At 33.8% G+C, this 144,179-nt stretch overlaps 1 long non-coding RNA gene across 4 annotated transcripts; it reads right to left on the bottom strand.

The window, feature by feature from the left end:
- Positions 1 to 36,678: 36,678 nt before the first annotated feature.
- Positions 36,679 to 129,856, bottom strand: LOC101788745 (uncharacterized). 4 transcript variants are annotated; one of them, XR_010050212.1, is made up of 8 exons: positions 129,664 to 129,856; positions 117,760 to 117,820; positions 113,877 to 114,038; positions 113,719 to 113,786; positions 86,570 to 86,699; positions 77,979 to 78,026; positions 75,635 to 75,926; positions 36,679 to 37,149 (listed from the first exon to the last, which is right to left on the bottom strand). It is a non-coding gene; the product is annotated as an uncharacterized LOC101788745 (long non-coding RNA). The 4 variants fall into 4 exon arrangements; XR_010050211.1 differs by lacking the exon at positions 36,679 to 37,149 and adding an exon at positions 67,647 to 70,329 and having other exon boundaries at positions 77,889 to 78,026; XR_010050210.1 differs by lacking the exon at positions 36,679 to 37,149 and adding an exon at positions 67,647 to 70,329.
- Between the last annotated feature and the right edge of the window lie 14,323 nt (positions 129,857 to 144,179).

Genomic DNA, 144,179 nt, shown 5'->3' with positions numbered 1-144,179 from the left:
GTACTTTGATATGCATATTTATTAATGTCTTCTCTTAAATACAAAAGCAGAAAGGAATTGTGACTGGGTGCAATGACATTGAAATGAAAGTTTAGCAAAGGTCATCTGTGATAAACCAGGCTGCAGCATCAACTTAATCTCGGCTAGGAACTGTGAGATGGCGAGGGGTCACCAAGGAATTTATGGCTCTTCAATCTTACACAAATCTATAGATATGATTGCTACTTCAACTGAATTTTCCAGGGTTAGAAGATAAAGATTAAAATCCTTTACCGCAAAATGGAGTCTATTATAGTTCCTCATTCCTCATCCTGAGCAAGAGTCATTGGGATACCAGTAGGATAAATGTGCTCTTTTTTTTTTTTTTTTTTAAGGTAATGAGATGGGTTCTACACTTAGTAACCTTGTTGGCCTGTGAGACCTGAAGACAAATTAAAGCACCTTTTCATATTATATTCTCTTCGTGGAAATTTGGCTCAAAATGATTCTTAAGGACAGAAGGAAGGTTGAGGTTGGTTAGAGGTCATTAAGTAAAGATGCCCTTTTCATTATTTTGTATGGCTGCACTGATTTTACATAATGTGTCTCTTTCCAGAAATGTTTGCTGCAGAGACACAGTCCAAAAGTTTAGCAAGTTTTATGAGGAATTAAGGTTATTGGGGTACCTTCAGATATGCGCAGCAAAATAGCCTGCCAGAGGCTTCAACAGCTTGAATGAAATTGAAGGAGACAGGAAATATAAAGCCTTTGAAAAGATGGGAAAGAAAGTCAAGTATAAAATCAATTTCTAATTCTGTATTTTAATTTTAAAGGTAGTTTATAAGGTGAAACTAAAAACTAGATAACTCACCAAGAACTGGGAAAACTGCCCTGCAAAGTAGAAAAATGTAACATCTGGAAAGATGAGGTCTAAAGTAATGGCTATTTAAATTTTCCTTCTTCCTAAGTTCAGGACTCTGTTTTTTCAGTGCCTTGTGTTTTTATGGAAGCTGCAATTGTCTTGTGAGGAAGAGGGAGGCTTTGAGGCTGGTAAAAAAAGATACAAAAGATAAGTGGTATTTGAATTACTCCCAATCACATTTCTCCTTTACAAAGACTTAATTTATTATGAATTTTGATCCTTTTAATTCTTTTTATCTGAAGATTTTTTTTACAAGTCACTTTCTTTTTCTTTTAAATTTTGATTAATTTTACTGTTACATTTTAGATATTCATAATTGTTGGGGACCACAAATTCACAATGGCTAGTTTTATATACTTTTCTAACAGATAAAGAAGTTTTGGGACTACTACACCCTTTTGAGTTTTCCCACTATCTCATTAGGGCTGGACCATCCTCTCCCACCTACTAAGACTAAGACTAAGAACAAAACTAAGACTAAGACTACTATGACTAAAAATGTTCCAAGGCAAGATCCTTCTCAGCATGAGCTCTGCCAACCTCTGAGTCATATGAAAATTTCCTCCTTAATCAATAAATAGTGAAGTTCTGGCTACTTCATGTTTTTTTCCTCCCCGCTCACAAACTGTTCATCCTGATCCCACTATACTGCCATTTTGTCTCTCATTTCTGTCTCTCTCTCTCTCTCTCTCTCTCTCTCTCTCTCTCTCTCTCTCTCTCCCTCCCTCCCTCCCTCCCTCTCTCTCCCCCCTTCCTCCCTCCCTCTCTCTCTGTCTCTCTCTCTCCCTCTTCTCTGTCTCTCTCTGTCTCTCTCTCCCTCTTCTATCTGTCTCTCTGTCTCTCTCTGTCTCTCTCTCCTTCTCCCTCTTCTCTCTCTCTCTCTCTCTCTCTCTCTCTCTCTCTCTCTCTGTCTCTCTCTGTCTCTCTCTCTCCCTCCATCTCCCTCTCCCTCTCCCTCTCCCTCTTCCCTCCTCCCTCTCCCCTCTTTCCATCATGCACTGTAACACCTGGCAGGAGATTTGAGTTCACTGCAGGAGTCTGATAACTACCATGGAACCCACAGCGTTCTCACATGTCTAGTGGATTTCCTAAGTATGTTTCAATGGCATTTGAATCTCACATAATGATTCTGGAGGCATCTGTTGCAGAGCTAAGGTTAGTGTTGTAGATGCAAGTAAGAATTTCACTGAGATTAAACCAAGAGGTGATCTCATTAACATTTCTTTCTTTAAAATCTCTTTATCATCCCTTCTTTAAAAACTCTTTCTTTAAAAATCTCTTTTACAGAAGGCAAAGCACACAGTGCCAGCTAGCAGTATCACCAAAATACTATGGAATTAAGTACAATCCTTGGTTCCCACAGGTGGGAAGTTTGCGTGTTTAAATTTGGGACAGAGTAAAAAGGAAAAGAAAAAAATGCTCCAAAGCAAGATCCTTCTCAATGTAAGACCACTGCTGCCCTCTGAGTTATCTGATAATCCCTTCTTCAATCAATAAACACCAAGGTTCTGGTTGCCTCATGACATTTTTTTCCTCATGAATAACTGATCATCCTGGATCCCCGCTCTAGTGCCAAAATGCCAAGGGGCAAAAAGACCATGAGGCAACACCTGGCAGGAGACTGGGCTGGGACTCACTGCAGGGATCTCCCATACATAATGATTGCGTTCATCACAGGGAGTTTGTACTTGTACATGACAGAGCTTGATTCTTTTTCCCTAACCTCTTTACCTACCATTAATTCCTCTTCCCCTCCTTATTTAAAAAGTTTGCTTCTACTTTCTTCCTCTGATTGTTTTTCCTTCCTTCCTTTCCCCTTTCCTCATCCCCTGTTCCTTTTCCTATTTAAATATTTTCTTCTTATTTCCAGGTTTCTGTTACACATTTTGGTCCTTATTTACTCCTCAATTTCTCACAACAGAGAAATAATGTGATATTTACACATGTGTGTCCAATTTATTTCTCTTAAAGAGTATGGACTTTTTTTTTCCTATTTCTTTCTTTCCTTTCCCTGTCCCCACATGCTTCAACATTCTTTTGAGCAATTTCTTCCTATTTCACAATAAAGATACCAAATGCATAAGTAAGGAGCAAAGTGTATAAAGATATTGTGGAATGCAAGTCATTTCTCAAGAGTTGAGTAGCATCCCTGATGGCAACGCAAAGAGACTGACCCACACATCTAACAAAATTCATTTGCATTTGTTAATTTATATAAGGAAGGAGACTTCGAATTGACCAGAAATCAACAATGTCTGTGCTATTGGGCTTTAGATTAGGGCAGTGTACCTATGAAAAATACTAAGCAGAACACAAACATGTCAGGATGGTCTTCTTCCTTTTGAGTGCAGAATTCTACTCTGGCCCCATTAACCTTCGGTGGTAGCATTTCTAAGACAGGTCCTCTTAGGACTCAGTATTGACTTTCAAATTTCTCCTCATTTGTAGAAAAGTCTGAAATAGAGTCTGGCAATCTATTTTTCCCAGAAGTAAAACTTCCTTTAGGGTGTATCTGGCTTGTGTTACAACTATATTAATCATGAGTGGGAAGTATACCTCTTAAAGTCAGTCAGAAAGTCTAGAGTCAAGATCTCTGGCATAAGCCCCATCTACTACAATTAGCATAGTGGAATTAGCAGGGATTTAGATTCAGAATTTAATAGGAAACTTCTTTCATTTGTATCACTATATCACTTTTATCATTTTTATCACTATTTTATTCTATTTTTATCACTTTTAAAAACTATGCTGTCAACTATAGCATGTGTTCTAATAGCTTTATCAATAGCTTTGATGCATATTTGGCTTCTGGGTTTATTATTTTTAAAAAAGAATCAAGATATATAATGTACTTTTAACTAATTTGAAAAGAAAATAATGACTAGTTCATGATGTTATAAAGTTTAATTAAAACGATATATGCAGAATAAAGCCAATCAAAATGAAACATTGAAAGTGATACAGGATTTGAAAATGGGATAACAGGAAATCAACAATGACTACCCTGATGCCTCTTGCCACCCTCAAAACTGCTGCCCATTTCATTGTACATAATAAAATCAAATAAAACCAATCAATATAGAATATTGAATAAAACAAAACAATAAAACAGCACACACAAAAAAAAACAGTGTGAATGATACTAGATTTCAAAAACAAGACAGAAGGGAATTCCTCATATTTGCTATATTCCATACTGTTAACTTCTTAGATGCTCTGACTACTGGCTCAGGCCTGTAAATTCAATCAAACAATACAAATGTTAAGTTGTTTTTGTACCTCAGTTTCTATTAACTTAGCTTGTTCTCTGAATCATTCAGTTGCTTAAGGGGATGGGATATTTTTATCTTAAATATTCTCTTTAAAGTAAACTTTCATTTTTAAATTTTTTTGTCTGTTTTCTTTTGTTTGATTTGGTTATGTCTGATGGTATGGACAGCAATTTTGAAGATATTAAGTGGCATTAGGTAGTTGATTTCCTCTTATCCTGTTTCAAATCCTGTATCATCTTCACTGTTTTGTTTTGAATAATTTGATTCTGTTTTCTTTTGCTTGGTTTTATTTTCTTTAAACAATTTTTTAAAAAGTAAAATAGTATATGCATTTATGCTAGTACACGAGTCTTTAAAACCTAAAATCACAATTCTTAAGGGGGAAAAAAAAAAAACATCTATTTAACTCAGCTATAGTTATCTAATCATTGCTTTTCTTCATATGTGTTCTCAGTGCTGTCCCAGGTTGGAGAGTAGCCATTCAAACTCATGTATTTTTGTTTTCAAGGTAAAAGGAAGAAACCAGGAAAATGGAGTTAACAGCATGTTCTCCTGTGGGGAGCACAAGTACATCTACACAGCCCACATGGCTAAGTCTAGTGGAATAGTAAAGGATAATTTATTTCTACAGAGCAAAACAAAGAGTGGAAAAAGATCAAATAATGATTAACAATTTATAAATTCAATCTCTACATTCTATTTTATAAATATTTATTTTGATCCCTTCCACTTGTAAAATAATTTACTCTCTTTTGAAGTCTTACCCAACTGACTCTTAGATTCCAGTCCATTAAGTTCATGGTATAACTACATTAAAGAGCTGAATGGTGACATAAAACTGCAATTACTTCCATTTAAGAAGAACCAGATTGATCATTTCTTAGAAATTATACTGGGTGATTAAAATAACTCTCCTTTGAGGTAGGAATGATCCTTGATTATGCATAATGATAATAGTAATATTAAAATATCACTATATTTTAAATATCTGTCAAACAATTTTAAATATAATCTAACAGCTGTGCCATCTCTCTGAGTATTTATATATTGGATTCAAGAAATATTGATATCCTAATAACATATCATATTTTCTGAAGGATGTTTGTCTTTTGGATTTATATACATAGCTGAAATGTTACCATAGTTTTGTGAAAAGCCATGAGTCTTTTTATCCTAAATCATGTTGTCCAATCAAAGTGTAGCTCTCTGAGCTACATTAATTCAGTTACAAATCATTGAATAGTGTTTAGTGAGCATAACATCGATTGGTGAATTTTTGCCTCCTCTCCAGACAAACCCATAGCTTTGTCTGGAGACTAGCAAATCTTTCAGTATTTTGCTGATTGGGGAGGAGAAATGAAGTTTTCCACTCTGAAAATACAGACAAATTCTAGATTTTATTTTTGTGCTTTTATTTCTAATTGTAAACAAGCCAATTGTTTTTTAAGTTAATATCTTTCTTATCCAACTGTATCTAATGCAACTAGTGAAAGTTCATTATACAAACATTATTTGAAACAAAACTCTATTTTCAAAGCAACGATTTCATTAGACATGTTTTCTCTCTTGGAGTTATTGTAATTTTATCAGACTTTGCAAGTAAAGATTCACTTCAATGTTCAGTCCAAATCTGGAGACATAACTTTTAACATATCATCATCATTCACTTTCTATTATGTATTTTTGTTACTTAACTATTCTTGAAACAATAGTTAATCCAAAATAATGAGGGTGAAACATCAATTTCCTTGATCATTTTCATTTAAGTGGGTTTCATGTGGCTTCATATTTTAAAACCAAGGCTTCAAGAATAGGTACTCTCCCCAAGATGACAGTCTTATGCAGGAGGAGGAGGAGGAGGAGACTTGGAGAAAAATGTCACGGATATGTTGACTGTTTCTTCTGGGACATGTGACACTATCACAGGGGAAAACACTCAGCCAAAACAAGTTACACAGCCAGCTCAAAAATCAAGGAACGGGGCTGGGGATTTAGCTCAGCAGCATAAGCGCCTGCCTTGCAAGCAGGCACTCGTGAGTTCGATCCCTGGTACCGATAAAAAGAAAAAAGACAAAAAATAAATAAATAAATAAATAAATAAATAAATAAAATAAAATAAAACAAGAGCATGCCATCTGTAGGAAAGCATAGCACCAGAGTAGGGAATTAATTATTATGAGGAAAATGTTCAAGCAAAAACTTCTAACAGAGATGCAGAGTACATATCTATTAAAATCAGCTATAACCCTGGGCAAGGTGATCTATGCCTGTAATCCCAGTACTCTGAGAGGATAAGGCAGGAGGATGAAACCCTAGTCAAGTGTGAAATTTCTGAGTTCAAATCTCAGTACCTAAAACAGCAGCTATTATTACAATCATTATATTAAGTTGCATTATTAGTACAAATATATTATGCAAGCCACATTCTCATGAATCACTCAATTCTTATAATTTATAAATCATTACTAAAATAGATTAGTATTTAATAAAATATGATTTTGTATGATTTTGTGACTGGTCTTAACTACCATTTTGTTTTGTAAGTGAATCAATTTTTAAACACATAGATTATAAAATGTGATAGCTGTGCTTTTTAATTTATAAAATAGCACTCTGCTGATTGTAATATTTTGTTTAGAGAAAGGGTGATAGAAAGAATACAGTAATAACTTATGGCTTTATGTAAGAAATTGTCGTTTCCTTCCTTCAATGCATCAGTGGGCCTCAAGTTCTATTTGTGTTGGAGAGATAAGCCAAATGCCATTACTCTGACCTTGCACCTTTGTATTTTTAGAAAAGATTAAATAACCAACAATTGCATTTTTACATCTGTGATATGAAGCAATAACTCCATGAAATTGGATGAGCACTAACCTGTGAAAAATGATTAGTCACATTTTCTAAGATAAAAATAGTAAAATATGAAAATGTTTGAAAGAGATTTCCTTCTTTTAAGCTATGAATTAAATTTCTTTCAGAAAATGTTGAAAGCCACACATTTTCCCCAGAAGATGAAAAGACTAAGTTGTATTATTTATTTTGAACTTGAAGAGAGTGCTAAAATGTCTTATATTTTCCTTAAAAAACATTTCATTCCCTAGGATTTTTATCCCAACTCCTTTCATTTCTATGCACAAGGAGAATGGCGTGCAGATGCTGAGAGTGCCAGGGGCGATGCCAGCTACAGGGGAATCAAGCTTGTGGGTTGATTTGGTGGTGTAGCTCTCATACCAATCAATGCAATCTAAGGAACGTTGAAGTCCAAATCGAATCTGATTTGTTTGAAGCAATATGTTCCTTTGCTTGAGGCATCAAACATATTACAACATGACATAATTTTCCAAAAGGAATAGTTCAAAAGAAATATTCTGCAAGCTCAGGAGTAAGTGTAAGCTCAGAAAGCTTTCTCTAAAGATTTAAACCTCACCTACCACTACATGCAGAAATGTTTTTGTATTAGATTTTTTTCTGTCATTCAGAAGGTTAACTAAGTTTACTAAGCTAATTTCGTGTTGATAACTAAGTTAATTTCATGTTTACTAAGCTAATTTTATGTTGATAACTGTGACACATATGCTCACTAAAGCTTACCGGAACATATATCTATTATGAAACCTTGTCTCTGTCATTTAGCAGTAGTAGGTAATGATTTAAAAAAAAGAAAGATGCCACAGATATTATGGTGATTTAGAAATTTTCATTGTCAGAATTTATGTAGTCCACGCAGAAAAATAGCTGAAAAAATATTGAGGACCTCTGCTGCCAATTAAAATTACATAAAGCTACCCCTCGACTCACAATAAACTTCAGAACTAAATACTAAGGTAATATATTCTACATGTGGAGTTGTTTACATAAATTCATAGCTTAATAATCATTTATGATTTTAATTATACAATTAAATATATCCAGTTTATTTATGATGACATAAATGCTTAACTGACAAGATTATTTCTTGAAGACCAAACCATGTAATTTAGGTCTGTCCCAAAATATTTGCATAATGACATCTTAGGGGCTACTTTCTCTCCCATACATCAGCACCAAAATATTAATCTAGACTAAAGGCAGTATCTCATTAGAGGCCCAGGGATGTCATTTGTAGCAAGGATGGTTTGAATTCACAATCTTTGATTTGCAGGTTGGTTTCTCCCCTCCCCCACATGTCATTGTCCTCTTTTTTATATTATTAAATTCTTTCTATTTTAAAAAAAGTTATACAATAAAAAAGGGTAGAAATAAAATCTTACTTTAAAAAAAATTGGTATTATTTTCATCAGGTGGATTTCTTGTTTTGCGGGTTTCCTTCGCCTAGTGTTATGGTAAGCTTGTGATGGATATTTTCTTATGTGGTTAAAGATCAAATATAAATAAGCTATTATACCACAAAATCACTCAATGTTGAGATAAACAAAGAAAATGAAATATTATTTTACTATAACTTATCTAATATTGATCATAAGCATCACTCAGTTGAAAAACTCATGAAAATTAAATCTGACCTAATATAGTTAGCTCAATCTAACTAAGAAATTTTAGGGTTTTCTTCTGAGGAGCTTGGCCAACTGGCATGGTTCTATGAAATAGTATGTTTGAGATTTTACTATGTGTTTATTTTTCACAATAGCATTTGGATATACGGCACTGATTGGACTCTCACAACTTTATTATTCAAGACACCAAGACTTTATTGGCTGTGAAGATTTACTAATCTCTAGCAGAGAGTAGGATGTGTTCTGTTCCTTAGACTGGTGACCCATCTAAGCCAGTCTTATCATGTTCTGGGGAAAAATAAATGAGGTAATTACTGAGAACTGTAATCTCTAATTGTGCTCATTAATCTTCATCTATTAACTCTCATTTATTTTGGCTGCATTATTGTAATCCAAGCCCCTGCTAAGTACTACCGAAATTTAATTTTAAGTGAGGTAAAAGTTTGATTCTTTGGGCTAGAATGTACTCAGTGACAAAGTGCTTGTCTTTCATGCATGAAACTTTGGTTTTTGCATCCCAGACTGCAATATATACACACTACAGACATAGACAACACACACACACACACACACACACACACACACACACACACACCATACACACTATTCTCATACTCCCTAGACAATGCATATTCAGTATGTGTTAATGATTAGACAGAAGGATCACAAGTTGGAGCCCCGGTTAATTAATCTAATGACAGTGAAATACTGTCTCAAAATTAAATAATCAAAAAGGACCAGGGTCGTTAGTCAGTGCAAAGCCCTGAGTTCAATACCCAACACCCAAATGAATGTCTTTACTTTAACAAATGAAGGAGATAGGGATGATAAAGCTTGTTGAAAGGTTTCAATTACAATAAAAATGTGTATAGATGTTCATTTGATAAAAGAAACACTAAAGTAAGTTCCCCGACATAAAGTTGTCTCACATCTTTCTGGGCAAATAATCTATTTGATTATATTTTCTAGTAAAGAAAAATCTACAATTAAACACAAGTACTATACTAATAAAGGGTAAATAATGTAACTAAATGTATACTCTGAAAGCGTGGAATCATTTAGTTTCTAGCTTTCAAATAATTTATTTTAAATTTCTCAATCCTGGTGACATCTGAACACACTTAGTGGAATCACCTAAATTTCTTGGTCTTTACTACTTCCTGTGAAAGACGAAGAAGTCAGAAAACATAAAAGAGGTACTGCCCTGAAGTTATCTAACAGCCCTTGCATGGCTGTTGTTATCTGCCCCTTCACGTGTCATAAATGCCTACTTGTAGTGTTTCTCCAAAAAATAGTGCAGACTTCCTCCTTCAGATCTTAAGAATCATACCATTAACCTCATTTTTAGCTTCTGATTCCCACTATATTTGCCTGCATGTTTCTCCCATGGCCTTATCTCTCTTTGGTAACTATTGGATTTAAGTCAAAGTGGGACAAGGAGAGGGGGTGGAGAAAGCACATTTGAATAATCGCTTTATTTTTGTTACACTTAAGGTGAGGGTAATAATAATTTTAGGTTCCTCTTTCTAAATAAAGGGAGTATTTTCTATGTAAAGTTCATAATCAGCTATCCCAAGTCTGGGTATACAGTGAATAAATTTTGAAAAATTATTTTTCTTTAATTCTTACTTTCTTTTCAAGCTCTGCCTTTGAAGAATGTGATCTCATCAAATAGAAGAAAAATAAGCCTTCAGTTCCAAATATCATCAGTGATTTCTTTGTTGAAGTGTTCACATTCAATAAACCTTAAGGTACTGACATATTCTAATGCCTTCATTGTACATTTTAAATTTCTTATTTAGAAAAAAAGATTTTATACTCTGAGTTTTTTTCCACTTACATTTAGTATTTTCTTCTGTACTCTATTCTCTAATCAAAACGAGAGCTTTTTGTTTCTATGTGCTTCTGAATTTGGCATACTGATACATTTTGCCTGGAATACAATTCCCAATACTTTTGGCTAAGTTTAATCACATTTCTTCTGTTAGCATCAGAATGATTTGTTGAAGCCTACTTTTTCGACCCTGTAGTGCCCTGTGCATCATAATGTAGCCCATTACCATTGTTGTGGTTGTCTATTTCTGTTTAATAAACCATCTCATAGTTCAGTGGGTTTAAAATAATAAAAATCTTTTACATAATAGTTCACGACTCTTCAATGTGCACAGAGCTCTGTGAGAATCATTAACTTTATTTCAAGTGTCATTGATTGGGTTGGCTTAGCTGATATCAGACTATTCACTTTTCAAGAAGTCTTTTTTATATGCTATTGTGGTTTGTGTCTGGATGTCCCCCCAAAGCTTCATGTAGTCATGAGGGGCAGGCTTTTCAGAGGCAGCAGGAATCTAGTTTGTGATCAATTCATGGTCCAATACTGGGATTAAGAGTCAATTGTTTATCAGTTGAAGCCTTTACAAACTATGAGCTAAATATTCCTTTCCTCTTTAAACTTTGGGTGCTGGGTATTTTATCTCAGCAATGAGAAAAGTAACTGAGACACAGTCTTGTGACTTGATACATGCTCATGCCTGTGCACTGAACCTGGGATGGACTGTCTTGATTCCTTCAACATAGGTCTTACCAGGCCTCTGTTTAGACATTTCTTCATAATGGCAACTGAGTTCTAGAAGTTAAGTACAAAAGGACAATAATTGAGATCTGTCCATTTCTTAATATCTTGTCCTAGAAACTGATAAAATATATTTTCCATCTCAGTCAGCTAATGAAGTAGTCATACATTCACAAAGATCCAAAAGGGGAGATGACAGTTTGCACTTCTTGGAAGGAGCATCAAATAATTTGTAGCCATCTGTAACCTACCATATCCTATATGTCAAATGCTTATTTTATTTTTCTACTTCTCATCAGAATACTGACTTTAGAACTCATCACACTTTAGATTGTGCAGTTCTAAAGATCTGTCATCAAGCTCATTGATTCATTCTTAACAGGTCCCACTTCAAATTTATTTTGCCTTATAATTTCCTCTTTAGTTCATCATTTGAAATTCAAGAGCCTACAAGCCCCTCTGATTGCCCAGAAGCTGGTACAAAGCTTTGCTAGATTTTGAATTCATTTTCCATCCTTCATCAACATTTATTTTTATTCTATTCCTGTGACCCTTCTCATTGCTTCTGAGGACAATCTGCTGATTTATACATTTTATCCTAACATCTTTTTTTAAAATTTTATTTAAGTAGGAAAAAAAACAGAAAAAGGGTACAAGTTATACAGAATTTCAGAAAAATAAACAATAGGAAATCACTATTTAATGGATTGCATATTGCCATCTTAGAAGTAGTTGTTCAAGTTACAAAATTAAAGCATATAAAGTGGACATTCAAACAGTGAGACTGCAAATAGTTCTGTTCAATGATGCAACAAAACTTAGTTATATGGTTATCTATCTTATATACTTAAATATACATGCAGTTATATCCTTTAGAGCACGTTCTTTTCCTCTGTTTTGTACAATGACAATTGCACATTTTGGGTTTTATTGCTCCCAAAGTTCTTATTACTTTTGAGAATAAAACCAAATGTGACATAACAAAACAGAGTCAGTCAAATCAAAAGGATGCACATAATACATAATGTAAAAACAAAATACAAGGTGATCAACAATCATTACCATAATGCCTCTTGCTATCTTAAAAAGAATTGCCTATATCATCAGTTATAATAAAATTGAACAAAACAGTAAAGAACAAAACCAATAAAACCTAAACATTGGAGACATTACAGGACTTCAAAAGAAGATAATAGTTAAACCAGAATGGGCGTCATAATGAATCTTACTGTCTTCACAGTTGTTGCCTATGCTCTCGAAGTTGGTACTATCAAGCAAAACAGAATAGAGGAAAATCAGTCAAAACAAGATGGTGAGAGCAATACAGGACTTCAAATCAAGTTAATAGGAAATCAAAATGGGTTACTATAATATATCCTGCTATTTTTTACTTATTTTTCCCTTAATTAAAAAGATAAAAATAAAAAAGTAAATAATAAAAAAAGGAGATTGAGATAAAAGGGGACATAACAACAAAACAGCACAGGTCAAAACATAACTATTTAAGCAAAATAGTGTTTCACCACAAGATATCCCAACATAATAGTAGTTACCACAGTGTCTCTTTCCTTGAAATTTTTGAGTATAAATCTTTTGTATGCTGTAGCATCAAACATCAAGACAATGTAAAACCATTCAAGAGAATGACAGTGTTACAGGGTATTTAGAATCAACTAACAGAAAATGAACAATGGTTTCTGTATAATCTCCTTGTCTATACAAGTTTTTCTTTATATTATCACATATAATAAAATCCAATAAGATACAACATGTTAAGATGGATGGAGACAGAAGAACAAAAGCTTGATGGGACTTTAAAACAAGATGATATTAAATCAGCACTAGCTATTATGATGCCTTGTTTTCTCCAAAATAACTGTTCCTACCATCCAACCTTCTCTGCCTCATTTCTGTTGAGCTCTTTTTCTGTCATTAGTTGTCAGTTTGTCTTCACTTTGCTTTCTGCTCCATTCATTTCATTGTGGCCTCTCTGCCACTGTTTCTGGAATCCTGGTATTTTTTAGAATGTCCTGCAGTATTCTCTGTAGAGTTGAATTGGTGGTTGCAAATTCCCCTTGTTCCTCTTTATCCTGAAAGCACCTGGTTTTCCATCAGTTTCCAGGGACAGTTGTGCAGGATATATCAATCTTGGCTGGAGATTATTATCTTTGAAAGTTTGAATTATTTCCCCCCACACTCTTCATGATTTGCTGGTTTGTGCCGAGAAGTCTGCTGTAATTCTGATGAGTGTTCCCTTGTAAGTGATCTGTTTCTTGTCTCTGATGGCTTTTAATATTCTGTTCTTATATTGGATTTCTGGAATTTTGATTATTATATGCCTGGGTGTAGTTCTGTTTGGGTTGTAGGTGGCTGGAGTCCTGTGTGCCTCATACATCTGAGTATCTTTATGTTTTGATAAATTAGGGAAATTCTCCTGCATTATTTCTGTGAATAGCCTTTGTAGTTCACTTGTTTGTGTCCCTAATTCTTCTTTTACATTTTTATTTCTTAAGTTATAGATTCTCTTATCATCTGCTAGCCTTTGTATTACTGATGTTTGTTTCCTAGTTATTTTTAATTTTTTCATTTCATGCTCCCATATTACAAATCTGTCTTCCAGTTCAGATAATCTATCCTTATTTTCTTTCAAGCTTTTATGCCAACTTTCAATAGAGTCTTTAGTTTCCTGGTAATCTCTTTTAACCTGCTTCACGTATTCTATGCTTTCTCTATTTTCTCCATCAAACAATTCTCCCCTTTTTTTCTGTTCTTCCATTCTACCATCTGATTTTTCTTGGGTGGTGCTTAGCATTTCTCTAACTATTCTACTTATATCTTGCTTTACTTCATTAAACACTTCACTTTTGAACTCATCTATGAGGCTCCAGAGATATCGCTTTATGTCTATTCATGCTGTGTCTGATATTGCATGTTCCTCATTCCCCTTTGCATTTACCTTTCCTGGATCAGTGTTCTCAGGATTGGGGGCCAAGGACCTTTTCTTATTGCCTCCTCCTCTCATATATTTTGTTCCTTCCATACAGGCGTATATAGGGGGCCCAGTTTCTTTCTTTGTTGGTTACAGTTTGTTTGAATTGCAATGGCTAGCTGTTCCTGCCCACTGAGGGAGACACAGACCTGGGTAGCCTCTGCTGGGCTCACCCCTCTAGGTCAACCTACTGAAGGTTTCACTGCTAGGGTGCACTGCCAGGCACTGGGACCTGTTTGGGCTAGCTTACTGGGTCTTAGTTCTCAGCATCACCCAGGCCAAGCACTCCCCACCAATCCCACTTGAGAGGGGAATATGCCACTAAAGTCACTGCAGCATACTGTTCTGGCTAGTATGCCTGGTCCCAGAATGTCCTCTGTTGGAGCCTTCTAGTCTATGGAAACGTCCCTGTTCCTCTCACTCACCGCAGGTCGATGCAGGGCTCCCCACTAGTCCCGCTCTCAACTCCATTCACTGATTCCCGCTCTGAGAGCTTTCGCATCTCTGTCCCTGTTGTGCTGATTTAGATGCAGCAGCAGTGGCAGGAAATTCAGATCACGGTTTCCAGAGGTGTGGGTTCCAGCTTCCGCACTGAGATTTATCTGTTCCAGTTATAGCACCCAGATTGCATTTCCAGTTGGTTTCTCTCAGCTTAGTTCATTCCTGGGTCGGCAGGGTATATCTCCCCTTGCTTAAGACTCCTCATACTGCACCATTCCTGGATTCTAAGCTGGCTATCTCAGAGAGCCTCTATAGCTGCTGTTATCTATCCGCCATGTTCTCTTGGAAGTCCTGCCGGCAGTTTTTGTGTGTGTGCTCGCTCAGTCACTCACTCACTTTCCTCCTCTCATGTTTGTTTTCTTTCTTTTTTTTCTTCTTTTCTCTTGACCACGCCGACACTTTTTCCATTCACGCCACCCGCACTCACCCCCTTGCATCCTCCTTCCTGCTGGGCTCAGCAGAGCGACTCTATCCCAACATCTTTATACATTCTTGACACTCAAGATTTCTCTGACATTAATACAAGGTCTACTTGTGTATGAGGAAAAATCCAAATCTTAGCCATAATGAAGTTTGAAAGAGTTTGCTATTCCTTGTTTCTATCTCCCACTTTTTGTGTTTTTAATATAATTGTACTAATAATCAGGGAGAAGGACTGAAGTGGGCAAAGGGGCCAATATTTGTGGACAATAATGCTAGAAATAATAGATTATCTTATTAATCTTTAAAGAAATAATTGGATGGCTTATTTTGTTTGTTTTATATATGAGCAATTTGAAAGATAAAACAACAAATAAATATCAAAACCAGAAATCAGATTTCCTTGTATAAGAGTTTAAAGTTGTTGTGGTTTTTTGTTTGTTTGTTTGTTTGTTTGTTTGTTTTTGCTTTTGACCAGAAAGAAAACAAAACAAAACAAAACAAAAAATCACTTTTCAGACATTTCATCATGTTGGCTTCAATGAAACCCATTTTCATATTTATGTGATCTAAGATAATATTTTTACATTATGTTTATTTCTCCAGCCATATTAAAAAGAAGCATAAGAACAGTCTTCTACATAATTGATACATTACCATTTCTCTATTTTAAAGCTAAATATTCATATCTCTGCTTTTACTTTTGATTGTGTATCCCTTACTATCATTAAAATAAATGACTCATTTTTCCATTTTCATGTGTGTGAATGGATGCATTAAAGAAATATTTAATTAAAGGAGAAAATACAGCAAAATAGGTGGCTTTAGAAAAGTATTGTTGACCCAGTATTGCTGCATGATTAGGACTGGATAAAAAGCGACCCGAAAGGGAGAGGAAGAGAGAGAGACATACAGAGAGAGAGAGAGAGAGAGAGGCAGTGAGAGAAAATTAAGCTGATTAAGCCAGTTTTTTAAAAATTGTTTTCAACTGTAGCAAAAATAGTTATATTTTTAAAAAATTATTCTTAATATTTCCATCTATTTATTCCTTTCACATTTATAGTCATTTTGTGTTAATAACAACTTCCATTGTATATCTCTTACAGAAAAAATATAAGTGAATTTATATATAATATAAGTGAATTTATTATATAGATACAAATACATTAATAAAATATATTACATTGAAATACATTGTTTAGGTTTCATTTTCTTTTTGAGACATAGCTTCATTGTATAATTGGGGCTGGCTTCAAACTCCTACCTCACTCCTTAAATTCTGGAATTATGAGAGTACATCCAAATGCTTGGCTATCAAAAGTATATTCTAAGGAAAATTCATATCCCAGAGCTGCACTAAATTTTCCATAGCTCACTTAAGAGTAAGAGCTTTTTAGAATCTCTATTGGTATTAGTGATCAGTGTCAATAATCTGTTCCTTTGAGCCAGATTCTAGTGATATAACACTGAAAAGGTACATCATGATAATTTCTTACCCCAAATATTTAGTATAACATTTCATATCTCCTTAAGTTTTCTCTTTTTCAGACAAAGAGGTTGATAAAAATGGAAACAAACTCTTTTTAGTTTTAGAGTTTTGTTTTCAGATCCTCATGTTTAGTGATGAATGAGGAGGGTTTTACAGGATATTTCTATTCTGTATTTTATAATCCCATTAGTGAAATACAATGTTGTGAAATTTTAGAGCAAAAAGAAAGATTTATTCTCTAAAATTAATGTACTTTCATTACTATAATGATACCATTAAAAAGTTTTATTGCAATAGCATGCTTAATATAATTACACACCAAGGGAAATTAATAACTAATTTATAAAATGGGTTCTGTTTTTATTAACACAAAGAATGTTTAAAGTTGTTCTTATTTTTAACTACCACTTGTGAAGCAAAGTGATAAAATAACAGTGAAATTGTATAAAATATACAATCTCACTAACCCTCTTTGTGATTCAACATGACCACTAACCAGATGTTTTTATAAAAGAAAAAATATAGGACAGTATGCAATAAAAATTCTTTAAAAAACTAACTTGAATGTTTCATCTTCTGTGGAGACTAAATTAGGGACATAAAACAGAATTTTACACATAATATCTTAAAATCAAATTGGATATTTATCCATACCTGAGAGATACAAAGTCATGTGCTTTCAGTTTTATAGTTCAATGTCAAAATTCTTTCAGAGTTGAGTAATTTGTGAAGAAAATATGTATAAAATACTTATTTGAAATCTCATCATCTGGTGACGTTAGAAGAAGCCGTATGGCAGATGATAAAGTCTGCATGTTAAATGGTGGGTAGGAATCTAGGTAGAATTTTGTCAACATTGTAAACATTGGAAAATAAAAATAAAACAATTTATGTAAGACTTTTGACTTCCAGTGGGTACAGAAATCTAGGAAAAGTACCATTCCCAATGGCACTCCAAATGATCAGAAAAAACACGCTGAATTATTTACAGAATTAAAAACTGAGATTTTAGATTTCATATAAATATGAAGATTTATAAAAATCTGGAAGTAGAAATACGAATACCTGTTCAAATATTGACTGTTCTTTTGTGCTTTAAAATATTTAATTAATAAAATATAATCTCTGTACAGCCATGGAGAATAATAAAGAGCCAAAAGTGAGAGGTCTGTATTTTGTCCCAAGCTACACTCAATGTGACTTTGGGTAACTTACCTCTTTTGTTCTGTCTTCAAATGCTTCTCCTTATACCGTTTCTCTTTTCTTTCGAGAAAGTTTCAATTCTTCTTACAATTTTTTCTGTTGTTTGAAAATGCTATATTAAAATTAATATTACCCTAGACTGTAATTTTACATTCCTTGTGTGTGCAAGTAGAACACAAGCTCTAATATCCTAATTGATAAGTGAAATATATTTTAATATGAATATTTATTCAATACAAGACCTAATATTTTGTTTCTTTGCTGTACCTAAAGCTTATTTACAAAATGAGTAACTATTTGACTTATTTGGAATAGGTATGTGGATTGCCTATTGCAGCTGCTTCTTTAAAACACTTTGAAAGCTATCTTGATCTTTCCTGTAATTGAGATTTGAGTCTTAGCAACTTGAACATCTTGAACTTTGCAGGCAGTTTTTCATAACAAAGTTTGCAATGTTCTATTTGTTTTCTTACATTCCAGGCTTCTGTTGTGTCAATAGCATTTCTTCAGAAAAAAATCCTTGTTTTCCTCTAAGAGCTACAAAATATTTGCAGAATTCTGAATTTCATTCTGCATTTGTTAAATAGTATTAATCAAAAAGAAAGTAAAATAATGTAGTCTTTTCAAAATTGTAGTCTTTAAATGCCATCTTGGTATTTGTAGCTGGTATTTGAAATACTATTAAAAATTGGAATTTCATCATTTAGTATCCTTTCAAAATAATTCTGTACACCACTGGGCCATTTACTGTTTTTTAAAAGAATAAATCAGTAGTACCATGTTATATTTGGGGAATTTCATATTGGAAAGTAGGACAGAGACTGAAATTATCCTGAAAAGTAAGTTCTATGAAAGGTTATGAAAGTACATGGGTTTTGTGCCCTTTCAGAAAGAGAACTATTTCTTTTAGAGAAATAGTATAAAAAATATTTTGTATTGAGTTTACTTCCAATTATTATAACTGTAATTATCTAAACATATGACCCTTTAAAACTGAAATCTAACTCTGTCCAGTGGTTTGACTTTAACTATTACATCTTTAAAAATTGATACTTAACATTGGGTTAGTTTGTTTCTATGTACTAAACGTATTAGAGAACGGCTAGGAAATATTTCTGAATCAAAAATCAGACAGCTATAATATAAAAAATGAAAAGTTTGAGTGTAATAAAACTTTTTTGATTTTTTTTTTTTTTTTTTTTTTTGGTCTTTTTCGTTTTTATCGGTACCAGGGATCGAACTCAAGACTGCCTGCTTGCAAGGCAGGTGCTTATGCCGCTGAGCTAAATCCCCAGCCCCTGTAATAAAACTTTTAAAAATTGGGTGTAAAAATAAGCCACACAATAGGAAACATTTCCAACACATGTACATGAAATTCTTTGCATGTTTTGGAATTTCGGTGCAGTCTCTCCCTTTCTAAGCTTATAAAGGGGATTTGCCTGGCACCCACATTACTTCAGGTCTATGGAGTAAAGCCTGGGCTTCAAAATGCCTTTTCCTAGCTCCTTTCAAGAACAATCTCAAGCTCATATCTATTTTAGTTCAAGGTCTGGTTGAAAAGATAAGTTTTCTCCCTCCAGCCCTTCTGCTACAGTTAGGGTCTGGATGTCCCCTCAAAGCCTCATGTTGTCATAAGGTTTTTTCGGACTGGCTGAATCTAGGGTGTGTGATCAATTCTTAGTACAATGCTGGGATTAATGGTGGGCGATTGCTGGGTTGGTCCACTGGTTGGATTGACATTGCCCTAATACAAGTATACTGGATACAGTGTAAAAGACAGAAAGAGGCCTGTTGCACTCTCTTCTCTTGTTTTTCTGTCTTCTACCAGCATTAACTGTTGTTCTTCTCCCATATGCCATCCTGCCTTGGAAGAAAGTGATAATATATTGAAACTTCCATAAACTGTGACCTAAATAACCCTTTCCTCTTTCACTTTGGGTGTTGGGCTTTTTGTCTCACCAATGAAAAATGTAAGCAAGTAACCAAGACTCTTTCTATCTAGTTATTGTAACTTAGGGATTTAGGTAATATATATATATATATATATATATATATATATATATATATCATATATTATATGTATTATAAAATATATATTATATATTATATATTAGGGTTTATGTTATATATTATATTTATTATAGGTTTTATATTATATAACAATGTTATATATAGTATATATAGTATAGTATAGTGTAGTATATATAATATAGTGTAGTATATATAGTGTATATAGTATAGTATATATAGAGTATATACTCCATATGTACTATATAATATACTCTATATGATATTATCTATATATATATACTATATAATATACTCTATATACTAATATACTCTATATATACTATACTATATATAATATACTATATATAGTATACTATCTATACTATATATAATTATACTATATACTATATACTATATATGCTATGTATATTATATATATGTATAATATATAGTATATATATAGACTATATAGTATATGTAGTCTATATAGACTATATAGTATATGTAGTCTCTCTATATATACTATATATTATGTATGTATATATATAAGTATATATATATATATACTTATATATATAAGTATATATATATATATATATATATATATATACTTATATATATAAATCCCAGTTGGGCTCCTGTTTTATTTTTATTCCATATTTCCTAAACTAGACCTACTGTACTCCCTCAGTAATTATACTATATATACTATATAATCTATATATACTACATATATTATATATAATATTATATATGGTATGATGATGTATATATATATTATATATTATATTATATATAGTGTGGTGTGTATATTTATTTTGGTCATTTTTAAGATACACATTCTACAAATACATGGTATTTAGGTATTTATTCCTTCATATAGGCCTGTTCATTTAACCTAGGTTTCCTTACATTTTTACTACTATAAAGAAGAACCATAAACATCTTTGAGTATGTGTCTGTATGTACAAATTGAATATAAGGAATTCACTTTTAAGTGGGGTGTCCATTTTTATGACTTTGTACGTCATCTTTCAAATTGTTTTCCAATATAGTCACATTAAATTATAATGCAACCAAAGACTAGGTCTTGTTTTTTCTCTAACAATTGCTATTGCCATGATTCTAATATTTTGTTGCTCATTTGGCTTTAACATGGTGATGATCAAGTTTTAATTTCTATCTAATTTCATTGTCTCCTCCTTTATGCTCTGGGAGAAATTAGACTCTGCTAGTAGAAGCACATGAAGGCTGTGAGACAGGAAGAAGAAAAATCATCTTTCTCCTTGTCCTGTTCTTATTATTCTGTCAGCATGAGAAAACAGTTTACCACAGAAACAGCAGCTGGGCTCCTGTTTTATTTTTATTTCATATTTCCTAACTAGGCCTAAATATTCCATATTTCCTAAACTAGGCCTACTACACTCCCTCAGTAATTATACAAGCCCTTCAAGGTCTGATCACAGCTCCCAGGGTCATAGCTCCATACATGTCCCTCTGTGTATGTGAAGTCCAGGAACTGCTGCTCTCACCTTCAGGTCTGTGATCAGCTTTCCATGACTATAAAAACCACCTGAGATGAACCATTTGTTCTCAAACAGCAAAGCCTTATACGGCTCACAGTTTTGGAGGTTTCAGTCCATCAGCAATCTGCAAGCTGCTTTAGCCTTGTAGCTGCGCACCATGGCTAGAACATAAGTCAGTGAAAGCTTCATGATCCTCTTCCAGGATACAACCCCAATGACTATGAGAACTTTCGGTTAAGTTATAGCACCTCTCAGAGCACTGATGCTGTGGACAATGCCTCTGACATATGCATGTTTGAGAAGCACTTGCCTAAGCTGTGGCACCACTGGTCAGCAATCTGATGCTATCGGGGCATCTTCTGAGTTTCTGAGACCCTTCATCAACCAGATGTTCATCCCTTCTGAATTATACTGTTTTGTGAAGCTCCTTACTTACATTATTTTGGTTTTCATAGTCTAAATTGTCCTATCTGATTCTTAAACCATGGAGTTCCAACTGCTTTCAGGAGCTTTTACCTCAATAAAAACAATGTTTCCCTCCTGCAGTTAAGTCTTCTACTATGTATTCAATGAATTTCTGATGTCAACATATCTTAAAATAATTAGTGTTTTATATGGGCTTATGACTGTGGCCTAATGCAAATGATATATTTAAAGTTATTTTCATTTTACCTTAAATTGTATTTTAATTAATAGTGTGATTGAGGACATTGTCTCAGGAGAGTTGTCTAATACGATTTCCTTCTTATGAATTGCTGTACCTTTTCCTTGCTTAGATTTCCAATGATTTGTTGATCATCTTATTGATTTCTTGTGTTTTTTACATTATGTTAAGGGTAGTTCTTTTCCCATTATAAATGTGTCAACTGCCACTTACATTTTAAATCCATTTCTGTATGTAGCAAAGCTTCCCTTTGTAATTCAGAAGTAGTAATATTACTAATTACTTTCCGTCATAAAATTTGTTTCTTAAACATCTTTTAATATCCTTCCTGAACATGAGTCATTGCAATGAATGTCAAACCAAGAAAATGCAAAACTTTATATAGGAAGATACTGAATAGCATATAATAAATACTATTATTAATGTGGAGCTTTTTTCACAAGAAAGAAAATTCCCTGAAAGGAGAATCAAACACATCAGTGAAACAAAAGATAGACAGTTACGCAGATGAGTTGAAGCTCCATCCTGAGATCAGATAATGGTGTTTCATCCCTGATTGTGTCCACATATAAAAAAGCATAAACTACTTTCAAAGATACCAAAAGTAGAAAGAAAAACTGAATTAATTCTCATGATGCTTCAATCACCCAGATCAGAATTTATGATTTTTGTCACATTTGATTTTTATCTCCTATATTTTTTCTAAACCTAGTCCCAGATACTATGTAGTTTTCACCACTCATTCTTTTTTGTATTTCACAAAAAAATAAAACAAGTTTTCATACCAAAATAATGAGAATAAAAATAGGTAACACATTGTATATTGTTACCTTAAAAATAGTTACACAGAATAGAAAATACAATTATTAAAAATTCTCCTAATGTTACTAGGACAAATCTTTCCTTTCAGTGATCTATGAGAAACAAGGAAAAAATTCAAATAAGTTATACGACTAGTTTTCCTTAAGTTGCCACTCATTGAAGGTTACATCTTCTCAAATAATTGGTAATTATTGACAGTAGTGACAGAGAAAACTAAACTGAGAAACATTTTCAAACTCCTGAGAGAATGTAAAGTACTAGTGTAGAATTTTATGATCATATTAACAATTATGGAAAATAGAAAATATTTTTGTAGAAAAAAAGTTTAAACAAGTAGTCTCACAATGTTGAATATTTGCTCTGCTCATTTTTTTTTTTTTTTTTTTTTTAAATCGGTACCGGGGATCGAACTCACGACCGCCTGCTTGCAAGGCAGGTGCTTATGTCACTGAGCTAAATCCCCAGCCCAAATATCTTCTCTGTTGCATAATCCTTTTCTATAGGACATTTAGGAAGTACTTCTAAATTTTTTCCATAGTTTCTTCACCTCCATATTCTTCATTTCATGGACATTAAATATTTTTCATGCTTTATTGTCTTTTGACACATGGTCCCTAGGAGATGATAGCACAAGTTAAGGAATGTCAAAATCCTTGACCCTGAATAAATGTGAACATGAATTAATTAGACTTTCAACTTTGCTACAATATCATCCACTACATCATTTTTTATCCCCTATCATTTCATGAACCAACATGTATAGTTGCTTTTCCATCTTTTTCTTAACCATATTACACTATTCATATCTATATATCTATATCTATCATCTATATCTGTACCATGTATATTTATATGTATATGCATTTCTTTAATCTATATCAGTATGTTTTTTAGCACTTTCAGAGTGATTTTATTTACAAATTAGTGAATTTTCTCTTCTTTTTTCTAAATGTAAAGCACTGTCAACTCATTGGCACTGAACTCACAGGTAAAAGCATTATAACTTATACCTGAATTCTAGGTGCCTGACACACTTTCTCCAAAGGTGCATTATTGTGTCTCATGCTTAGAAATATTAGGGAGACTCTCAGGGTTGGCTTATTAGGATCTTTAACATAAAATTACCAAGAATAAAAACGTATATGCACATACACAGCTCAGCATTAAACACAAAAGAGGCATTTGTTTTCATTATGATAGCAGAACCAAGAAAGCAGAATGCAGCCTTGTTTGAGTTCTACTGCAAAGCTGTATGCTGAGGTCAAGTTTCCAGTGCTCCATGAATGACCATACAAGGACTATGAGCATTAACTTTGGAATTACAGTTTTGACAAGCAGATGAATAACGAAGATTAGTTTTTCAGATGGAAGGAGGAGATAAAAAATATTAACCAAAAATTCAGTGAGCAAATATTCCAAAGCTTTGGCTCCAAAGATTCTAAAATAATTATATATAATGTTATAATAAAACATTTATACTGATAATATAGAATCAAAGTAGCATATAAGTATAATGGGGGAGTCACGATTAGTATGTCATGTCTGCAAGTACATTGTGACATTTAAATCAAATAATAATTGAAAAACGAATTATATTAGTAAAAGAATGAAGAAAGAATAGTTCACCTTCAAGAAATACAGGAAATAAAGGGAAAGATGAAGTACGATAAACTCATGATAGGGAATTAAATAAAACAAAGGACTCAAAAAGAAAAACCAAAAAAGTAAGTACATTTAACAAGGCAAAACGCAAATACAAATATAAAAAATGACAAAAATATGAACAAATCAATTTGAGAATAATAGAGATCCAAAATATTCATATACGGTGTTTATAAACATAGAACTCATGATTAGAATTTGCCACAGTATTTGTGATCACTTGTATGTTTTCTGCTCTCTTTATTTCTCGAGGTACTAAGTTTTTGTACAAAAGTAATTGGAAACTATAAATATTCCATTCATGCTCAAATTTATAACAGTATGGATTCATTTACCTATTGTCATTTTTTATTTGGATGCTAAAATTCCTTGACATTTGGCCAGAAAAGGCCCATTCAGACTGGCTTCTGTGTCCTTTTAACAGATCTTGATCGCTCTGAACACTTAATTCCCTTCTGGTATAATAAGATATTCCAGGCTCAACTGATCTCTTCCCTGATATTGTTCATTATATCCTTGCTGCAAGAATCTTGGGTGCTCTACAAGAAAGGTACTTATAAGCCGTGTTCTACTGGCTAAATTGTTAGCTGGTATTGGCAATTCGGTGTGTGCCATGGCTTAGATGTGGGATGTTCCTCCAAATCATCATGTGTTGGAAAGGTGATTGGCTCAGGGTGGTGCTATAGCTCACTTGTAAGGAGGTGAGGATGTGTGGTGGGGGTTGAATCACTAGGAACTTGCAAGGGAATGTCTCCCTCCTTGGCTCCTTCCTTCTCTCTACTTTCTGGCTGGTAGGATGTGAGCAGCTTTCACCCACCCAGCTCTTTGCACTATAGAAGTTCTGCCTTGGAGACTGCTGACCAGGGGCTGCCACCATGAGCCAAAATAAACCTCTCCTCCTTTGAGTTGCACAGGTATTGGATAGTGCATCTCAGCATTGGGAAAGTGACTAAAACTCTCTTACATGACACTGGAAAATGTGTTTAAGTATGTGGATATGCACACTATTTAAAAATGTATTTCTCTTCATTATTTCTTTCATATTTTAATTGTAAGATATGAAATATATTTTAAAATCATTTAAGTGATAATCTACACACACAAAAGTTTTTAAATACAGAGCTATTGAACACTTGCACATTATTTCTCAATATGACAACTCTTTTATGCTTTAAATATCACTAAATTATCCAACCATATATTCCTTATACTTTATATCTAGAATACTAGTTTCATATATAAAAACACATTCTTTTTTGTGTTACTTATTTTTTGAGATTTATAAAAGTCTTACTGGGTTTTTGGTCATTTTTCTTCTGTTTAAATGTTCATTTCCTCCTTTTAAAAGTTAATCCTTTTGGAATTAGTTCATTGAAGTGATAAACTTTCCTGTGGGTTTTGCTTATTTTGTTTCCACATGTTATTCTTGATAGTTTAGCTAATTACAGAATTCTGGAATGAGTATCATCTCCATTAGCTCTTCAATAGTTTGAATATCTTTGAACTCTCTTAGCAAGAATTTGTCAATCCCTCTTTCTGATTTACACCATATTTTCAACTTCTGCTTAGTTTATTCTTCTTTCAGAGTTTCTGCTTCATAGAGATATTTAACAAAATCTACTGAATAAGAGTATCTTTCATTTCACTTTTCCTGCTCCCCAGATCGTAGTGGAGTGTGATTAAGAGTGGAAAGGATACTGCACCTGAGCATTGTCGCTGATACACAGACTGGATCACACGTGTGCCCAGAACAAGGGGCACCTTCTGAGAAGCCAGTTTTTATTGCCTCTAATTGGTAAAACATTCTCTGCTGAAGCTCAAAATAGCCTATGCACATTAGCCAGATGCACTTAAAAAAACATATATGTGTATTTTGAAAGGTAATCAGTTACATGTAACATAAATTGTTATATTCTGTCTACACAAAATGCCCTTCACTACCAAACATTTCCAGAAAAATATTACATGGACTTGGCTTAAATTTTATAATTCTGTTTAATAATGAAATTTCTATGTAGATGAGTAATAAAAATATTTGTCTTATTTTTAATCCTATGATGTTATTTTTACTAAACCATATTCTGTTACTTTACCAGAGAAATGTCTACAGAAAATAGTAGACATTTTCTACTACTGAAGTAGACATTTTCTACTATTGAAGGATATCGTTCAAGAGCTGCTAAGAAGGGCACCAAACCCCTAAGGAATATATACATTCACACCTGCATTGGCCAAAACTTAAAAAGTAAAATATTTACTCTGCAAAGAACCATATTTGTATGAGTCTTACTTTTCTAAATATTATTTTATTTGAAGATATTTGTTTTGGTGTCAAACACTACCTAAATTAAAATGTTTATTTCTATCATGACAAAACAAATGTTTGTTTTTGGCTCAGTCTAAAAGCACAAATGTTCTTGCAAATGCTCCATAGGCCAGCTGCTGCTAACACTCCTTCCTAAACTTTCTCAGCCAGCAATTTTGTTTCTATTGGCTGCCTATTTGAAGACATGTGTAAAATATTCATCAGGTAGAACATTACTCATATTTTCAAATGTATACTATTCATTATACTTTTAGTTTTCAGTGTATAAAACATGCTTGATTCAGCTCATGTAGTCAAAAAAATCACTTAAAAATAAATGATTGGAAGGAAAGTACCATGCTCACTAATCAGTGAAATGGGAATAAAAATAAAAACCATAAATGTCATTAATTTGATAAGATGCAATAAGAAGACTGTCATTTAAAATCATGACAATAATGTCCTGTAGTAGCTGGTAATGTAAGTGGTCCTATCAGGGTTCATTTTTAGAAACTTTACATAAAGGGAAAGGAATTTAATACAGGTCACCAGTTACAAGTATGATGAGATGGCTGGGGATGAAGGCCCAAGCAAGCATCCTAGGTTGAGTCTCAGAATGACGCCACAGAGCTGTCCTCCAAGGAGAATCCTATCTCTGCATGAGTGAGAAACTTGGAAATAGAGAAGCCACCCCTCCAAATACTGACTCTACCTCAACCGGGATGCAGAATTGGAAAATTCAAGTATAAAATTTCCAGGATCAAAATTTCCCAATCTTGACATGGACAGCAAAACCCATTAGACACTGAACAGCAGGTTCCTTGTTCTAATGCTGCTGAAATATCATACACATCCCTAACAATGCCTGCGAATATATAGAAAATCAGCATATGTATATCACATGCATCTCATATACCTCATAAGGGTATGTCTCCTTGGTAAGATCTGAGACTAACTGCAAAGAATCCCATGAAATTTAGAATTAGAATTAGAAATTTAGAATTACAACCTCTAGAATGCAACTTGTCATCTGTTTATCTGAAGTAAAGGGTTTGAAATTGAGTTTCTTGTGCTAAGCTGAGTATTGCTGGTATTCAGATAAAAAGACCACTTTATTAACTACAAATTTTAGTTTTATAATTATGTTTGACACTAAGTGGAAATCTATCAGATAATGATGCAAGTTTGTATTTTGAATTACTAAGTGAGGCTACCCAGTGATTCAAAAAATATATATTCATGTGCCATTGTACCATGTTGATTTAAATGGTTCTCTTTTGATAAGAAAAACTTAAATTGCTGCTTTACATTATATAACCCATCATTATTTTAACAAATATTTGATCTTATGTTAATTATAAAATTATTCAAATACATATGCTCATCAAGAGGCGTACACAAGTACAACTACCATTTCTTATGTTTTCCTTCTATGAACTGCTTGCTAGAATTCATTTGTATATCTTTCAGTATATACTGTATGACTAAGAAGCAACCAACTGTTCTATTTAGTTTTACTCTGTTTTATAATAATTGTCTACATTTTTTTAACCTAAGCATCTCTATTGGGATCACATAGACTGTGCAAATCTGTGTCAAAATATTGTACTATCATTCTACATGGCATTGCATTGCTATAGTGATGAAAATATGCAGATATACTTTGTATAGCATAATACAATAGACATAAATTACACATACTAAATTATGATGGGTCATAAACTTCACAAAACCCTGAATGGTACTTTTTGATGTGTCTGACAATTTCATGTATGTAAAGCATATTGTGATACTATCTTTCAAGTGGAAGACAAATTTTTGCTCTTCAGCTTGGTATGTTGTTGTCATCTGTTTATCAGACATCTGGTATATTTATCATACTTCAATTTGATGCAAGTCTGAGGAGATTCTCTACATGGCTCAGACCACTGTGCAAAGAATCTATCACCCTGTTTTATGAATCAGGAGATTAACTGGTATTTAAAGAGTCTTTGGAAGCTCAAGAAACCCTAAGAGTTCACTGAAAAGCCTGTAGAAAAATAATCACTTAAGAAGTGTGAAGGAAGGATTCTTATTTTCAAAATGTTCAGTCTCATTTTAAAGTATTATTTACTTATTTGTTATTGGGTAATGATAGAATCTGTAAAAGTATCCCAGTACTCCATATAACTAGCAGATGAGATCTCTAATTCAGAAATAAATTTGCCTGATTTCATTTCCAAATGAACTTGGGAAATTTGCAATATATATATATACACACACATACATCATGTAATGAAAGATTACTTAAATCATTTTAACAGGCCTTAAAAGCTCAGTTAAATTACTATTTCTAGTAGCTCATACTCTCAAGGAAACTAATTCCTCTGTATTCCACCTCTTTTTCATTCACTCTTCATATAAATCCTCATGTGTGAGCTAGGTTATACATGTTACTGTACAATGTACACCTGTCATGTGTGGTTATGTTACTTCAGTTCACTTTCAATCACAAAAGGCTTTGAGGGGCAATGGGAAATGAGAAACATCCGAGTGTCAAATTTTTATCTAATTATTTGTTCTGCTCTAAGGGAAAGGCACTGAGGTGTAAATCAATCATGATCCACGATGAGTGGTTAATGATTTTGTCGATAATATTTTGAAGGAACATATCAGAAAGCTGGAGCCAAGAACACCTAAGGAAGAACTACATGAATAATCCTCTTGAATCAAGGATGTGAGAACAGTTATGTCCAATGTGAATAATCTTTGAGGGGCTCTTATTTTCCTGGACAGCCAGGTAGACATGATATACTATCTTCCAGATGTCACTGATCACTTCAATGAACAAATGAAAAGCTGCCCATGTGTTCAGAAATGGAAATAACGCATGAGTTCAACAACTGCACATCCCCTCATAACACTGACCTAGTAACTGACACAGTTATGTGTCCAGGGTGCCAAAAGCAAATTCCAGCACAGCTTGTGTAAATCACCCTGAATAGAAGGGCACACAGCAAGAAGGTTCTAATCAATAGAATCCTCCATCACTCAATGTGTTGCAGGTCCACATATATTAAACTTAATTACATGATAAGGGTTTTTAAGAATAGAATATATTTATTGAGAGAAAGAAAGCTTCTCTTTCAGAGATGGACAGTAGGGGTGCTGAATGGGTTGCCTACATTATAATTTAAATTGCCCATCATTTATACTAATATACTGGTAAATTATACATTATTTCATTATCTCCAAGAAAAATGTGTTGAACAAAAATATTTGCTAATATTAACTATTCATAAGTTAATATACTCATTTTAAAATATGTTAAAATCTGCACTTTACTTATGACAGTACAAACTGTAAGAATACATATGTGAAACTCAACTGTGAATTTTTCTGCTGCTTTTAGATGAAATAAAAATGGTCCTTTCTTCCTTCTTTCAATCTGGGAAACTCAGCTGCCGGCTGGGGTGAGTTCTGCATGCCATCCCGAGCCCCGGCAGAGTTTAAGATCATCACAATGAGATGAATACACAGTTCTCAGATGAAGAAATACAAATGGAAAATAAATACATGAAAAATTTTTCAACATCATTGGTCATTAGAGACATGCAAATTAAAACAACACTGAGATTCCATCTCACTCCAGAAAGAATGGCTAGGATCAAGAAAACTACCAACAACAAATGCTCTAGAGGATGTGGGGAAAAAGGAACTCTCCTGCACTGTTGGTGGGAGTGTAGACTAGTACAACCACTGTGGAGATCAGTTCATAGACTCCTCAAAAATCTGGGATTGGAAGTCAGATTCAACCCAGTTATTCCACTTGTAAGCATATTCCCAGAAGAACTGAAAACATAAAACCATAGTGATATATGTGCACTCATGTTTATAGCAGCACAATTTGTAATAGCCAGACCTTGGAAACAACCTAAGTGTCCATCAACTGAGGAATGGATAAAAAAGTTGTGGTGTTTTTATACAATGAATACTACTCAGCTATAAAGAATGATCACATTGAGATAGTTATAGCTAAATCAATGCAGCTTGAGACCATACTCATAAGCAAAATAAATCAAACTCACATGTATAAATACCATACAGTCTCCCTAGTATAAGAAATAGTAAGAGTACATAAGAGTTTATGGTAATCATGATTCCCTATTACATTGCCTTGAAGCCTTATAATGTTTGCATTCATTAGTTGGGATGGTTTTATCCTGGTTTGTATGATTTTATTATCTGTCATAGTATGAACAGTTATTTTGAAGAAAATAAGACATTATAATAGGCATTGCTGATTTAATATCATCTTACTCTGAAGTCCTAATATGCTTTTGTTTTTCTGTTTCCATTGGTTCTATCATATTATATCTTATTGGATTTTATTATGTGTGTTAGTATAAACAAATTTTCTATGGCAAATGAGATAATACAGTAGTCATTGTTCGCTCTCCGTTATTTGGTTCTGAATGCCCTGTAATGCTTTCATTCTCTTGAATGGTTTTGTACTGCTTTGTTATGTTTGGTACTATCGTATATGAAGTTATGCTCAACTATTTCAAAGAAAGAGACATTCTGGTAGTTACTGTTAATTATGAGTTGTCATAGTAAAATGCTCTGTTGCTTGCATTGTTCTCATCTGATCTGCTTTGTTACGTCCTCTTCAGTCTTAATCTCTTTAAAATAAAAAAAAAATGGTCCTTTCTCATCAAAAGTTTTAGAGGGGATATGTATTTAATATCATCTAAATAAATGCAGTGGATGGTGCATTTTAATTTTAATTTGTTAGTTTAAACTTGGATATTTATCTATCTATCTCTATAAATGTATGAATATAAAATTTTCTGTATTGAACATAAGTTACTTTTGTTCCCATTTTGAATAGAATCTGTTACAGGTCTGTTTATAATAAGAATTTAATTAGAAGTTGTATTGGGAGTGTTGTAGACCCATCACATTGTGTTGAATATACCTTATAGCAGCTTTTTAATAAAGACTAGCACAAGATACAGTCACACTAAACCTCACTCCTCTGTGCTTTCATGTTACTTCTTCATAGAGCAAATTAGTAGTATTACTTTTTGGTGCAACTTTCCTCTGTAGACTGGTTGGCAGGTAAAGGTCGGTATTGTCCAGTTAAAGTTTTATCTTAAATCCACAACCACTATTAAAAAATAATACTTAAAAAGTGTGTCTGATTTCCCAATCTTCTAAAACATACGTACATACTTTTGATGTGTAATCCAGACTCCAGATATTTTTACTTTTATTTCCTTTCTAAAACTCACTGATAATAAATAAGTAAAGAGAAGAAAATGATAGCAACTGAAAATAACAATTAAAAAAATCTGTAAAACGAAACAACAGTTGTGCCCAAAACCAAATGATTGCATAGAACTGATACCTTCTTGGCCTCAGGACACAGATTTTTTCTAAACATGATTTTGGAAGGCTTATTTGATTTATCTTTGATCTAATGACAATAGTACTCTATAAAAGAAAGAAGAAATACCCTTACATGACTTCAGTCTAGTACAGCAAGCAGCCAACTTACAAATGAGCTCGTTTCTTGAAGAATGCTCATAAGTCAGATTCATTTGTAAGTCCAACAAAGTCAGTTTTATATACTTTTGACACAAATATACAATGTAAAGCAATAAAAAACACACAACAACATTGTTTACTATGACACTGTAGTAAGCACACGGCAGCCCAGCTATGGCAGTGTCCAGCAGACACCTGAGCTACTTCTGTGGTTGTTCATAATATGAGGTCCATTAGTATCTGTGAAAGTTTACAACTCAAATGTTCATAATTTGCGGACTTACAGAAGAATATGAAGGAAATGTAAAGAAGGACAAATGTAGCCTGCTTTCTGCTACTGACCAGAGATAGCTAAGCAAATGTAGATTGTAAATCATTACAATTAACCAAGTAAATATGCCTACCAGAGTCACACTGTACCAGTCAGCTTTCCTTTGAGACACAATACCCAAAGTCCACAATTTGAAAGAAAAAAAGCTTACTCTGGCCCATCACTTCAGGTTTCCAGAGTTTCAGCACATGGTCTTCAAGGTCCAAGGCAGAAACAGCGTAGTAAAACCCTGTGTTATAGCAGAGTTGTGTAGTTCATGGCAGCCAGAAAGCAAAGCAGGCAAGCAATGGCAGAAAAACAGGGAAAGGACCACATGTGGTACGCCAAGTCACAAGTCCTTAACCTACCCAGACTCACCAAGATGGCTGGTTTGCTAAGGCACAGGCTTTTCTTAAATGAAGTTGAAAATTCACCGGTTAATGGTTACAGTTACCAAACTCATTGTAGATTTGGAAAGTGAAGGAGGTTTATGCCTCTGGGAAGAAGATGTCATAAAGTTAGGAAACATTATTAAAGAAAAATATTACAAAGTAACATTTCCAACTTGAACCTCTAATCTCCTGCATAATTCCTCTACAATGTTGACTTGAATAGTTTCTTGAAGTATGTTGACTGTGCTACTACAGGAAAATAATAACCATATAGGAACCAATCGTAGGCCAGTCCAGAAATATATTTTTAACTGAAAACTTTGGAAGAGTATTTAACTCCCCAAATCTTCAGACATATATTTCTTTCTACTTGCAACCAAATTAATTATCACAAGTTAGATTTGTGGGAAAACTTTTTCTCAAAGACAGAATGCAGAATATTAAAGATGATAAGAAATATAAAGAGAATAGATATGATCTGACAGACACAGAGAAAACAACTAGCAAGAAATAAAATGATCAATAAAGTCAAAATGAAAGCAATTTTACAAAGACTGCACACAGTGTCTTTGAAAAGCGCTATGGAACAAAACAAAATTAAAACTAAAAATAACAGATAAAAATATTATACATATAAAATAAAAAGGGATCCAAATATACTTAATTTATATTCATTAGAAATGGGAATAAGCAAAAAGAACAAAGATAAGTGTATATATTCTCACACATACATACACACATGCATAAATAACGTGATAAATCAAAAAAGAAACTGTATTCCAGGAAAAAAATGATACAAAACGATTCATTGCTAAATATACCATGATGAAGTTAGTAAACTTCAAGTATAAAAACCTGTAGATAACAGGAAAATAAGTCACTTACTTGGAGGAAAAAAATCAGTCTACACCCAGGCTTTAAGTTTCCAAACTTCAATGACAAAAAGTATAATCTTCTTTACAAAATTGCTGAATATTTTACTTATGTGATCAAGAAAATTGTCATTCACATATAAAAACAAGGACAGTCTTTTCACAGCTTGCCAGGATCCATTTATGCTGGTACTTTCTAATTGGTCTTAAAAGTACCCTTTTTCTTTTCCAAACATGCCCTAATTTACACCATACATTATATTGTCATATAGTATTAAACTCTACCTGCAAAAAAATGACATTCTATTTTCTGAAAGATGTAAAGAAGAAAAATCGAGAAATAATAAAATAAAGCATGTCAAAAAAGAAATCTTCACTTGCATCCCAGCAGCTAACAGAAATCTGGGGGGTGGGGGGGTCCTGAAAATAATTTGTTCTTTGTTGCGCAAGAACTGAGCTACAGAGCAAAATATCACTCTGAAATCTGCAGTTGGATTAATTTTGTGAATCTTAGCCAAGAGCCTATCCAGAGCACAATCCACAGAAGCCATACACTGGCGATCACAGTTAAAACGATAGCTTTGATCAATGACTGAAAGCTGAATGTAGCTTAACATGAAAGTAGAAACTCCTGAGGGCTGTGGTTTTATGGAGACTCATGCACTTTCACTGGCTCCCCCTAAAGGAATTCTTACTTGGTTCATAATGTGGAAAGCCAAGAAAAAAATTAATTAGAAGCACACTTGTCTCAAATTCAATGATGATAATTGCGGTGTCCGTTTAGCGTATGTTGCCCACTCTCTTTAAGCCAAGAAAACTGACTTAACTTCAAGGAATTAAAATATAAGCCATACAATATTATTTTAGGTATTATATGTAAAGAAATAAATGGAAATAAGTCGTGTCCGTATTATCGTGTTAAAATCAGTCTATTTCTTCTAGATGACAAAGTCTGCATCTTTGCAATAGAAAAGCAAACCTTTTCCTAATATGTATAAAATCATATATGGTCATTTTATAACATTTTAAAATCTGATTTCCAGACTCATTCATTTTTGAATCAGTATATTCTGAAGTTTTTGAAGCATTTCAGTACATGAACTCTATGCATATATATACATTCAGAAGAGTAATTAATAAAAAATACTTGCTTTTTGGAAAATTTTCTGAATTGTTTGATAAATACTGTTCTATATATTATATATCACAATTTGTTACATATCATATAGTTACAGAGGCTGAAAGTGTGAAATCTGTAAAACTGATGTCCCATTTCAAGAATGAAAACTGAAATTTGTGATGAGTGTTTCAATTCAAGTCCAAAGGTCAACAGCTATTGCAAAGCCAGGAAGAGTTCATGCTCCAGTTAGAAAATGTTGCATAGAATCATTCTCTTTTATTTGGGGGAGAGGAGAAGACTTTTGCCCTTCATCTGGTTTGATTTTGGATGGCCCCTCAGCTTCATGCAGTCATGGAGATGGCTGTAGCTAGTGTTTGTGACTGGTTCATTGTCTAGCGCTGGGATTGGCGATGTGAGTGCTGTACCAGCTCAGGGGCAGGTAACTGGCATACAGGATAAGAAAGGCTAGGAGACGCACTTAGCCGCTTTTTGTCCTTTTCACGCTTGTCACTTGCCCCTCAGCCACACCACCCTGCCTTAGAGCCAACTGAGCATGGACTGAAACCTCCAAAAGCTATAAATTAGATAATCTTTACTTGCTTCGTTTTGGGGTTAAGTATTTTGTCAGCAACAAGAGAAAAATAACTAACATATAACTGATCAGATGAGGTGCACCCACATTTTGGGAACAATCTGTTTTCCTCAGACTACTGAGGAAATATCCTTACTGAAATACCAAGACTAATATTCCACTAAATAAGTGGGCACCACATGGCTCAGCCATGTAGACACATATAAATTAACACTCAGAAATGCACACCATTCCACTGAAACATTCTTTTGATAAATATAAGGTCAGTAGCTCATCAAAATATTCATATGTTTTGCAGGATTATTGTTGCTGTATTCTTAGGATTTATTTATGTGTGATGTATGATGTTTCCTATAATCTTTCTGAAGCACTGGTTAAGCTACTTACATGATGAAATACAATTAACTATATAGAATTAGATACAGAATAAAATTAAAGGAGTTTACTATCTGTAGATTTTATATCCTTCTGACCTACATCAGGAGCCATTATGTAGAGTCTATCACAAATGGAAAGAAACAATTGTAGCTTTCCCTAGAAGAATTTGATAGCCTTTAGCAAGATTAAGAATAATGAATAATGTTTTCTTTAAATTTAGTCCTTTTACTATCCCCAGATAATGCTGTCAAATTTTATATACTTCAACTAATTCTAACAATAATAGAGATACCTTTTACCACAGGGTACAGAAAAATAATGTATCTGAAAAACATACACTGACATGATCTTTTTTCTCATTTCTCTCTTTGTTTAATGTTAAAAAGAATAAAACCAAGGACAATAAAACAGAATAAAGCCAATCAAAATAAATAAGCATATGTGAATAGGACTTCAAACCTTACGAAATCAACAATAGTTACCATACCATTTGTTGTCTTCAAAATAGTTGCAGGACCCTTCAGACATAGGAAAAAGTGAACAGAATAGAACAATAAAAACAAAACAATGAATACAATAAAGGACTTCAAAATAAATAGTAAATCTAAAATGGCTGCCATAATATATCTTGATATGTTTTAAATAGCTGCTCATGCCATCAGAGTTTACAAAATCAAACAAAACGGAATAAAACTGAACCCCAGAAAACAATGCAAATGATATGGTTTCAGGTGGGGATCGCTTCCTAGTGAGACCTTGTTTTCTCCCTCCACAGTCTGCGAATGGTGCTGACTCTCAGAGAGAGGCTTGGGTCTGGCTGTCCCCACTCCATCTCCAGCCCACTTTTTCTCACTTGTCATGTTATCACAACACAAATAACCAATATGAAAATAGTACACGGGCTTCTGTACAAGAGGATTATTCACTAGGTGACTATAGATGTTAACCTATTTAAACTTTATAGCAATTATTCACAGTTACCCCTAATTTTATTTTACTAATGAGAAATCTAAGAGGGGCAAAGATGGCATATTACTGTAGCTACCATCGGCAAGAAGTGGAGCCAGAATTTTATGCCGGTCTGTCTTTTCTGAAACTTGTTGTCCACGTTAGAATGTTCTCTTATATACCTGTAAAATCAGAAAAAAATTAATCCTAGTATTTCATCTGATATTAACATCAGATAGCATTTTACAGACTATTATGTTACAAATCTCACAAAAAATGAGGTCCTTAAGTTTAAAGCTGGGCCTTGTAATAATGCCGTCAGAAATCTAATCAAATTTATATCAAAATTACTCAGTCTTCAATGATTTTTTTCAATTAATATTTTAGTTTCTTTATCTTACATAGTATGTTTCATCAGATACTCTTTGAAAAAAACTTTGGAAGTGTAGAGCTTGTTGATTTGTACTTTTGAAAACATTATTCTTTAACACTAGAAGCAATGATTTTTTGATACAGTAAACACTTCTTTGAAGGGAAAATAAAATTCTAAAGCAGTCTATCTTGCATTTTACAGTGCATTTTATCTCGGTGGAATTTGTTATCAAAGGCTCACTCAAAAGTTCACAGCTATCCTTGCCAAGGATTAGCAATGAAAATCTGGTACCAGATGTCTGTTAGGTGTCCCTGCATGTCTGAGTGTAGAATATAATCTCATTTTATGCACTATTCTAATATCTTAGTTTTCTTGTTGTTTAGCAGTGAAGCCTGTGGAGAACTGGAATGCAATGTTATTTCCTGCAGCTCACCATCTGTGAACCAAACCTTTTTTTTTTTTTTCTCATGATGCAGTGCAATGCTTATACTATTTAATTTTTGTCTATATTGTTATGTTTCATCTTACTTTGTAAATTTTTAAGTATGCAAGTGTAGATAAATGAAAATTTATTTGGTAAAATGTGCAAAAATATAAAAGTATGTGATAAAAATGTTCAGTTACAGAACTAAAATGATCCTACAGATCTTCTTTGTTGGTCAAAATATATAAAAATATAGGAAGCACCAGGATTCATGGTAGATATTGACATAAACATGTGACAGCATGTAAGAAATATTGAATTGTTAGTCTAGGTCAATTTGAAAGAACTCCAGTCAAGGGACTCAATGTGATCAAAACTTCACCTTTAAAAATAACCACAAAACAGAAAAAACAAAAGCATATGCCAATTTTGTTATTTCAGATGCAGCAAGACATATGACTATATGCACACCAGGCCAAAAATGACTTTGTGATAAAAGATAGTGATTAAAAGTAGACCTAGATGGTAGTTGCTTTTATCATTATCATTATCATTTAAAAAACTCCTTATAGTGCAAAAGTGCTTGTCTGATTCCTTAACTATAAGAATGCACATCTTGAAATTTGTTGCATGTACACACACATTGATTTATCTTCTGATGAATTTGACTGATTTATCATCTTATTTTGTTATATCATGTATACTCTGATATACACCTTTATCACTATCTATATTTACTACAAGTAACCAAGTGCATTATATAACCTGTTTAATAATAATTGATTACAGAGTAACAGCACTATCATGCCATGCTAATTTTTAATGTTGGAAAGTGATCAGTTAAATAAGAAAATAGCTGCAATAAAAATGCAAAACCAGGAATTGCAGAAAAGGAGGAAAGAACAGAGATGAAAGTGATAAAAAGAATCAAGATTTGTTATATAAGTGCACCAACTTTTCTGCAAGAATATACTAATAAAAATAAAAATCTGAAATCTAAACTACACAAATATTAAAATACATATTTATACTCATATTTTAGTTAATGAATGTGAAATTATTTTTTAAAAAAAAATCTTTGGATTCCCTGTACAATTAGAATGCACAGAATACAGAAAGTTCTTAATAAACAATTAGCAAACTAATGATTAAATTAAAAAGTGAATAAACCTAGGAGTATATGGGTGGAAAAAAGTATTCAAAACTGCACAATTTTAGGAACACACTGGAAAATATTGAGAAAAGGTATGAAAATTTGACAATATTTATAGCGTATTGATGTACTATTTTACATTCTTGTTAATATTTACACATGATCATACACATCACTAAAATGAGAAGAATGTAGGTAATTTGACTATGCAAAACACAAAGCAAGTTTAGATCTCAAGTTGTATCAGAAAAATTTCCATTCAAAAAGAGATATGTTACAAGAAATCTGGCAATATAATATACCTAACAAATGCCAACTATTGCAGAGAAAATATCATTCAGTATAATGTGTAAACACTCAAACTAGAAATCCTTAGGGTCCAAATTAGAAGGGAAGACAGACACCGTAGTGGTATGAGGAAGCTTAGGCTGCAGTTAATTTATATCATTGAAGATGCTAATAATCAAGTTTGCTGTCCTAAACTGAGAATGACTTGGTGGTGCATTTGATCTAGTGCCAAGGCTACCTCTTCACAAAGACTCGCTATAGTGTTTCAGTTTGGGGCACAGAAGTTAGTGTATTTCTGAAAATGTTCCATCAATTTACATTTTAGGCCATAGACACAGATAGATAGACTTTTTGATCATCATTTCATAATGAATAAACAGAAAACATTCTGCATCATCTTCTAATTTTGGCTGCAAGTGCATATTAAGGACATAAGAGGCATTAAAATAGCAAAATGGTTTGGAGAGGTATCTAAACGCAAGCCCAAGATATTTTCTGAAGTATGATGTAGAAGTGAAATTTCTGTCTGTTAACAAGATATGAGAAGACATGCCATTTAAATGGTGGGCCATTTTGTAAGATTTGATTGAACTTGGCCAAACAAATCAACCGATGGGCACCCTTACAGTTAGACTGCGTGTGACTTTTAGCAGAAAAACCCTCTAGCCTATTAATCATTCATTTGTCTGTATAAAATGTATCAGGTAAATTTCTTAAGATGATTGACAACAATTCGTGGGTGGAAAATGGACCGGGTTCCAGTCCTGGATTTACTATTGTCTTACATATGTCAATGGAAATCTTATTTAATTTCTTAGTTTTCAGATACTTTGCATATTTTAGTCTTCTTCTATAGAATTAACCTGACAAGAGAGCTTAGATGATATGCTTTGAATTAGATATACGGAAAAACATTGAACTGAATTATCCATCAGAAAATTGTTTCCTTTAAGCCCATGGAGACAAGGTTCATTAGGTAAAAACAGACAAACAGAACATGTCTGAACAGTGAGAGCTGTGACTCTGTGTGGTTTGATTTGTCCCACTTCACCAGTGGTAAAGATAGCTGTACAGCATTTTGGTGACCTATACAGCTCTGTGGAATTACCACCCAGAGTTTTTTCAAATAAATAATCATATCCATAAAAAGAGGTACCTGAGACATTCCTCAAAGAACATATCCAAAGGGTATAAATTGCAGGAAGACAGGGTGGTTCCATTGCATTTGCAAAGTTTACAAGTTTTTTTAAAAATGGAAACTTTTAATGCCACAGACTTACATACTTCCAAAAGGTTAAAATGGTGAACTTTCTGTTATATGCATCTTATCACATTTTTGTAAAGGAAATTCACTGAGTTTCAGTTCACAGAGAAAACTATTGCAGAATGAGAATTGAAAGTTGTCTTTGTTTTGAGTACCTGCTTTACAATTCTACCTGTGACCACACATACACTTCACAAGAACTGCTACAGATTTTATTCACATTGACATTCTAACAACTCAAGCTCAGGAAAGGGTGTGTAGGATACATGGTGTTGAAAATCAGTGAGTTAAAAAGCCATGTGTAAACCCATTCCTTAGCCCTGCAAAGTCAGTGTCAAGGTGTCTTTGAAAACAGAAGCAAATGAAGAGAAACGGAAAGAGCTCATGCTGTCCACATACTGTGGGAAGAAGCATTGAACTTCTCACTTATGTTCTCACCCTTCTAAGAGCTCTCTTATATTCCATTCCAGAGCAGTCTACTGAGTATTAAGATAGCAGAACCAATGCAAGTTCAAGAGAATCCAGCAACCAACGCAAATTAAAGAGAAAAACATACAGATTGCTCATTGATTGACTGATGGTTGTAGCCAGTAAGAGTCTTGTCCACATCAAGGAAAATAAAGACTTGTTTTCTTACCCAAAATACATTTTGGGTACTCTACAAAAATACGTTTTGATCTGAATTGCTCTCTAGTTTTTCTAGGGGAGAACTAAATTTGAAAAGGAATTTTCGAACATATATCAGAGATGTGGCTTTTCAATTCCTAAAACAACAAATAAAATTATTTCTATACACAAAGAACAATTTTAAAAACAGTCCCACACATAGAGATGATTTATTATAAAAGTGGAATTCAGCTAATGAATACTTTCTTCATTCTTTGCAATTCTTTCTTTGGTTCACCTGTCTGGACTTTATAGCCAGCAGCACACTGGAAATATTAACTTTGAGAATCTATCTTAAAACCAGATTAACTGAGACTCTGCGAATGCATCAACATCAAAAGTCTGCCCTTGGCACTTACTCCTTTTTATATGAACAATGAAAAACTTTCCTCCTTATGTGCAATCAAAAAGTAACACATAATTAGGTGGTGACAAAATGTTATGAAAGCTGAAATGTATTATGTGTTTGTTTCCTCAATAAAAACCTCACAAATAAACATGTTTCTTTTCCTACCATTCGTACAACTTAGAAAAGAGGAAAAAAAATTGTATTATAACTGCTTTGGGCTACAGCTATATTTTCTAATAAAACAGAGGGCCATGTATTTCATCAGTTTATAGGAACCATATCACTAACGCATCAAAGATACTCTGTTAAATTTGTTCTTTGAAGTAATTCTAATTTTACAAGAAGAATTTATGCATAGACTTCTGTATAAATACAACTATCCAGAGTTACTAAATATCTGATAATAACTTATGATAGAATATTGAAGGAGTTAATCAATTGCAAGATAATGGTTGCCCAACTGCAGCAGTCTCCACACTAAACTCTCTTCACATTTAACACCATCTGGAGGTCCCTCGAACACCCCTTATACTTGAGTACTTTGCAAGAAGACTCAGTGAACATAATGAAAGCCATTGCACTTATGGTGTATAGATCAAAACACAGAGCAGAATAAAATCAGCAAAGAAAAGACATTTTCCTGCAGTTGGTGTAAATTTCTTTAATGGGGTTAACATGTGACCGTACCTATGAAGTACTGACCTCCTGAGAGACTGATAAAGCCATGATGTGCCTGTGATTTACCAGAGCACTATCAAATAAGTGTGACTGATTGATTGACCAACTGGCCATTTGACTGTTTTATCTTCGGACTGACCAGTACCCAGTACCCTATGATGCAAGCCCCATATGAATCATATTGTTTCCTAACTCTCTGTGACCAGCTCCTACCCTAAATCGCGTTATTGCTATCTTTATGTCCTAAGGCCTTCAGGAAACCAGGAATTAACTCCAGGGCTATTTGCTATTATTTCACTGATTAAAACTACTATTTTCTCCATAAATGGATAGGGACAAAATGTCGGTGTGCTTCTTCGCTCCAATAAACATCTTATCTCACTAATTTTGTTATACTCAACTTGGAAGGAAATAATAACTTTGAACCATCATTTATTTGTTTGTTTGTTTTTGTTTTATTTTTCTGAATCTAGGAATTATATACCTAAAAACATGGCCTGGCCTGGGATATCCATCATAACTAAACTTTACAAAATATTTTTGTGGTAAACTGAACCGTAGAAACAAAAATATCTTCCGTATGCTCTTCTACAGGAAAAGATTATCACATCAACCTTTATTAGCTCACTATAGTGATCCAAGGAAAACATCTTAAACGTTGCTAGGACTCATAAATGGATGGACACAGTAATCCGGAAGCTTTGGTCAGCTACGATGGTGCTGACCTGTGTTTAGTGAAGTTGTCAGATAGGACAGAGGGGGAAAAGTCCCAACAGTCAATTTTGTATTAGCAATTCACACTCGTATTTCCTCTGGGTGTGGAAAGTGAAGAGTTTCTGGAGACAAAATAGTTAAGAAGTAATATTGCTTCACATGGAATTTTAGAATAAATACATGTTCTTCAGGAAGAACAGCCTGTAGAAACACTGTTTGCAGCATTCGCCAGTTCTCTCACATTCTTCCTAACCCTTTGAAAATCAATAAACAAGCACAGTTTCTGACACTTTTGTTGCTAAAATAAAAAGTAAGAAACAAAGCAGAATTTTTCCTTTTATGTAACATATCAGTCACTTTCCCATTGTCTGTTCTTTATAACCTCTTAAGCTGGAATGCTTTTTACTTCCTGCTAACTCCTCTATGTTGTTTAATCAGTCTCGTGTTGTTTTACTAATCAGTGTTAGTGCACTGGATGACTTTAGATACTCAGCAATAGCAAAATTAGTTATAAACAGCCTGTGTTCATAAAGACCTTTGTCTGGCTGAATGAGAACAAAAAATGTAATTGTTAATAATTCTTATTATGAATATTTATACTAATTTTATTTATATACTCATACATATAAATTTATATAAAGTAACCTGCAGCTTCATTGCTTAGTGTAGGTATTCATGTCTCAAGTCTCTTTTTGCAGGTGTCTGTATAATTTTGGGGTTTCCACACTGACTATAGCTTGTGGTTGGTTCACAATTAACAATTCCATGTGACTTGTGATATTTTCAGTTGCCACTTCTAAGTTTTTCTCTTTCTGGTGATGCCTTTTTACATTGAAAAGGATCATATTTCTTCCCACTTCATTTTATTCTTCTAATATTTTCTTAATACTCTTAAATGGTGTCTTCAATTTTTTATAGTCTAGTCATATTTACATTTTTAGAAATGTCAAACAATCGGAAACATCATTTTACTGAGTGCTTGAATATTTTTAATTTTTGTAACAATTCCTAAAAACCATGTAAAGTAGAATATTTATTTATTCAGAAATGTGCTATATTTTATACCAGTACCAACACAAGTGGTTGAGTAAAATATTGTAAAAAGAGAAATAAATAAATTCAGTGGAAGAGAGAACTGTATCATAAAACATTTTCAGGGAAATCTGGAGAAGACATAAAAAGGAGGAAAAGTTATGAAAATAAAACAGAAATATATCAAATTTTAATCCAACACAATTAGCATTAAAATGTGAATATCTATAGGTAAATAAAAGATAAAATTGTCATGTTGAATAAATGCCTAACAACTTACTAAATAATGCCTGGAAAAAACATAGACTTACAGAGGTTTAAAATTAAAGTAGAAAGTTGGGTTTGATGATGCTTGTCTGTACTCTTAGCACTTTGGAGGCCAAGACAGGAGAATTATTAGGAGATTATGGCCAGATTGGACTATACAGTGAGCTCACGGTCATAGAGAACTACATAGAGAGATTCTGCAGCAAAACAAACAAACAAAAATAAAACCAAAAGGAAGGAGAAATTGATTTCACAAATATAGTCAAATGATTTTTGAGAAAGACGCAAAAATAGTTAATCTTTTTACCTAAACTGAATTCTCAAAAAGAAAATATGAATCTTGAGACATGTCTCAAAACTTTTAAAAAATAACTTAAAATTAATCAAACATCTAAATGCAAAATCATGCAATTTTTTTGAAGAAGTCACAGAAGAAAATCTATTCAAATTTGGATATTATGTTGTTTTGTTTTCTAGGATGCAACATGAGATGAACAATTCCAAAAAGAGAAAAATATACATGCATTGAACTTTATCTAAAAGTGCAATATTTGCATTGCAAAAGACACTAAAACAAAAACAAACTATCTGTAAATTACACATGTGATAAACATTAAAAGTCAGCAATAAGAAAATTTCAGTGAGGAACAACGCTAATATGAACTTTCACATATGATGTGATAAGGACAATTACCATAATTAGATGAAAAATTCTTCAGAAAAAATACAACTTGTCTCCATTTAATCATAAATATAACAATCAAGCTAGTTTGAATTGAAAGATATTTATTCAAATTATCCCCCCCCCACACACACATGGGATTGAACCAAGGACTTTCACACTAAGTTATAACCCTTTTTTCTTCCTTTTCCTCCTCCTCTTTTTCCTCCTCTTCTTTCTCCTTCTTCTCCTTCCTTCTTCTTTCTTCTTCATCTTTTTATTTTTGTAGATACAATCCCTCTAAGTCACTTAACTGCCCCAGTTTTGCTTAAACTTACAATCCTCTTGGCTCAGTCTTCCACAGTGCTGAGATAACAGTCAATTTTTTTCTAAGAGTAACTTTTACTATTTTTATTTAAAAAAAGATTAAGATAAAAGAGGACATAACAAAACAGATCAGAACAGAACAATTTATGCCTAGAAGTGGAATAGCTGGAACAAATGGGACTTCCAATCCCAGCTTTTGAGAAATCTCCAGACTGACCTTCACAATGGTTGCACCAGTCTACACTCCCACCAACAGTGCAGGAGAGTTCCTTTTTCCCCATATCCTCTCCAGCATTTGTTGATAGCTTTCTTGATCCTGGCCATTCTTTCAGGAGTGAGATGGAATCTCAGCGTGGTTTTAATTTGCATTTCTCTGATGAGTAATGATGATGAACATTTTTTCATGTATTTATTTGCCATTTGTATTTCTTCATCTGAGAACTGTGTATTCATCTCAGAAGCCCATTTTGGATTGGGTCTTTGAATTTCGCTTTTTTAAAAAAATTCTTTATATGTTTTAGACAAAACTACTTTGTCTGAGGGACAGTTCACTAAGATATTTTTTCCTAGTGTGTGGTTTTTCTTTTTACTATGCTGGAGATTTCTTTGAACATGCAGAAACTTTTTAATAAGTTGTGATACCAGTTATTGATACTGGGAAGTATTTCCATACAGTTTGATTTCTGTTCATGAATTCTCTACCTATCCCTACATCTTCAAGGTTTTTACCCAATTTGTATTTCAATATATTTAGTGTTTCTGTTTTGCTATTCAGATCTTTGATCCATCTAGATTTTAATTTAGTATATGGTGATAGGCATGGGTCTAGTTTTAGTTTTCGGCAGATGGAGAGCCAGTTTTTCCAACACCATTTATTAAAGAGACTGTCATTCTTCCAGGGAACTTGTTTGACCCCTTTATCAAAAATAAGGTGGTTGAGTGTGTTTGTAGTTGTGGTTGTACCTTCTAATCTATTCCATTGATCTTTGGCTCTGTTCTGATTCCAGTACCATGTTGATTTTACTACAGTTGCTTTGTAGTATAACTTCAAGTCAGGGATTGTGATGCCTTCTGCCTTGCCTTTGCTGCTTAGAACTGTCTTTGCTATTCTAGGTCTCTTCTGGATCCATATGAATGTAGAATGTATTTCTCTAGATCTATAAGGTATGTTGATGGTACTTTTATTGGGATTGCATTGAATCTGTGTAACAGCTTGGGGAGAATTCCATTTTCATAATATTTACTCTTCCTATCCATGAGCAAGGTATGTCTTTTCATTTTGTGAAATCCTCTTTGATTTCTTTTTTCAGGGTATTATAATTTTCCCTATATAGATCTTTCACATTTTTGTGACAATAATGCCTAAGTATTTCATTTTTTTGGATGCTAGTGTTAAGGATGTAGCTTCTCTTTTTGCTCTCTGTGATTTTGTTGTTAGTATATATGAATGCTGTTGATTGAGTATTGATTTCATATCCAGCTACATTGCTGAATTTATTTATTATATCTAGGAGAATTTCCATGGGGTTTTGGGAGTCTTCTATGTAAAGTATCATGTCTTCCTCAAACACTGATAATTTAAATTACTCTTTTCATATTTTTATCATTTTTATTTCTCTCTATGTCTAATAGTTCTGGCCAGCATTTCCAGTCCTATATTAAATAGGAGCAGTGATAAGGGACATCCTTGACTTGTGCCTGACTTTAAGGTAAAAGCCTTCATTTTTTGCCACTTAGTATGATACTGGCTGTTGGTTTGTCATAGATGGCTTCTATGATATTGAGGTAAAGACAATCTATTCGAATTATCTGTAAGGTTCTTATCATGAATGAATGATAGACCTTATCAAAGGCTTTTTCTGCATCTATATAAACAATCATATGATTCTTACATTTGGCTTTATTGATATGGTGGATTACATTTATTGATTTACGTATGTTGAACCATCCCTGCATGCCTGGGATGAATCCCACTTGGTCATGGTATATAAACTTCTTGATGATTTGCTGCATCCTACTTGTCAATATTTTATTGAGGATTTTTGCATCTATGTTCATTAGGGAGATTGGTCTGTAGTTCTCTTTTTCAGTTGGGTCTTTCTCAGGTTTTGGTACTAGAGTAATATTTGCCTCCAGGAATGACTTAGGAAGGATTGCTTCCCTTTCGATTTCATTGAAGAGTTTGAGGAGTGTCAGCAGTAAGTCTTCTTTGTATTTCTTGTAGAAATCCTCAGTGAATCTATCTGGGCCTGGGCTCTTCTTTGTAGGTGAGGACTTAATTACATTTTCAATTTCATTAATAGAAATTGGGTTATTCGGCAGTTTTACATCTTCTTAACCTAGCTTTCATACTTCATATGTTTCTAGGAATCTGTCTATGTCTTCTGTGTTATCAAACCTATGAGAATAGAGGTTTTAGAAATAGGTGTTGATGTTTTTCTGTATTTCTACAGAGTCTGTAGTGATTTCATCTTATTCATTCCTTATTGCATAAATTTGAGCTTTTTCTCCCCTTTTGAAATAAGGTTGGCTAGGGGCTTATTGATTTTATTTATTCTTTCAAAGGACCAACTCTTTGATTCGTTGATTCTTTGGATTGTTTTCTTAGTCTCTATTGTATTGATTTCTGCTCTGATTTTTATAATTTCCTCCCTTCTTTTGGCTTTGGAATTTACTTGATCTTCTTTTTCTATATGTCTGAAGTATAGCATCAGGTTATTTATTTGTTTTCCTTCTGTTTTCCTAATGTGGGAACTCAGTGCAATGAATTTTCCTCTGAGGACCACTTTCAATGCATCCCACAGATTCTGGTAAGTTATTATCTATATTTTTGTATGCTTGTAGGTATTGTTTAATTTCTCCTTTAATTTCCCTGGTGACCCACTGATTACTCAAGACTGTGTTATTCAATTTCCATGTGTTTGTTGAATTTTTGCAATTTCTTTTATCACTAATTTCTAATTTCATGGTCCAATTATCCGATAACATGTATGGGATAATTTCAACTCTTTTGCATTTACTTAAATATGTTCTGTGGTATAGTATACGGTTTATTTTAGAGAATGTCCTATGCACTGCTGAGAAGAATGTGTATTCTGATGTTGTTGGATGGAACACTCTGTATATGTCTATCAAGTGCATTTTTTCACAGGTGTGATTTAGTTTTGTTATTTCTTTGCTGATTTTCTGTCTGGTTGATATGTCCCTTGGTGACAATGGTGTGTTAAGGTCACCTGTTACAATTGTGTTATTGCTAATTTGATTTTTCATTTCTATTAATACTGGCTTTATATAACTGGGTGTTCTGTATTTGGTGCAGATATATTTAAGATAGTTATCTATTCCTCTTGAAGTTTTCCCCTAACCAGCATGTAACGATCTTTATCTCTTCTGATCATTCTTGGTTTGAAGTTCACATTGTCTGCAAACAGAATAGCTACCCCCACTTTTCTGGGGTTCCTGTTGCATGAAGTATTGTTTTCATCCTTTGACTTTCAGTCTGTGAGTATCTTTTGGGCTAGATGGGTTTCGTGTAGATAGCATATGGTTGGTTGACTGTTGTTTCTTGATCCAGACTGCCATTGTTACTTTTAATTGTTGAATTGAGACCATTTACATTAATGGTTGTGGCTGTTATATTTTGGTTTATTGTTGACATGTTATCTTTCTGCTGTTGTATCTTCATCTTTCTGTTCTGTTTAATTGTCTGCATAGCTTAGTGGTTTTTTCCTAAGTGTATCTAAAGTGTCTTTCAATATCCTTTGCAGGGTTGGCTTGGTGATCATGAAGTTATTCAGTTTTACTTTGTCATGGAAGTATCTTATTTCTTCATCAATTTTAAAGGACAGTTTTTCAGGGCACATCAGTCTAGGTTGGAAATCATTTTCCTTGAGGATCTGTAATACTACACTCCATGCTCTTCTTGACTTTATTATTTGTGCTGAGAAGTTTGCTGTGATTCTGATAGGTTTTCCTTTATAGGTGATCTGTCTTCTCTTTTTGACAGCTTTTAATATTCTATTTTTATGTTGGATTTCTAGGATGGTGATTATTATATGTCTGGGTGTAGTTTTATTTTGGTTATGACTATTTGGAGTTCTATAGGCTGCAGTGATCCTGATGTCAGTTTCCATTCTCATGTTTGGGAAATTTTCAGCTAATACTTCTTTAAATATCTTCTTGATATGCTGCATTTTGTCCCCTTCTTTTTTCATTTATTTCTATCAAACTTATGTTGTTTTTCTTTGCATCACCTTGCAGCTGTTGAATTGCTATTTCCTGATTCCTTGTTATTTTTAAAAGATCTTTCCTGTTCTTCCGCCACAAGCTGCATCTTGTCTTTGAGGTCTGAAATTCTATCTTCACTTTCATTGAGGTGGTTTTGACAACTTTCAATGGAATTTTTGATTTCCTGTATATCTCTTTGAATCTGCTTCATGTGTTCTGTTTGTTTCTTATATTGTTCATCCAGGGATTCAATCTTTTTGTTTTGTTCCTCTTATTTTTTAACTATGTCTTCTTTAGATGTGTTCAGCATCTCTTTCATTTCTTTTATCATTTCTTCTTCTATCTGGGAGATTATTTCTAGTTTGAATTCCTTCAAAGCTTCCCAGATTTGCTTCTTTATTTCTGTTGCTATTATTTCAGGTATTTCAGATGTATTTCATATATTTTCTTTTATGTACATAGCTCCTAAAGTTTCTGGGGATGGGCTGCATGTTTGAGATTGTTTTTTGGTCTTTTGTTTGGTCATTTTCCTATATTTCTGTGTTTCAAGTGTTGTTTCAAGGCTTCCCCTGTGCCTGTTGGAAATCGTCTTCTATGCCCTCAACTCCTGGTACTCTGGCCTCCTAGTTCCCAGGATTGATAGAGGGTTACTGGGAGTGGGGCAGGCAGGACCAAGACCTGCAGAGCTGGTCAAGTTTGGCAGGATGCTGGGAAGTTCCTTGGCGGGTGAGAGCAATGATCTTAAACTCCTGGGGCTCAGAATGGTGCAGGAACAGTCATCTTCGGCCACCCAGTTTCCAGAATTGAGGGAGCAGGCAGGCCCAAGATCCCTAGAGCTGGCCGAGCAAAGCAGGAAGCTGGGAAGTTGGTGCAGGCAAGCCCAAGACCTGAGGAGCCAGTCAAGTGTAGCAGGAAGCTGGGAAGCTCCTTGACTGGTGGGAGCAATGATCCCAAACTCCCGGGTCTCTGGATGGTGCACGGACACTCACCTCTAGCTGCCCAGTTCCCAGGATTCCACAGTCACTTTTTATAATCATGGTCACGGAAGAAAAATTCACAAACCTTTCAAGCTGGAGGAGGCTAAGTACATATAATGAGAAACTGCAATGTAGGACCATGCACTGGATCCCAGAATGAAACCGTAAATTAAAGTTCTGTACTTTGGTTAATGATAGTTTGCCAATGTTAATTGCTCAGTTTTAATAAATGTATCATAGCTGAGTAAGAGGACACTGAGGCCAGAATAGAAAATACGTCTTTCCTATGGCTGTAACTTGTCTGGGAAGCTGTTATTGTTTTAATATTATAAACCATTTCTATGACACAATTTGGATTATGCTTTCCATAAGTAAGGTCTGCTAAACACACACTGTGTTGTAATAGTTTAAGTGGAAAATCAAAGGGTGATGTGAAGAAAAATAACTAGTTTTAAGAGCTACAAGGACATTGGCAAGAGTTTTTCTAAAATGGATCAAAAATTGGGGCATTGAGAAAGGACATGAAGTAAAAGAAAACAGAAATGATTAAAGGTTTAGTCTTACTCAGTTTGAAAGAATACAGGAACCACTAAAAGAAATGTTGCAAAAATTCAAGAAGGGGAACAAATTTGAGAAGAGAACTGATTACTAGGCTTTTGTAAATGTTAAGTTTGATTGAAACTCTGGAAGGGCATCCAAGTGTAAAGGTCAGAAAAGCAGTTATTAGTATGTAGTTGTCAGACGACAGATTTGGACAAGAGATATCTGGTAAAAGCACTTAGAAAGTGTAGCTGACATTAGAAGAGTAAATTGCTAAGGCAGAGAAAATCAAGAAAAGAAGCCAACGTAAGAGTATGAGAGGAGAGCTGAGAAGAAAGGAAATTCTAAAGACAAAACTTTTAGAAAAATCTACACTAAGAATTCAAAATGAGGATGAAAACATGAAAGATATTTTATTAAATCGAAACAAAGCAGAGTAGCTAGAATTTGAAGTGTCTATTAGTGTCAAGTACTATAGAGATAAACATCTATGTTAATTGAATGATTTTTATGAGGTATTAACATTAAGAAGTCACTGAATACCAAAAGCTACTGGCTTTAATAGATGCTGACACACAAGAATGGAAGAAGTAGAAGACATAGCTCATTATATTAAATTTCATGGGAAAATATAATGAAAATAAGACAGCAACATTGGAACTCTGAATTTCAGTGTCTCAGATAAGTTTCTTTTGTCAAACAATTATAAATTTCAACCACCTATATGTTCTTCAATTATGCAATCACTTGTCCTATTTTACTATCCCTGGCTTATCCTGTTAAATGCATATATGAGGTTTGGAATGCCTCTCAGGGAAATTATTATTGTATATTTGTCAAATTATTTAACTATTGCACAAAAATGATTGCATGGATAAATTAAGGTGATATAACACATAATTGATATAAGTATTAGTATATATGTAGGTATTGTAATGATTGAATATAATATTGGCATAAAGTTGCCAAAAGAAAGGAAAATGGTGCACATTATTTGAGGAAATATTTTTTTCTGAATGCAGACAATTTAAATTTAGCATGTTTTTAATAACAACAGATATCCTTTAAAGTTAGTAATGAAGATTATATGAAAGACAAGAGATTATTGAAAAAATAACCAGTAATAACAGTTGTTGGGGTAAAAGTAGAATCAGAAAAAAAAAAGGACAAATTATACTTACTAGAAGTCTTCAAAAAGGGACAAATAAACCCTTTGGAATTCTGTAGCATAGTAGAAATTAATGTTTTTTTCCAACAAATATTTGATATTTACTATAGAATGACCCTAGTAAATTGAGCTATGTAATGGGGATATAGTGTTTAAAATTTTTTTTTTGTTCTCTTGATGTTTCATTTATGATCCTTGATATATGGATATATAGATATGGAAATAGATACACATAAACATATAATTTATTTCTTTCAACACTTTACATGATATCCTATTGCCAGGCCTCTGTGTTTTTTCATGATAAATAGGTTAACCTCATAGTAAATCCCTTGTATGAGACCATTCAAATCTTTCTAAATTTGATTTTGATGGTGTGGTTGTGGTATATCTCCTTGTATATCTCTCTGAGTTTATCTTATCTGGAGTGTATAGAGATTTACAGATGTGTAGACACATTCATTTCTTTAAATTTGTCGTGGTCTAAGAGATTAGTTCTTCATTCTTTCTGGTTTTACCTCATTTTACTTCTTATACTCCCATAACACACTTGGTATGATTAGTAGCTACTTAGTTATTGAGAATCAATTATATATTCTTCATTCTTTTTATTTCCTATATGTCTATTGTGTTAATTTTAACTCAAATATCTTCAAATAACCATTTCTTTTTTCCTCCATCACAATACTGTTGATGTTGAACTCCTGTAGAGAACTTTTCCTGCAAATTATTAGAGTTTTAAACACCAGAATTTTTACATGGTTTCTGTCTGTATTAATGTTCTCTATATGTTTGGAAATCGCTTGATTTCTTTTAGCTCTTTACGTATAATTCTAGATAGCTGATTTAAAATCTTTTTCTAATAAGTCAAATGTCTAAACTTCCTTTGGGACAATTTTGGTCAATTGTTTTTATTTTTCTGTTTTCTTTTGTCTTAAAATAAATGATGGTCATTTGCATGGCTTTGCTCTTTAGCATATCTCATATTTTTTTTTTTTAAACTTAAATTGGAACTATTGTGTTTTTTAATGTGATAACTCTGGAAACAAGATTTTTGCCCTTCCTACTGTTCAATACCTTTTTCAAAACTCTTTTTTGTCACATACAGCAATTGAAGCCAATATTCCATTATCTAAATGATAAGTTGATAATCTGACAGAAATTTCCTTAAATGCCAAAATTTAGCATCTGTCTTGGTTACTTTGCTTGTGTTTCTGAACAAAATACCTGACATCCAAAAGTAAGGAAGGAAAGGTTTATTTCGCTCACGGTTTATGAAGGTTTCAGTTCATAATCACCTGGCTCCAAGGCAGTGTAGCATGACACAGAGAAAAAAGTTCAAGGTGGCAGGAGACAGCAAAAGCAGCAAGAACAAAAGTAGGGGAATGAATCTCCTTTCCTTCATTACATTGTAACCTGGCTACCAGTGCTGGGGGAGTGTAACACTCACACCATGTGTATGACCTCTTCTTGAACAGGATGAGGACATTTACAAATTGAAGACCCTGGCCTGCTGCTGAATCTTTTAGTTCTAAACTTCTGGAGTTGACAAAATGAATCAACCATAACAACATCTTTTTTCATGAAGCACGCTGCTGGTTAGTGTTCATTTTCTGTAAGAACCTGGAATTCTTCATTGTTGACTCTGATCCTTTTCAGTGGGCTGAATTAGTGGAGGGGTGGCTCTTTGTAGCTTCATACTCTGTCCCCCTTTAGTGAAGCACTCCTTCTCCATAGGAAGCCATGCTGTCCTTGTCTTCTCTCTCTCCCTCAGGTGATTTCTCCTGCAAAGGGGCTTACTCTTTCAAAATCTCACAGAAAGTGTACTACTGTTTATGATGTGGAAAATCTATTTTTATAAGAGAGGATTTCATTTATTAAGTCTCAAAATTAAAACTTTAAATATAAACTCTGGAACTCATGATATAATTATATTTTATCATTGTATTTATGACATGAATACTATGCAAAAATACCTTAGTCAAGCAACTATTTTGGAGTCCTGCAAAGTATAAAATCTAATTAGTGATATATCTCGATCTGTATCTGTACATTTGAAACTGGTGATCTGACTGCCAAGAGGCTGAAGGCAGCCCAAAAGTATTTTGCCCTGCTTTTGTTTGGTGGCCACTGTGTTTGTTTTTATTTGCTTATTGTTTTGTTTTTCATTACATAAGCACTTTAGTTGTATGAGCACTTTTGGTTGGATCATGCGTTGTAAACATCACTATGTTTAGCAATGTTCTTTACTACCTGATATCTAATTCACATATTTATTGTCCTTTCATGATCCCTGCAGGTGATTCAATTTATGATCATTGATCTCTATAGTATATCCCATTTTGGTATAAAAGAGCAGAGAACTTTCTTGTCTTATTTTTAAGAGATCAAATATTACCAGCATTTTTAAATGAAATGTTTTAGCACTGATCTACTTTATATCTGACTTTTTCCCTTTGCTTTATTGTTGTGCAAAATAACACTTTCCTAATTCCAGTCATGCTTTCTGCATTCTCTGGACTTAAGAAGGAACAAACAGAAATGCAATAGATATTCATTATGCTGGAATCTATGTGCATAGATAATACTTCTAACAGCTTGAGTAAAATCCCATGGTATTTACATCTGGATTTATAAACATGAGAATGTGGGTGCAAGACCATAGATCCATAATTGTCAAAATGTCCATAGTTCAATTATCTAAATATATGAATATATTTCACAAATAAACAATATTTCACAAAGAAATTCAGAAATTGATCAATCACTATGTATTGAGTGCGTCCTTTGTGCTTTGTTATACAAGTAGCTTACAACTGAAGCCTTATTTACTGATAAAGATCAGTGTGCAATCAATATAGCTAGAATAATATTTTATCAGTCATAAAATCTGGCTGGAACACATAAACAGAGGTTTGTGCTAATCCCACAGAGAGACACACATATGTCAATTCCATGAAAACATACCTTTATAGAAATCATTTAATTAAGAAACATGGAATTTCCTTCACATTGTCAGATTGTTTGAATAAATGCACTAAAGTTATCATAATGTAGAATGCATTATATGTATATTAAACTCTATTATGATGTTTTTCTATGTTTCTACTTAAATCCATTTAATTTTAAAAGCTGCTATTTTTCTCTTCATTAAATATGTTTCTGTTTCAGAACCTGGTAATACAAACTTGAATAGAGCATCTATACATTAGCAAAACTAGATATGAGCTGAGTAGAGGATACTAGGATATCAGAAAATATTTTGGAGGAACAGGACAAAATGATTCTTGTGTTTTATCCTCATTCATAGCCCCACTGTGAAGACTGCCAACTGGCTTTCCGGAGTGTCTCATAGAACTCTGAGATGCTGCCAACCACAGCTTGACCTTAACCTGAACTCTTTTGGTTTAGTAGGTAGAAGAGCAGAGAGATAATGAGAGACCAGCGAGTTCACAGAAATCACTGTTGCTGTAACAGAGCAAAACTGGTGTTCAGAAAATTCTCTTTAGGCAGCTTTCACAAAGATCACACATCACATCTTTGATCATTTATTTTTTCTTCTATGCAGACTAAGCAAGGTAGAGAAAAGATCTGCACAGAAGCACCAGTGGCTGTTCACACTGTTCTCTCATTCATCTGGTCTGCTCTTCATGGAATAGCTAGACTGGGAAGGTTAATAGAATAAGTAAAAAACTTTCTCATCAAACAAAGATCACAGAATAAATTTGCTTTCTTGGAACACATTTTGAATAAATATATAATGCTCATTTTTACTTTAGGTGTTTTAAATACACAAATAACAGAAGAAAAGAAACATTCAATTATTCAAGAGAAGTGTTTTATTTGTACGCATTCCCTTTTGGAATATATACTTGAAAATGAATTTTGGTTTACTTCCAGAATCTTAATATACCCAATGTTTAGAATATTTTGAAAACATTTGTATTATTATTTAGACTCAGAATTGCCTATGCATATATATTATAGAGAATGTCTAACATCAGTTATATTGCTTTCATTCAGCACTCATTTTTTTTTCTTTAAGACTTAGAACATTTTAATGGAAAGTTCCCCACTACATAAATTGACATTTGGAATCTGGTGATAACTAAAATACCATGTAAATTCAACAAGGATTTGTTAGGTAAGATGCAACAAAAAGTTTCAGCCATTGAGAAAACTTATAAAAGAACATCTGTGACATGTCCCAAGGGAATTAAGGCACAGAAAAATAAATGAAAGAATGAGGAACAATGATGGTAGTGTGGAATTTTGTCCACATTCTGAAATCATGAAATAGTCATATCTTTGAAAGTACATCCTATCAAATAGCACAGTAAGTATTTTCTTAATGGTTTTCTGCATCCACATAAATAGCAGTGGATTACACACTGGAATTGGGTTTCTTAATAGACATAGCAGTCTAGAACTTGGCAGAAAATCAGTAGTATTACGCAGTGCATTAAGAAACATGTGGGATCCTACTTGGGGTACTCAGCAATACCTTTAGAAATTCTTCAGTAGGCTAAATGCTATCTACAGAAAGAGTTCTATTCCAGTGGATTTGAAAGATAAAATGATTATTCCTTTCATATCAAAAGTGGTGTTGGGAAAACTAGATATCTCAGTTTAAAAAAATGTAACTGATACTACACCAATGTGTCCTTTTTCCATTTCAAATAAATTCTTGAATAAGATGCTATATTTACAGGAAAGGATTCTCTGATGCACCTAAGCCATTGCTCTTACAATGGACATATCCAAACTCTCTCAGACTTGATTTCTTCTTCAGTGTTCAATGTTTATGGGCCTCATTTCCTTTCATTATACTTTTCTCTGGAGAGGCTTTACTTATATTTCTAAGGTTTTGTTTTTAATTTAATCTTATCAAAATCTTATGTTGTTCACAAAGGTTCTTCTTTTTTGCAACAATCTCTAACCTTTCTTTTACCACAGTTAGATAAAAATATACCATGTTAGCTACTTTTTGTATTCAGTACAATGGCATTAAGTACATTCAAAGTCTTGCAAAGTCATCGCCACTATCAGCTTCCAGAACCTTTTCATTTTGGCAAACTGCACATCTGTATCTATGAAAAACTAATTTCTCAGCCTCTGAAAACTACCATTCTATTTTCTATCATTTTGCTTTTAACTCTTCTATGCATCTGAGATGAATGGAATCATTTTGTGTCTGACTAATTTCACTTAGCATAATATCTTCACAGTTCAACTATGTTATAGAGGCATGTATGAGTTAGAATCCCTTTTGTTTCTAAAAAAATATTCAATTGTATATTATTAGTCATTTTCCCATCAGTGGGACAAGGAAGTAAACATACAACTTACAGGATTACAGATTTCTTTTCAGTTTGTGGTTTCAGTCTACGGCTGGCTAGGTCTAAGAGAGAAATAGGATGGCAAAGGGCAGTGCTGAGAATAAAAGAGCTCAAAGCATGGCAGCAAGGAAGCAGAGAAAGGAGGAAGGAGCCTGAAGTAAGAATATATCCTTACAGGTTGAGTCCTGTGACCTCCTACAAACCAGCTCCACCACTAAACAGTGCACAAAGCTGCCGAACTCAGTGAATGACACCACTGATAAGTATGGTTCCCCTATGATCAAACCACCTTCCACACATCTGAGATTTTGAGGAAACATTTTTGATATATACTGTAACATACATACATACCACCACATTTTCTCCATTCATTCATTAATAGGCACTAGCACTGTCTCTTTTATTTGTTTTTTGAGAATAATGCTATCATAAGCATTCATGGAGATACGTCTATTGCAATCACTGCTTTCAATTCTGGGCTCTATTTCTAGAAATGCAATTGTTTCTGTAAATGATGATTATGGGCACATTGTTTTTTCAACACTGCTACACAATTTTATATTTCCTACAGCAATTTCAAGGATTCAATTTCTTCACAGTATCACTGTTGTTTATTATTTTACAATGGTTTGTAAATTTTTTTTAAATTACATCCTCTCCAATGAGTGTGAAATGGTATGCCATTGCGATTTTGAATTATATTTCCTTAATTTTTAGTTATGTTGAGCATCTTATTATGCTTATTGACCAAGTGTATATTCTCTTGGAAGAAATGTCTATTCAATTATTTTGACAAATCCTAACTTTTTTTTTTTTTTTTGGCATCTGTTATTGCTGCTGTTGAGTTGTGTGAGTTTGGTATATATATTGGACATAAACTCCTTATCAGATATACTATTAGTTTGACTGGGAATGTTTTTATTCTGTGGGTTTTTATATCTGTATTGGTAAATTAATTAATAAACATTCTAATTTACTCAACACATAACCAACTATCTTTCTTATTGACTCTTCTCTTAGTTTCTGTTCAGGGTGACTCCATAAAGTTTCTTGAATAATTTAGACACTTCTATTGGGTTTTTTCATTTGTTTCTCTTTCTGTATTTCCCTCAGCTAAATAATCTTACATTTGAGGCTTTTTATGAAAAAAATAGTAAGGTATGTGTCTTAGTTTCTTTTTACTTGTCACTAAGACAAATACCTGATGACCGAAGTTGGGAAAGGAAAGCTTTATTTCTTATAGTTTTTGGAGGTTATAGTACATGCTCAGTTGGCTCCAAGGCAGGTTGGCATGGCAGGCTGCAAATGGCAAGGCCGAAACCAGCAAGAGAGCGAGACACACCTTCTTCCTGCCATTACATTACATCCTGGTTGCCCCCCTACTTGGATGTAGCACTAACACCATCAATACAAGTGCTAGAAAATGAACCAGTCACAAATGTACAATGCAAACACATGAGGCCTGGGGGCCACAGACATAAACCATGAATTCCTCCACTGGTGCCCAGCACTCATGTACATTAGTCCAATTCCAAGAGTTGCCAAAGTCCTAACAGTTTCAGCATTGCTGAACAGTCCAAATCCCAAGTCTCCTCCAAGATCTATGGCAAACTCTTAACTGTAACTCCCTATACAAATGAAACAAGGTTGAACATTTCTGAAGTTCAAAGGCACAAAATAAACACTACCATTCCAAAAATTACAAACAGGGGAATATAAAGCCTTGGAAACAAAGCAAGTCCAACATCCAGAAGGGCAAACATTAAGTCCTAGAGTTCCATGCTCAGCATTTGAAGTAATCTGGTTGCAAACTCCAAAAGGCTTGGGTGATTCCACTCCCGTAGCATTTCCAGGGATTTCATTTCCCACAGCTTCTCTCTTAAATGCTCTCTGCTCACTTTTTGCAGCTTTCCTTGGATGATCCATGTTCCTGGCTTTTCCAAACTTCTGTGGTCTCCACTGCACCTTTGGCCTCACCCTTACATCTTTACAAATTGCCCTCTCAGGGCACATTGCTTGACTTCCCAGGCCCTTTATAATCAAGGTGGAAGCCATCTTACCCTCAGAATTTGTGCATTTTCCTTGCACCTAAAATCAGCACCATGTAGATGCCACCAAGGTTTGCTGCCATCGGGAGCAATAGCCAGGCTTCTTTCTTTCTTGGTTGTAGGGATCCTTAGCCTGGATTGCTGGGCTCTGCAAAACTGATTGTGAAGAAAAGCTTCTCTATGTTGTCACCATTCTGGAACGTCATGTGACCCCTGTTGCCATTCTGGAACTTCATGTGGCCTCTGTAGCATGGTGCTCTGCAGCTTTCTCCTCTGAGCAAATTCTTTCACTTTTGCAGTTTTTAGGTTGCAAAGGGTTGCAACCAACTGCTTCCTGGGATGCCCCAGGGCCATCTTCTTATCTCCCTGTTTCTCCTTAGCAAACAAAGTCTCAACCCTGTCTTTACACTCCACAGCCTTCCTGGAAATTTCCTTCTGGCCAAATGCACGGAGTTGTAAATTATCCTGCTGGGCTCTTTGCTCTTGATTTTCAACATAAAGCTGGCTAAAAGCCCCCAACAATCGCCATGCCTCAGCCTCAACATTTGACAGCTTTGTAGTTTCCTTTTCCAGATTAATCAGTCCATTGCTTTTAGTCCCAGTCTCAGGAAAAGTCTCTGGTCATGAGCAAATGCAGACAAACTTTCTCATAGCCATAAAACACATCATCGGGCGTCCAACAACCAATGCAATTTTTTTTCCCAGCAGAAAGTTTCCAAGCCTGGTCTTTAACATCAGGCTTTCTATCAGCCTTCTGGTCTCCTGAACTCTGACCAGAATCTCCTCTACAGAACAGCCTAAGCTTCTCCAGCTCTATGCATCCAGGTGACATGTCCCAACCTTTCCAAACTCTGCCCACAAGCCATTTCCAAAGCCTCTCAAAAAACATGGTCAGGTATAGGCACAGCAAACGACCCCACTCCTTGATACCAAATTCTGTCTTAGTTACTTTTTACTCATCGAAGAGACAAAATACCTGATGACAAAAGTTGGCAAAGGAAAAGTTCATTTCTTTCAGTTTGGAGGTTTCAGTCCGTACTCAGTTGGCTCCAAGGCAGGGTGGCATGGCAGGGCTGTAACTCCTGGCAGCTGCAAATGGCAAGGCGGAAACCAGCAAGAGAGTGAGACACACCTTCTTCCTGCCATTACATTACATCCTGGCTTGCCTCTACGTGGGTGTAGCACTGATACCATCAATCCAAGCACTAGAGAATAAACCAATCACAAACACACAATACAAATGCATGAGGCCTGAGGGCCACAGACATAAAACATGACAGTATGAAAATAAAATTGAAGGGGCTGGGGATTTAGCTCAGTGGCATAAGCGCCTGCTTTGCAGGCAGGCTGTCGTGAGTTCAGTCCCTGGTACCGATAAAAAGGAAAAAGACAAAAAATAAAATAAAATAAAATTGATAACCAATAAACTGGTAAATATATATGGTTGTGACCATAGCTTACACACAAATTGTATTTAACATAATTTAATAATGATAAATTATAGTACAGATCTGACTCTTAAAGAAACAAAGCATTATTATTTTTGAAATTCTATCAACCCAATTTTAGTTACATCCCTACTCTTCCACTGTGAGGAGTCTGTGTATAACATTCTCACTCTTCTTTATTGTTTGTACCACCTGTGTATTCTAAACACAGTATGATTCTATGTCATACAGTAGAGAGAAAAAATTTAAAATCTACCCAAATGGACTAAGCAAAAGGAAGCTCTCACATACCACAGGAGAATTTAAATAGCAATTTGGTATTATCTTACAAACGAGATGTGCATAATCTAGATCCAAGTGGTTTCCCTCATAAAATGCTCATACAACAAAATCTAAATTGCAAAGAATCAATAAAGGTGCTCACATCAAATTATGAATAGTTGCAGAGCAAAATATCCACCAACAAAGTGAAGAGACAATCCGAAGAATGAGAAAAATTTTGCAAGCTACTCCTCTGACAGTGGACTAGAATATATGGAACACAAAAATTAGACCCCCTCAAACTTAAAAACCCAATCCAAAAAATGGGTGTCTGAAATTAATAGACATTTTTCAAATGAAGAAGTATAAACAGAAAATAAATACATGAAAAAATGTTCAACCTCATTGGTCATTCAAGAAATGCAAATTTAAATAACAGTGAGACTCTGTCTCAGTCTAGAAAGAATGACTGTCACGAATAAATCAACCAATAACAAATGCTGAAGAGGCCATCAGAAAAAAAGCAGCCCTTCTCCATTGCAGATGGGAGTATAAATTGGTACAACAACTATAGAAATCATCATGGAGGTTCCTCACATAACTAAAACTAAAGGTTCTATTTAACCCAGCTAGTCCTCTTTTAGGAATCTTCTGAGAAGAATTAAAGTCATCATACCTTAGTGATACATTCAGAACCTATTTTTATAGCAGCGTATTTTATAAAAGCTTAATCTTGGAAACAGCCAGTATGCCCATCAACAGATGAACGGATGAAGAAAATGTGATATTTACATAAAATGGAGTGCAACTCCGCCATAAGGAATAATAAAGTGGAGACTTTTTAGATAAACTGATGCATCCTGATACCATAATTTTAGGTGAAATAAATCAGACCCACAAGTATTATCTTATTTGCATTGTTTCTCTTTTCTAAGAAACTCAAATGTAAATAAAGAATAAAATAGAAAATAGGCATTGCTAAGTAGGAAGAAATGGGAAAGGGAACAAGGATTAAATAAAGGAAAAGAGAATTTTTTTAAAAAGAAAGAATTAAAAGGGAAAATGGAAGCAGAGGTTTGTAAATTAGGATGGGAAGAAGGGTTAAAAGGAGGAGAAGGGAATGGGAAAAAAGAATTAAGATATATTATATACAGTTACAAATTTCCCATGAATAATTTGATCATTATGTATGGCAAACATGTAGAAATTTTAATACATGAATTAAGTAAACAGTTTACACAGGGAAGCACTCAGGCAGTGTCTGTGTTTACACGCTGACTATGCCAAGCACTGCTCCAGCAGGTGTCTTTCCAACCAGTTGGCTCTTGTTTGTAAGAGGTATACTTGGATGTCTGTTTACTTGTTTTGTCTATGTTGGTATACTTTCTAAATTTAAATATATTCACCTTTGAATGTTTGTCTTATGAAATTTAGTAATTAGTTCTAGTTATTTTCTTCTACATATTTGTTTTTGTTTTATTCATGAAAAACAACCTATAATTTTGTGCTACAGTCTATAAAAGCTCTTACTGTAAATATATTAGATATCATTTTTATACTTACCCAGAACTCAGTATGTTCTTTTGCAGTACAAAATTGAAAGTTTGGGACATTGAAACTGGATAGGAAGAAAATACCAAAAGATTGATAAAATAAATAAATAAATAAACATAAATAAATAATTTTCTTTAAAAAGGAGAGAAATGTAAGCATATCAGAGAGGAAAACTCTCCACTATAAAGTGGAAAGACATAAAAGGTATCGCCTTAGTGTTAACTATTCATAATGCAGAAATTATAGAACTTGGAAGAATAAATGATACTAAAAACTTACACTAGTGGTTAATGATATAATTCTATGGTGGTAGTGTTAACAAGGTTGGCCAACATCTAACAAGTTATCCTGTAATCACAAAGTGAGGGAAAATAAAAATTAAATTTTATAATTAAAATTTATGCACCTTCAGGACCAAACAATATGAAATTCTTTTATTTGTTCAAAACAAAGGAGTTCAAAAAGTCATTTATAATTTAGATTTGGTCTAATAGAACAAATTGAAAAATATGGAGTAGTGAAAGGTAACCAGGTTGTCCAGCATCAATGTCTTCCCTATCATTTTTAGTGGGTGGACATTTTTGAACTTATACTACTCACATATACCAAAAAAGAACCACAAAGTCAATACAGCAATATAAAATGTATTGTTCAATTAAAAATAATAATGCAAAAAGAAATCAGAAGGGACAAAATACTGTAACAGAAAATCCGACCCCCCTAGCCAGTATACTTCTACTGCCCAGATAATAGTTCCTGTTATAGCTCATTACTTCTGTCTCCTAGAATCTGCTGGTCATTAACTGCCAACTAAGATCAGGGCCTAATATTTTGGGATTATCCCAATGAGTGCCTGTTGATATAAAATAAATCTGCCTCCAAATCCTGAGTGTTGTCTCGGTGTTTCTGTAGCCATTGCAATACTACTGTCCAGATTGTAGCATTTCAGTGTGTTGAATGCTTTGAAACATACCATACATAGAAAAATTACTGAAAGAATTTGATAAAATTGTCATTTTTCTATTTCCTGTTATATTCTAATATAAAAATTAATTAGAAAACATCCAGTTTTTGGTAATCTTGTAATTGAATAATTGGAATCCTAAGTACTTAAAAACTCTCACATATATGCAGCAAAAGTCACATACTTGAATGTTCAATACACCATCTTTGGTAGTATAAAAAACCATAGAAACCAAATATTCAACAGCACAGAAGAAATGCATAGAAACAGCGATGAAAGTAGACAAATTTTAACTTCAAGTATCAAAATAAATATTTATCAATTATTTAGTGTTATATGAAAAGCAAATTACTTTAAAGTATAACATTTTATTCTGTCTAACATGAATTATAAAAGTTCCTTTACCAAATTGTGACAGTAGACGTTACTAGTGCTCACTGACACCTGATCATCTTTCTTTCCATGAAGTTCATGAAGGCATTTTTTATGAAGACAATTTTTTTTGTTCTCTTACAAGCAGGTGAAGTCATCTACTTGATTCCAGACAATGGGAAATTTTAGATGTAGGCCTGAAAGTGCAGATGTGACATCCCTGACCTTCTCTTTCACATTCACTGCAATTTAACAGACTATGGACGTCAAAGTGCATCTTCAAGCGGGTAAAACTTGCACGGAGTGAATGTGAAGTAGTGGCTACTGACCTGAGAGGACTGAGGCTTTCATAAGACAAAAAAAAAAAAAAAAAAAAAAACTTTGTTATCCTAAAATACAAAGATGTAGGGATTGTTTATTATTACATCAATTACTACATCAAACTATTGCAGCTGGCATATTATTCTCTACATATTGTTCCTAAAAATTAGAGTTTCACTTCACATTTAAAGCATTGATGCATTTGGAATTGAGTTTAATAATAGGGTGTAAGTTAGCGATCCATAATCATCTTCCCAGATGAATACTCAAGTTATTCTGGAGCAATTTATTAAATAGCTAATTATTTTTCCATTAATTTGCAGTGCCAAAACAATTTACTGTGCCAAAGCTGTCATATATCCAATTTCAAAAAGTCCACTATGTGAATTCTGCTTCATTCTAATTTGTTTTTCTAACTTTGCATTGATATTAGCTCTCTTAATTATTGCAAATTTATAGTAGGTTGTGAGTCCTGAAAAATTATCCTAGCTGATTCTGACTCTTCTTTTTTTGGTAGTTAGTTACTTTTATTTGTTTGTTTTTGTGTGGGAGGTGGTAAGGATTCAACCAGTGACATGTATACTAAATGCTCACATATTTTTATGCTCAAGAAATATTTTGTATACTCTTTTTTACTACTTTTGATGAATTTTACAATCAGTTCACTAATGTTCAAATATACAAATAAGTACATAACTTTGAGCAAAATTAGTGCTGCCATGAGATATTGATGATTTCTCTAGTAATAAATTTTAATAAACATTTGTGTTTTATTATAAAGTCAATCATAACATACTTTGTTATACTTAGTCTTAGGTAACCAAACTTATGTTTGGTTGCTATTATAAGCAGTGTGTTATTGTGTGTGTGTGTGAGTGTGTGTGTGTGTGTGTGTGCATGTATGCACAATTTAAAAGTTAATGTTACATTCAGAATAAGTGTAATGCATCACAGAATTTTTATTTTTCATAATGCATTAGTATATTTGGTTTTATTAATTTACTCAATTTGTATGTCTCTATGTTCATTAAATTCACATTTGGCTCTATTTAAAATTATTCACCTTCAAACCTTGCCTGGAACATAATATTAAAATAAGAAAGTCCTCCCACTTAACTTTTTTTTTTAACTCTAGGAATGTATTTGGGAAATTTCGTATTTTCAGTACATTAGGTATTTTCCAGAAATCCACTGAAAATTATTTGAATTGTGGAGGTATATAAAGAAAGATTTTAATCCACAGATTCATTTTGTATATTAGTTAATCTTGATTATAAACTTGATAGCCATGAGAGATGCCTAGGAGACTACTAATTACATGGTGCTGAGTGCAGATTACAAGGATGTGACATTTGGATTCTATCTGGTTGTCCCTTCGTCAAGGACTCTTTTCTTGCTCTCAGTGTCCCAGATACCATGACATGAGCTCCTTTAGCTTGCAGTGCCCTTGTGTTATAGTGTCTCAGTTTTGGAGCCAGCCAACCATGCCTGAAACCATAAGCAAAAGTAAACCTCAAAGTTGTGGGTGTCAGGTATTTTGTTCCAGTAATGCAAACACTGACCAATGTACTTTGTATTACATTCATCTAAAATTTTCAAATTTTGTTAATTTATGTAATATTGCTCAGATACATTATATTACCCACTTCTGATTTTTCATGTTTGTTTTATAATTTTCCCCCTAATTCTTGTACAGGCATGCTTGATTATTTTTTGGTGACATTTTGTGTGTTCCTTTTTGGTCAGGCTCTATTATACTTGAATTTTTCAAAATTTTTGAGACTTGTCAGAAAATGTAGTTTTCTAGAAATTCTTTGCATTCTAACTCAAAATCCAAACTAATGTGAGCCTGGTAGGGAGTTCCCATAGGAAAAATGTTGGCCAGAGCTTTACTTAGGGACCTACTTAGACACCTACAGGCCATGTGCTAATGGCTTTAGGTGTCTTGCTCCAATCATAATGCATTCTTATGTGATTGTGCTTTTTTGATCTTTCACAATTTCTGAAGAATTTTTATTTCTCATATGTCCAGCCATAAATTGAAATATACTTGAAAAAAATGATGCAATACTGAGAGAGTTATCTGAATACTGTAGGTGTTTGACCATAAGGAAGGTAATACATTGATATGTAATTTTCAATCTTATTTCTACTAATTTATTTTTGAACTTAAGATAGAATTTTTAGTTCATCTATTGTTTTCAGAATGAAAATCCTACTACATAATATAGAACCAAAGGAGATGATTACCTGTTTCGGAATCTCTGAGCTAGGAGAAACAATACATTTTAAAATTACTTGGGGATCTAGTTTCCTCTACCCACTTCATCTACTCAGCCAAGAAGAGATTAGATTCTCTATCTGTAATTCCAAGAATAATGAATAGATACTGATGAACAGTACAAGGCTCTGAGAAGTGGCCCTATATTTTGCCCATCTACTTTGCTCAATAATTGATTGAAAAGGAATGAATATGTCTTACAAAAGAATTTTCCTGAATTCCCAGTAGCCAATAGGGATCAATCAATCTGGCATGAGAAAATGAATTATGAATGGATATTTATCATATATGTGCCTATGAAGAGGTTTCCAAAGGATGGTTAGTTTCCATCCTTTTGAGAGAAAAGTAAAAGCATCTGAAGCAAAAAAAAAGTCAGAATCCATTTGTGTTCCAATGAGCAGCACATGGAGCACATGCTACTTTAACCAGTCAAAGGATATCATAATGGTAAAAAGACAATTTCTCAGAGTAAACTCAGGGCATGACCCCACCCAGGTCAGTAGTGAAGCACTAGCAGCTTCTCCTTGTTAAGGGTATAGAATTTCAGCCTTTGATCCAGGTTCATTAAACTGCACTTTTTCCCCAATAAGATCCCATAGATGATAGCAACAGTCAGTGAAAAGAAATGACTTGATAAGACAAAAATATCTCCCAGAAAGTGATGCCAGGTAACTTCACAGTGCTGAACACTTGGCTCTGTGATTATTCATTAGCATTATGGAAGAGCTTTTTGAGCAACCAAGACATGTAGAGAAGCCACATTTACAAGAAAATTATATCAGGGAAATCTGTTTTTAAAAAAGTTTTCTTTTCTGTATAGCCTGAAATTTGTAGTTTACATGGAAACTTTATTTCTCCAATTAATGTAATTTAATTATTTAAAAGGAATTATGTTATGCAACACTCAAGTTCTCTCAGCATTTAGCCTAGCATGTTTCAAAAAGAATATGTTCAATAAATACTTAAAAGTAAATTTAAATACATTAATATTAATTGTAAACTTTATTATGAACTTTTTTGTAAATATTAGTACATGAAGAAATATGCATCAATAAAGGAGTAAACAATAGAGTAAATTTCAAACTTTTTTCAAAATTTATCTTGTTCTGTAACATCTCAGAAGGCTGACTGAATACATCCAGTCATCTATTTGGAAATGGAAATCCAATATGGAGTTGACCTCTTATTAATAAACAAAACAAAACAACAATAGAACATATTTTCCATCATAATCACTAATTACTGAGCATCCATTCCTTTTCAGAAAGAGAAATATTAAAGTTCACTCAGGATCATGCTGCCTTTTTCATATTCTTAAAAGAGGATGATTTTTATCTTTCTGAGTAGATTGTCACCAGTCTTTTTTCCCTTCCCACAGTTCCAGTAACTTTTTGTGCTAAGCACAACAGTGAAGATGAGTGTCTTAGTTACTTTTTACTCATCGTTGAGACAAAAGACCTGATGCCCAAAGTTGGGAACACAAATGTTTATTTCCTACAGTTTTTGGAGGTTTCAGTCCATACTCAGTTGGCTCCAAGGCTGGGTGGTATGGTGGGCCTTGGTTCATGGTAGCTGCAAGCATCAAGGCACAAAGCTGAAGGAGAGAGAGACACACCTTCTTTCTGTCATTACATTGTATGCTGGCTCCACCCCTGGGTGGGTGTAGCACTGCCACCATCAATACAAGTGCTAGACAATGAACCAATCATAAATGCACAATGTGAATGCATGAGGCCTGAGGGGCACTGACATAACCATGACATTCCACCTCTAGCCCCCAAAGACTCATGTACATCCTTTATACAAAAGACATTTAGTCCATCTCCAATGTTGCCAAAGTTCTAACATTTTCAGCATTGCTGAGAGGTCTAAGTCCCAAATCTCTTCTGATATCTATGGCAACCTCTTAACTGTAGCCTCCTGTATAAATGAAAAAAGGTTATACATTTCTGAAATGCAAATGCACAAGATAAGCACTGCAATTCCAAAAGTTACAAACAAGGGAATATAAAGCATTGGAAACAAAGCAAGTCCAACATCTCACAGGGTGAACATTAAGTCCTACATTTCCATGCTCAGCATTTGAAGCAATCTGGCTGCAAGCTCCAAAAGGCTTGGGTGATTTCACCCTCATGGCACTTCCAGGGATTTCAGTCCCACAGCTTCTCTCTCTTAAACCCTCTCTTCCCGCTTTTTGCAACTTTCCTTGGATGATTCATGTTCCTGGCTTTTCCAAACTTCTGGGGTTTCCATTGCATCTTTGGCTTCACCCTTACATCTTCACAAATTGCCCTCTCAGGGGCACACTGCTTGGCCTCCCAGGCCCTTTGCAATTAAGGTAGAAGCTGTCTTACCCTCCAAATTTGTGCATTTTCCTTGCACCTAACATAAGCACTATGTGTATGCCACCAAAGTTTGCTGCCAGCTAGAGCTGTAGCCAGGCTTTTCAAAGTGCATGGATTACTGGAAGCTGTTTTCCTGATTGTGAGGAAAAGCTTCTCCATGTTGCTGCCATTCTGGAATCTCATTTGACTGCTGCCATTCTGGAACCTCTCTTGTCAGTTTGGAGCATGGTGCTGTGAAGCTTTCTCCTCTCAGCAAGTTCTTTCACTTTTGCAGTTTGAGGCTGCAAAGGACAGAGACCTACTGCTTCCTGGGATGCCCTCTGGCCATCTTTCTCATTTCTCTGTTCCTTTTCAGCAATCGAAATCTCAGCTCTATCTTTACAATGCACAGCTTTACTGGAGTTTTCCTTCTGGCCAAACTCACAGCTTTTAAAATTATCCTGGGGGGCTCTTCTTGATTTTCAACATATATCTGGCTAAAAGCCCCCAAAATAGCCATGCCACCACCTCCACATTTGACAGCCTTGAAATTTCCTTTGCCAGATTAATCAGTCCATTGCTCTTAATCTCAGCCTCAGGTAATACCTCTTGGCATGAGCAAATGCAGACAAACTCTTTGCCAAGCCATACACACATCATGGGAAGTCCAACAACCAATGAGTCCTTTTTCCCAGAAGAAACCTTCCAAGCCTGGTCATCAGGCTTTCTATCAGCCTTCTGGTCTCCTGAACTCTGACCAGAATCTCCTCTACAGAACAGCCTAAGCTGCTCCAGCTCTATGCATACAGGTAACATGTCTGAACTTTTCCATTTCTACCCAGAAGCCATTTCCAAAGCCTCTCAAAAAACATGGTCAGGTATAGTCACAGCAATGACCCATTCCTTGGTATCAAATTCTGTATAGTTATTTTTCATTCATTGTTGAGACAAAAGACCTAATGCCCAAAGTTGGGAACACAAAGGTTTATTTCTTACAGTTTTTGGAGATTTGGGTCTATACTCAGTTGGCTCCAAGGTTGGTTTGCATGGGAGGCCTCAGTTCATGGTGGCTGCAATCAATAAGGTGGATATTCGAAAGAGAGAGAGACACACCTTTCTGCCATTACATTGTATACTGGCTCCATCCCTAGGTGGATATAGTGTTGATACAATCAATCCAGCATGAGCCAATCACAAATGCACAATGCAAATTCATGAAGCCTGGGGTCCACGGAAATAAGCCCTGACAATGAGAGTCCCTTGAAGGTCATGAAACTCCTCCCAACATCAAATAGGGAGAAGAGCATGCCACTGATTTAAGATGAAATGCTCTTAAAATGACCTTTAAAGAGAAACAAGAGTGATCATTAAATGGTATCTTCCCAGCTGTGGTATCAGTTTCACAGGCTTTTTCATAGAAAAAGCTGCAATTTTAAGAACTACCTACTATTTTGCCTCTATTTTTAGATTATTGGTCTAAATATCTAAAGTTTTGTACATTGTAATAACTGTATAGATTGAAACATGGAAGTGTACATACTGATTTGCTACACAGTCTTGAAAAAGCTGTGGTGCCTTGTACAGAATTTTACAAAATTGGGTCAAAAGATGAAATTTTTACTTAAGAAGAACACATACATGGCTAGCCAGAGTAATCACCAGGAAAGTACGTTAAGATACATGTGCTGAGGAAATAGAGCAAGACGGCTTGTGAACAATTTTTGCTCTTTGTGGAGAGGAATTACTAGAGAAATAAGCAGTTTGAGATTTAAGAGGACACATTTGGTAGGAAAGTGCTTGCATTTCTTTGCCATAGAAGTGTTAATGATAATTTAAATCTTAATTTGCAAAGAATGCATAACAGTCCCTGAGATATCACTAATAACTATAAAGTTATTAGTTGTGTCTATCTCCTACACTTCAAAACTCAATGCAACAGAAAATACATATTCAAAAAAATTTAGAGTTGTGTAGAATTGAGTATTAAATGATGAATCTGTTTAATGTTCATCATATTCCACCATTGCATCATTTCATATCATAATGAAACATTATGTATTATATCATTTCAAATTTAAATATATTGCTTTTTACAAAGGAGAGGATCTGAATACAATTTTTGTGGAAAGTAACTCTATTTCTAAAATATTTTAAAGTTACTGATAGAGTTGCTATTTATTTGAAATGAGGTGTTTTGAAAGTCAAGCAAAAAGTTGAACCTATAACAGCTTTTCTGCTACTGAAACTCCCCCAAATACAATGAATAAATATGACTAGGTTGTGCTCGTAATGTAAAGAAAATACTGACTTCACACTCCACTGAAAACTGTGTTGATTTGCAATGTATTTCCCTGTTTTACTGTTTATGCATGTGGCCAATGTGAAAATTTTCATAATTATTAAACTAGATTCTTCAACCTTTTAAAAATGGTTCTACATAATACATTTAAAAATGACTCTAATTAGGAATCTATGAATATGATACATAACTGTCTTTACTAAGAGGTTATATTCACAGAGATTCTTACCACAATAGAATTAAAAACAATTGTTTTACAGGAAAAGTCAAGTAAACTTCCAGCTTCTCCGGGGAGTATATGTAAAGCATTTCAAGAAATTCTTATTAGTTCTTTACTTTTACCTATATTTTCACAAAGATATTTCATAAATATCTTTAATAATCTTGGTAGTATTGACTTAAATGCTTAAATTCTTGAGATATCTAGTTCTAGTTTTTATTTTCTTATTCCATACAATTAAATAAAAATTTCCACCTGTGAAATGAGCAAATGATTGGTGATAACTATAGAATTATCCAACAGATAGTGCTTGGGCTGATAATAGCAGATCTAGTACATTTTTAAAGATTATTATCTTCTGTGAAAATCAATCATCTGTTGTATATTTTGTGGTGTAATGGAGATGAAATATTATCTATTCATTAATCATTTTTATAGTTCTTTGAGAATATCATGAATAAATGACATATAGTTTACATGCAAATATATCTATTTTTATATAGGTTCTATTTACCCACTGAGGTTGATTTATTTATAAATAGACAATTTATATCAATATGGTAATTATATCTATCTCCCAAGACTGATGTAATTATTGAAAGGATTAATTCTAGTAAAAGTGCTAAGGATATTACTTGATACATAAAAATTTCATCAAGGAAAATTACAAAATGGGAAAAAATATTGGAAAACTGCATCTGATAGATTAATAACAAAATATAGAAAAACTACAAACAGCTCAATTACTAGCAACTGGTCCAGTTAAGTATGATCATTAGCACTAACTAGACATTTCTTATAGGCCAATTAAAGATAGACAATAGGCATATAAAAATGCTCAGCATTCACTAATCATCAAACAAAGGTAAACCAAAACCTTAATGAATATCACGGCATCTCAGTGAAAGTGATATTATCAAAAATACTAAAGGTAAACTGTATTAGCCTGGGTATGCTATCATATAATATTTGTTCCATCTGATTGGAAGCTGTTGCACAATGTTGGTGAAAACATAAATTAGTATAACAATTGTGGTAAACAGCATACACGTTCCTTAGAAATTTAAACATAGACCTGCCATTTCATCCAGTAATTCCACGGGAAAAAATATATATATGCTATTTGTAATGTTTCATGAATATAAAATCAATATGCCAAAAAGACAATGGGAAAACTCATGTTCACAGCAACACTGTTAATAATCATAATATGAAAATAATCAGAATGCCCATCCACTGGTAAAGAAAACTGGTTCATATACAATCCACAGTGGAATAACATTCAGTTAAAAAAGGAAAATTCTTTAATTTGCTCTAATGTGGATGAAACCAGAGATTATCATGTTAAGCAAAATAAGCCAAACACAGACTAATGCTGCCTAATTTAAGCCTTATGCAGAAACTATAGAATTAGATCTCTCAGAAGTTGATTTTAAAAAAAGGCAGTTTCCAGAGGTCAGCGTGGAGACTGGGAACAGATAAGGAAGCGTTGATCAATGGACAAATAAGTTATAGTTACATAAACAAAATTACCCTGTTCTCCTGCACAGTAAGGTAACTATATATTTTTTTAAAATGTGTATATTTTTAAAGCTAGAAGAAAAAGTTTTCAGTCTTTTATCATACAGAAATGATACATGCTTGAGAAATACTTATGTTTAGCCTGATTTGAACATTATGCAATGTGTACAAGTATCAAAAAATCACAAGGTATGGCATATATATGTAGAGTTTCTGCACATCATTAACAAATACTCTTAGTAAAACTGGAGCTGGATATACATAAGTAGAAGATTATAATTACATCCCTATGTCTCACCTTGTACAAAAATTACTTCAAAATTAATCAAATACCAAAATACTAGGTATGAAACTTTGCTTTTCTTTCATTGTTTAAATTTTTATTTTGTATTAGTACATATTTAAGTACATAATGATCATATTCCCTGTAGGAAGTTCGTACATACGTGTAACACTTATTCATCCCATTCTCTTCCCCTCCCATCATTTCTTGGTCATCTTAACTGCTGCAAAAGAGCTACCTCCCTGTTTCCTCCTATCTTTTATTTTGTTTTTTACTTTTATTTGGTTTCCTCACATAAAAGAACTCATATGATATTAAGTTTGCCTGTCTGATTTATTTCACTTAACATTATGGTCTCACAAAGTATCCATTTTCCTAGAAAAGCCTAGAGTTTAGCCTTCTTTATAGCAGAGCAGTATTTGGTTGTATGGAAGTACCACACTTTTTTTATCCATTCATTTGCTGATAGACCTAAATTTTGAAACTCCTAGGAGAAAATGTAAAGGAAACACTTGAGGCCCTAGGTAAGGCACAAGCAAATAGAACTCGAATAACACAGGAAGTAGTGGTACAAATTGATGAATGGAACCATGTTATTTTAAAGAAACATCTGCAAGCAAAGAATTTAACAGAATGAAGAAACAGGTTATAGAATTGAAGAAAAATCTTCACCAGCTGCTGACAGAAGAATAATATGCAAAATATGTAAAGAACTGAGCAATTTTAACATGACAAAAATAAAATAAATCATTTAACAAGTGGACCAGCGAATAGAACAGAGAGAAGAAATACAAATAGTGATTCAGTGCATAAAAAGATCCTTAGTTTCTTAAGACATCAGGGGAATGCAAATCAAAACCACAGAGATTCCATCTCATACCTGTCAGAAAGGTTATCATAAAGAATACAAAATCAAAAAATTGCTATTGAGGACGCAAGAGAAGGAAGCTCTTATACACTGGTGGAAAAATGAAAATTTTGCCAGTGTAAAAATAAGTAGAAGTTCTTCAAAAAGCTAAATATTCGAGATACTATGTGGTCTGTCTATTTCATTCTTTGTTATATTAACAGAACAAAGTAGCAGTGTTACAAGCAGCTGAGTTAGAATTACTATAGCCAGTGAGACAGGAGGAGAAGCTCAGATGCCTTGTAAATGTAGAGCAGACGGACACCTTCTGCTGTGGGCCAGGCCTCAAGACAAAAGATCAAACAAATGCACCCATATCCCAAGGACTAATATTCTAAATAGTTCAGTATCGCCCTGAGGAAGTCAGGAGTCACCATCCCAAACCCCTAGGGAAGAGCCACTGCTCTCTAAGAATGCCCGCTTTCTATGTGACTCACCTCCTCATTTGTTCCCTATGCAATCAATTTTATGTGAACAATTAACCTTATTGGTTAGCCACAGTTCGGTGCCACTTTATACCCATCTGCCTTGCAAGTTCCCAGTTTTCCTCACCTTGAACCCCTCTCACCCCATGACATCACTCTGTAAAAATCCCTACAAAACACAGTCTTCTGTAATCTACCAGGGACCCCTGCTGTCCCTCAGACAGAAGCTTTCTTTCTCAGTAAATATATTCTGCTCTTAATCTCCATTGTTCCTAAAATTCATTTATCAGTTTTAGAGAATATGAACTTGTACTGGACATACAGTAGATTGGGAGTTTCATTCCCCTATATCAACAGTACTATAAAGAAACCTGAATAATTATATTTATGGCAGCCCAATAATAAGTTTTGGAAGACAGATGTATAAGGAAAACACATGACATATATGATACATGACATATATATATATATATATATATATATATATATATATATTTGTGTGTGTGTGTGTGTGTGTGTGCAACAGAGCACTATCCAACAGAGCACTATTATGAGGAAGAAAAACCTATCGATTGCAGGAAAATGCATGAAACTGGAGTTCATCATTTTAAGTGAAATACACTAGACTCAGAAAGCCAAATATTGTGTATTTTCTTCATATATGGAATATTAAAAATACATGGAGAAGATAACATGAAAATAGATTAGAATATCAGAAAAGTAAGAAAAAAGGAACATGGCAGAAGATAATAGGAAAAAATAATCCAATTATGTAATATATATGCATGAATCTTCCAAAATGAAACTCATTAATCTATGCAACTAATATGCACTAGTAAAAAAAGGAATGATTCTGAAATATTTAGAATGTTTTTTCGTAATTCTTAAACCATTAAGAATGGGATAGGACCATTTAGATAAAAATTTGATTGAGTTCTCAGCCAGAATTATTTCTATTTCACAGAAAAATGATATCAATTCAGTGTCCCTACCTCTTGCTGGCCGGCATTTTGATTTCACTTGCAGAGATCAATTGTTGGTCTGTATACTGTCTGATTTAAGCACACATACACGTATGCTTAGTAGTGAAAGGGCTTTGTAGAACACACCACAGGAATCACATTCTACTACCAGGGTAAGTTGGGACTCTGTAAGTGTCCTAATAGCAGTAGGAAAATGTATCCATATATTTACTTCCTTCTGGAGATTTTCAGTTGGAGATTCCCCATAGGCTGAGATTTGTTTCATCAATATATAAGTCTCTTGCCCCCAGATGTCTGGACACTGTGGGAAGATGATGAAGAACAGTTAATGTGACATACAGTAAAAGCATTTTGACATATCTCCTTTCTTTCCCAATGAATTGCTGCATGAAAAATAGAAACTTAGAGCAAATAATTATGCTAATAGTGGCTCTGTTAGATCAATTGGCAGAAATTAAGGTTGAAAGATAAATATTAAACATTAAAAGCATATTTGAAATTTACTGATTTTAATTTTGGTCTTTAAAAATAAAAAAAAATGAATTTGGATGCTCTTGTGTTTCACTGTGCTTTGATGGGAGCCACTGGAGAAAGAAACTGAGTCACATTCAGCTTGTGTCACTGGCGCCTAATAAAGTTCCCAGAGTATGAAAACATGCAAAGGGTCTTTGTTGGATGAGTGAATACTCATTTGAAGGATAGGAACACTAATAATACCAGACATATGCAGAAGTTAATACTGATGTCTTGCACCCAACTATATCATTAAGACTAATTTACAATCTTAAATTGCCATTTTAATTTTCTTTTCAAGCTGAAAATTTGTCCAGACTGAATTATTTACTCCCTCATTGACTCCACAGCCTGTATTGCCCGTATTTCCCTGCCAATTGAAATTATAAAACAAGTGCACTTTGTTATTTAATTGTATGCTATTTTTAATACACAAAGATTCCCATTTTACTCCACATTTATTTTTACTCTTCAGCAAACGCTGTCTTATATATCAATCAAGGAACACAGATGTGGTTTTAATAGAGACAGTAACTGTATTTCCTGTGTCAGAATGTGTAAAATGTTTCCTAGGACACAAGTGAATTCATTCCACTCATGCTAACACTGAATATCTGGGCTATTTCATTACTGTTCGATATTTCAGTATATGAAAACACAAAGGTGGAGATTGATCTCAAATAACATGTTGTGTCACAGAATTCATGAGAAGCCCTCATTAACATAAGAATGTTTTGGAAACTGAGATTTGAGCTAGTAGAAATATGTTAAAATCAGCAAAGACATTTCCAAAAATTTATCTTTGAGATACCATGGAATAATTTTAGTACACTGAGATTTCCATACTTTGTCCAGAAGATAAACAGTACATGTTTAGGTAGCTAGAGAATCTGACATGCCAAGACTGCAAGCACTAGAATTAAACTAGTTATACTCAGCCTCTCCCATGCCAACCAACAGGTGAAAACCAAGCTAAATTCACTAAAGATCAAGAAGAAATCCTGCAAAATTCACTTCACATGGCCTACTCCTCATCTGAAGGATTATGATTTTTCAGTTTAATATTTTGTTTGTAAATATATTAATTTATCAAGGGAGAATTTTGTAATGAATGACATATGGAAAATAAAATAGAATACTTGTATTTTGTAAAAATTATTAATGGAGATGTTTACTTTAGTTAATAAAAAGCCCCGAATTTTGTTTTTATCTATGGAGTGATATCCACAATTCAACACAACTGGTGCTAAGGAACCCAGCAAGACTGTTTTCAGTTACGGAGAAACAGAATCCAAAGGGAAAAATTAATACCAGTTTGTATTTGAGACAGGCAGAAGTTTTCGAAAAGTGGAGAAATATTACTCAACTTCACTGCAATTTAAAGAAAATTGCTGTAGGCTTATAGCATTTGCACGAGATTTAGCTCTTTGGAACAAAAGGCATGTTAAAAGAGGTAAGCAAATTAGGGTGTACAAATGGGGTCATTCTAGTGTGACTGGGACAGTAAAAATGAAGAGAAGGCAAATGCACTGCGTGACACATTTATTCTCACACGGATAGCTCTCCAGAAACTTGATGATTTAAAAATCTCCATGTAAGAAGTTATGTTTTAAACCATGTATAATCTTAGAGCAACAAGGACAAACATACCCGTGGCAGAATATTCATTTATGATGGTGATTCTTGTAGTTAATCATTCACTGAACAGTATGAGCTGTGTTGCTTCTTTATTCTACTAATTTTTAGTTACCTCATGCAGATGGATTACAAGAAGCATCCAAATTAAGCAGTACGGTCATTTCCTATCTTCAGCCTACAGAAAGCATACATGATCAATTACCTCCTGTAATTCAGAGCAGCCAATGTCCCAGTGCTGTTTTATTTTATCCTAAAGAAGAAAAAATAAATATGCATCATTGCAATAGGCATCACAAAACAGAAAGTACAAAATATTAGCATTGACTAGGAAATAAAAAGAATAAATTGGCATTTCACATTTTAGCACAAACATAAAATGTAAGCCATGATGTTATTATGATCATTCATCTAAACTTTTAAAGACCTTCTTCTACATGCCAAACTCTTTGCTGGATAGTAGATTGCAAAAATAAATAAAGTGTAATCTCTTCCTGAGAGAATTCTGCCAAATAATGAAAGAGAAAAACTATGTTGCTAAATTAAAGTGTAAATAAAAGTAGCTTTAAAGACAAAGTTGAGTCAAATATATGACCCCATCGGTTTCTATCTTAAAAAAAAAAACAAAAAAAACTTAAGATTGGAGGAATAGAAACTGTTGAGAGGACAAATTGATCTGACTCAAAGGTCAGATCAAAATGGAAAATTAAAAAACTGCCTGATTTCCAATATCACTGATGATACTTAGTATCTCATTGATCTACTTCATTCACAAAAGAATCTGGAGATGAAACAAAGAATAATAGAATAAACACTGGTCTCAGAATCAAAAGTTTTGCTCCCTACTTCACTCGAAGCAATGTATGTAACTTCTCTCATTCTTAATTCCAACACATAAAAAAATAGGATGACAAAACATTCCTCAAGCAAGCTTATAAGGATAAAAGGTAAAAAATAATATAAATCAGTAGAAGACTATAGCTATCAACATCCCAATGGTATTGAAAATGAAGTAGAAAAATTATTAAAATAAAATGATACAGTGTGCTCAGAGGACGCCCATTTAAACCTCATGTAATCAAGGACGGAGTCAGGTGTTCCTGATTGGTTTGTTTTCTGGTGCTGGGATTGGTGGTGTGAGTGCTGCCTTCGCCCAGGGGTGGAGCCAGATACAGTGAAAGGGTGGGAAGAGGTGTGGCTTCTCTCTCTTGCTAGTTCTCAGTGGCCATGAACAGCTGTCCCCCAGCCTTGTCACCCTGCCTTGCAGCCAGCTGAGTATGGACTGAAACCTCCAAGAACTATCAGAAGTAAATCTTCCCTTCCCTAATTTTGGGCCTCAGATATTTTATCTCAGCAACTAGAGAAAAGTAATCAAAACAAATGGCTGCGTACTCCAAGACAAGTTTTAAAAGATGTAGTTATAATTAATTATTATGGGCCAACATCGTCCAGTGTTTAACTTTATATTATTTTAATTCTTTCTTCTTCGCTTCTCCATAGACATGGGACTTGCGCTTGTGCACGCCCTTTGTACTTTGCTGACAGCAAAATGTTGTGATGTATAAATCATCTAACTGCTTTGAGTAAAAGAACCAAAATTTATGACAGAGTTTCTAGAAGACAATTTAATAAACGTGATTCCAAAACAGAACTACTTGGGCCAAACAGAAGGAAAAAACAGTCTTGTTTTTTTTGTTTTTTTTTTTTTTTTTTTTTTTTTTTTTTTTTTTTTTTTTTTTTTTTTAGATTTTATTTGAAGAAAGGAAAAAAAAAGTAAAAAGGGTACAAGTATAGAATTTCAAAAAAAAATTAACACTAAGAAATCACTAGTTAATAGATTACATATTATCATCTTAGAAATATTTGTTCAAGTTACAAAATTAAAGCATATAAAGTGGACATTCAAACAGTGAGAGTGCAAACAGTTGTGTTCAGTGATCCAACAAAAACTCAGTAATATGGTTATCTATCTTACACACCCAAACACACTTGCAGTTGTGTCTTTTAGAGCACTTCCTTTTCCTCTCGTTTTTACAATAACAATTACACATTTTTGTTTTATTACTCCCACAGTTCTTATTAAGTTTTTTTTTTTGGAAGAGAATAAAACCAATGTGACAAAACAAAGCAGAGTCAGTCAAAACAAAGGATGGACATAGTACATGATGTAAAAGCAGAATACAAGGTAATCAACAATGGTTACCATAATGCCTCTTGCTACCTTAAAAAGAATTGCCATCAGGTCTTGAACAAAACCAATAAAACATAAACATTGGAGACATTACAAAACTTCAAAAGAAGATAATAGTCAAACCAGAATGGGCATCATAGTGAATCTTATTACCTTCAAAGTAGTTGCCTATACCCTCAAACTTGATACTATCGAACAAAACAAAGTAGAGTAAAATCAGTCAAAACAAGATGGAGAGCAATATAGGGCTTCAAATCAAGTTAATAGGAAATCAAAATGTTACTATAATATATCTGGCTAATTTTAAAATGTTTTCCCTTAATTAAAAATAATAAAAATTTTTAAAAGGAAGAGATTGAGATAAAAGAGGACATAAAAACATAACAATATCAGTCACAACAGAACAATTTGAGCAACACAGTGTTTCACCACAAGATAACCTGACTTAAGTCAAATATTTCCTTGAAATATTTGAGTGTAACTTCGTATACTATAGCATCAAACATATCAAGATGGTGTGAAACCATTCGAGAGAATGAAAGTATTGCAAGGTATTTAGAACCAGCTAACAGAAAACGAACAATGGTTTCTATATTATCTCTTTGCCCATAAAAATTTTGTTTAAATACTGTCACATATAATAAAATCCAATAAGATACAACATGATAAACAGTTTGCTGGGACTTCAAAACAAGATGATATTAAATCAGCACTAGCTATTGTGATGTCTTTTTTCTTCAAAATAGCTGTTCATATCATCACAGACAATAAAATCAAACAGCACAGAGTAAAACCATTCTAATTAATGAGTGAAAACTTTATAAGGCTTCAAAGCTATATAATGGTGAATCATGATTACCACATGCTTTTGTATATTCTTATCATTTCGTATACTAGGGAAACTATTCGGTATTTATACATGTGAGTTTGATTTATTTCATTTATGAGTATGGTCTCAAGCTACGTCCATTTATTTATGAATGTCTCAATGTGATCATTCTTTATAGCTGAGTAGTACTCCATTGTATAAAAATACCACAACTTTTTTATCCATTCTTCAGTTGATGGACATTTAGGTTGTTTCCAAGATCTGGCTATTACAAATTGTGCTGTTATAAATATGGGTGCACATATATCACTGTAGTATGATGCTCTCAGTTCTTCTGGAAATATGCCTAGAAGTGGTACAGCTGGGTCAAATGGGGACTCAGGTTCCAGTTTTCTGAGAAATCTCCAGACTGACCTCCACAATGGTTGCACTAGTCTACACTCCCACCAACAGTGCAGGAGAGTTCCTTTTTCCCCACAGCCTCTCCAGCATTTGTTGTTGGTGGTTTTCTTGATCTTGGCCATTCTTTCAGGAGTGAGATGAAATCTCAGTGTGGTTTTAATTTGCATTTCTCTAATGACCAATGATGATGAACATTTTTTCATATATTTACTTGCCGTTTGTATTTCTTCATCAGAGAATTGTTTATTCATCTCAGATGCCCACTTTTGGATTGGGTCTTTGAATTTTGGGGGTCTGAGTTTTTTTAATTCTTTATATGTTGTAGACAGAAGTCCTTTGTCTGAGGGGCAGTTCACTAAGATTTTTTCCCAGTTTGTGGGTTTTCTTTTCACTATGCTGGAGACTTCTTTTGATGTGCAGAAACTTTTTAATAAGAAGTGATCCCAGTTATTGATCTGGGAATTATTTCCCATGTGGTTTGAGTCCTATTCTTGAATTCTCTACCTACTCCTATGTCTTCAAGGTTTTTACTCAATTTGTCTCCCAATAGATTTAGTGTTTCTGTTTCCATATTTAGATTTTCGATCCATTTAGATTTTATTTTAGTACCTAGTGATAGGCATGGGTCTAGTTTTAGTTTTTAACATATGGAGAGCCACTTTTTCCAGCACCATTTATTAAAGAGACTGTCATTCTCCCAGTTAACATGTTTGGCACCTTTATCGAAGATAAGGTGGTTGAGTGTGTTTGTAGTTGTGGTTGTATCTTCTAATCTATTCCACTGATCTTCAGCTCTGTTTTGATTCCAGTACCATGTTGATTTTACTATGGTTGCTTTGTAGTATAACTTCAAGTCAGGGATTGTGATATCTCCTGCCTTACCTTTGCTGCTTACAACTGTCCTTGCAATTCTAGGTCTTTTCTCACTCCAGATGAATTTTAGGAGTGATTTCTCGAGTTCTGTGAGGTATGTTGATGGTATTTTTATTGGGACTGCATTGAATCTGTATAAAAGTTTTGGGATAATGGCCATTTTCACAATATTTATTCTTCCTGTCCATGAGCAAGGGATGTAATTCCATTTTCTGAGAGCATCTTCAATTTCATTTTTCAGTGTATTATAATTTTCCTTGTACAGGTTTTTCCTTCTTTCATGAGAGTAATTCCTAAATATTTCATTTTTTTGGTTGATAGTGTGAAGGGTGTGGCTTCACTTATTTCTCTCTCTGTGACTTTGTTGTTAGTGTATAGAAATGCTATTGATTTTTGAGTATTGATTTTGTATCCAGCTACATTACTGAATTTATTTATTATATCTAAGAGCCTTTCAATGGAGTTTAGGGGTTCTTCTATATAGAGTATCATGTCATCTGCAAATAATGATAGCTTAACTTCTTTTCCTATCTTTATGCCTTTTATTTCTCTCTTTGTCTAATTGCTCTGTCTAGTACTTTTATTACTATATTAAATAGGAGTGGTGATAAAGGACATCCTTGTCTTGTGCCTGATTTTAAATTAAAGGCTTTCAATTTTTGGCCATTTAGTATGATGCTGGCTGTTGGTTTGTCATAAATGGCCTTTATTATATTGAGGTAAAGACCATCTATTCCAGTTTTCTGTAAAGTTCTTATGAATGAATGTTGGACCTTATCAAAGGCTTTTTCTGCATCTATAGAAATGATCATGTAACTCTTACTTTTGGCTTTATTGATATGGTGGATTACATTTATTGATTTACGTATGTTGAACCATCCCTGCATGCCTGGGATGAATCCCACCTTGTCATGGTATATAATCTTCTGGATGATTTGCTGCATCCTGTTTGCCAATATTTTATTGAGGATTTTTGCATCTGTGTTCATTAGGGAGATTGGTCTATAGTTCTCTTTTTTAGTTGGGTCTTTCTCAGGTTTTGGTACTAGAGTAATATTTGCTTCTGGAATGACTTAGGAAGGATTGTTTCTTTTTCAATTTCATTGAATAGTTTGAAGAGTATTGGCATTAGGTCTTTGTTGTATTTCTTGTAGAATTCTGCAGTGAATCCGTCTGGGCCTGGGCTCTTCTTTGTAGGTAAGGATTTAATTATGTTTTCAATTTCATTAATAGAAATTGGGTTACTCAGTAGTTTTACATCTTCATGACCTAGCTTTGGTACTTCATATGCTTCTAGGAATCTGTCCATTTCCTGTGTGTTATCAAACCTTTGAGAGTAGAGGTTTTCGAAATAGGTGTTGATGATTTTCTGTATTTCTATAGGGTCTGTAGTGATTTCTCCTCTTTCATTCCTTATTGCATGAATTTGTATTTTTTCTTCCCTTTTTTAAATAAGGTTGGCTAGGGGCTTATCAATTTTATTTATTCTTTCATAGAACCAACTTTTTGATTCATTGATTTTTTGGATTGTTTTCTTAGTCTCTATTGCGTTGATTTCTGCTCTGATTTTTATAATTTACTTCTTTCTTTTGGCTTTCGGCTTGACTTGCTTTTCTTTTTTCTAGCTGTTTGAGTTGTAGCATCAGGTTATTTATTTGTATTCGTCCTGTTTTCCTGATGTGGGAACTCAGTGCAATAAATTTTCCTCTGAGAATGGCTTTCATTGCATCCCACAGATTCCGGTAAATTGTATTTGTGCTTTCATTTTCTTGTAGGTAGTGTTTAATTTCTTCTTTAATTTCCTCTGTGACCCACTGATTATTCAAGAGTGTGTTATTCAGTTTCCATGTGTTCATGGGAATTTTGTAGTATCTTTTATCATTAATTTCTAATTTCATAGTGCTACGGTCTGAAAGCATGCAAGGGATGATTTCAACCTTTTTGAATTTATTTAGATATGTTTTGTGAGTTAATATATGGTCAGTTTTAGAAAATTACCCATGCACTGCTGAGACGAATGTGTATTCTGTTGTTGTTGGGTGGAATACTCTGTATATGTCTATTAAGTCTATTTGTTCACAGGTGCAATTCAGTTCTTGTATTTCTTTGCTGATTTTCTGTCTGGTTGATCTGTCAATTGGTGTCAATTGTGTGTTAAGATCTCCTGTTAGAATTGTGTCACTGTTAACTTGGTTTTTCATTTCTGTTAGTACTTGTTTTATATAACTGGGTGCTCTGGAATTTGGTGCATATATATTTAAGATAGTTATCTCTTCCTCTTGGAGTTTTCCCCTAACCAGTATGTAGTGACCTTCTTTATCACTTATGATCATTATTGGCTTGAAGTTCACATTGTCTGCAAACAGAATAGCCACCCACACTTTTTGGAAGGTTTTTGTTGCATGAAGTACTGTTTTCCATCCTTTGACTTTCAGTCCGTGGGCATCCTTTTGGGTTGGATGGGTTTCTTATAGACAACATATGGTTGGATTTTGTTTCTTGATCCATTCTGCCAGTCTATTTCTTTTAATTGGTGCATTGAGACCATTTACACTAATGGTTATAACTGTTATATATTGGTTTACTGTTGACATGTTATCTTTCTGCTATTGCATCTTTATCTTTCAGTTCTATTTAATTGTCTGCTTTGTTTAGTGTTTTTTTCCTAAATGTATCTAGGCTTTCTTTCAGTATTCTTTGCAGGGTTGCTTGGTGATAATGTAGTTTTTCAGCTGTTCTTTGTCATGGAAGTATCTTATTTCTCCATCGATTTTGAAGGACAGTTTTGCAGCGTATATCAGTGTAGGTTGGAAATCATTTTCCTTTAGGATCTGAAATACTTCACTCCATGCTCTTGTTGACCTTATTGTTTGTGCTGAGAAGTCTGCTGTGATTCTGATAGGTTTTCCTTTATAGGTGATCTGTCATTTCTCTGTGACAGCTTTTAATATTCTATTCTTTGTTCGATTTCTGGGATGGCCATTATTATGTGTCTAGGTGTAGTTTTATTTCAGTTATGGCTATTTGGGGTTCTATGTACTTCATTGATCTTGATATCAGTTTCCACTCTCATGTATGGGAAATTTTCAGCTATTACTTCTCTAAATATCCTCTTGACATCCTTTATGTTGTTCCCTTCTTTTTCATTTATCCCTATTAACTTTATGTTGTTCCTCTTTGCGTCATTTCGCAGGTGTTGAATTGTTATTTCCTGATTTCTTGTTATTTTTAAAAGATCTTTCCTTTCCTGTTCACTGGCTGCAATCTTGCTTTTGAGGTCTGAAATTCTATCTTCACATTCATTGAGGCAGTTTTTACAGCTTTCGATGGAGTTTTTGATTTCCTGTATATCTATTTGCATCTGCTTTATATATTCTGCTTGTTTCTCATATTGTTCATCCAGGGATTCTATCTTTTTGTTTATCTCCTCCAATTTTTTAACTGTGTCTTCTTTAGATATGTTCAGCATCTCCTTCATTTCTTCTTTTTCTAGTTTGAATTCCTTTAAGGCTTCCCAGAGTTGCTTTGTTATTTCAGTTACTATTATTTCAGGAATTTCAGTTATGTAACATGTATTTTCTTCTATGCACATGGCTCCTAGGCTTTCTTGGGATGGGCTGGATGTTTGAGACTGCATTTTGGTCTTTCATTTTGTCATTTTCCTACATTTTCAAGCTTCAAGTGTTGCTTCAAGTGAGGGAGAGAGGTCAGCCAGGCTGGGACAGAATTCCCTGCCCCCTCCTTACTCACTGATCTTGACTGGAAGTCCGGGCCTGGTCCCCACTTGAGAAGAGAGCCCTGCCGGGCTGGGATGGGGCTCCCCGCCTCCCTTGGACCCACTACACCCAACAGGAGGCTGGATCCTGGCCCCCATTCAAAGAAAAGAGTTCACCAGACTGGGGCAGGGTTCCCTGCCTCTGATGGACTTGTCTGACGGGGAACGGGAGCCTGGCCCCCAGGTGAAGAAGAGTACTGTGCCTCCACGGGACCCAGTTGTCCCAACAGGGAGCCAGAGCCTGATCCCCAGGCAAGAAGACAGTTTGGGCCTCCACTGGACTCACTCGACCCAGTCAGAAATCTTTACTCTTTTTTTAACACAACAAATAAATTTCCAGGTCCTGATGGATTTACTGCTGAATTCATTAATAAGATCCACAGTCTGCACGAAGGAGATTTATATAGGAAGAATCATATTGTCACTTGTTAAACTTCTTCCTGCTGGCTCTCAAAATGGATCCATGGGTAGGCTGGTGTAACAGTTTTCGGAGGTTTCAGGGCACACTTAGTTGGCTCCCAAGCAGGCGGGCATGGCTGGGCCGCCTTTCATGGCGGCTGCAAACAGCAAACAGAAGTCTTGTATTCTAATATAATATCTGTTTTCAAGTTCCAGAATATCCTCTTAGATTTATAGGGGGGCTTATTCAAAGCATAAGAATAGTTTTGTGTCATATAAAGAGGAACAAAAAATGTGCTGTGTATTAAGTATACAGAAAGCACTCACCAGAAACGATCTGCTGCTGCCTTGACCATGAAACTCTTAGCTTCTGAAACTAATTTCCATTGCTTGTGATCCACCTAGTTTATTATATTTTCAATATATAAACTTAGTCCATGGGAAAGCAAAGTAACATCTAAAGCAGAAGAAAATGAATAATCATGATACTTGAGTTTAAAATTTTAAACATTCAAAGATTCAATGGATAAAGCTTTTTTAATAAGTAAAATTGTACACAAGTATTTATTGAACTGAGGGAATTATAAGAAAGATCCCATAGCTGTACCAATGGATCTCTCAGATATAGCACAGAAAAAGTTAAAGGTTCTGAAAATCTAATCACATTTGCTATCAAATCTTCAGCTTCACATTGAAATATAATTTACCTCCCTAGAGGTACTCCACTTTCCATCTTCTAATTTTGTTTTGGATTCTATAGGTTAGGAAGTCAAGTATGTTTTGTTGTTTTTCTTCTATCTCTTTGATGTTTCCTGTATTAAATTTCTTGCTTCTGATTACTGAAAACCTACAGTCCAGGTAAAAAAGAGAGTAAAAACTAAAAAAGGTCACACTAGCCTGGTGGCATGGTATGGCATCAATGGGCCCACATGGCAGAAAGTGGTTAAGTGTGGAAGTTATCCTGTAAGTGTTTGTCTTGTGAGTTTCTACAAGTCCCTCATTTATCCCCCAGAACTCCTTCAATCTCGAGACTCCAACTTGACATTCTCCACAAAGCTCTCTTCACTGGGCTTTGTGGTTTCCTTTCAAGATAATCTAAAACCATCTTTCTTCCTGAGGAGTTCAGCTTCAAACCATGAGAAGCAATCTTTCCACTTTGATGGTGTAGGTGAAATTTATATGTACAGTGCTCTCACCTCACTCCAACCAGGTCAGTCAGGTGGGTTTTGGTATCAACATTCCTCAAATCCAATGAACATTCAACAAGCTTTTGTTTGCATACTCTTGACCTCCATTCATGCTGCTTGGAATGAATGAGTAATCATGGGCAGGAAAGAGAAACCACACAAGTCCCTGATTTCCGTGTTTCCATTACACTAGCTCCTCTCAGACAGTCCAGATATACAAATAGCGAAACCAGAGCCACAGTTTCCTTGCTTGTCCTATTAGTCTGGCCTGGTGCTTAATTACCTTTAATCTCTGGATCCCTGGAGGAGTTCTGAAATCACAGATTTACTTCTCCTTATTATGTCACAGCATTAAGGACTGGATTACAAAAGACCTGAGCACTAGGAAGATCAGGTATGGTGAACATTGGATGATAATAAATTTTGAAAACTTTAAATAGAGCAAAGTCATTAAGTGATGTCCCTATTAACAGAAAACTGAAAAAGCAAAACAACAAATTAGAGGCTCAACAGTGTTTTACATTAAAGATTTAGGCGAGATAGCAATGTTATCCTCTTACAGGTTAGATTTTACACTTTGTTTGTGTGAAGAAGCAAACATGCCAAAGACTTCAGGCTTATATTTATAATCCTGAAATCCTTCTACCATAGCTATTGTGGAAAACTAGCTCTGTTATCCATATTGAAAAATAATTACTTTAGGCATCAGTGAAATATGCCCTACTACAGATAAATTATTATCATGTCTCAAGGTAGAAGAAATGAAAACTAAACCTAGCTTGAAAATGTTAAAAATGTCATTTAGGAGAAAGAAAACACAAGCACCACAAACATGTCTCAAGATGCCTACAAAATACGTGATTATGGCAGAGACTATCGTTATCTTCAGGATAAGAAAAACCGGAGAAGTTGCCCACTGCGTGTTAATAGGCTGTTCTTTTAACCATAGCTAATTTCTTATTTATGACAAAATCTATATTGCCTGAGGCAGTTACTTAAAATCTCATTATACTGAGTATTTGAAAGTTTTAGAAACAAAATAAAAGCAGTATTAACAATAAATATTGATTTCAGCCCTAAATGAGTATGTGTGAACTCCATTGCTTTTTAGGGGCAGGAACAAAGAAAGGAGAAAAAGAGAGAGAAAGACAGAGACAGAGACAGAAACAGATACACAAAGAAATTCTAATACTTTAAATCAAAATCACAATGCCGGTGTTAAGTTTTTCGTTTGGCTTTTAACATTTTGGTATTGTGCTACTTATTCATCACTGGTCATGTAGCTCCCACTCAAGTTTTAATACAGATGTAAGGGGATCATTTTGTTCATATTTCATTGGAAGTACATTTTCATATTAATACCCTTTTCCTTATACAATTTAAAACATATTCTGTGTGAATCAATGAGTGTTAAAGTGAAAGATCACATAGTCAAAACAATGTTAGAATGATTGCATTAGAAATTTATTTTATCTATTCACTAAAGCCTTTAGAGACTATTTTAAAGTTAATGGAGTAGTTTGTATTTTCACTTTTATTGATTTATTAAAATGTGGCCAAATATTAAGAAAAATAATTTGTAACAATCAAATATTTTATTAATTCTCAATAGCACTGTTGAGTCCACCATACCCTTCTACTTTATCTTATTACATGTCCCCCTGCACACCATCAGGACCTCTTGTTCCATATTCTATTTCTTCTAATTTTAGTTTTGTCTCATCTGTCCATAACTCCACTATGATCCTACTTCCTCATGAGGACCCACACGGATGCATTCAATATGTTCTTGTGTATCAATAGATCCTACATGGCACGTACTATTTGGAGGAAGAGGAAATATGGTTTTAAATTTACAAGCTAATCTTTTACAAATTTGTCATTCAATAAAATTTTTGAAATTTACATTGTTCCATGAATACTTAGATTTTTCTTTCCTGCAACTGCTTCATATTCTACTTTACTGATATTCAGCCTTTCACAAATATATCACTGTCCTAATTAATACCCAGTGTTGCCCCACCTCCCAGCAATCATGACTTGTGCTGCAGAGAGCATCACTGTACTTGTCATTTTAGACCTCTATGAAAACATTGCTAGGCTAAAATACCCAGGAGCGAAAGCACTGCACAGCATATAAACACATGATTTCAGTAAGTGCAGCTATATAGACTCAGCACAGTCATACATATGTACATCTCCGACAGCTATAATGATTTAGTGATAGCTATCTTAGTATTTGTCATCTAATGAAGTAATTTTAAATATTGTTTAACTTCCATCTGCTTACCTCGACTTTGCATTTTCCTAATGTGTTGAAGTTCCTCTTTATAAACTTAGTCATCTAGGCCTCCCTTCCCTCCAAACTTTTATTCATCCATTTTTCCCATTTTAATACATGTTAATACCTTGTCAGTTCTAAACACATGTCTACATGTTAATACTTTGTCAGTTCTAGACACTACAGACACCTTTTATTTCTGTCATTATCTGTCACATTTTTTCATGGAGTTGTATTCAATATATATCATTAATTTTGAAAATTGTCAACTTCATCAATTTTACCCACATAAATTTTATGCAGTAGTTTAACATGTAATAGAAGTTTTCTCATAGTTTTAGGGCTCAAGACTATTCACCTACATTTAAGAAAAGGCAATTTGTAAGTAGTTTAAAGCAACTTTGTGGCAGTACAAATCTGTTTTCAGTTTCCATTCATTTATATAAGAGAGTACAGGATACTATTTGTGAACGCAATTATTTTGATTGTAATCATAAAATAGTGTATTTATCCAGATAATACAAAGCAGTTCCATGGAAATAGCAATTAAGATCCCTAGATAAGCCATAATTTATTTTAGGTTTCATTAGTACTTATGAAAAAAAAAAAGGATTAGAAAAGACAGATAAATGTCATACAGTAATTATTGAGCAATCCTTTAAAAATTGTCACTGTTAAAGTCATATCCATGAATTCAAAACTAACCTGAAATTAAAAATGAGTGATTGAAAAAGATGCCAATAATATGAATATTTCTAAGACCTGCCACAAGGAAGAGAAAGTAGGAGACAAACATTCACCAAGAAATAATTATATGATGATTTCTTCCCAATTGACAAAAATGTCATCTCTCCACTAAATTTTTTTACTTGCTTATAACTATACAAAACTGTCAAAATTCAGTTCTTGTAAGATTCTTAGATATGCACTATTTTTTTCTACATGAGTTTAGAATGAACTCATGTTATTTATAGCACTTTACTTGTATTTTGATGAAAAAATCATTCATGTACATTTCCAGCTCTCACTGCACAATGAGCATGGATGAGGACTTCAACACCAATAACAGCAACAGTCTCCCACCTCAAATCCTCATGCTTGCTGAATGCTTCAGTACTTTATACTAAGCAGAAGTACTGGTTCCTTAGAAATAATGTCGAACTTTTTGCTTGCTCTTGGTTTTTCTCTCTCTGTTTCTGTTTCTCTGACTTTGTGTCTTTCTCTGTATTTCTCTCCCTCCCTCCCTCTCTCTCTCTTTCTCATACTCCTTACTCCCCTCTTTGTTCTCAACTATAATTTCATCTTTATCTAATTGTGAAAACGCCCTAAATCCACCATTTACATCAATAAGTTTATGTATAGAAACAATGTCTAAATTGATTCTCTCAGGACCTGAGCTGTTATGAATAATACTGCAGAACTATTAGATATAATTTGAGGGTTAATACTATATTTCTCAAAAGTCATGGGATGAACATAAAAATTCCTGTGAAACATAAAAAGCAATTTAAGAAAGTTTCAGATTTTCAAGTCTTTCTGTGCTTGTAATTTGGCTGCAAAAAATGAAAACAAAAGCAATTTAACCCTATATACAATAATATATTATAAAAATCAATATGTTTTGAGACTGTATCATTTCACAAACAAATTTTCTTTACAAACCTTTAGTAATTCAGGATTTCTTTAATGTGACTAAAATGAGTTCAAATTTTGAAAGAAAAAAGGAGAAAGGACAAACCCAAATGATAACACTGCATTTCCTAATACTTTTTTCAAAGTTTCATGCATGATAGTGATTAATGATCCCTGACTTTGGCCGTCCCTTATCAAGCTCCTTCAGGTCCTGACTCAGAAGTGAAGTTTCACCTTTATCTTCCTGATCAAGGGTATAGGAGTCTTCTGGATAATGACAGACTACAAATGAAGAGTCCTTAAACTGGAGAGATAAAGACTGAGAAGTATGATAAAGAAGTTCAAAATCATGAAGTTTATGGATAGGAAAGACTTTAACTTAGTCTTAAAATTTTATTTGTGCTGAAACCAGAGACATTTCTCAGGAATTGCTAAAAAAATAACAATGAAACTGTTGCACTGCAAATCGGCTATTTGAACAGTGCAATAGCTAGCAATCCATAAGTGTAAATAAGCACAAAGAATTTTGGACATATTCATAGATGATAAATCTAAATACATTCATATACAGTGAGTCAAGAGGATCTAAAATATTTCAAAATTATAGTTAAATGTAAAAATAAATATAGTTGTGGAATATATTTGTGTAGATTTTGTCTATACACAAAACTTCTCACTTTGCTGATGGTAAGAAGAGTGTTTCCTTGAATAAAATGGAGGCACTCTGTTCTGGATGGTAGATGTCCACAGGTCTGAGTGCTCCAAATCATCCCATCTTACCCTAATATATTTTCAGTAGAACTTGGCATATTCCTGGAGAGAAAGCCATCCTCCCCACCCCCATCCTTACTATCCCTTCCCTATCTCTACTCACAACACTCAGCAAGTCATGATCAGCACTTGATTGCCAAGGTTAGTCTTATTACATTTTTATAAAAATAAAAACAAACAGGACAATCAGGCATATTGTCAGCTTGGAAGAGATTGCGAGACACCTATAGAATTAGTAAGGCAAAATTCTGCATGTTTCTGCAAGAGTTATTTCCAGAAAACATTGGCATGTGGGTCAGTGAACTGAGTGATGGAAACATGGAACCTGGGTAAAATTAACAGGCAGACAAAGGGGAGATATCACAGGTACACACTATTGACAGGGCTTGATGGGCAAGTTTTGATGCTGATGCTGCCTACAGTATTCAGATTCCAAAATCTTTAGCAATTGAACATGAACCTGCAACAAAGTCTTCCAGGCTTTGAACGTCAGACTTAGGCACCATTGTTGGTTCCTCTGTTTCTGAGGCTTCCTGCTTTTCAAACTGAGATTTTGCTGGCTCCTAAGTATCTGAACTTCCGGCATTTATTGTGGGACTATTCTGCTGCTAATCATATAAGTCTATGTAATATATGTATTCTGTTAGGTCTGCCCCTGTTATTCTGTTAGTTCAATTATTTCTGTTTCTCTGGAGAACTCTGACTAACACATAGCTGACTTACTCACCTGGCAGTCAAACAAACACAGACTACAATAGAAGATACTCTGACTGATTCACTGAGGATGAAACTCTGAACTTTTAAATGCTAGAAAACTGAAAAGTCTGATAATGTCTGTGCTTTCTAAGGTATAAAATCTAGCACTTTGGCATGTATAACACAAATCTATACACAGGCTCTATAACATCTAATCGCTTTGGTTATGAAAAAGCCTGTTACTCAATGTTTCTGTTTTTTTCAAATGCATTTGTCCTCTTGGAACCTTAATATATCCATAATAAGGTTATTTTAAATTTTAAAAATATTTTATACATTTTCCCACTAATGTAAGCATTAGTCTCCAGAGTAGATCTGGACTCTGTAGTAGTCCTTATTTTCTGGCCTCTAATATCATAATCAGATCCCACTTACCACACCTCAACTCCCAAACCATCAGTAATTCAGTATCAGCTCTTATTAAAATCTCTATTCCCTCATGATTTTTGCCCATGAGTTTGAAAATTCCCTTTTTCTTCTTGCTCAGGTTACACATTGATTTTTTTTTTTTTTTTTTTTTTTTTTAATGAGCGATGTTTCTCCCTCAGGTAGTCTCAGCCAGTTGGACTTTAAGTGTCCTCTGTGCTCACATTGCCTTCATAGCCCATTGTCTTTGTCCTTCCTGTAGGTCCCCACTGTTCCTTTCTTTACCCCCCTACTGTGTCTTTGTTTGCCCAGCTGCATTTGCTTTGGATGTGTGAACACAATGCAAACACAGTGTTACAAAGTGTGTGTACATGAACCTCACTTTGTCTCGCTGTATATGGGAATAATAACCAGAAAGGGTAAGAACCTTGGAATTAATGATACAGCATAACAAAACCCTCATGATGAAGTCATTTTCTTTGCCCTTGCATGACCATCTAACCTCCAAACATTTGACTGAGTTCATCTGAGATCATCCACCTCTTCCCAAACCAATCGAAAGCAGAAGAATCTTCTGGCCAACCTTCAGAATTGATAGGAATACTAATTGTTTATTTTTTATATTATTAATTGTGGATTATGTTTTTTAAATATTAAAAATAATTAACTGATACAAATTCTATAGCCCAATACTTTGTCCGTACCATAAATTCCATGAAAGTAGATTGTTTTCCAATAGTATAGCTCCGTGGTCTGAATAATGTTAGATATTTAATAATTTTTCTCAGGTACTTTAAGTATGCATTTTAATAAACATTGCCCCAAATTAAGTATAAAGGAATAAATGTGTTCTGTTTGTGGCCCACAGTTCCTGAAATCTAGACTATACATATTGCTTAGATAATAATTTTACTAATCTCATAGTAACAGCTAATTTTTTAAAGTTCCAGATTCTAAAATTAAAGTAGTAAAATCATAATGATGACATGGTTATTGTTAATGACACTAATTATAATATTAACATAACATAATACTAGCTATTAATTATTGAGAAGCCCTTGAATTGTGTCATTATGTCAGTCTTCAAGTGAAACTTATAAAATAGAGAATGTTATTATCCTTATTTGACAAATCCTGAAACTTAATAAGATTAATCACTGACCTAACATTTTGAAGTTTGGAAGTATATTTTATACTTAACTTTTAAACTTAATATTTAAGTATATTTTATACTTAAACTCATAACTGTTTTATGAAGATCACTAGATCTATTCATTTTCTGCAGGAGTGTTCTTTATATCTCTATTCTGGAAGAACTTTTGAGATGTAAGGGACCTAGGCATGCATTTGATTCAGCTTTTCTACTGAGTAGATAAGGATCCAGACAGCAAAGGGATCAACTAATGTGTCCAAAAAAAAAAATTCATTCAGCAAATGTGCCAGACATGTGAGGACTAGAATGAAACTTATGAAATTCATAAATTCAGTGAAACTCGTGAATTTATTCTATTTTTGAGACATTATCATGATGTGGGCATTGGATAGGTACATTTATGCACTTGATTTGTTTTATTCATCACAGGAAGCTATTGACTAGATGTATCATTTCCATCAATGAGGAGCCTAAATTTCAGATGTAACTGGAAGCTAAATGATACCCTACTTCTATCTGAATGCAAATAGCAAATTTTGTAAATCTATATACAATAGTTTGAGGTTATATTATGTGTTTTATCTGAGTCTTACAAAACAGTATTTATCTGAAGTAGAACACAATTACTGTTAAAAATAAATCTCTATGTAAGAAATCTAAAGTATCTACATTTTGAGTGATACTGATAGGCTAAAAAGAACAATAGTCATGATAATTGCCAGATTGGAGAGCAAATGTGTTTTAAAAACTTTAAAACGTATTTTGTTCCTTATGCAGAGTACCAGCACATTTCACAAGACTGCTGTGCATATTAAAATGTATAAAAATACATAATATGTGATAAAATGCACTTTTTTGCTTTTGCAATAAAATTACCACAAACTAATATCCTTAAAAATTAAATCACAAGTCAGTTTTTTGTTAACAAAAAGAGGCTCAAGAAATCCTTTTGGAACCCTTGGAGGCACTTCTCTTCAAGAATGTACAAATAAGGTAATATACCAGTAAAACCTCCCTCAGAGCCCAGCCCCACTAGGGGATATAGGTGGTGGTCATTTCAAACAGAAGGGAGATTACATTGTGGACATTGAGGCCAGTTGGAAGACAGTGAGTTTTCATTCCTGGCCTGCTGCATTATCCCTCCCTTCCCCCTATGGCAGGGATGGCTAGAAGACTGTAAGACAAATGGAAACCACAAAACCCAAGGCAACAGCCTGGTGCACAGCCACACATATACACCTTTGGAAAGCAAAATAATCAACAAAGTCAGTAACATGGAAGCATCTAACGCAGCAGTGAGGAGGAAGCAGTTGGTCTTTGGAGAATTCCATTGACAGAAGACTAGTCACAGTCATCACATCCAGAGGCCAAGATCAGGTCCAATCTGGCACATCTCTGAGATGTAACATGGACATTATCACAAAAGTGTAAATATCAGAAGAAGGTAAGTTCTTGGGATAGATATAAAGAGCAAATGACATCTGGAAACATCCCCGAGGAACAGAAATCTCTTCCTTCCTGAGAGAGATCTCAATGCTAGTGTAAAGCTATGTATCATGGAAGGTTGGCAAGCATCAACACAGAATATACAATAAAAGAAAAAAGAGAAGGTAGAGAATGGCAAGATGCAGAAGGGGATGTGGCCCCAGACCTCCAACCCACCCAGGACAGCCCTTGAACTCAACAAGATGAATGAAATTACAAGTCAAACACTGAAACTTTCTGAAGTGATAACAACAGAATGAAAAAACAAGTAAAAAGGCTACAGAAAAAAATGATCTCTCAGTACAAAAAGAAACAATGCTTAAAATCAAAGATATTAGATACTTGAAGATTAGATATTACAAATAAAATACATTAACTTTGAAAAAGTTGGAAACAAAAAAAAATGTTCAACATAGGAGAGAAAAGGAATCCATGAAACAGATCCAAGCAGAGATCCAGGAGATCAAAACCTCTACTGAAAGTATATGCAACAGATTAATGAAGGAAAACATAAAACTTCAGATCTTGAAGACAGAAATTGCAGCTAGTGATCATGAAAACAAAGATGTCTTTAAAATAACAAGAGATACGGACAAATCAATCCTATAGCTACAAGATGAAGCAAAGAAGAACAACATAAGATTGATTTGTGTCAGTGAGGAAGTTGGAGAAAGCACAAATGCCATAACAATCATAAATATATATGCACCCACTATAACAGCAAGTGTGTTTGGGGGTGTTAAATAGCTGACTTTATCAATGTTTTTGGAACATTGAACACAGCTGTTTGCAGTCTCCCTGTTTGAATGTCCACCTTGTGTTCTTTGATACTGTGATTTGAGGAACTATTTTCAAGAAAATAGTGTGTAATCTACTAGCAGGAAATTTCTTACTGTTATGGTTTTTTGTTTTGTTTTGTTTTGTTTTGTTTTGTAGTTCTGTATTGCGTGTACCCTTACGCCGCTTTGGTTTGTTTTGTGTTTTTCTCTTTTTCCTCTTAAATTAAAAAAAAAAAAAAAAAAAAAAAAAAAAAAAAGAACACCCAACTATGTAAGACAGTTACTGGTAGATGTGGTAAATCAAGTAAACAATGACACAATTGTAACAGGATATTTCAATACCCATTGTCATTGACATATCTACTAGACAGAAAATCAGCAAAGAAATATCACAGCTGAAATCAAACCTGTGAACAAATAAACTTATAAGAAGAAGCCATGCTCCAAGGCCCCATGCCAGCTACCCAGAGAGATCTGGCAATTTTAAGAAATGGTCCAGAGAAGAAGTCGTGCTTCGAGGCCCTGCTGCCACTGGAGGAGCATTGGTGAATCAGTGACACATGACTCTCTACCACCATAGGAACCCAAAAGAGCCCAGGTGCCCAGTGCAATGCTCTGTACCGTGGGACTGGCAGCAATGCAGGAAACACCTGGGATGCAGCAATGGGCTGATTTGGATAAATACAGGAAAATGTTAAGACAAAGGAGCAAAATACAATCTTAGACCTTCAGCTCACACAATACAAGTTCAGCAGACATAGACATAGTAGAAATTGGAAGTTACACACCTGAAATTTCTGAAAAAATACCGACTAAAATAAAGAATCAACATAGTTCTTGTGTTAGTTTAATTTTACACATCTATGTCTGATAGACTAGAAAGCTATTTTGAAAATAACACAAGGCATTATGATAGCTATTGTTAATTTCCTATTATCTTGTTTTGAAATCCTGTATCACTTTCATTGTTTAGTTTTGATCGGTTTTATTCTGTTTTATTTTGTTCTATTTTATACTCTTTAAAATAAAATTTTAAAAAGAGAGAGAGGGCCATAGGTTGAGCAAGTTCTTCAGAAGATCATTGCAGTATTTTAATTATCTAGTTATCTAACACTGTGAGTTCTTTTAGTGACAGACACTAATGATAAAAACTTGAGCCTATAGAAAAATATGATAATCTTTGTCACAGACAAGTCACAATGATACATTATAGAAAATCTTCAAAATGCATCAGTAGGTAGCATTTTAAGACATTTATTTTGTAGTCAGTGAGTCTTTGCTTGACATAATAAAAATGTGAAAGAATAACACAAGGTACCTTTAAAATTTTATATATTAACATAGCAAAAACATTGTTAAAGTTCAGAATTCGTCTTATTTAAATGGAATTAGAGTATTGAAATATTAAAATGCACTTAAAAACACTGATTAAAATGCCTCCAAACTAGATGAGAGTTATGCTTTAACATTAATAGAATGTCATCAAAATTTCAGTTTTAATATATTTCTATCTTTTGATCAGAATCATTTCCACATTCAAGTTTATTACCTTTACAAAGCACTTATTCCATTTAGAGGTCACATGAATATGTTAGTTTCCAAACATACTTACAATAGTAGGAAATTCTCAACCAAAGTTTTAAATTAAAACATAAAATGTGCAGTCCAGTAGTAGGTAAAGCAAGCTAGATGTAGTTCTTTGCATGTCTGTGGAGGCTGACCTCTCTCTTTTCATTATACTTAAGAACCCAGCAAATAAGATTATATTCTTTTCTGTTCAGATTCACTTATTCTTATATGTCTAAATTATATCTAGAAATGTTAATTTTTCTAAATTCAACCTTACACTTACTTTTTTCCACAGCCACAAAATATATTTCCATGCTGTCTGAGACATAGCATGTAGGATTTTCTTTGTTTTGTTTTGGTTTTTGAGACAGGTGTTCCCTGTGGAATTCAGGCTGGTCTTGAACTCACTATGTAGCCCAGGCTGTCCTTAACCTTGCAGCAGTCCTTCTACCTCATTCTCCCAAGTGCTGGGATTACAGGCATGCAACACCATGCCCACTGTAAGTGTTTTGATGGAACGTACATCCTAAGTAATTATTGAAAGTGATTTCCTACAGAACTTGGTTGTCATGAATCAGTATTTATGTCATGAAAAATTTATTTGTCTGTTTTAGAGAAAAAACTATCCCTGTGGAAATCTTTGACTTTTATTACTAATTCTATATAATTAAAGTCATGTATCAAGCATTCAGAAGTTTAAAATATTATCTTCTGGGACACACTGACAGGCATTCAGAAAAAACATATCTTTAGTTAGACGGTGACCACCAAACAGTGTCTTATTGACTGACAGTTCCATTATGAATTTAAGCCTGGGATGTAAAGGAGTCAATTGAACTACACATTTATCACTGCCTGCAGTTGTGGATGAAGGGAAAAAACTTGTTAACATGGGTAGGTGGAGGTTACAGTTCCTGAGAGGTATCGATTTAGTTCTGTCTGCAACTCAATTATAACTGAGGTGTGTGGGTGAGAAAGAGACTGGAAAACTAAAATCGAAAGAAAACATAATTCTTTAACATATGAGAAATTGTAGAATAAGTATAGAATATCTGAGAACCTGGGTTTCGCCTAAAATGGAGCTTGGAAGACCTGGATCATATGTCCCCACTAACAAAATTTGATCAGTGGCAAGTGACTTAAATTTTCTGTTTCAAAAGGTTAATCTTAGGATAAAAGCAAAAGGGGTTAAATCGATTTAGTGATGTCATAGATCAATGTACTCAGTATAAATTAAAGGGTATGAGACCTTGGCAAATTTCTCTTTAGCATAAACTCAGCTTCCTTTTCCCTGCTTCTGGCCATTAACAAGTGAATAACAATTCCCCCAAATAGCAGTAGAACAAGCGCTGGTTTTCATGAGTCACAGAAGCATTTTCAGAAAGCATGAAAATATCAGAAATCAGTTATCATACTGATATACAATGAACAACATATCAGTAAAGAGAGCCAAAGAACTAAAAAAACATTCTCACTAACAGTATTATTTTCTCCCAACCCACTTTTTCTACCATCACATTTATTTTGCTGCCCTTACTCTATCAGAATCCTGAGCTATGCGGGAAAATACAGTGACCAAGTATTTCTGATCTTAATAAAAATTTTTGATCCTTACCATAGGAACAGACCATATAATGTCCCAAACCTAATTCAAAAGATTAAACTTTCATAGTATTTATATGGAGGAGACTTTTTCATTGCCTAAAACCTTCACCTTCCAATTTTCCCAATCTCATAGTCCCCTGTGATTTATAATCAGTATGTTACTAGATAAGGTTTGAAAAATAAAAAGGACTAGGGAACACTTTCCTCTCTTGGAGAAATACAGATCTCTTGTGGGTGCTTCTGGCAGCCTCGTTTTGTTATTAAGCGTTATACTTTCCTAACACAGATTGTCTAAAATGGACAAGCCTTCCATTGGAAGTGGAAACTAAATACAAATTGAAATAAAGTTAAATCATGAAGAAGACATCAATGAATGAGGAAATTAAAAATAAGATGGTTGCTACATACAGAGTAAAATTCTCAGTAAGAACAATTGTGACTGACTAATCACAAAATGAAAATGAGATGAAAAATCTTTGTAGAGACTAAACAATTGATGAGAATAAGTAATTTTTTTTAAAAATCAGAAGCCTTCAGATCTTTCAAAGTTACAAAAACCAGCAATATACTGTAAGAAAAGTTGGCTTTTCTGTCCTCCAGGCTTATTGAACATAGATCAACACAATTCCATTTGGATATGCTTGTTAAATCCAACAGGAAATACAAACAGCCAAGAGGTATTCATCTGAATTACATAATAAAACACACATAATACCCTACAGGATTTTAAGAATTCTTAACAAATATTATAATGAAAATCCAGAGCATTTTATTTTTGTCATTGTTACTTGATGATAATTATACTAGGATTACATAGTCTGGAGATTATTAACTCTAACTAGAATTTAAAAAAGGATAACATTCATGGTTTTCTCTTCTTTAGTTAATCACATTATTCTTGATTACATCAATGATCCATGAAAATAATCAGAATTAAGTAAAGGAAAACTGAAAAGAAGAAAATAAAATCATCCTCAATGAAGTCTGCGTAAATGATAATGAAGTGGAATTAATGCCGGATGCATTAAATAAATATCTGATTTCTGTTCACTATCAAAAGACTAACACAGAACTAAATAATTAAATGTGTAACATGACTTTTAGCAGGAGAGGGAAAAGTGAGCTTTAGGAAATAAAAAGAAAAATCATATGTACTATACTCTCTAATTGATTTGTTTAAAAGGACTTGCATTTACGCACTAACATGAAGACAAATTCTATTCATTAAAATAATATTTTCAAATAATATGGCCATGGAAAAGTTTATTGTTATATTTGAAAGTCTTGCAATCTCATTTAATTCTTTAAAAGGACAATAACACATTAGATCATCTTTATTAAAATGGACAACTATCAAAAACACCAAAGTATCTCAAATTTTCAGTGAGACATAGTTTTAAATTTATAACAATATGTATTTTATACAATATGTTTAAAAATAAGATAGATTTTGTACTGGACAGAGTAAAAAAATTATATATGGATACAATTTTCCACTACAGCTAAAACTGCAGTAGAAAAAATAATAATATGATACCTGTATGTCTTTCCAGGAAGAGAATTAAAAGCTACTAAGTAAAAACTGTAAATCACAAAACAAAAAATTGTAAACTGTATTTTTGTTAAAAGGTTGGATTTTAATGTCCTGTTCAGCCTTTATTTAGTTCTGTGTTTACTCTGCTTCCTGACCTAACTTTCCAAACATGGGAAAATTGTGCTTTAGAACAGACCCTATGACATTATGCTAAATGATTATGAATGCCAGGCAAAATTTACTTGCATTGTGACCTGAGGACATCACATGAATTTTCTGCATTTTCATCACCTGTAAAATAGGGATCATAATTTTACTTCTCTCACGTGGTGATTTAAAATAACAGCACATGTAAACTCCTTTAATACAAAGACTGTAAATCAATCATATTTATGAGTTCAATCCTAGAGATCATATTAAGCTCTCTCAAAAGACTGAAATTTTGCAAATTAGATTAGTGCAAGGAATTGATTATCAACTAGAGTTTCCATTTTCCATTTTTTATTTAACTTAAAATTAAAACAGTGGTGTTAAAAGTACAATACATTAGACCTCATGGCCAATATGGGGACATAACATGGTGAAGTTAAGAGCATGACTTTGTAATCAGATGATCAAGATTTGGTTAAATTTCATTTTTCTTTAAGTTGTGAAATGGAAACAACAGTTTATCTACTCAGAAGTTCTTATGTGGGTTAAAATTGATTCTCCTCAACATGTTAAACAAAGGATCTGGTACATGAGGAATAATGGCTTACTCTTACTTTTGGAGAACACATGAACTCCACAAATCACAGCCTAGAACTCTCTTGAGTGCAGAGTTTTGCTACAATTTTTATTACTCAGCTTCTTACTTCACTTTAATAGAGTCTTTTGGACTTTAGCAAAGCTATTTTCCATGATGTGGTTGAGAAACAGGGAGGTGCTTGCTGAAAACGGAACAGCAAATATGGTTTTTGATTTTTTTAAATTTACAAGATTGGTATTTACAAACTGGACACAGCAGTCTGCATGTCCATTTATATTTTGGAAATATTTAATTAACACTATAAAATGCCTAGTTTTATATTAAAATGATTAACATGGGAAATGTGAACAAGTACAACATAATCCATCTTCCATTTCCTTATTATTTACAAGTATAATCTGAATTTCTTTGACACATTATTTTCAGTTTTACACAACCAAAAATTCTTGTCAGCAACTTGCACAAATATTTGAAAAACTGTCTTTTATTTATATCAGTGTATTAGCAAACAAGCGTGCCTTCCTACCACAATGCATTCCTCTTGTCTCATAAAATGATTTTTCTTTTCTTATCTTTATGCAAATATTTTATGCATATATGAGGCTTTCACCTTGGTAGATTTTATACAGCCTTATCAACTCATGCTTTCAGCAAATGTGACCTTTAAAATACATAAGTTTCCATAATAGGAAATACAGTCTCAGGAAAGAACTGCTTCTACTTGGACTAGGACTTCTTGAGGACATGCAAGTTGCTGTATCTCATCTGTGTAGAGTTGTTAGAAATGCAAGGAAATAGGAATGTGAATTAATTAAATACCATTGCTTATGCTATGCTCACATAAATAATTAAACTAACCAATACAATTGTTCTCTAACTCCAGTAGCCTGATTAACTACACCTCTAAATGTGGTACATCCTTTGCACAGTGCTATAAATTTATAGCATACATTATTTATAATGCTGTGTTCACATTGTTTAAATGTAACTATTAAAATGAACCCTGAACATTATTGATGAAACATAAGGAAAATAAAAACTATACACTATCTTTTTAAAAAATAAGAAGGCTGGGTCATTAAATTTTTATTGTGGAGTTTCATGTATAATGAACTTTTTAAAACAACTATATTTTTAGTAAAGTGAAAAATATATCTACCACCTCAGCTGCAATTACAGTACTATATACACAGCTTCCTTTGGAAGTCACATTTGATATCAAGTTTGGTCATCAATCTCCATATTATTGTTGAAGTCAGAGATTCAAATTTTTTTTAAATTTCATGACTGTAATCCTTTTCAATTTTCAAAACATTGAATGTGAATAATAACACTTCATGGTTGAATATTTTTACATAAATTTTTGAACCAACTAGTAGAATCTCTTCTACCACTTATCAAAAGATTTCAACCTTCTGGGTCCTGTGATACAACCATATGAATATATCTTCTAAGGGATTTGAGATGATGAGAGGATTGAGAGCATTGTATGGAGGTCATGAGTCTTTCACCGATGTGGCTGAAAGTGACTCATATCACATCTGACATCGCTCACTGGCCAAAACTCAGCACGTGACTCCAACCTAAGTACAAGAGAGTTTGAGAAATGTTAGATGAGCACTAGTTGTTCTTACTATTGATAATGTATTAGAAAGTAATAAGGTACATGGTAGATATTTAGAGAACAATAAGAAAATCTATGCTTTCTGAAGAATCTACATGTTATACTCTAGTGCAATAAATAGTCATATTCTACAAAATTTTATGTTTCATAAAAAGGAAACATAGATGAAGTCATTAATTTTACATAGGTATCATAGATCCTGATTTATTTCAAAGCAAATTTTAGTTAGATTGAATCTAGTTGCCTAGTTGACATTGAAAATATTAAATGTGATGAATGTTGGGAAAAGTTAAAAATGATCTTAGAATGATTTTTAGTACAATTTCTTCAGTATTAATTAATGTGCTCCAAACCGTTAAGAAGTAATAAAGATGTAAATTAGTAGACATAACGTAACAAGTGATAAGTTCTGTATACTAATACAATAATATCTCAGTTAATAAACATTTCTGCTCACAACCAATTTGGTTTGTAAACAGATGTATTTGGAAAAATTTTGATTCCATTTGTAAATTCTGCATGGAATGATGAACATAGCTATGGCCATCTTCCCTAGAATCATGGAATAACTTCACTGTGTGAACTGAAGTACCACTGTCAATAGACAAAACTTCAATACTAAAAATCCTTCTATTCTGAATAAGAAAAAAATAAATTTTTTGCAGTAAAATTGATATTAGAAAAGCACATTGGACAGACAGAGTAGCAGGCAGAAATGTAGGGACAGGAAATTTCAGAGAACATTTAGATAAGAAATAGTATAAGATTTCCTTAAAAAAATGATGTTTTAAGATTCTGGTAGCATAGTGAGAATTGGAAGAAAAGGAGATTCCTTCAACAAGCTCTGTAAGATCTGATGAGGCTCCAGTCACAGAATGGAGAAGGTATAGGTAGGTTTTAGCAGCTACAGTGGGTCTCAGAAACTGAAGCCTTGATATGAGATAGGAAACTAATCACATCTGACATGACTTCTAACTTTTTGAATTGAATATGTGTGTAAAGGGACTCCTCCGTAATCCTGACAAAATACAATTTGCCTTAAGAAATTACCTATAGGGCTGGGGGTTTAGATCAGTGGCATAAGCGCCTGCCTTGCAAGCAGCCAGTCGTGAGTTTGATCCCCGATACCAAAAGGAAAAAGAGGAAAAAAAAAAAAAAAAAGAAATTACCTATCCTTCCCAACAGAACTAGAGGCAATTTCCTTTAGTAAGCCCTCCATGGGTAAGTGGGAGTATAAAAATCTGCTCCATTTTTTCAGACTGCTTGGCTCAACTTAAGCCTTCTGATATGATATGATATGATATGGTATGATATAATATGATATTGGTCAAGACGTTAAAGCTGAACTCCTACTCAGAAAATCTTTGTCTTTACCAATATCATTATATATTTCCTGTTTTCTTCTAGAAATTTTAAATTCTCCTCTATGTATCTATCAAGAATTGAATGAATAAAGAAAACATGGTAAATGCATACAGTGGATTATTATTCAACAATACAGAGCAATGAAGACTGTCATTTACAGAAAAATAGTTGGAACTGGGAGACATTATATTAAGTAAAATAAATAACAGAAATACAAGTCTCTCATGTTCTGTCTCATATACAGAAGTTAAAAAATATTGATGTGAATGTTGAGTAGTGACTAACCAGTGTTGATGGAGATGTATTTTTAATTAAAGTAAAAAATTTTCCATTGGAATAGGAAGTGAAACTTCTATGAAAATAATTTCAATAAAAGCTTTGATAAAATATTTAGAAAATAGAAAATGAAAGAGTAATTTAATTTGCCTAAAAGCTAAAAGCCTAGTCTTGGGTGTTCCATTCAAGTACTAAATAAGGTCATCATTTCCTAGCCTCTTCTATCCAAAATACTAAGTTGATCACAATTCTCTGTATATAATATAGTATTATAACTCTGTGTTTATTAATGATGTGCCATTCAACTAGAATATTCTCACACTGTTCCATAGCTGGTTAACTCTGTTTCATTATTTACAACCTCATTCATAGAACAAGCCTTATAACAATTCTTCCTTGATCCTACCAAACTGGATGTCCATAAGGGCCCCAATTCAGTTTCCTTCTCTGTTTTTCTTACAGTGTTTCTGTAAGGATCTGTTAATGAAGCTTGTTTTCTCTACTCCTTGTGTGCTATGAACAGCTTGATGGTTCCTAGTTCCTGACAGAGTTGCTTATAATGTTAAGAGATGAATAAATGAGCAATGAATGAATGAATGATTCATGATTTAGGTACTTAAAAGTATTTGTACATGTATCCTGTCATTCGTACAAGCTAAGTTTGGAGGGAAAATTAGCCTTAGAACTGACAGAGAGAATGTGAAAAAGAAAAGCCACTAATCTGAACATATTGAAATAAGCTATGGATGCAGAATTCTGGGAGAAGTGTCATATATTAGAAGTTAATCTTATGTTGGGGGATGTTTCAGTTAATTATGAGCTACTCAGGTGGCAATTAAATAGGTTTCCTGAACTGTAGTAGAGAAGAGGATCAATGAATTTGATTTCTTCAAAGCTAAATGGCATTAACACACTGATAAGACCATCCTTAGTGTTCGAACTAATTATGCTAATGACAGCAGTAAGGAAAAAGGATCAGACTTTTCACCACTGCTCTATGAATATCGGAGACTAAAACTGGAGAAAATTGGTTGGAGACTGTTTTCGTAGTCTTCATGAGAGGTCCTACGGATTTGAACAGATGCGATAAAAATAACATTTAATTTTTTCTGGTCTTCTGCACTTAGTAAGAATTACTTTCCTTAGCAGAATACAGGAGGGCATTTGCAGGGGTAGGCAGCTTCCCCAGCCCAGTAGAAATCTTCAACAATCAAGGAATAGCATTGGCAGAAAAAGACATCAACAGTCTTCTTTCAATGAGACTGTTCATACACATGATCTGTTTATCTCAGGGTTTCTAGCATAAGAACATCTTAGTGATTTCTATCAAACTTTCCTCACACATATGCTGCATGCATTATGGACTGATGTACTTGGAATCTATCTTAAATCTCTGATGTATAGAGGAGAAAATAGGTCACAAAGGGGCTATATGATTTATTAAAAATCACTGGCGGATTTCAGGACAGAGTTGGTCTTCTAAGTTTAGAGATACAGAGAATATAATATAGTTAATATAATATAGTTTAGAGATACAGAGAAGCAGGACTTTATGGGAAATTTGTTAAAATAATTAGCTTGAAAGGCTCTTGAAAACTTAAAAGATATTTATCTGTAACCTACATAAGAAGAATTTGCTGGAAAACAGGAAGTTTATGAACATGTTTGTCTTTAGAAAATTTTATTAAAATTTAGTTTTAAAAATTTCTAAATAATTAAAGGTGGTTTGGCTATGTTTCACTAGAAAATCTAAGGAAATTTTTCATTGCACTTTGCAAATGTTGCTTGTTCAGAAATTGTAGGAGTAAGTAGCTGATCTCTAAAGGAGAGAACAAAATACATACCCTGTTTTAACTTATTTGAAATATATTTATTCTCGCACATTGAAATATTTTAAGGCATCATGTTGGGTGCATTTTAAGGAAAATGTGGCTTTTGAAATGGAAATTGACTTTATAAATAGCAATGAACAATGTTGTACCCTTACAAACACAATCATAACTTTTATAATTTATAGCCTATGAAAATAAAAGAAAGATATATTTTATCATCAAGTCCTACACTAGCATCCAATTCATGTCTCTGTATAGAAAACTGTGTTCTCAGAGCAACACTCTCGCTCACTTTTAAAATTCTGGAAGCCTACAGAAACCTCATAAGTATTTGGTGTAGCAAACGACAAAGTGTTTTCTTCCAAAACATTGATAAAAATCTCATATGATGTGAAAACTCCTTTGTTGCTCATAGATTTTTCCTAGATAAAAGCTTAAATGACTCTTGTATAGAAGTCAAATATTTAGAAGAAAGTATTGAATAAGTTTAGAACTTTAAAATGGAAGTTGTCAGATGAACAGTAATTCCAGCAGTTATTTTTTACACTAATTCACGCAGGGCTCTGGGTAACAATCCTTCTGAAACTGTGCAATAGAATCTTGCATCTTTTTCCCTGGCCAAGATTAGTTCCTGTCATGTAGACAAGCCTGAGCCTAGAACAAACTTCAGCCTATTTTTATGGGATATCTATATATAGAAATGAACAACAAGTGATGACTTTTTCTGAGACCTTTGGGCAAGTCAGGGAATAGGTATATTATCAAATGACTTTGACACAGTGCAAAATGTACACAGTGCTAGGTTTTAAATAATGAGTATAGAGGACTCTGAAGTGACAACACTGCTTAAAACAGGAATGCTCTTACTAACCTTTGATAACATCATGTTTTTATGTCTACACAGCTTGATTGTTCCAACTTCCCACCACTAGAATGATGATTTGAGTAAGTTAAATAAATCATTCCCACATAGAGACATACTTAAAATGATAAAGCATTAGATGAACCTGGAAAAATTGTATTTTATGCTTCTAGCCAGTTCAGACTCTTTATGGAATTTATATAGATGTTTAGTGGAAATGAAGAAAGGACCAAATAAAGGAAGCCATGTAAGACAGAATACTTAGTACTGGATTTTATGCTGCAGGTCTCAAGTATCTCACCATATAATCATCCAACTTCCTGTAGTAAAGAATAATCTTTCTATTTATTCATTTTATCCACTAACTGGTACTTTAAACTCCCACATCTAGAACTTCATGTCCCATTATTTTTCATAAGCCTCCACTCTCACTTTGAAATATCACTAACTTCTGCTAGGAATATGGGCGACATTATAGATTACTTACTTCCTTTATCCTCTGCATTTATATCTTCTCAAACTAGATTGAATCAGAATTTAAGTGCTCTATTAAACTAATCATTTAATTGTATATACCAATGTCACTATTGGCATTTTTTGTCATTCCCAACTAATATATGTTTTTGTCTCATGACATGTGCAAATGTATTTCCTATTTGTATATATATTTGCTGATTATTTAATTACAGTTTAAATAACTGATAGTTTAATAGTTAACTGACAGTTAATAGTTTAAATAGCTGATTATTTAATTACAATTGATTATTGAAATTGCAATTGATTACTACCAATTGCTTTTCCATTTGAAATTAAATTATTATATTCTTGTAATAAAATTTATATTTTAACCACATTATTATTTAGTTCTAAAAACTTCTTGTGGGAACATCATAGCACACAAGTCCATATTGTGTGATACCAGAGGAGTTGTGCAAAATGTGACATTTATGTTGATAGTCAATTTTCTGCTAGAACATCTTGGTGTTTTTTTTTTTTTGTCTTCTTGGATATATTTTTCAAATATTTTTACTCAGTATTTAAGTGTTGCCTTGTCTATTTTCTCCATAAAAAGTCTTTCTAAAGTTTTCTCATCACTTTATGTTAATTTATAAATAGATATTTATGCCTTCAGTATTAGACTCACTCAAACTTTTCCTTTAGCTTATTATCAGATTCCTTTTTCATTGCTGATTTTAGTTTTGTGTCAAATGTATTTTTTATTATCTACAGCTCCCAACTGATGCTTTTATATTCAGCAAATGGATTTGATCACTCTCAAAGAGCAACTTCTATTTAGAGGCTGAAGCTGATTCAACATAGCAGATAGGTATAGAGGTTATTCGCTTATTTTGCAGTTTTAATCTTGCAATGATTTATACTCTTTAGTCTCTTACACAGATATTTTAGTTTTTAATATACATATAATTGTTAATGTCCTAGGAGTAAAAATACCTTGATTTGAGTTTACATTTATATGCTAGATTTTTAATCAGCATATCTAACATGCTTAGCTTCAGTACCAATAACTCTAAAGTGTAGATTTTGAGTATTAATGTTATAAATTGTGTGAGAATTTACTGATACTATATTTAAAACTCACTTGGCATTGTCCTGGGTACATAGTAAATCAAATCTAATCTATCTCACAGTGTTTTTGAAATTTCCACAGCAAGTGTATAAAAATGAATAGGTAAATAAATGTTTAATGTATTAATGTAGGTGCTAAAAATTATACACTTCATTGTTATACATAACTTGAGACAAAACGTTCTATCGCTGCAACAAGACAAAGGAAAAATTTAAGTAAAAAGTTTAATAAGTTTCTTGGCTATAATCCTCTGGAGACCACATATTAATAGGCAATGAAGGTAGTATTTGCTACACAAATTTGCTTATGACAAAGGGCATTGCAAGGTGTAATTTTATCTATATTGAATTGCATTCATTTATTGAATTTAAAGAAGTGAAGATATTTGATGCAAAGACATTGTTTTATGACATAATTTAAAAATAACTGATTTCTATGTCGAAAAATTCATCTGTCAAAAACACAAATATTTTAGATTCATGACATAAATTGTTTGCAGAATAAAACACCTAGGAAATATTAAAAGTGTTTTTAAAACTCATTTGTCACTTTTTGCACTATGTCATCTTTTGACCAAGTAGCACTTTTTTCAGTAACATCAATGTGGTCCATGTATCACACTACTAGAAATAACTTGATTACACTTTGAAGCTTCCTGGAAGTCATCATTTTACACTTTAGCTACCTTCGATGACATCTGAGTTAAATAGGGATATTCCTAAAATTAGTAACTTATTTTTGCTGTTTTACACACTTCTTCTTCAGAAGAAAATACCATGGCTTAGTGCAAGTGTATCTCTGAATACAAAATAACGGTGTTTCTACATAAATACCTGAGAAGGTACTGGAGATTTTGTGAAGACAAAAACATAATTTTTTAAAAACTTTGAAATTATGCCTAAAAGTATGTTGTACATTGCTCAATCAGTTGAAGAACTCAATATTTAGTAGTACATTATATTTAAATTTGTATAGCAAAAATGATATAGGAACGTCTTTATTAGCTGTATATTATAACTATGTTCATTAAATCTTAAAACAGTTGATAGCACGTTGTGGGCCAATCTATGTTTATTGACTAAGTGAATGAAGCATGCTTCAAACAATAAAATACTTTTTTCAATATGGCTTTTTCCAGAAAAATTATATATATATATATATATATATATATATATATATATATATAAAATCACTGTGTAGTTCACCTTCAGTAAACTGAAAAATTACAACACATAAAATATCAGTATTACTGGGCATGGTGGTACATGCCTATGATCCCAGTACCAAGGAGGATGAGACAGGAAGGTATCCACAAGTTCCAGCTCAGTCTGGACTATATAGTGAGTTCAAAACCATTCTGGACTGCTCAGTGAGACCTTATCTCACAAAGCTAAAAATAAAAAAGTAATAAATATCAGCGTTTTCAAATATACTTTATACTTTATTTATGCTCATTAATGAGGGAGGAATGAGAAGATCAAGGGAAAATAAAATTGATACTTTTTATTCCACCTTAGAAAGTAAAATAATATTTTAATATTTGCAATATGGAAAAATACAACAGGGTGAGGGTAAGTAGGAAAGGTCCTAGTATTTTCTAATATATTCAAAATTGTTTCTCAATACTTAAATATTTTCCATCGTATACTAGAAATAAGTTTGTAAAAACATTTTTGGGGAAACATTGAACACACACCAGTTTGTTACTACACTATAAGACATACCAAAGTCACGCTTATGAAAATTAGTTGATAATCAATTGAGTATAGAATGATAACATATTGAATTTCATTCAAATATGCTTTAAAACCCCTTTGTTCTAAAATTCCCTTTTAAAAGACTAAATAATCACATGATTATAAATTTTGCAAGTTACATATGTGATGCACATTGTGTATCTAGAATTAAAAAAGATTATAAGTGGTACTAAAAATTCAGTTAGAAAGTGAGCAAAAAGATAAAGTAAATATTTCACTGAATGGAATATAGTGAACAGATTATATACAGAAAACAGTGATATATACATTTCCCCCACATGTTTTGAAACAAAAATGTAATTTTATTATATAATTCTGAGAATGATTTTAAAAAGTGATAACTTTAAATTCTGGCATTAAGAAGGACTGAATCATCAGTATATTGCTGGTGGAAATATAAAATATGAATACTCTGGATAATTATCAGTTTCTGTGAAAACAAAAATAAGACTTTCATAAGCATTTAAACTGGAGAAATGAAACTTACATTCACACAGAAATACCTACAGACTCCTACTCAGGGATAAAATGGACAATATGATTGATTTCTTTTTTGTACTGGGATTTAAACTCAGGGCCTCATGCTTGCCAGGCAGGCACTGTGCTGTTGAGCTACATCTCCATCCCCAATAGAAAAAGTGGAACAGAGACTTGAGAATTAAAACAACTTGGGTGAATTATCCCAATTATGTCAAGTGAGAAAACTCAAACTTAAATGAGAGCATGTTGTTTGATTTCATCGTTTAATATTATCAAAATGACCATGATGATGGAGATTTTTTTTTAAGTTTCTGTTTGACTAGGGATTAAGTTAGTACAAGTGGGAATGAATATAGTTGGATAAAACAATGAAGACTTTTCATGTTGGGGAAATGTGAAAGTCAATGCAATGGTAGATGTAAGCTCCATGTGTGATAGAATCTTGAAAAAGTATACATATATACTCAGCATAGTCAGTAAATGTATACTTGGGAAACATGAATAAATTCTGTGGTTTTACCAATGTGAACTGTCTTGTTTTTATATTTGGCTGTAAGTATAGATAATGTTAGCATTAGTGGAGGCTAGAAAGCATACACAGAAACTCCCTGTGCATTTATAATTACATTAAGATAAAAACCAAAAAGCAAACAAAAAGTCCCTGGAAAGATGATAACTTATGCAGTCTACAAAAAATAAAACAACTCTCTTTTCTTAATTTCTGACAATTCCAAGCATACAGTAAACACTCAACAGAAAGAGTTCTTAGGTTAATTTTAAAATAATATCAAATTAAAGTACATAATATAATGTTTGTATAATGGGCATTTAATTCATCAGTAAATATATGTCAAACACATTCAATATTGTTTGCAATTTTATTCTTCATTCTAAACTTGCAATGACTATGAAATCAATGCACCATGTACTTTTGCAAATAAACATAGTAAAATAGGCACAGTACATTCTTAATGCTCTAAATCTTTAGGGTCATCAAATTAGATATCATTTATACAAGGAAGTACAGTAGTAGAGGGAAATATTGATTACATTGACAACAAGGGAAAGACTCAAATCTCTCATTTTTGTCTAATTTTCAAATTTCAATGTAATATTGATTTTTGCATGTTGTGAAATAAAAAAAAAATTACTGCTAAAACCATCATTTTTTTTTTATTTTGGGACACCTATTAAGATAAGAAAGTTTGGCTTCATTTTATCTTAATTCACCTGATGAAAGCTTCTTGCTTGAATTCTATCCCCTCCTCACTCTCTCTTTAGTCCTTAATAGACAAGACCTCACTCCAAGCACAGAAGAATCAATACAAAACTACAGTGTGCTGCTACACAGTGAGTAGTAAATGAAAAAGTATATAAAGTCTTTGTACTTGAATAAAATCCGTGAAACTATCTCTTGCTACTTAACCTTTTAGCCAAATTGGAAACCCATTTTATGAGAGATGATAAAGAAGAGTATCAGATGCATCTATCGAAGTGTTGACTTCTTAGGGTTTTTTAAAATTCTGTATTACTTCTATCTTTTATTCTGTTTTGCTTTTTAAAAATAAAAATAAAGTAAAATGCCCAATCAGTAATAAAAATAGTACTAGATTCCAAAACTGACTTAAATATGACTGAACTTTATTTCTGAATGAAATAATCAAAAATTCTACCTAAATCAATATTGTTAAAATGACTGTGCCATCACAACTTAGTTAAAGCAGTCACGATTAAAACACTAACAGCATGTTTCACAGGTGTAGACAAAACAATTCCAAAATTCATATGGAACGAGGTGAGACAGAATAGAAAAAGTAACAACTTACTTGTTCTCATTTGGTCCAATCATGCTCCTTCCAAATCTCCAAACACATAGTCAAAACATTGCCCTAACCTATGATTAAGTAAATAATCACATATTTGATCATTTATTCTTCTAAGGATAACTGGACAAATTGTACTAGTTGAAGTGATTTCTCCTTACCACTCTCGTTCAGGAATATCCTAGAAATAATCCACAGTGCTGCTGCCATCTACTTCCGGAGAGTCCTCATCTATCATACTATCTCTCCATAGTGCAGGCACTAGGCATTTCTGCCTCTGTCAGTCAGTCCTAAGGTAGTCCACACAAGGTCATAAGTACAGACTGGAAGAGAAAGAATAGTTTAATGAGAATGGAGAAAAATGAGCATTTTGCTGCTTCTCTGTGAAACCTTCTTGTGCCTTCAGAACTTCTCAGATCTGATCTTCCATGTTTCCATGTGATCAGTCAGTGCTCCCATCCATGCCCAATTTTATGGTTGATGAGTTAAATACCATACAGTTCATTATAGTCAACTGACCCAACTGGTAGCCCACAAGCAAGCATTCACAATCTACTAAAATCGAGTAGTATAGCAAGAGTCATCTCTCATAGTGGAATAGTTATCTGTAGAGCATGGCATAGTGTAACTCCAAAATAGTAATGGCATACAGTAATAGCAGTAGGAAGAATAATAGCAATAGGAATAGGAATAGCAGTTCACATATTGAGGCCAGCTAGAATCCCACTGCTGCCGTTGACACCTCGAGTGTCACTGCAGTTGGTTAGGTTACATGAGTAAAGTGACAAACAGGTTGAACAGCAGTTTGGATCTTAATGTAAGATCTGTTCTTTTGTTCTGGGCCCAGTTCAAGATTTCCAAATATTTGTGTCATTTGATAAAGGAACTAAAATAGCACACCCAGACACAATTTGCTTCAAAATTACAAATAAGTTCACTAGATATTGTACTCCTTTTTTATTTTATAAGGTGCCAGATGTATCATCTCATCTTCACATTATAAACACATTACAGTGTGCTGAATACCACTGGGCTCCTAGAAATTTCACTGAGGTACAATGACCCTGAGTTTTATGGGGGGAGGGGGATTTATTTCCTACTCTCTGACTCACAAATATTGGACCAATAAGTCTAAAAATAGTTACTACTTCTGGCTCACTAAATTCAAGTCAGCATAAAGACATAAACAGAATGGAATAGCCTGTCTTGTGAAAGAATTATAGCAGCAGGAGAGAGTTAATGTACCATTGTGATAGGAGTAAGAGACCATTGCTGACTTTGGCAGCTGGAACATAACTGCTCTTAGATGGACAGTATGAGGAAAAAGCCATGTCTTATATCAGTAGCTCTGTATGAGGTACCAGGGGATATACTAATTTGCTTAAGCAGCTAAACTTTGCGTAGTACAGTAGCTGCAATTGTAATTATCACTAGGATTAGTTTGTGATAACCCAGCATTTTCTGAGATTTATCTGTTGTTTGCACAGGCCAAATGGGAGAGTTGAATGGAACACGATAGGAATCACCACAACTGTATCTCAAATGTCTGAAAATAGCATTAATCTCTTCAATCCCTCTAGCGATGAGGGTGTGCTTTTAATTAGCAAGTTTGAATTTAAAGAGAGTTCTAATAGCTTTTATATGACCTATACCACCTCATTCTGCAGGTTGGGAAACCAAAGTAAAGATTGTGTCAGATGCTGTGTCTGTTTCAATCATAAATTCTGGAACTGGAGGAAAAAACACAGGATTCACTTAGGGGACACAGTAAGAGAGAACAGAACTAAAACTCCATTAACCCAGTGACCTCTGTAGCCTCTACTCTGACTCAAGCAAACCACTGTGACATATTGAATCTTCTAGAATCAATGTCAATTTTGAGATACTACTCTTGAAGATCTAATTATTTCTTTTTTTCCAGTGCAGTTGTCTGAGTAAAACAATACAAGCCCCTTTGATAAAGACATAGAAACACTGCAGTATAAATTTTTGGTAGTGTACCAGGGTCTTTCACCAAAGGAACCTGATCTCTCTCTCATTCAACATGTTCTGGGCACATGTACAGACTTAAACCTGGCACTGACTGACTGGCACATTTTTCTCTTCTTATGAGTTTTATACAGTTAAAGCAAGATTTTATTAGAATTTCTGTCTTTCACTTCTTAGAATCATCATAATATTGGAGCAAAAATCATCTGAATAAGTCAGATTATTGTCCTTGTTTCCTGAATACTGTTGTCAATTCATCTTTCTTTTTGTGGTAAACTGTTGCGTTTTGGTACTGTCACCCATGGGATCATTACTTTCATTGCATTTTAAGTATCCCAATTCAGTGACTGCAGTTCCTGCTTAAAAAAAAAAAAAAAAAAACATAGAGATGCCATGGCTACTCTGACAAATTGATTTCTCCCAATAGAGGTGAAAGACATGTCTTGTCAAACCTCTTAAGTCTTGAGTAACAAATTTATTCTAATCTCCCCCACACTGATCCTTTAAGTCCTTTGCTTTATCTTCAGCTGAGGCACGCCCAATACTTCAAACTTGCTCTTTCAGCTCATCAAACTATTAGAACTCTTTATAACTACATGAGATGCTTCATTTAAAAATGCAGACTCTCTGCTTAGTGAGCTTATCTCAATAAGTTTCTCCTGATCCAGTTTTATATGCCTTCTACATTTTCTCATTCCTTCAGCATCCATTCCCACAAATAGTTACTATATATATATATATATATATATATATATATACACACACACACACAAATTTAAAATAGTTATTTTGCAGTACAGCACACCTCCTCATGTTTCTCACTTTATCCCTTACCTTTAGGAGTCTGTCATTAGACTCTAGTTGTAGATCCAGACAGAAGGAGAAATGGAGTACAATAAATCCTGGGGACAATCTGTACTGTCTTGCATTGCATTAAAGGAAGTTATTAGTTACTCCTGGAATGACTAGTTCATCCCTGATGAAGTGGGAGGGAAGCTATTCCACTGCTTCTGTTGGGCCTCAGGAATTCACAGCAGCAAAGAATCCTCATCAGAGTTTAAGGATTCCATGTCCTTAATTTCATTAGGGACTCCCTGGAACTCCCCATCCTAACCTTCAAGATGCTCTATCATCTCAGTCAGCGTAAGAGTATTGCATTAAGAGTAGTTGCATCCTGAAGCTGGTGGTTCAGCAAGCACTATATTTTATCTAGTTGCAAGACAAGATTTTAGGTTTCAGTTATAGAAGCCTCAGTTCTGCATTTTTGGGAGACAAAGCCCCTTCAGAAAACACATAGAAGAGATGAATTTTTAGTGTAATCTAGATAGACTTTCCCAAAAAGAATAATGTTTGATGAAATACTTGGATACCTTGTACAATTAATTTGACAAAATTTATCATTGTATGCACCGTGTAACTTATCCCAGCTAATGAATTTCTTACTAAACAAGCGATTACCCAAATAACAATTCAACATGTAATATGAGAGAGGTATATGTGATTATTATTAAAAGCTTAAGGATACTAACAAATTTAGAAAAAGACTTTAAAATAAAATTTTTGGTAACAAAGAATTCTTAGAATGCAATAATAAAATAGATCACTCAGTTAAAACCTGCAAGTTATTTGAATAGCCATTTCTCTAAATAAGACTTATAAAAAGCCAATAAGTATATGAAAATTTATTAAGCAATATTTGCTACCATAGGATTGGAGACAAAAACTGAAATAACATCTCACTTTAAGCCAAGAATGCTACAATAAAAAAGATAAATATTAGATAAATATTAGAATTGGAGAGAATTAAAAGAAATTAGGGTTCTCATGTGTTGATAGTTGGATTGTACATTAGTTCATTCATTTTACAAAAATCAACATCACTCCCCAAACAACTTATATTTATACAACTTTATGAATGAATAAAACAAATATAATGTATATTCAATGGAATATTATTTATACATACCAAGAATGAATTATTAGAATATACTAAAACAGGCATGAATTTTGAAAGCATGTTAAGTAAAAAACTACATATTGTATTATTCTACTTACATGAAATGAACAGTCAAGGCAAATCTCTGCATACAAAAAGCAAATTCATGGTTGCCAGGAGCTGTGAGGAAAAATAGATCATAAAGTATTTTAGGATGGATTAAAATATTCTGGAATTAGCCAATCATGATAATTGCCCATAGTTATGAACTGTCAAGACAGTGAAGCCTGTTACCACCACTAAAGGAGGAATCCCATAACACAGAGAATACCAAAGGTCAAAATAGTGCCTACCACCAATAATAACAAATATACAACCCAAGAGATCAACTCAGAAGTTTGTAGGTATCAGAAATACAGAACTCACACTTACAGTGGCAGAAACAGTGTTTCACGTAGGAAAGAGATAGAGCAAAATCACCTTCCATTCTGAGCATGGTCCTCTATAGTCAGTGGTCCTCCTTCAACAGCCCTTCAAGGGAAAATGTGGAATTTTGTGCGAGAGGTGCAGAATCACATTTCTTTCCACCAGCAACTGATATAATAGAAGTGTTAGATGATGTACACACTTAAGCAGAGCAAAGAAGTACACATGGAAATTGGATCAGGCAATGATCTTGCCAAATGAGGTGATGTGTTCATTAGATTGGAAGAGTTTCTTATCTTATTGCAAGAAAATGAGTCAGAAGCATATTTTATGTGACCTTATGAGGCTAAGAAAGTTCACACAACTTCCTTTTCCAAATGAATATACTAAAAACCCACTCAACTGCATGATGTAAATGGTTAAGTTTATGATATGTAAATTATATCTTACTAGAGTTGATATTAAAAATAATAAGAATATTTAAGAGTAAATTAAAACAGTAAAGCATACCATAATTCCTTGTCGTCAAAAATAGGAAAGTCAAGGGAAATGATTAGTCAATAAACCTACTTAGATGTTTTGCAATCTAAAAATATTATGTAAAAGTATGAGGAGTTATCCAAATTCAGAAGTAAACTAGATCTCTGTCTCCCACCATATACCAAAATAAAATCTCAAAATTCATCAAAAGTCTAAATAGAAGACCTGAAACTATGAAATTAAGAGAAGAAAATATAAAGAAAATGCTTTAAAACATTGGCAGTGATTTTTATATGACCTCAAAAGCAAATAAAAAAAAACAATAATTAACCAATGTGATCACAAACAAAAAGTCTTCCCCACATGAAAGAAAAGATTTGATAGAGAAAATATATAACTTACAGAGTAAGAGAAAATACTTTTGAACTATTTATCTAAAAAGGGATTAATATTAGAATATATAAATAACAGCTCAATAGCAAGGATATTCATAATACATGGTTTAAAAATAGGTACGTGGTCTAATAGGTATTTGCCTAAAGAAGATAAAAAAGGATATGGTAGACAAAAAGCACTCAGCATCACTAGTAATTAAAAGAAATGTGAATGAAACCTACAAAAAGATATAAACCTACCCATTTTAATTGTTACTATGAAATATACAAAAATAATGAATATTGGCAAGGATGTGGGGAAGGGGAAATTCTTGTATACTTTGGCAGATTTCTAAACCACTACAGCCATTACTGAAAACAATATTGTCATTTAAAAAAAAAAAAAAACCTAAATATAGAGTCTCAGTAGGATACAGCAATTCCAGTACTGCATATGTATTCAAAGGAAAGGAAATCTATATATCAAAAAGGTCTCTGCACCCTTGTTTATTGCAGAACTAGTCACAATAGCCAAGATATACGATCAAGTGAGATACCTATTAAACGCTGAATGGATAAGATAATGTGCTATGTTCACACAATAGACTATCATGAGCCATACAAATTAATGAAACTGTGTCATTTGCAGCACATGGCTGATCCTGGAGGTCATTGTGTTAGGTGAAATATTGGTCACAGAAGAGCAAATACTGCAGATTCTCACTTTTATGTGAAAGTTAAAATATTCAGTCTCACAGAAATAGGAGTAAATAGTGCCTGTCGAAGACCGTGAGGAGGATAGAAAGAAGAGGCCACAGATGTGCAGCTGGATAGGAGGCCTAAGTGTTAATGTTCTATAGTATAGTATGGTAGCTTTGGTTGACAATGAATTGTATATTTGAAAATAGCTATCAGAAAGAATTTCTTGTGCTTTTATCACAAAGAATTGATGAATGGGGTAATAGATACACTAACTACTCAGATCTGATGACTGTATATTGCCTGCATGCATTAAATACCACATTGTATCACACATATTCATGTAAATATTGGTTCAATTAAGAATTCAAAAAATATAAAATTTCAATAAAAGTTTAAGGAATCATAATGCTACAATACAAATATTTTGTAAAACAAATTCAATGGCACACCTGTTAATAGTTCATATATATTAAAATATGCAAGATAAAAATCTACCAGAGGATACAATCAAAGAAATGTTCTGGTTCAGGTCCTTTCTTGATAGCTAATCTGAAACAGAATATCACAGGATCCATTTTAATTTATAACACATCCTTTAAGTATTTTCTTTCACAATTGTAAAATTGCTTCTTTAATGCCTTAATTTAATCTATATCTTACTGATATTATAGAGACCATTTGTTCTTCATTCTTCATAGAAGAACTTTTCACACGAAATAGATATTGCTCTATAATTTATCCTATATTTGACCTTTGCATCTACAATAGCCTTTTTCCCATTAGATTATTCTTGAAGAGAAGCAGCAATTAAATACTGATAATTTCAGATATGTTTAAAAAGAAGTCAAGGGAAGCTAGGTCCAAAATTAATCTGTCAAAACAGTTAACATTAACAAATCTAAAATATCTTCTTGATGCTTTCACTAATTATTACTTTGCTAAATTATTTGCATATATTGTATCATTCAACTTAAATTCTAATATTATTCCCATTCTAAGATTCTGCATTTTACTAAATCAATTTCTTTCATTCACTTTTTCTTGGCTTTATCTCTGTCGCTCAAGTGCACATACACATGTGTATATATACATATATATTATGTTGTTATTGAAATACTGAAAAACTATTGTAAAACTTGAGTTATTTGTAAGAAAATGGACGCACAACAAGATGATAATGTGGAATGAAATAAACACACAAGTTTAAATATCATATTCCTTCTCTTATTTGAGAAGCACAAAAGAAAAGAGCAAAATAAAAGATAAAAATAGGAAGAAGGGAGATCGATCTTTCTGAAAGGAGAGGGAGATCAGGAGATGGAGGGGGACAGAAGGAAGGGAAGGGAAACAAGAAAAGGAATTAAAATATGCATACGTACTAATTACCCCCAGGAAACGTAAATATTATGAATTTTACAAATACGTATTAAGAAAAAATGCTAAGTTCTGCACTAATGAAGGCGTGATGGTGGTGGTAACAAAGTTGAAAGAAAATATTAATGTCATTATGTGAGGAAGATTCTGAGTCTGACACCAAAAGTTCAACTGGATGTAACAGGAAGCTTATGACCTTCTGAGTGACCATGTTTGAATGGAAATACAGCATAAATCCCTTCTCCAGTTTTTTGAGTTGTGAAAATATCATTCATGTCTCGTCTAAAGATAAAGCTTCAGTCCAGGTAGGAATCAATTTCCATTTTTCCTAGGTAATCAAATAGGTTTAGGAGTAGAGTGTGTAACTGTGCCAGCAGTTTAAAGTCAGTTGCTTTGGGAGCCTTACATTCTCATCTTAAAAGCAGTTGATATTTGAGATTCATTTTAAGCATTCCGTCAAGAAGAAACCATCTAGTGATTTTATTTAGGTGAGTGATATTGAACCGTTAAACATATTCTAGATGTTACAATTTTATTTCCTTGTTTAATTCCTTTTTTCTTAGTAAAAAAATCATTTGTGGTTTGATTCTGTAGTTAGTTGTCCATGGTACAATCATCCATTGATTTTTTTTCACAGTTTAATCATGAGGAAAGAGAAGACTTTCTATGCCTCATTTACTGTGACTTTAGGAATGGTTTGTTGTATTTTATGATATAATTTGACATGCATCTGGTATAATTGGTCTTGAAAGGTTTGATTATATTTCAATCTACTTTAGTAAATAAATGTAATAAATAGGCTTGGTGTAGGAAGAGAGGATAGAATTTAACATTAAAATGAGCTCATATTAATTTTACCAAGTCATCAGATTTAGAATTAGCAACATATCAGTTGAGATACTAGTAACTTCTTATTTATACATGTGACTGGTTTATACAATGAAATGTTATGAAAATGAAACAACTGTTGCTAAATGTATTATCTTGTGTAGTCAGAACTAATAAGGAAAGAAGTAATGAGGGAGAGGCTTGCTTCCCTTCAAGGTAGGAGGGCTTAGATTCCACATTATATCAGAGATTTCTCCGTGAAGTCAGCCTTGTTGATTCTACCATTTGCCTTTAAAAGGGATAACAACTCAGTTCAAGATGTCATCATAAAGAAACACTTGAGTTATTTTCTCAACTCCAGCATGGGTGATTCTTGCTTTTCTTATGTCCCTCTTGCTTTGCTTATGTCTTTCCATAAAATGAATATCAGTGTTTTGGAAACACATGATCTCTCATGCATCTTTCCTCCTGTTACTATGGCTGGAAGAATGACTACAATCTACTTTGTCCACCCTGGATCTTGTGGTCCTCTCTAGAATCAATGTCATGTAGACCTAGTAAATTAAAATAGGATGAGCTCTAAATCTTTAAGGAAAATTGGAATGTCTTCATCAGGAGGAAAAAAAAAAACTGAGAGACAAAATAACAGATGTATACCAAACCATATAGAAATAAAATTACTAGTTTATTCCAAACCTTCTTAAAATCATACATTTAAAAATATATTGGTAGGGAAAATGAGATAGATGTTCTGTTGCAAATCTAGCTGGTGCCATTCTAGTGAAAAACAGCTTCAAATAAATTAACCCCTCTTTATCAGCTCATAGATACTCATCACAACATGAAGTAAATGCTCTTGGTATACCAGATTGGGCAGCACTATATATATATATATATATATATATATATATATATATATATATTTCATCAACAGATAAACATATTTTCTATCCTACTTTTACAAAGTAATTTTGCTCAATGCTGTGTAAAAAGGTAACCTGGTTAACTTATTACTTTTCTGTTTTCTTCTTTTCTGAACAAGAAATTAACACACTTTGAATGCAAAGAAAGAATAAAATAGTTATACTTAAATGTGTTTTTCATGCAGTATTTTAAAATGATTTTATGTGATCAATTATTTTCATTTGAAGTGGAGCAGAATTTAAAGGATACTTTGAGAAACCTTACTAAAAGGAATTACTAAATAACAGTACAAGTTTGAGAGTACTAACAAAAGGAGAAATAATTAAATATTTTAAAAAGCTATTCATGAAGCTTTGCTTCAAATCACAGAACCTTACATGTTTTCCTGCTGTGCTACCATTTAACAGTTGAAAAATCACTCAGTAATCCCATTCTATTTGGTCTCATCAGTGCCCTGCTGGCTAACATGCAGCGTGTAATCTCCTCACAGCCTATCATTTACTTAATTTGTTCCATTTGCAAAGTAAATTTGCAAACTGACCTTTTAAATGAATAACTACAGAGAAATGGCTTCAAATAGTGTAACCGATGACTTATCTCTCTTTCCCATTACACTTTTTAAAAACTGATTGCTGTAGTTCTGACATCCTCTAGTGTTCCTTGTTACTAAAATTCTCAAGTTGTTTATCCATTTTTCTTTGGTTCTCTATAAGTGGACTTAGAGGGAAGGCTGGAAGTTCAAAAGAATGATATTTATTGTTGTGAAAAGCATGTTTAATGAAACCAAAGTTACAATTTATTTTTGTTGCTTCCAGGCTACCCTTCTACCCTGCTCTCTTGCCAAATAATACCATGTGAATTGTATGGCAGTCACTTAATTTCTGGTCATTTCCTTGTGTGCCCTACCTCCCCAAGCATCCTTGAAGGGTCAGCATTCTTCAGGTACATACTCCTTTATCTTGAGTAGGACCCTTTTCATAAAGTTTCTTGTATTGGAAAATTGAATAATTTTTGTTCTTAAAGATATCAGTCTTTTACATACAGTTGTATGTTAGATCATGTTTAAAAAAAGAGAGAAGTAGCTAAATACAGATAAACCCAAAAATATAGCAATTGGAGAGGTTGGGAAGAAGTGTTTTGGGAAAGGAAAGAGGAAAACTGGACAAAATCACAGAACATATTTGATTTTCCAGGAGCAATAATACTTAAACTACATTAGAGATCATAAATTTACATTGTCACTCCTTTATAAGCAATTATGATTATCTCAAACAGTTTTCAACTTGATTTCAAAAGTTAACTGGGAAAATATATCTATTTTCAACTTTAGAGATTAAGAGAGAAAAAGAGTCCCAGAATATATAACTTCCAATGTATGTCTATGGAATGAGCCATTAAAACAGAGTCTTAGGGTCATTCAGTGTCTTTAGAGTTATGTTGTGTTTGTTTTCCACATAAGTGCTAGACTTCTCCCCTGACTGCAGTAGAAATTATCATCAAGACGACTGTAAATGAGGACTTACATCCCTCTTCTATATAGGGAAAATTAACTGGAAGATTAGATTTGACAGCCAAGGAAGTTTCAAATTTACTAAAGCTATGCTTTATGAATCTAAGTAAAAGGTGTTCATTAAATGAAGAAGAAGAATGATGCTGATTTAATAAAAATAGTACTAGTAATTCTGTAGCATATTCAAATGGAAAACTGAGCCCTTTCCCTGCCAGAAGTTAGGAAATTTACTGTCACTCCAAGAGGGAATTGGGTATCAGCAGAAGCAAAAGGTAAATAGTTTCATGAGATATTGGAGATGTTAAAGTCTTGGAACATATTGTTTGAGAAATACAGTTGCGGGAAGTACTGGTAGCAAAATGGTGAGCATGCGTGGGAGACTGACTGGATTGGTTTAGCTTTTCACCATGGTAGAGGGTGAAAGGGGAAGATATTGCTCGTCAGATAAGGATAATGGATTTGGCTTAGTTTCAGAACGCATATGGCCAAAATTTTTTTCTTGTATTTCTTAAGATATATCTTTCAAAATTAGTTGAGAAGATTGATTCCAGTTGGCTAAAATTCCTGGGAGAACTCAGGCTTCAGAAAGGAGTAATAATGAAAATGGTTTTAGTGGATTGAATGAAAACTCTTCTGATCACTCTTTCCCAGATGATTTTTATTTTCATGTACTCATTTCCCAGTGAAAATGCAATACTTCTCTGTGATTATAAAGGCTGAGCTTTACTGGAAAGACTTGTAGACCTTAGTCGAAATATTTTCCCACACTATACAAATGTTGGATAGCTACCCGATAGGTCTGTTGCCAAGAGAATCATGATAGGTGACATTTGCCCCATGGAGGGTAGTTTGTTTAATTTTCTCACTATGGGATAATCCAACTGTCCCTTAATCATCTCCTATGATTTACTTTTTGGATTTTATTTTGTAATGTAATATCTTAAGTAACACACTTTTAAACATTGCCTATGTTTAATAATTTTAACCTTCAAAAGTGCATTATCTTGCTAGAAATAAAGCTAAGAAAGTATCTTTCAATAAGGTTATAATGATTTCAAAAAGGCCTAATATAGAATAACCTCTCATTGTTTATTATTATATGTATTCTTTCTTTTCTGTATCAAGTGAAATTGGTGTACTAGGAACAGTTTCTGGTATTTAACATTTTGGGTGAATTTTGGGTGCATCTTAAGCATGCAAATAATAATTGTAATTAAAAACAGAAGGTATGATAAAAAGAAAACATTTTCTAGTCCCATTGGGCTAATGGCTATAGTGCTTACAGGTTGGTATAAATCTGGTATGAGACACACATTGATCATAGACTTCAAGGCTCAGATTGGTACAAGGTGCCTGAGAGATCTTTCCAGAACCAGTGAAGGAGGGAATACTTTCTACTGGCTTCCTGCCAAATAGCCATGTGCGCAAATACTTACAGTGAAGAAATAACTATTATCTGTGCAATTTCTCTTTAAATTATTTATTTACCTAAAGCTATAAATTTATCTCAAAAAATCTTTAGTCTTATCCAACATTATAACCTATGTGATACAAATATTCCTTTCAAATTCAAGTTAGGCACACATTAGACAGGATGCCTTCTGTGTCCCCAGGCGATCCTCATTCTAGGCAATCTGTGCAGCAATCCTCTTCTGGTGAAGTTCCAAGCTACCTACATACTCCTAACTTATTTTTATTAACTGTACACTTCCTTATATAATTAGCTCTTTCATCAGGTTTTTCAAATTGATTTTGAATTGCATAAAATGAGATGACACCAGTATTCAAAAATATTGCATAATATTATATAGCACTTATGGAAGAAGATTTAATAGTTCAGTTGCAGCATTAAAATGCAGGAAGTGCAATAATCAACATCAAGGACAGGCATCCTAGAAGATGGGTAGATTTCAACACCAATAAAATACTTTGCAATTGTACTCAAATTTATATCTAAATTGAAGAAGAAAGTTTTGAGAATCAGAAGAAAATCTTGGAATTTAGTGTTCTGAATTAGAGTTTAGAAGAAAAATAGTCATGGAATAGATTCACAGTAATCACTAGCTGAAATGAATCAGTAGAAATAGGAACATTTTTCACATAACTTGAGTATAAGTTTTGAGCCAAACCAGGAATAAAGATATAAATGTGCTAAATTTTTACATTGCTGAATCTGCTGTTTTGTATTTTGTTCTTTTGTATAGGAAATGGCATTAAATTCACAGCACCAGCCAGGACTGTCTATGTCTGCAGTTAAACTTAATTTGATGGACTTAGCAATGCAGAACTGGACAAGTCGTTATACCAGAATTTAATTTATTAAATTGGTGGATGTTGCTTGTAAGATGTCTCCCTGGATTTCTGAAGATTTTATTTACATAAAAAGTTTACTTGAGATTTCCTCCTATATTATCTAGCACATAAATAGCGTATCAAAACAGGACAACTATATAATGCTTGATGCCATAGTATTATTCTGGTTCTGTAACACTAATGTTTTAATGAAATATTATTTTATTTTTTAAGTTTAGACTACCATCTGCACAAAAACCCAAAGTGCTAGATAATTATATTTTATACTTACATCTATTATATTAGTACAGCTTAGTCTACTGTACAATAAACTACAGTAGAACTACTTTGTGCTTCAAACACTAGTTTTAAAACCTGAGTTCACCATGAGGTGTCAGACATTATTCAAGGCAGAGTGTAAGTCACAGTAATCTGTCAAAAGCAGGTGACAATGAATATTCTACCCATTTCATATAATGCTGTAACAATCACAATAACTGACATATATGAAAAGTAAGTATGCAAACTACAGAGCTTTTGCTTTATCTCTGTTCTATTTCAAATGTTATTAATGGAACTACCTTTATCAACATCAAAAAGATTGACTATCCTTATGACTACTATGTCCATTCAGTTTGGAAATTTCTTCATACATATGGCTAGTAATGTAATCTTCATTTCGCTTCCTATCATTCCACATAATATGAGTTACAAAGTATGATCAAAAAATGTTGAGTGCTTGACTTTTTTCACTGTTAAGACACATTGACATTAACTGCCTCAAAACACTCCAATTTGAACATACTTATCCATCAAAATTGCCACTTTCTAAAGCAGGCCTGTTTTGTGAGTGTCTAGCTGTACCGTCATGACTTTCCTAATGTCCTGAATCAATCAAAACATTAGCCTTTCATGATCATTTTTACTTTTGGAAAATGCTAAAAATCGTAGTGTCAGATCCATTGAATAGTATCGATGAAGATGCACCATAATATTTTCTGAGCCTGTACATTTCACTGTATTTTTTGCCATAACTCACAAAAATAATCACAAAATAGGAGCTCCAGAACTGCTTCATGGAGTGGCAAAAATGGTGGGATTCATTCACACGTTAAAGGCAAGGTAGAGTGTGTCCCAGGGCATTAATGGCAGCTGGAGTCTCCTGTCTGGCGCTCTTCAGGGAAGTTTCCTGTTTGGTCTCTTTGAGTCTCTTGGGGAAGAAGAAATTCTACTTCTCACTGTTTTGAATCTTTCTTAGCTTTGCTTCTCTATTTTGTTTTTCCTCTCTCAATATTTGGCTTGATAAAGCTTTCTAGAAAGCTGTAATGAAACTTACAATTATTTAAGAATGTATTAAATTTTATTACTGTTACGTCTGTGATTTTAGGAATCATGTTTAACCAAGGAACAATTTCTTCAGATAAATAGATTTTTAGGAGATCAAGATGCTTAGCTAGAGGTGAAGCTGCCAAATTTGAAGCACGAATGGATGCACAGGCACCCTTGCTTACATGTGTGTGTGTGTGTGTGTGTGTGTGTGTGTGTGTTTGAAAAAGACATCTGTAATCTTACTCTTTCATTTCTTCCCTTAGAAAACAGTGAAGTACATTTTAGGAAGTACATTTTAGTCCTCCCAGAGTGGGACTTGAAAATAAATGCTCTATTTCTGTTGTCTTTGTGACTTTATATCACAGTAAAAATGCAGAGACTTCTGAGGAGTGATTTTGCTCTAATGTAAACTTGGCAGGAAGACTTGCTGAAGTAGATAAGAATGGGAATAATGTCCCTGTTTGTTATTATAAAGAGAGTATTTTCATTCTAATTCTCTCTCTCTCTCTCTCTCTCTCTCTCTCTCTCTCTCTCTCTCTCTCTCTCTCCCTCTTCCTCTCCCTCTCTTTTCCCTCTCCCTGTCTCTCCCCCCACCCTGCCTACTGCCAGCCCCAAGTTTTTCTCTTTCTCAGTAGTCACTATTTGTCAGAAAAGGCAAACTTACATTCTGAAAAATTCCACAGATATTATATTCTTTCCTCATTTCTTAAAAGATTGCAACTTTTATTTCCTTCCCAGGTCACATTGTACAATAGCCACTTGTCACCCATCTAGATAAAATTAGCAGATTATATTTGCATAGACATATTTATTAGATAAATATTCTCAAGTTAGCAAGGGCTAAACAAATAAAAACCTGATAAGAATTATAAGAAATCAATATTTTAAAACTAGTCTATTTGGATGTACTCGTAATTATGCAAAGGCTTCACTAAGACTTAATTTTATTAATACTTCAAATTTGTTAAGCATTGATTGAGCCTCTACTTTCTTTAAAATGCAATGCTAAGAAATAGAGTCACACAAATAGAAATAAGATTTCAAACCCACTAGAAAATAAAAGTAAGCTATAATAGTGACTCACTTAAATTTTAAGCACAATACCCAGAAGAAACGAAGCACTGTGGAATTACGGTGGCAGCCAGTTATTAATACTGACTGATAGGATGGCGGAGGCTTCCTTGAATACATTACATATGAGTTGGAATTGAGCTTTTTAAATAATTTTGAAAAGGAGTTACAAAGAGCCACACAAGGATGTGGATGTGTGATGTCCTTAGATAACAAGTGTTCTGAAAACCGAGGAGGCTAGTTTTCACTTTAAAGCAGTTACCACTAGGAGCCCGAGCACTTTAGAAGGCAAAATGCACCATTAATAACCATGCTGAAGGGCTGTTTCGCAGCTGCAGGCTCTCCTTGCTTGACACATGTTCAGGGTGTCTTGCTCTGTCAACATTGTGCCGTCTCCAACATCGTTTGTAGGGTACCCTGATTAAAATCTAGACGTGTGAACGCAGTCCAATTCCTGACTTACGCCTCCACCTTTTCAAACTTCCAGCCAAAAAATACTATTCCATTTATAAATAATTCCAAAGTCCAAGAATATCATATAAACCAGTGAGAGTGTCTCAGGAATTGTACAAGACTGTCGTTGTTTATAGAAACAAAGGAGGCCCTAATTATCTTGTACTATTAGGATATTTTTGGTCATTCATAGATCATGTTAAACCACCAGACTCTTCCCGAGATCTCTACCTCCCATCAATGCTGCACAGAACACTTACGAAGAATGCCAGCTGCTCACTTCTTCCAGAGACATCCCTGCCTCTCGGTCACCCTTGGTTTCTTACTGCTTCTCCAGTCTTCTCCAAGTAGCATCAGCTCTGTTCAGAATCTAGGTCTGTTTAGACTCAGAGTTTCTGCTTCTATGCTATTCTGAAAGTCAAAGGAGAGATTTCCCAATTAAACCAGAACATGTGCAGCTATGGTTCCAAATGTGTCACATTAGCTTGGATTCAAGTATAAGTCAGAAAACCTGCAGTCAACCTCCTACTTACATCTGTGAATAAGCACATAAGCAACTGCAGGGCTGTTTAGGCTAAACAGATGGATAGTCCTGTCGGGAACAGATTGCAGTAGAGTGAGGAGGTAGGATGTAATGCCACCCCCTCTGAACTGAGAAACATATTCAGCAGCAGGGAAGACATCCTTTTTAATGTAGCTATTCTTTTTTAATTCTCCACATTTAACTGTTTCTAAGGAAAGATTGCATCTTTTTGTCCTTCGTGCATCTTTGTTAGTTTCATTTTATTTTTTTATTTAATTCTGCTGAATTTAAATAATATTGCATGCACTCATATTAACTCAGCATTATCTGTGCTTATTTCTCCCCTGTATAATTACTACATATAATCAACTGTGTTGATTAACAGAAGTATAAGAAATCATGAGTTACATTTTACATCGAATACACTAAGTAAATGAAGCTGTTGTATTTTAATCAATAATCTGACTATTTTCATATAGAAACATTAGACTGTTATACATCTAAGGCATCTTAAAGTGCTATTCTTTAATATAAGAATATAGATATATAATAAGATATATATATCTAAGAATATAGATATATATCTAATTTTCAAATAAATACTCGATATATCTAATTTAATTGATATATCTAATTTTCAAATAAATACACTCTTGATAGCACATGTAAAATCATTACCTGGAATACACATGAAGTTAATGTTATGTGCTTAATAGATATTACTAAAGCTACAGCCTCTGCTAAATTCATTTTAACAATTTTATCAGGTTATAATTCTACAGTAAAGTGAAGAAAATTTATTTTACCTGAATTCTGTATTATATAATTCTGTCCTTAAAAGTTTTATTTTATAGGTCACTTCAAATAAAGATAAAATTAAAATATAGACAAGAATATGATTTTGTTAGGGTAAATATGTGTAAAACTATCTTAAATCTTATTTAGAGTAATTGTTTTGTTAAGTAACATGGGTCTTTTCTCAGGACAATCATCGTGTTATCAGTTTAATGAACACTGGGAGATAATCATCTGATTCTGATCCTTGACATGAAAGAAAATATGTCATTATTGGTTTGTGAATAATTATGACATATGTACATGCCTTAGTAAATGTACTGAATATCAACTTTTAAGAAATTCTGTCATTAAAAAATGGCACAACTGCCTTTAATAAGATGACCTTATTCTCTATTAGATATCATTGGAAGGCCTTTGAGAATTATTTTTATTTGGTGCTGAATGAAAAAATAATTCAACAAGTAAAGTTACTCATTTTCTGTTTTGAATATTAGGATCCCCTAAAAATCATGTTAAGAAAGAAGACGATTTATTTTATATCTATTATTTATTTCAGTGAAAACTGCTAATATAATTATGCCTACTGAAGGTTTCTCTTAAAGTAAGTTTGTAACATTTTCAAAGCAACTAATTAGAATTTGTACAAACCTTCATATTAGTTGAGTCAATCATATAGATTGAATTGTGTCTTCAAATTTAGAGTATTCATAATTATTTCTCAAATGAGAGAGGTCATCTTCAATTGAAATAGTTACCTAACATTTCAGAGACATCCCTGCCTCTCAATCCAACAAAAGAATGGAAGCCAACAAAAGAATGGAAGTAGAGAATGGCTTGTTGAATAACTTATTTGTATTTGTTGTTTAATTAACATACATTATTAAGCAATGGTATGTGCTGCAGATACAAAAAATTCTAGGAGTCATCTATCTGTTCACAGGGAACTCACAGTCTAATAAGAGATATAGGTATGCAAAGCAAAATAATAATAAAATGTTAATTTTGAAACTGTGGAAATTTTCAGAGTGTTGAAAATTTGGCCTGGTGTCTTCCTGCTACTTGGGAGAGGAGAAAGGTAAACTGATGGGATTACTAGGAAAATAAAACATTCATGATGGTTTGGGAAATCCTCAGCCAATATAGAAGGCAAAAGACTATAATTAAAAGATTTGATATCTAGAAAATGTGCCTTAGAGACAAGATGGAGATTGCATATGAACAACCTTTTGGTAGTGCCTCTTATTGTTCAAACAATCAGACTAAATTGCAAAAGGATTTCTAAGGATTGCGAGTTTGACTTAAATTTCTTCAATCAAACAAGAGAGTATCTAAGAAGCTTAAGGGTCTTATTTTAAAATAAAATTCAGAGAAAAAAATAGAAGAGATTATCCAGGAAAGATGTATGGACTGGTATCTCAACCAATTGAGTAAAAACATGTGATACACACAAAGTTCTTGAGGTTCAAAGGTCAGTACAAATACTACTGAAATGGACTGAAAGAGCAAGAGAAAGTATAAGTTGAAAAAAAAAAAAAAAAAAAAAAAACCTTCAAGAATCCCAAAATTCTTCAACCAGGAAACAGAATGATAAGCACTTATCTAAAAACATATGTTTTCAGAATAAAGTATGGATGACTCAGAGGACACAGCTCATCACAGAAAATCCTTTCCCAGTTGTGAAAACCAGTGCATTTTTCTCAATTGGCTTTTAGAATTGCTTGAGATCATAAGACCTCTTTTCCTTTCAATTTCTATTATTTAAGAACTGGAATGACTATAAGTGCTGTCTAAAACTTTTCAACCATTTAGGAGCAGAAAAACTAGTTCTCTACTTACACAGACCCATGAAGAGAGAATTGTACCGTAGGATAAATTCTTCCCACAACCTCACCTATTCATAATTTAGATGATACGTGTTATGGTTTACATCTAAAATGTTCCCCAAATGTCTCTTGTATTTGGGAGTGATTAGATCTTTGGGGCACTACATCAGTCAAGTAAATTAATCCTTCACTGAGTTCTGTAGCTGAGTAGGCTGATAGGAGAGTGACCTAGAGGCGGGTCACTAGGGATGTGAATTGTAAGGAGTATACTGGTTCCTGGATCCTCTCTTTGTTTCTGCTCCCTGATTCCTATAGAAAAGCAGTCAGTCCCCACCAGGCCATTCCACCATGTCCTTTCTGTCTTGGAGCTAGCTGATTATGAACTGAACTCACTGGACATTGTAAGCCAAAAATCCTCTCCTCATTTAAGTTGTGATGGCAAACAGAAGAGTAACTAATGCAATATATATAGAAAGATCTGAAACTTTTGATGCTGAAATTTAGAGGACATTTAGAATACTGATTTGTAGTTATAAGGGTGTAAATTTGAATAACTGAAATAAGGAGTATGTATTTGGGGTCCATGTAAAATTCAGAGACCAACGAGTAGGTCAGAGTAGGCAAAATAATGCCCCCTTGAAGATATCCTTGAGGTAACCCATTGCATCTGTTAATATATTGCATCAAATAGCAAAAGATATTTTGCAACTGGGATCGAGGCGAGGACCTTGAGATCTGTAGATTTCCACTGATTGTGGGGGTGGACTTTTAATCATGCGAGTTCTTAAAACTATTTCTAGACTGAGGGAGAGAGGTGACAGTATGGGAGGAGTTTGATGCTTTCTCGCATTGCTGAGATGTTGAGCCTTAGGCCAGAGAGAGTCTTCTGGAAGCTAAAATCTACCCTGAGGTGATAACTGTCAAGGAAATGGAGTGCTCAGTCTCCTTGCATGGAAAGGAATTCTACCAACAATTTGAATTATCAGGAGAACAAGTCCTCTCCTAGAGCATTTGGAAATAAATACAGCCATCAAGGTCTACATTGTAGTTTAGTGAGATCAATCAAATTTATGATCCACAGAACTATTAGATGATTAATTTTTTGGTTATTTAAGTCACTAAGTTTGTGATAATTTATTACGACATCAGCAGAATCTAAAACAGAAGTCATAAAATAGGTGAAAGTCAAGCATTATCTTAAAACGAATGAATGAAAATCCACCAAGAAACAGCAGAATGTGGAAGCTCAAATGGTATTGTGTCCGAGGAATTTTTAAAGGTACACTAAGGCAGAGAGGTGAGGGTCTATGCTGTTAAAAGTTCAGTAAGTAAAAAAGCTTTGGGGGAATATATTGGGTCAAACACAGTGCGAGACACATTATTCTTTTGTTTTTTTTTTCTTTTGCTATTGTTATAGGCAGGTGAGTTAGAAATATTAACGCAGTGAGACAGGGCTAGATCCTGTACGAAGCCACTGCTAAAGCCCAAACACTCTGCCACTCTGGGGGAGACAGACACCTCCTACTGTGGGCCAGGCCTCAAAACTAAACATCAAACAAATGTACCCATATCCTAAGGACTGATATTCTTAATAGTTCTGTATCTATTCTGAGGAAGTTCTGTATCTATTCTAATAGTTCTGTATCTATTCTGATTCTGAGGAAGTCAGGAGTCACCATCCCAACCCAACCCCCCACCCCGCAGGAAGAGTCACTGCTGTTAATGATGCCCACTTTCTATGTGACTCACTTCCCCATTTGTCCCCAATGTAATCAATTTTATCTGAGCAATTGATCTTATTGGATAAGCATAGTTCCGTCCCATCTTATACTCATATTTGTTCCACATCTTGAAGCCATCTCAGCCCATGATTTTACTCTATAATAACGTCTCTAAAAAAACAGAGTCTGAGGGCAAGCCACTCAACACCCCTTCTGTCTCTTAGACAGAAGCTTTCTTTCTCCCAGTCTCCATTGTTCCTAAAATTCATTCTTCGATTTTAGAGAACATGAACTCATACTGGACATATATAGTAGGTTGGGAGCTGCATTCCCTTATATCACTGTTGTCCTTGTTCTTAAGATGAAAAGTGGAATAGTACAATAATTAACTAACTAATATGGAGATGTATAATAAGTATTTGAAGTGCATTGGTACCTCTAATTCAGATGCCTAAAATAAATTGGATACATTTTCATTTCAAAAAACATTTCAAAACAAACAGGACATTTAGAAAATATTGTTAATGTAGAAATTATCCATGAAGATTGCTATGATTGACACAAGAGTTAAGTATAGAACCTAGAAAATGTTGCCATAGAAAAAAGAAAAGAAATTAATGACATAATGTAATGAATATTATACTTATGTTGACTAGGAAGTAAAAGAATTTCAGAAGCATATTTTTCAGCAGTCAAATGTAGCAAAGATATAAGATGAAAACTAAGACACAACCAGAGGATTTAGCAATTAAAACATAATAACAATCTTAGTGACATCAGTTACCATAAAGTGGTGAAATCAGAAGCCAAACTTTTGTAGAGAATTCTTTCATAGTGAGGATCAAACTCAAAACCTGTGCCATTGAGCTATATCTCTGGCTCCTGATAGCCAAACTTTTAATCATTATAAAGGTTCATCAGAGGCAAAGAAATAGAAAGAGTAATAGAGTTTTTAGTTTAAAGATGCTTGTTAATGTAAAATAGTGATACTTTTAGCATTTATTTCTATAAAATGTAACATGTATATTGGCAGAAAAAATATAGTGATGAGGGAAATGTAAATAGGACTCAAAAGAGAGATAACTGACAAAATTGAGACCATGAAGATGGAAATAGGTTCAACAAGACAGTCTGAAATCTCATTCTAGTTTGAGAAGGGGTGTACCACTTCCTATGAGACCAGAGTGGTAAATAAGTGATAATGAAGTTTATTGGATGGCAAAAGAAAGCTTTGTGCATCTGTGACATGATGCATGTTTATCTACTGAAATGATCATGAAGATTTGGTGGGAAGAAACTGAGCAGAGTGTGTAATACCTTCTGTGTTCATCATTTAGAACCGCTATAATAAGACTGTTACAGGTAGGCTGTCTTAAAGACTAATGCTTATTTTTTACGGATCTGAAGCCTAGGGATTCCAGGAGATCTGTTCTGGTGTCTTGTGAGCTTTGTTTCCTGGGCTTGCAGACAAACACCTCCTCTTTGTGTTCTCAAATGGTTGGAGACATGCAGGGAAGAAGGGGTCTCGATCCCTTTTCATTCATATATGAACTCTAACCCTGTTATGAAGGTCCTTTATTCATGACAAAACTACTTCACAGGGATCCTACCTTAAAACTGGGGCTTCAGCATACAAATATGGGGTCACCACTGTTTAATTCCTGGTACCCTCTGAGAGAAACGAGGAGAGACTGATCAAGTTGTGACAGCCAAGTAGACATTAAAAACCATAATAAAGGGAAGCCAGCAGGAAGCCAACACGGATTGGAAAACTGAGAGTTCACAGATAGTACATGTAGAAATTTGTCATTGTTATTACAAAGCACATAGTTTCCTGAGAGTAAATGAAATAGCACAAAAATTATCAGTAAGTATATTGACTTGACTGTTCCAAATTTTGATATGTGGGAAAAAATAAAATAAATTTTGATGTGTGAAAAGTTCTGCCACTCTGATTAGTGATATTGCATCATGTAGAACATAGATTTTGAGGTGAAAACCCTGGAATTGCGTTCCAGTTGTATGATGATTAAATAGGCAGATCACTCATTAAACACATTTCTGTTTAATATGCAAATTCAAAAGGTAGCATAATTGATCTGTGCATCAGTTTCTTCATGTGTAGCAGGGTAATAAAGAATGTATAATAATTCATATCTTAAAAATACGGTATTTGAGAAATTAAGTGATGATATATCCATAATACAATTTAGACTTTTGTCTAGCATATGCTAAATGTTCGATAACTTTTACCTATAATTATTGTCACTGCTATGAGTGTCAGTATATTGTAAAGATATTGTTGACCATAAAATGAACTTACTTGTCAAGTGAGAAGTGACAGCAGTAATGGCACTGGCCTTTCCGAAAGAAATGGGGGATATGAGAAGGGGAAAGTGATACTTTAAGACATGAATGATGAGATTGAGAACACTTCCATGTATTCTTCATTTGAATAATGAACAGTAGTTATTGTTTGGATAAATGGAGGTGGCAGAACTTCACAATTGGCTGAGGTCTGCAGCTGTTCCTTGAAATAATCACTTTTCCCCAAAGCACACATTCATACTTTATTTCAATTTGGTTTGTTTATCACCCACTTCCAAACCATGAACAGTGAAATGTTACTTGTGGATAATTTAACATTTTCTATTTACATTATTAACAATAAACAGTTCCAAAAATTGGAAAGATTAAACCATGTCAAATATTAGTATCCAAAAAATGGTCTGTGGGAGAAATAATTCTATAAAATATAGTTGCCAATTTTAGTTCACTTTGCTCTGTGACAATGTACACATGCATTTGGATGTTATTCTAACATTTGCATTTTTGGAAAAATACTTTTAAAAATTTCTTTGATCTCTTGAGGTGTAATATCTGCCGCTGCTAGCCAAATCCAGTCCAATAGTGTATATAATTTCTCCAAACATTTCTCCAGGTAATTGAAGAATTCTTTTGATTTGGATAAAACTTCATGTTCCCCGCATATTAGATGTAATGAAAAGAAATATTAGAGGACAAGGTCAGGGCAAAGGAAAATACAAATATTCAAATAGGTCTGATAAGCTTCTTCCACATATATTCTAGATGCCATACTTTCAAAAATATGGAACTTAATGTTTATTTGGATTTACAGTACCTAAGCTAACTGGAAATTTAATAAAGTAGTCAGACATAATTATGTTGGATATTGCAAATCTGTTTATTCAACATTATTCAGTTTCCACTATGTGTACAGCACGTACTAACATTTTCATTTTTGAGTTTTAATGTTTTATCTATCATTACTTAGAATGAGGTAAAAAAAATTAATATCAACTTGTTAGTCACCTGTGTTAATGTATGTAATCCTGTGCCGGTTTGTTTCTTGGGCCCGGTAACAAACTCCTACACTTCTCCACTAATTTACACACACACACACACAAACACACACACACACACACACACACACACACACACACACACACACATCTGAGCACACATTGCCTCTATGTCAGATATGTACTAATCGCTACAATATTGTGATGTTGTATATATTCAAAGAATGAAAATTCATCATTTTAATACATGTAGAACTATTAGAAATGTATGCTATATTTTTAAAACAGTCTAAAACAATGTTTAAGTTGTTTTTATTTGTAGTACAACACCAACAACCAGTAAGCATCTTCAGCAAGTGCGAGCTAGATTTTGTAAGATTACGTTGTAGCCTAACAGCTGAGACAATTTTTGGCCTCATAGATCTATTCTTTGGAGCAACTGATCTTCTATAAACCTTCTCTACTTTAAAGGATAGGTTAAACCTGAATATAAGCAAGAAAAGCCAAAAATGAGTCCATTTTACAATGCAATATACTTAACTACAACTGTGACTGTGTAAAGTGAGTAATAAATAATTCATGATTGACTCAAACATTTTTCACACCAATAACCCTACCCTTAACCTCATGTAATTATAAGTTGATTTTTATACAAGTTGTACATAATGCAGTGGACAGAATTTGACCTCAGAACATTTATGCAATATTACAAGTACTTGATCCTTCCATTCCAAGCAGAACTTTAGAATTTCAAATGTTCTACTAAGATACTGGCACACAGGAGAAATGGTCCTGCTGGATCCCATCAACCACGGGTCTTGCCAGCTGCTGTAAAGTGTGAACCCACTGCTACTTCCTTGGGGGAGGGAAAGGGACTGGGAGTTTGACTGTCTGGTTAGTGAATCCAACCCTGGCTTAAAGCTATGCAGTGAATAAAGTGTTCTGCACATCCTGTGAGTCATCTGGAATGAGATACACACTGGCTTAGGAATTGGAATTAGCCCATTTGTAGGTCTGGCGAAAATGAGTGATTTTCTTAGGATTGAAACAATACTAAGAAAAAACATGAAGCATTGACTGGGAAGGAAGGCAAATGCCTCTAGTAGTGTTCCTGCATTCTCAGGTTTTGAAATGTCAGAATGAGTCATACGATGGTCATGTTCTATAAATAAAGTGATCCTACTGAGCACTATTCATATAGCTCATCATTGCTTCTTGAAGATGGAAAGGAACACACTATTACCATTTGATACGTGGTTTCAGAATAAAACAGAGTCACAGATAAACCGGGTGAGTGGTGTGTATGAAACACTCCTCTGCTGCCCATCAGATTCCACAGGTTGATCTGAATTTCCTGGGAGAAAGGAGGCAAGGCACCAGTCTCTTCTGATATAGGCATGATGTATCCACCACCTAAAATTCCCACCTCTGAAGTTAACCACAGAAACCTGCCAGGTTTTTTCACCATAAATTAGTTAAATTAGAATGAAATATGTCACTCTGAAAAGGATCATGGGCAACAGAATGCTTACATTAACCATATTGCTTTTCACATCTGTAAGGAAACTGAATGTATGGTAAATGGGGGGAAAATCCAGAAAGAGTGTTCATATCTGTCAAAAAAACAAAAAAACAAAAAACTGTAGAAGGCCCTCAGCTGAAGACCTCATCAAGATTCACTGCCTTCTGCCTTCTAACACTGCTCTGCAGGTTTATCTCTGATTCTCAAGAAGTCTTTTTCTGCCTCTTTCTTTCTCTCTTACCCCACCCTCTTTCTTTCTTTCTTTCTTTCTTTCTTTCTTTCTTTCTTTCTTTCTTTCTTTCTTCTTTCTTTTTCTTTCTGAGACAGAATTTGTCTATGGAGTTCAGGCTGCCTTTAAACTCACTAGGTAGCCCAGGCTGGCCTCAAACTTGTGGCAATCCTCCTGCCTCAGCCTTTTGAGTGCTGGGATTATAGGGGGTACCACCATGCCTGGCCTCCTTTCTTAAAGGGGAGATGATCTTCATTGTTATCCCCACTGAAGTCACAGGGCTCCCACGTACTCTGCCTCCTGCACCCGAGTTTCACACCATATTAATAGAAAATGGTTCTATCAATGTTGTAGTTTCCAAACAGTTAATTTTTCACAATTTCAATAAAGTAACCAATGAAGCAAACTCTTGTTCTCCTATTTGGGGTCTAAAGTTGCTCACCCAAGTGACAACTGAGGGTGCACAGTGTGAACACGGGTTCTGGCAACATAACATGAGAGGCAAAATATCTTGCGGTGCCAAGCACAGTGCAAGGTTGGTGCTCCAGTCCTGCACCAGGAACACTCCCTGCCACTGGCCCTGAAACTGTGCTACCACCTCCTGCCAGCTCAACCAAGCCCAGTGCCAGCTACTCAGCTCCTCCAAAGGCAGCTGCGTGCTATTGCTACGGCCTCTGTCCAGCTGACAGGGTCCAGTCCAGAAATGGCAGACATCAAATAATCTTCTTTTAATAATTTATTGTTTTATTAGTATGTGTTTCCAGTACGTAATGACTACATTTGTTGTGGGAACTTGGCACATGTGCATAATATATCTCAATCCTTTTACTCTTTTTTTTTACCCTTCCTTTTCTTTCAAATCTTGGTCCCTGTCCCATTTTCAAAACCCCTATTTTGGTTTTCTTTTTCACTATCTCCATTTTCTTCCCTTCTTCTTCCCCATTCCTTGTTCCCCATCCATTTGACAAAAGATTGCCTTACTTCCCATTTCTCTATTTTTTATTCTGTTCCTTATCTGTATTTGCCTACCTATTTTGAGGTTTCCCTGTAAGGAAAACTATGCAGTATTTAACCCTATGTGTTTGTTTGACTTATTTCATTTAATGTTGTCTCAAGGTGCATCTATTTACCTATCGTCATGTTTTATGTCGGTGGCCCCAGGCATCATGCATTTGCATTATGCATTTGTGATTGGTTTATTGTCTAGAGCTGAGATTGATGGTGTAAGTGCTATACCCACATAGGGGTGGAGCCAGTGTGTAATGTAATGGCAGGAAAAATGTGTATCTCTCTTTTGCCAGTTTTTGACTTGCTGTTTTCAGCTGCCATAAACTTTTTCGAGAGGCTTTGAAAATGGTTTGTGGGCAGAGTTTAAAAAGGTTCCGACATGTCACCTGGATGCATAGAGCTGGAGCAGCTTACGCTGTTCTCTACAGGAGATTCTGTTCAGAGCTCAGGAGATCAAAAGGCTGATAAAAAGCCTGATGGTAAAGGCCAGGCTTGGGAAGTTTCTGATGGGAAAAGGACTGCATTGGTTGTTGGACTCGCCATGATGGGTGTTAGGGCTTAGCAGAAAGTTTGTCTGCATTTTGCTCATGCCCAGAGAATTTGCCTGAGACTGAGACTAAAGGCGATAAACTGATTAATTTCACAAAGGAAATTTCAAGGCAGTCAAATGTTGAAACTGTGACATGGCTATTCTTGGGGACTTTTAGCCAGCTTTAAGTTGCAAATCAATAGCAAAGAGCCCTGCAGGATAATTTATAACACTGTGAGTTGGGCCAAAAGAAAAACTCCAGTAAAGCTGTGGATTGTAAAGACAGAGTTGAGACTTTAATTGCTGGAAAAAAAAAAAAAAAAAAAAACCAGAGATAAAAAAGATGGTCCAGGGCATCCATCCCAGGAAGCAGCGGGTCTCTACCCTTTGCATCCTCAAAACTGCAAAAGTTAAAAAAAAAAAAAAAAAAAAAAAAAAAAATGTTCAGAGGAAAAAGCTGCAGAGCACCATGCTCCAGAATGGCAACAGAGGTCACATGAGGTTCCAAAATGGTGGCAACATAGAAAAGCTTTTCTTCACAATCAGGTTCACAGAGCCTAGCAATCCAGGCAATCAACCCCTACAGCCAAGAGAAAAAAAAAACCCTGGCTACTGTTCTAGCTGGCAGCAAATCTTGGTGGCATCCACATGACACTGATTTTAGGTTCAAGAAAAATGCACAAATTCTGAGAGTAAGACAGCTTCCACCTCAATTACAACAGACCTGGGAGGCCAAGAGTGTGCTCCTGAGAGGGCAATTTGTAAAGATGTAAGGGTAAAGCCAAAGATACAATAGAAACCCAAAAGTTGTTAAAAAGCCAGAAACGTGGATCATCCAGAGGGTTTAAGAAAAAAGCTGTGGGAGCTGATATTTCTAAAAGTGCCATGGGGGTGGAATCATCCAAGCCTTTTGGAGCTTGCAACCAGATTGCTTCAAACGCTGAGCATGGAACTCTAGGAATTAATGTTTGCCCTGCTGCATGTTGAACTTACTTTGTTTCCAATGCTTTATATTCCCCTGTTTGTAACTTTTGGAATGGTGATGTTTATCTTGTGCCTTTGCATTTCATAAATGGTTAACCTTGTTTCATTTGTATAGGGAGTTAGAGTTAAGAGTTTCCCATAGATCTTGGAGGAGACTTGGGACTTGAACTTTTCAGCAATGCTGAAACTGTTAGGACTTTGGCAACTTTTGGAGACAGACAAAATGTCTTTTATATAAAGGATATACTTGAGTCCTGGGGGCCAGGCGTGGAAAGTCATAGTTTGTGTGGGTGGCCTCCAGGCCTCATGCATTTGCATTATGCATTTGTGATTGGTTCATTGTCTAGAGCTTAGATTGATGGTGTCAATGCTACACCCACATAGGGGTGCAGTCAGCATGCAATGTAAAGGCACGAAAAAGGTGTCTCTCTCTCTCTCTCTCTCTCTTGCCGATTTTTGCCTTGCTGCTTGCAGCCACCATAAACTGCAGGCCAGCCAAGCCACCCTGCCTTGGAGCCAAATGAGCCAAATGAGACTGAAACCTTCAAAAACTATAAGAAATAAACCTTTCCTTTCCCAACTTTGGGCATCAGGTATTTTGTCTCAGCAATGAGTAAAAATTAAGACGCCTATGAATGTATCAAATTGTTCTTTATGGCAGAGTGTGCTCCATTATGTATAAATATTATATTTTTTTATCCATTCCTGTGTTGATTGGCATATAAACCTTACCAAGACTAAACTTACTCTCCCCAGTATCTACTGTAATTCTCAAAACTGCTTTACAGGGTATATCCCTTGAGAGAATCCACAGTCCAGTGAGCTTCATTTTGGTGAAGTGGCATATTACAGCCCACACTTGAACAACTCTGTTTACCTTATGATATGATCACTGTAGTACCAGGACATATTATATTTTCTTTCTTGGGTTCAATTAGGGTGGGAAAATTTCCTTTGAAATGAAATGAAAAAATGGATTGAGAGCAGCATCTGTCCTCTATAACATGCAGCAGAGGAAACAGAATAACCTGAAGACCACTCTAAAAATGAAGTCTTCAGAATCACAAAGCTTCAAGATAGAAAATATCTCGAAGAAGTTGTACCTAGGGAAATTACAAGAAGTACAGCACTTGGGAACTTTTAAACACATGGAATGATGAGAGAGATAATACTAAAAGAAGCAAAGTTAGAAGTTAGTAACTATGAGTGTCAATCCAATCTGCAATTCTGATCTCAAAGAATCATTTGTAACAAGTGTAGAGACATTTCCAGCAAACAAACTAATCAGTAAATATTTGGTTGGCGTTTGATATGCACTTAAAGAGGAAGCCAAGTACTTGTACCCCAAAACTAAAATGATCACTATATGTTATCCAGAGATTGAAGGGTGTCCTCCTATAAGAAGCAAACTAAGTAGGAAAATATCTGATTTTATTAAACTTTAGAAATCTGTTAGTTAAGTTGGTGTCAATAAAAAGATGCATCGTTTGTAATTTTCTAAAGAATATTAAAGTTTAATAAGGGGAGTTACACAGCTAAGAACTTGAAGAAAACGTGTTTAACAAGCTGCCTGCATTGCAGTTGGTTGAGTCTAATTATAGTATTTTAGAGGAAAAACAAGAAATTTTCATTGTCCTGTAATGTTATATTTTGTGTCTACTTTGGTTCATTTTTTTCTATCTAACTAGGGTTTGTAGTATTATTTATATTCCATGGTTAGTATGGAAATAATATAATCATTGTACTAAGCATTTGTTTATATGTTTGACATGATATATTAATTATATTTGCATATTTTATATGCAAAGATATATATATATATATATTCCATTTTTCTTCTCAAGTTTACATGTTAATGCTTTCAAACATTTTGTTTTGATTATTCTACTTCTCTACACAGAAAATATTTTAAGCAAAAAAGAAAATATGTCACCTCAGGAACATTTACTGTATAATACTTTTGTTTCTTCCTGGTAATAGTGTGTTTCAATGTGTTAATCTTATTTTATTTTTACTTGGTAAATCTTGTTCCCTTTTTCGTTTTATGAAAAAATTGTAAAACAAATTTTCACAACAAAATAATAGAATGACAATATTTAATACATTATATTTTATTATCTTTAAAGTAGTTGCTCAAATACAAGATATGGTCATAAATATTTTTTCTAATTAATGTGAGTTCAAACCTTCCTTTCTAATGAACTAAGGGATACTAGTAATATAACTGGCTTTTACCCATCAATGTTCTGTTTTTCTCTTGAACAATTTCTACCCATTTTGTAATACGTAATGTACATTTTAAACCTTTTTTACACT

This window comes from Cavia porcellus, unplaced genomic scaffold (assembly GCF_034190915.1).
Source record: "Cavia porcellus strain 051 isolate PalLab524CR breed Dunkin Hartley unplaced genomic scaffold, mCavPor4.1 scaffold_10, whole genome shotgun sequence".
In the NCBI taxonomy this organism is placed as follows: domain Eukaryota; kingdom Metazoa; phylum Chordata; class Mammalia; order Rodentia; family Caviidae; genus Cavia; species Cavia porcellus.
Note: the sequence above shows the minus strand (reverse complement) of the source record. Positions and strands in the feature narration are given on the sequence as shown.